Genomic DNA, 139056 nt, shown 5'->3' with positions numbered 1-139056 from the left:
TGCTACCACTCATTTCCACGATTATACGTTCTACTTACACCCTTTGTTATTTCATCACAAATGCCCCATTTTACCGCACATAATTTTTTGATAAATTCGATTATCCCTGTCTTCCTCAGGCGTCCCCAACTTTTTCTACCACCCACATCTACTTCCACTTCATAAATCAATATCTTTTTCATATACATTATCTAAACCAGAGGTCACCAAACTTTTTGTCTCCTGTACCACGTGTTGATTTTTTGTTCTGGGTAAAAACCCCAGTGATTATGATTGTATGATGGTATGCCTGAAATTTTTATTTCCCTAGATTTCGGGACAAAATTTTCCACGAAATTCTCTTAATGCATTTTGGACCAAAATTTATTTATAAATGAAGAATTAAACAAGTCGTACAAATTTGGTAACGATGCATCAAAATTCTGCTGGAATAGAATAAAGGGGATGGGGTGGTTTTTTTTAAATATTATGTAAACTGTGACCTTTCTCTTGGTTTGATGGTCGAGTGAGCAAAATTTCAGCGATTGCTAAATAAAACAGTAGATTTGTATGAAATAGCGGACTCGTGTATATATATATATACTCGTGTTTATATATATATATATCGCGTTGCCTGAGGTGGGAAATCGGAAACAAATGAAATCTACGCCGCCCGCCCGCCAAAAACAATCAATTTTAAATTTAATAAGAAGAAGATACCCATAAAGCTATTGCGTACTAATATCTCGTCGAAACGCGTTCCACTAAATTACCTACATAGTACACATATTCTACACAACCAGACCGATAATCGCATACATAATGCAATACAGTCCATTTTATTTACATACATATTTTGTGAAATAAAATTGTAAAATGGGGGCCTTAGTAATGTTTTATAAAAAAACACTAAATGTGAGAATTTTTTTTTTAAATCGGTGCAGTAAAATTTATTTTAATTCAAAAAGCCTCCCTAGTTTTGCGTCACTCGTTTCTCGGGCGCACCTTCACATACCGCAATTTTATGCCCGCTACCAGTGTTGCCAACGGATCTAGGCCTAATGTCGCCGTTTTTCAAACCTTTAGTAGCCTAATGTAGCCGAATTTCATTCTGCCCACATATTCACCACAAATATTCTACGTAAGCTTGATTCCCCCTTCTATTATTCGAAATCCATGGGGGGGGTTGTTACAGAACTTCGCTGAAAAAAAATTCCAAACAAAATTGCACAGCCGAAAACATTATATGATTCCCCACGACAATTATGAAATCCATGGGAGGGGGGGGGGTGGCTACGGAATTCCATATTTCGAAAAATTCCTCACATTTTTCCAAAATTTGAGGTAGCCTAATCGGCGACCAGTCACCTTTTATATTTTTACGTCGCCGATTCTCGTTCTGAGTAGCCTAAATGGCGATAAATCGCCTTCGTTGGCAACACTGCCCGCTACTGTTACGCAAATTTTGCTTTGACTAAAAGTCTCCCGTTTGCGGGCGTATTAAGGCGATGCACTACGTCGTGTAATATTTTAAATTGAGCTGCTATCAATAACAACCCTTACGTAGATGGCGATAAGGTTTAAATTCCCGCTTAACACCATCCGCCTGTTTTGATTTATGCAAGAAAAAAACATGGCCAAAAAGTGCCTTTTATTTTATTTTGTGGATGTTCAGTCATAAATATTTAATTTTTTTTCGATCATTTTCTAAATAACTTAATTTTCCACATTATACAATAAAATCATAACTGAAAATGGGTTCGCAAGTAGGAGATTTTGAACTTTAAAGCAGTTTTCATAGGCCTTTAAATTATTTTTTTCTGGGCTTATAAAAAAACTTATCTAAAAAATACTCTTTTATTTCAAAGGCCAAGATGTATTCTACTCGCAGTATTTAATTAAAGCATCTGAAAAATTTCTAGGCGACCAAATTTTCAAACCAAAAACACATGATTTTGCATTACTACGTATTTTTTTATTTTTTATTATTTATTGAGTTAGTTTATACATTTGAATATAAACTAATATAAACAAGATCATATTTCATTTTGTAATTTTACATATTTTTACAATAAATATAACATTTCTTTTTAAATACATTCATTCTTCCTTCATTCTTCAGACTTTCAGGCATTTCATCATACATTTTTAGTCCTTTGTACATTAGGCAGTTCTGTGATTTTGTTTTTTTCATATGTGGCAATCTAATCCTATTTACATTTCTGGTTTCGTAATTATGAACATCTCTATTAAAAACAATTTCATCCTTAAAATATTTTGGCATTTGGTTGTTCATGATTTTATGTACAAAAATTAACACATTAAATAATAGTCTCTTTTTTATAGAAATCCAATTTAGCTGTTCTCTCATTTGATCTATGCTTGCGTATTTTCCTTTTCCTAGTATACATCTCATAGCTCTATTCTGTATAACATCTAGCTTGTTCAAGTTTCCTTCATTGGCCAAATACAACACAGTAGAGCAATAATCTAAATGTGGAGCAACTATAGTTTTATAAATCAGCTCTGTAGTGTTTCCATTTAGTTTATTTCTTAATCTTCTAAGAAAATTGACTTTTTTAGATACCTTTTTTAGCACATATTCAAAATTTGCTGCGAAAGTTAGTTTTGAATCTAGTATCACACCCAGGTACTTAATTTCATTTACTTTTTCAATTTTTTCGCCATTAATTGTCAATTTTAACTCTGTGTTATGTGTTTTGTTGCCTATTTCCATATATTTTGTTTTGTTGACATTCAGTTTTAATTTGTTTAATTTCAGCCATTTCGCTATATTTTGTAGGTCTTCATTTAATTTATTGATTGCATCTATGTATTCTTCACATGAAATATAGATTAATGTATCGTCTGCAAATAATCTAATTTTGCAATGTTTTATGGTTTTAATTATATCATTAATGTAAATAATGAATAGAATTGGGCCTAATACCGACCCTTGTGGAACACCGAGGTTGTTTTCTATCGGTTCTGATTCTGAGCTTTCCACTTTTGTTACCTGTTTTCTTTCATGGAGATATTCTTTGAAAAGATTTAGAGCTACTTCAGAAAGACCTATATCTTCTAATTTTTCCAAAAGTTTTTTCCTTTCTATCGTTTCAAATGCTCTTTTAAAATCTAAAAATGTTGCAATGGTGATTTTTTTATTATCTGTTTCTTTCTTCCATGTATTAATCACAATGTTTATTGCAGCTTCACAAGAGTTATTATTACGGAATCCTGATTGTTCGTCACATAATATATGATGTTTTTCCAAATACTCAACGAGTTGTTTCTTTATTACAATTTCTAGTACCTGTTCGTATTTTGGTAACATATTTATAGGTCTAAATTCTTCGCATTTTCTGGTATTAACAACTTTCGGAATCGGGATCACAATAGATGTTTTCCATGTGTTTGGAAATTTTCCACTTCTTAACGATTCATTTATTATGTTCAGTAGATGAGGTCCTATCACTGGCATTGCATCCCTTAAAACTGTAAAGCTTATTCCATCTGGACTCTCTTTTGATTTGGTGCTGTTTAGAATCTGTAAAAGATATGTTTCATCAATCTCTTTAAACACAAGTTTTTCTCGGTTTAGGGGAACATTTCTCACGCGGTTGTCTTCCTTCAGTATTGGTATACTCTGATGTAATTCCGTTATGCTGTTTACAAAATATTTGTTGAAGCAGTTCTGTATGCTACCCTGTATCTGATGTGGAAATTCAATGTCATGTTTCATCCCTTTATCTTCAGTTTGCATTAATCCTTTTATGGTTTTCCACATTTTTTTAGTGTCTCCTTTTTCACAGATAATTTTATTTTTGAAGTAATCGTTCTTACAAACTTTCAGTTGTTTTGAGTATTTATTTCTTGCATTTTTGAATGCTTTCCAGTCTTGTGAGTTTCTTGAGATTTTTGCAATTTTGTACAGTCTATCTCTTTCATATTGTATTGATTGTAGTTCTATGTTATACCATTTATTTGTTCCTCTTATTTTAGTAGTTTGGATTGGTATTAACTGGTCGATTACTTCTTGAAGGTTATTTATTAATGATTTAGCCTTTTCATTAAATTCCATTTGATGAAGTTCATTCATATCACCCAGAAGTTCAATTAACCTTTCACTGTTATATTTTTTATAATTTCTGTATTTTATTACTTTGCTGGTTTTCGTATTATTTCTTTTTGTGTTATCTGTAATGTGGATAAGGTTATGGTCGGTTATTTTTGGCTCATCTAGAACTTTTACATTCAAATCTAATCTGTTGGATATGACAAGGTCAATTAACGTCCTGGATTTATCCGTTATTCGTGTCTCACTTTTAACAAGTTGTTTCATTCCCGATGCTTGGATAATTTTTTTAAGTCTTTTAGTATATGTATCATTCAAATTTTTGAAATTTATATTAAAGTCACCAGTTAGGATATTATTTTCTTCCTCTTCTAGGTTTTGGGTGCACCAGTTCTCTATAAATGATAAAAAGTCTTTTGTACTTGCATTTGGAGAATGGTAAATTACTCCGTATACTCCTTTCTTATATCCAGAAGTTATCCTGATCGCTAGTATCCAGCAGTTCTTTTCGTATTTTGTGTTAGAAATAACTTCAAATATTATGTCTTTTTTGATAATTATTATTGCTCCCCCTGTGTGTCTACTGTAGGAATCACAGCGTATTGTTGAATATCCTTGAAAAGTAACTTCGCTGTCTTCAATATCGCATGTTATGTGAGTCTCGCTTAACATTACAAGTGCAGGATCATTTCGTTCAATCAAAATCTGGATTTCTTCATTGTTCGCTATCAGACTCTGAATATTTAAGTATATAATTCCTTGCAGTTGGTTGCTTTTTATAAAAAATTTACCCTTTTCTTCTCCAATTCCAATTTCCTTTTGTATACTGGACATTCGAAGCTCCACGCTGGATGATTTGAGTCCAGGTTTATCTTCAACTTGTTTTTAGTATTAATACAATTGAATGCATCACCCGAATAACGTTGCAAACAACAAAAAATCGTAAAGTGATTTTTTGGTGGAATAATGTTCTTTATGTGTATACCTATCTATCCTACTCTTTCACATCATGAAAAAAAATCTATCTCCCTCTTTTAGTAGCATCCAAAGTGCGCTGGGGAGCCAGTCTCAGTGGAATAACGTTGCGCGAGCCGACATGTCGTCTGTACAGCAGGTAGTTTCGGTGTCTCCGCGTATGTTAAATAATATGAATAAAGGGAAAAAACGTAAAATTTCTTTTGAAAACTGGAAGGATAATAAGCAGAAGGCATTAAGAAATTCGGGTAAACCTTATACAAGTCGTAAAGGCAAAGCAGTTAGCGGCAAATCGCCCCCAACGCAGGTTAGTGGAATAACGTTACACTTATATTTCTTATGTAAATAAGTTTTGTTTGGTTTTTTAATATAAATTTCTTAAGTACTTTTTTTATTATTTACATTATCAAATATTAATATTTTTAAACAAAGTATTCACTTCATTTTATTATATAGTTACAACACTGACAAATTTCTATCTGAGAGATAAACAATTCCTTGTCCATTGTCAAGTTCTTCAATATATTTTTATTTATTTCTTATTGACATTTTTTTTGACGTCTTACTGTTGTTGATAATATTGATTTAACTGTTTTTTTTACAGGACTTTACGTGTAAATGTCGATACCCAGATTGTAAAACTATGACGTTACATAAAAAAAAGGAAATTTTTGACCTTTTTTACACTAAAACATACAATGAGCAGAGCCTTTTTTTGCAAAGCTGTATTGAAGTGCTGGAGCCAAAACGAAGAATAGTACCCGAAAATGTATCGAAAAGACATTGTTTTGTCAAATATTCCGTTGTTTCTGTGGACAGCAGGATTCAAGTTTGTCAAAAATCTTTATGCAACATGTTAGATGTCACTCGTCGTCGTTTGCAAATATTAATAGACAAAATTAAATATCACCATTCGCTTTCTGATCAAAGAGGTTGCCATGATAATCGCCCACATAAAATACAACATGTTAATTTGGAACGTGTGAAAAATCACATCGAAAGCTTTTCTGCCCAGGAAAGCCACTACTCCAGGTCATCCAGTAAGAAGAAGTGTCTCGATCCTTCTCTTTCAATTTTAAGAATGTTCCGTCTTTTTAAAGAAAAATATCCCGAGTCAGAAATAAAATATGACATTTACCGAAACGTATTCAAATCAAACTTTGATTTGAGGTTTGGAATACCGAGATCAGATACGTGTAGAGTATGTGACAAATATTACATTCAACTTAGGGCAACCGAAGACGAAGCAACTCGTGCAAGAATTTCCAACGAAACTAAACTGCATCACTTGAAAGCTGAAAAGGGATATAAAACCCTTAATGATGACGCAGAAATAGCTAAATCAAATAAAAATGTCACAGTTCTGTGCGTCGATTTACAGCAGGTATTATTTACACCAAATTTAACACATTCCGATGTTTTTTACCAGAGGCAATATTCCAATTACAACTATGCTGTCCACAATATGGGAACATCACAAGTCACCATGTATTTATGGCATGAATCTCTTGCCAAACGAGGTTCAGCTGAAATTACGTCGTGTTTACTCCAGCATGTTTTACACAATTTTGATGTTCTCCTACATGGACAAGAAAGAAAACTAATCATTTGGTCTGATCGATGTGTTGGACAAAATAATAACTTTAAAATGGTTATACTTTGCACATATTTGATTTACTTGGGGTATTTTACCGAAGTAAACCAAAAATTTCTGGTAAGTGGGCATAGTTTTTTACCGTGCGATAGAGATTTTGCACTCATAGAAAGAAAGAAAAAAACTCAAAAAATGTATGTACCGAATGATCTGGTGACACTCTTGGTAAGTGCACGCGCTTCTAATCCTTTTGAAGTATTTAGAATGGACCAGAGGCACTTTTTGGACTTGAGTCCAGTTGAAGCTATTTTTAAAAGAGATCCTCAACTGAAAATAACAGAAGCAAGGTGGCTTCAAGTCAACGCAAATGAACCTGGTGTTTTACGTTTGAGAATGTGCCATAATATTCTCGAAGGTTGGAAAATTTTTGAACTCCAAAAAAAACAAAAAGGACGGTATCGACCCAATATTAATGTACCTCCTATTGCTGATCTGCCGATACTCTTCCGATTCTTATTACCCATATCAGCGGCAAAAAAGGCAGATTTAATGTCCATGTCTCAATACTTACCAGAAATCAACAGAAGCTTTTATGAAAACCTACCGGCTCAGTAAATGTATGCACTACAGTGGAAAAACGTTACAAGTGGGCAGCTTAAGCAACGTTATTCCACATTTTTTTTTGTTTTATGTCGATTATTTCCTTTATTTTAATGGTTTTTTTAAATATTTTTTCACATGTACCCTTGTTTATGTCAAGTAATATGAAACTTATTGTAAAAATGGGATGTTTTCTAATAAAAAATCATTTTAAAACGTTTTTTCTTGTTTCTGAAAAATCTTGTTTTTGTTGTTTGCAACGTTATTCGGGCGATACATTCAATTATTACACTTTTCTGTTCCTCTAATAGCCTTGCATTCTTCACTTTTATGACCACCTGTACATTTAGGGCATACAAAGGAGTCTTTTTTACATTCGCTCCCTTTATGGTTGAACCCGTAGCATTTATAGCAGCGCTTAATGTCAAATGCATCAAATACTCTGACCCTTTCCCATCCAATATTTTTTTTTTGCATTTGCAACATTATTCCATGTGTTTGTGTATCTACTTCCAAATATATTATATATTCTTCTCCTGTTTTTAATTTCTTGTTTTTTATTACAGTTACTTCCATTTTTTGTGGTTCTTCTGGAAACTCGTTCTGAATTTTTATGTTCTGAACGATTTCTTTTTCATCCATTTTATGTGTTACTCCAACGACTTTTATTGATGGGAATCTTTTATTTGGGATCTTCGTTGTATATTTTTCACAGAACTTTATTTTTATGTCTTCCTGTAGTTTTTCAATATGCTGACTATTTCTACATGTAACAATTATTTTACCATCCTTTGCATTTTTTATTCCCATCACTCCTGTTTCAATTGGATCAATTTGTTTTTTAATATTCTCTTCGGTTTTCTCCGTGGTCTGCTCTTCTTTCGGAGTGATAATAATTTTTTTCCCCAAATTTTGGTATTGCTTATTGTTACCCGTAATTTCCTTAAGTATTCTATTTTCTCCAGAAATATCGGCCATTTTTGCTGCCATTTCGCTTATTAACCCCAAAATTGTAATTGTTTTCGGGGTTAATTTATTAATTTGTTCTTTGTTTAGTTTTGTCGAAATGTCATTAATGCAATTTTGTAGAATTAGAACTGCATCTGTGGCTTTATCAATAAAACTTTTAGGATCCATCTTGAGTTACTTTATTTATTTCACTATTCACGGCAAAAATCAAGTTTTATGTCCGTTTATCTCAGATCACCTGTCTATTTTAATGTTTTTCTGTGGTTTTCTTCTGTCAAAACTTTTAATGTAAACTTTAAAGATATATTGCACCTTGTTTACTCAAGACAACGAAAAACCAATTATTTGAATACATTCATTTACCACTTCTTTTTAAAACGATATATTGCTTGATTATTTTGAAACACCAATATAGCAACACATGGCATCGCCTTAGAAGAAGGAAGGAAATTTTGAGAAGGTAAGAGGGGGTAGATAGATTTAAAGTAAGTATAGGACCTTTTGGGAAGGTAAGAGGGGGTAGATAGATTTAAAGTAAGGATAGGAACTTTTGGGAAGGTAAGAGGGGGTAGATAGATTTAAAGTAAGGATAGGAAATTTTGGGAAGGTAAGAGGGGGTAGATAGATTTAAAGTAAGGATAGGAACTTTTGGGAAGGTAAGAGGGGATAGATAGATTTAAAGTAAGCATAGGAACTTTTGGGAAGGTAAGAGGGGGTAGATAGATTTAAAGTAAGCATAGGAACTTTTGGGAAGGTAAGAGGGGGTAGATAGATTTAAAGTAAGCATAGGAACTTTTGGGAAGGTAAGAGGGGGTAGATAGATTTAAAGTAAGGATAGGAACTTTTGGGAAGGTAAGAGGGGGTAGATAGATTTAAAGTAAGGATATGAACTTTTGGGAAGGTAAGAGGGGGTAGATAGATTTAAAGTAAGGATAGGAACTTTTGGGAAGGTTTTTTTTTATATTAACTCCATACAGGAGGCCCTGAAGAAAATAATTTCCCTCAGGGCCTATGTCATCTTTGGGGATGCTGTGTGGAGGGTCTTTTTGAGGAGAGGAAGGAGTGAACATGGGTCTTGAAGAGTCCCATGTTGTAGGAGGGAGGAAACACAGAGGCCGGCAGTTCGTTCCACAGCCGAGCTGTTGAACTTAAGACCGAATAGTAGAAGTGCCTTTTATTTTATTTTGTGGATGTTCATGAACAAATATTTAATTTTTTTTCGATCATTTTAAAAATAACTTAATTTTCCATACTATACAATAAAATCATAACCGAAAATGGGTTTGTAGGTAGGAGATTTTGAACTTTAAAGCAGTTTTCATAGGACTTAAACATTATTTTTTTCTGGGCTTATAAAAAGACTTATCTAAGAAAAAGTCGATTATTTCAAAGGCCAAGATGTATTCTACTCGCAGTATTTAATTAAAGCATCTGAAACATTTCTAGGCGACCAAATTTTCAAACCAAAAACACATAATTTTGCATTTTTAGATTTTAGTTTTAAGTTAAGTATCAAGATTTTTTTAAATTTCCGGGATTAATTTCTTTACTGGACTCTCATCTCTCATTCCGTGCATTGTATGTGAAAATAAGTTTATCGATGAGAAACGTATTCCCCAACAAACAAAGTTCAATTTATATATTATATAAACTGTTATCCTCATCGTAAAAGCTCTTTAAAGTTCTTTCAAATACTCGTAAGGTAAACTCGGTTACCAATTTGGGTTAAGTTTCCTTACTCACCTTGTTTCAACTTAATTAGTACAAGAAACAACGTTGGGGAAGATGGAAAGCATCCACAGAGTAGGTCATTTGGTTACTAATTAGGTTTTCAAATAGTTTATGCTTATTTAAATTGAAACGGAACCTTTCGGCAAACGTAACTATGAATTAAAGGTGAAAATAGGTTAACGAGACAACGCGCGGGGTTTCACCGAATAATGAATTAGGTCCAGTGGACAATAGAGGTGGGCGTTACGGTTTATTTTTCAAAAAACCGAAAGCGTTCCGGATTCACATATTATTATTACGCTTGCAGTAAAATTCGTGCGTACCTGAATGAAACTCTACGCCGAATATCAGTAAAATTAGTTGATATTTCACAATATTAATAGAACCAGGTACAAAACAAAAATTAGTAAAAATGACTTAAAACAATATTATTTTAACTAACTTCTGATTTCCGGTTTTCCGATTTATGAATCAGTTTAGTGGTCAAAATCTGGAGAGCTGAAAAAAACAACAGTAAACATTTTTATTATAACTCGATACGCGTGAAATTAAGGTAAAACGTATTCACGGGCGGCCAATTGTGGACGGGTGGGTAATGGCTAACCGTTTAGTAAATAAGCGTTTCTTTGCATTGGTTTACGGCCGTCCAATCGCGGGCGGGTGGAAGCGTTTCTTTGAACGGTTTACGGGCGGCCAATAGAGGACGGGCGGATAACCCTTTAGTGAGAACAGAAGTGTTTCTTTACGTTGGTTTACGGGCAGAGTATTGCGTACGGGCGGATAAGTGTTTAAGGTGGAAGCGTTTAACGAGTAAGCGTTTCTTAGCAATCCTATTGTGCTCTATTGGAATCATTTAGCTCGAGTTTATTGCAGACCTAGGTTTTTACACGTTTTTTAAAAATGGTTGTCCCAAAATGGGAATGTTGTGAGGCTGAAGGTTAGGGGGAGGGGAAGGAGATGGGGAAGAGAAAACTGGGGGATTACCTGGCTATTCAGATCTCGTCACCAAACACATTACAAGCAACGTTTCAAGCCTGAATGGTGATCTTATACCAGGTCGATATGGGGAGAATCTTCCATTCCATTTTATCTGGATGCTATCGGCGCCGGCATGAGTAAGCCGGCTGGGATCCGGTTGCAGTCTGCTAGCGACTTTAATAATATTTAATTTATATTAAATCCATCTCTAAAATAAAACACAATGATCCTTATTTTTGGAAGGTAGAAAAAATATATAAATTATATTTATTTTCATTCTCAAGTAACCGTTTAAATTTTGAATGTTGACTCACGGTAGTTCGATCAGCAGTTGACATTTGTTTGTCTATGCTTTTATGAATGCTTTTGTCAAACAAAAAATTATCATAGAATTATAAAGAATATAGAAGCATAATATAAAAGTGTAAAGAATAATAAAGAAATTGAAATTGATCTCGGAGTTACTATTATTTTGCGAATTAAATCAATTTTTCTTAATTATTGGGATGAAATAATGTTGTAAGGAATTACAGTCAGATGACGTTTTTCCTTTGAAAACTCTGACAAATCTTAGCGACTTCTCCAATACACACATAAATGTATCAGATTGGCATATTATTTGCTAACGATAGATGAGAGATAATGGACCCAAGAATGTGTAAAAGAATAAGTAGCGAAAATTTATCTAAAAGTGAAGAATTCGGTCGCGAAGGATCTAACTTGGAGATTGGTCCGGAGAGCGAAGATAATTACAAATACGATGAAAATGAAACCCTCGAAATTAATGCTGTCAGATGGTTAGATGATGAACAAATTGACCAATTGGACGTAAATTTGGACCCAACTAATCTTTTTTTCCATAGAGTTGATAGTGCTGAAATAATATATCAAAATAAAAAGAAGAGATGTAAATTAGTTGGTAAATATGTCATGGGAGATATTCTGGGTGAAGGATCCTATGGTAAAGTGAAGGAAATGCTAGATTCGGAAACTCTGTGTAGAAGAGCTGTGAAGATATTAAAGAAAAAGAAATTACGCCGGATACCCAATGGAGAGCAGAATGTACAGCGAGAAATTCAACTCTTAAGAATATTAAAACATAAAAATGTTATAGAACTCGTGGACGTAATATACAATGATGAAAAACAAAAGATGTACCTGATTATGGAATATTGTGTAGGCGTTTTACAGGTTCAAAACTTTCAATGAAATAATGAATGTATGATGAATACCTTTGACTGAAACAATATCAACCTTACCTGACTTATTATGATTAAAGAAATTACCATTCCAATATCATGGAGGCTGTCTTTAGTTCATAAAAATGGCAATATTAATGTATTTCTTGTTGTGTGCGCATACTCTCTGATACTGATGGATTTATAGAAGTATGGATGAATTTTTGAACCGTTGGAAATCCGTCAATAATTATATACCTATACCTACTAGCAGGTAAAATCCCTCTAGGGTCTTAGGAGTAGGTATGTAGTATTAGTATTGCTAACAATCAGGGCCGGCTTTGTGCAGGTGCAATTGGAGCTGCAGGCGCCGACTTGCCAAGGAGCCAAGGCTGATAAGGTTTTTACTAGCGCCAGGTTCTATTTGAACAATCTCTAGCAGTATTCTTTTTGGCAAGGTGGTACGAGAAGTACAAAAGGAACTTTAGCCTAATAATATAGATTGTTTTTGGGCGGCCTACAATCACATACAAAATATTATTTAATATCTTGCTACCTTTATTTTCCTGCAAAGTTTTAGATTTACGCTAATCAGATATTCGCAATGTCATCAACTAGCTGTGTTTATTTATTTATGTGTATTGTTTTGTAATTATTCAGGATATGCTTGATGCAGCTCCAAACAAGAGATTTCCGCAGCACCAGGCGCACGCCTACTTTACCCAACTCCTTGACGGGCTAGAGTACCTGCATAGTCAGGGGGTGGTGCACAAGGACATTAAGCCAGGGAATCTCCTCCTCACCCTGGATCACACTCTCAAGATATCGGATTTTGGAGTTGCAGAGGTGACTGATGTTTTATGATTAATCTATATTATTTTATTCTACGAGTATTATTATTGATTGAAAGAAAAATAATATTTTATCCTATATTGTTTGCGACACCTATGCTATGCGCATTTACGAATCATAGGTATTTAGGCATTCAATCCATTGTCGTCAGAAGAGATAGACTTGCCCTAACCTTTTAACCAGGTATCAAACCACCTGATGATAATTTTGAAGCCGGAAATTTCCAGCATGTGTTGAAAACATGGCGACATCATTCGTGCATTGACCCCCACCGAGCGAACATCTAAATAAAAATACCGTCAAAGAAAAGTAAGGTAACGGTTTGCAGCGTAACGCGTTGTGGGATTTTTCTACGCAAGGTCTAGGTTCGCGTAACAGAGTCGATTAATACTGTCACTTCGGTTTGTGTAGCAATATAAAATAACATTCATACTACTGGAGATTCAGGGATGTGCCTTGTGTACTTACGCAGCTAATTGTTTCTTTTCATAATGTTATATATTCCTTCGTGGTATTATATGTTTTATGATGCTTATTTGCAGTAAAATTATTGTACCCTTGAAATATAACTTTTTTTAAAAACCTATTCAAAAATACACATCAATTTATTCTTGTATAAAATTATCGCCTAGCACTTACGTGCTTATGGATTATTTTAACTAATTTATGTGTGAGATAATTCACATATACATTCCACTGTTGGCTATGTTATGTCTGGAGGTAGTGATGACAAGAATGTGCAGATTGCATTTACTAAACACAACTAAAACCATTTCAAGCAACCAGGGAGATTCTGAAAGTATCTACTACACTTTGGCGCAAATAATAATGTAACTGCTATGTATTATTCTAGTTAAATTACGTGTGAAATAAATAATTCACATAAATTAATTAAGGGAGATAATTGTATTATTTTTATGATAGGAGATTTTGTTTCACAACCCTAAATTTACGTTTGATGGGCGTTTAGTCAAAGTGCATTTGTTTGTTACTGCGATAAATAAATTATGACTCATTTGCAAAAGTGTCTTAACTAAATACCATATAAAAATATTCGATCATGGAAACATGCGGAACTTTTTCACGGGATTTGGAATTTGCAATTACATATATTGCTGCTCCTAGCAATTCGCACGCTATTGTAAAAAGTAATTAGTAAGCAGATTTATTTTCAAAGTCTTAATAATGATGATTGCATGCGAGGTATCTGAAAACTGTCAGATTAATTTATTGACCAGTCATTGAAAAGGTGACACCCACGCACCTCACGCACCTCGCAACATGGATTGTTCTCCTCACCATTAGGTTCCTGTCTACTGATTTTTATGTCTATGATTCAATCTCAATTTTTTTCACAGGCTGTGGATTAGAGTCGATTTACGTGTAAGTGTTAATATTATTATTTTTTTAATTATGCCATAAATTGCACAAGTCTCAACTGTTTGGAGCCAGTGGGACTGTGGCATCATAATCAAGGAAATGCTGTAAGTTGAGAAAGTAAGGTACGGTTGAGAAAGTAACTTAAGAAAGTGGGTAGGGTAAGATAATGAGGATGGGAACGGTTTAGAAGTTCTTGGCTATTAAGATCTGGACACTAAACACAGCTAAAGCCGTTTTAAAGAATGTTTCGATTTTTAATAATGGTTTTTGTCATCCGTCAGAGTGGAAGGTACTTTTTGTATTATCTTACTCAAATACTGACAGTCAGCGCTGAAAAATTTTGAAATGTTAAAATCATGACCGAATTAGAATAGCCAGGTTCTCTTTACGTGTGTAACGGATTTGATATTGCACTCTTCAGCCAGCCTCAGTGTAGTCTAAGCACGTAAAGTGCTGATAAATGACTTATCTATGACAATTGAATAAAAGGTGAGACAAGGTTAGATTTAATCCTCAAAGCTAAACAAATTTTATATCTTTGTTTGTCAATGTCAAATACCTAACATTTATGAAGTAAGTAATACATATTGTGCGCGATTGATTTCTGCATTTTATATGAAATGTGTATAGTGTGCTATTAGCCTTGTGAAAGTCACACAAGGAACGTAATTTTAATTAACACGTTGAACGCCATTGTGGAAATGAAGAAACATTACCATTTTAAATTTTTAAAAAAAAATTACTCAGATGGCATCGGCGACCATCAAAACGTATTCCTTTTTTTTTTTTTGACCAAAATTTTCCATGAAAATCAAGAAAATTAACTGCGGTCACCGGTGACCGTGATGGCGCTGTGGGAGAAAAATGACGATTTCCGTTATGAGGTCACCAGTGACCTACATGGCGTTCAACGTGTTAAGAATAGTCTAAACAAGTTTTCAAGCCTTGCTTTATATCCTAATTGTTATTATGCTACAGTCGTAAATACTTGCATATTAAGTTAATGATAAAAACATGATAATAGTTCAGGTAGGTAAACAAGATTAATATTATGAGTGCATAATTTTTAATTGTATAATGTGAATAATATAGACACAGCAGGGGCGGTTCTAACGATCAGCATTTCAGCAAATGCTGACTGTTCATCTTCAATTTTTGCCTTCATCTTCAGGTGGCTCCCAAAAATAGCCCATTTGTTCAAATACACATTTAGGTTTGGGTGTTTCAAACTTCTTGATCATTTTGATTTTTTTTTAACTTTAAACCAGAGGTTCCTAAAGTGGTCTATACAGAGTGTATCGGCACGTACCCGACAAACTTTAACCAGCTATTCCTTAGCATATTTGGAGTAAAAAATCTTATGTGCACTTTGCTGTCCGGTAACGTTTTTTTTTTAATAAAAAATTTATTATTCATATTTTCACCACATGTCACCACTGTTTTATCCTTTGTCAAAGTTTGAAAACCCATCTGGCAATATTTTATTCGAATTCCGTTGAATAATGTACGTGTGCACCTATATTGGCGCGTTTTTACAATCACAACGAAATGGCACGGCACCATTCGTCTCATTTTTAACTATTATTATTTAGTGTGTGCGAAAGAGCGAAGACGCTTTTCGACATACTTGCTTATAACAGCTGTTGAACACGAAAAGCAATGCCAATGACAGTGATGTAGTGTGGAAATTTTTATTTTTTTTTGTTTTTAATTGAAAAAAAATGCTACCGGACAACAAAGTGCCCATAACATTTTTTACTCCAAATGTGCTAAGGAATAGCTGGTTAAAGTTTGTCGGGTATGTGCCGATACACCCTGTATAGACCCCCAGGGGTCGATATTGGCTTGCTGGGGGTCTATGTCAGCGAGAAAAAAATTTGGGGGTCCACGAAATTCAAATGGGGGACATACGAGCGGACCCCCATTTACCTTAAGTTAAATGGGGGTCCGCTCGTATGTCCCCCATTTGAATTTCGTGGACCCCCAAATTTTTTTCTCGCTGACATAGACCCCCAGCAAGCCAATATCGACCCCTGGGGGTCTATACAGGGTGTATTGACCCCCATTTACCTTAAGTTAAATGGGGGTCAAACATTTAGGAGTTCCGTAAATGACACAATACACCTAACACAAATAACACAGTTTACGTAATTCTAATGATAGACTGAAAATTACTTACTTGATATTTGTATTTTTATATTTCGTAAAGTTGTTTATATTTATTATACGTTCCTTTTCTCGTCAGTATTAATATATTGAAGCAAAACATTGCACTGGAAGCTGCGAATTTTCCTAGATTCCCAACTTGTTTTTGAAAAACGTCCAGGGTAATAATGACGTTTAACATTTATATGTACTTCACACAGACTTCAAAACTAAGTTTGAGGACATTTTGACTGTGGAAATAGAATGTGAATGAAGAATCGGATATCATATGACAAAAAGAACTAATTGGAATAAGCGCTAACAAAGAACTTAAGGGGCAGTTCTGTAGGGCCAGCTACAGAAAGAAATTCCCGTTGCTTATCCTGCTCCATTTTCATTTGGTGTAATACCTTACAAGGGCACCCCTGTCTGCACAATGCAAAAACAGAGGAACTATATTGCCACCCAGTTGTAGGGCAGGCAAGGGAAAGGAATCTTTTTACGAAAAAAATAAACAATTATCACATGGGACGTTAATAGTTTTAGGAAAATTCAATATTCGGCAGGCTACGGAATAAAAAAAGTTTGGGAACCTCTGCTTTAAACGATCTCCGTTAAACACCGATTTTCATCCCATTTCAGCTTTGATCAGTTATCAAGCTAAAGAACATGCTGTTATGCTCTGATTAAAAGCTGGAATGGGGACCGTTCAAATATCAAAAATTCAAAATGGCGCTGATTGTCGACTTGTGGTCATAGAATATGATGGACTTTGAATCGCCCCACCCTAAGAGTTTGCACAGTGTTTGCCCTGCTAGGTTAATTGACTGAGTATTTTCATTCCACATTACTGCAAATATGAAAACATTGTAGAATAGGTTAAAAAATATGCTATGACTGTTATCTTCAAATGTTGTCTACGGAACCATCTTAGATCATACAACGTACGTCTTGATTACTTCAACATTAATACACTTGAAATTAGAAGGCAATTGATTGATCTAATATGTTAACATAAAATAATTCATGGTCATCTTGATACTACATTATATCTAGTAATTTTGAAATAAATGTTCCCAATTCCTATTGTCTAAGACACCAAAGCATGTTTCACCTGAATACATTTAAACCTAATTTTGTCTATTTTCACTCTCCAATGCAAATCTGTCGATTATATAATTAGATAGAGTGTACTGAAGTAGATAGTTTCGTCGATAATGTTTTACTGTTTATTGCTCGTAAATTTGTAACAATTTATTGTCAAGCTAATTATATTATGTTTCGCTTATATCTCTTGCCTCTATTTGTATTATTTGTCATTTGAGGGAGTTTTTAATTAATTTTGTAATTTTATGTAGATATTATGTATCCCTTGACTGGGAAGGTTTTTGTAATTTTGTGTATTTACCTATTTGTAAACAAACTGAGTTTTTATAACAAAGTGAATTGTTAATTGTGAATCGTAAGTCAGAACACCCCCCCTCCCCCTCCCATACACACAAGCTATAAGAACTCGGTATAAAATAAATAATTATGTTTTATAATTTCCAGGCATTAGATATGTTTTCTCCCGGGGACATTTGCCACACGGGTCAGGGATCGCCGGCCTTCCAGCCCCCGGAAATTGCCAATGGAGCTGAGACCTTCGCCGGCTTCAAGGTGGACATCTGGAGCAGCGGAGTCACCTTGTGAGACTATTGATACATTTTAATGAATAGCATGTATCTTTCGGTTAACTTCACTTCACTTCAACATTACAGTATAAATGAGGATCGGCGTAGGATAAGCGACCTATGATTCTTTTTCAAAATTCTAAATTTAGAGCCCGACTGTTGCGAACGAGTCTGGACTAGTCATAAAGACCTATTTCAATATCACCATTCACAATCAAATTATGTAGTAAACTCGCCAATTCCTCGCCTGCATATTTTAGGAGATGAATATACCATTGATGTTGATATTTTTAATGTTACTAAAAGCAAGCTGAGTTCAGCATATATCTGTAGGCGAGTGTATAGATGCATGGTTCTGTGCGCAAATGTACAGGTATAGAAGTCGAACGCAATTCGGCAATCCTCAGCGATACTCGTGCATCGATGTGAATTAGTTAGTCTCGAATCGCACGCTCGCGAACATTATAAAAATTACTTACATGTATTCTGTTAAATAAAGTAAATGTACAGGTATAGAAGTCGAAAGCAATTCGGCAATCCTCAGCGATGCTCGTGCATCGATGTGAATTAGTCAGTCTCGAATCGCATGCTTGCGAAAATTATAAAAATTACTAATAAAGTTAATGTTAAAGTTAAATAAAGTAACACGTTTCATTGAAATCAAGGAATTATTTAATTATCCACTCTGTTCTCTTAATCCTGCTCAAACAGTAACAAATTCGATATTTAACACATACTTAACTCCTTTGGCTAATTTATTCAGTTTTGGTAACAAACAGCTATTACCTGTTAGTCAATTTGTTTGCTTTTCGGAACAGCTCATATGGTCTGGTAGAATTATTATATAATTAATTTAATATAGAATTAAAATCTACACTTTATGAAACAAGAGGTTCCAACCTCAATTTGAGAAAAAAATTTTGAATCTCAGTGAATTTTTAATTAATTAATTATTTTTATATGAATCTGAAAAAAAAGAGGTAGCAGTAATGTTATTAATACATTTGTCTAATAAAATATGTGTTTTTTCTTCATTATCAGTAATTTTAGTGTTTTTTTCTTCATTATCAGTAATTATGTTGGTCAGTTTGCAAAACCCCCAAGCTTACTTACGCTGGCCAAAATGTAACCAATTTGAAGAGATATAAAAATTTTTTTAGGAAATATGTCAAAATTTTCCCGCATCTTGCGCAACTGCGATATTAACTAAGATAACCATTTTACTTAGCAAATGGTTTTCCCATTTTTCAATATATGTCTCGCATCTTTATACAGTGCTCTAATTAAAACAAGATTTTCAGTTTATAAAATTTTTGAAATGCCATCTTGTCGTTGCAATAAAAATTCTTGTGAGTGTTTATTTTACACAAATTTCTGTTATTGTATATTAATGAAATTGTTATTGAAATCTCTGCTTATTTAAAAAAATAAATAGATGCAATTTTTATTATTCTTGGAATATTTTTAGTCGGATAAATTACGGTTATTTGTCAAGTTGAAAAGGAACAAGCGATTTTTGCGATCTTCGTAAGCTTGGTGTGACTTTTGGGTGTAGAGCGGTGGTCTCCAACCTTTTTGTCGCCGTGGACCGGTCAACTTTTGAAAATTTGCCTGCTCTAAGGAGCTGGCAGCATTGATCCTCAGTGCACTGCATTGTGTTTATTTAGTTGTATGCTTATCTTACTTTACTTAAGGCGATGCACCACGTCGTGTAATATTTTAAATTGAGCCGCTATCAATGACAACCCTTACGTAGATGGCGATAAGGTTTAAATTCCCGCTTAACACCATCCGCCTGTTTTGATTTTTGCAAGAAAAAAACATGGCCAAAAAGTGCCTTTTATATTATTTTGTGGATGTTCAGGCATACATATTTAATTTTTTTCGATCATTTTATAAATAACTTAATTTGCCACATTACACAATAAAATCATAACCGAAAATGGGTTCGTAAGTACGAGATTTTGAACTTTAAAGCAGTTTTCATAGGCCTTATACATTATTTTTTTCTGGGCTTATAAAAAGACTTATCTAAAAAATACTCGATTATTTCAAAGGTCAAGATGTATTCTACTCGCAGTATTTAATTAAAGCATCTGAAACATTTCTAGGCGACCAAATTTTCAAACCAAAAACACATGATTTTGAATTACTACGTATGGCATCGCCTTTACCTTTATAATTATGTTCCTTTTGTGTGTAATTTTGTCATTTAATTACGAAATATTATTATGTAATAATTCTATACATAGTTTCAAAAAAAGTCAGAATTTAGAACACATGTAGAATCACCTACTGAAGTTAGTGCACTTTACCCTGGACACCCCATGTAATGGTAATTTATACATACTGATATAATGCAAAATCTTAAATCTCCGAAAGTTCTTCAATGTTTGCTTTGAAATTTTGACACAACGTAGCATTTGAATACGCATGCGTTTTTATATATACCTGTATTATATAGATGTCACCTGTGACAGGTAACAACATGTTTTTTTTTTTTTAATTATGCCATCTGTTGGACATAAAAGCAATACTAGATGGTTGTATAAGTTTTTCAAATACATATTGTCTTTCTTTAACTGAGAAAGTTTTTTTGCCGCAGGTACAACATAGCAACTGGCGTTTATCCATTTGAGGGGGATAACATCTATCGGCTGTTTGAAAGCATTGGCCGGGCAGAGTTCAGTGTGCCCGAGGACCTCGGTGAGGCGCTAGTCAGCTTGCTCAACGGGATGCTCCAGAGGGATCCGCAGGATCGACTCAGCATCCCCGAGATTAGGAGGCATCCGTGAGTATCGTTTGTAGTGAGATGATGAGCTGAGTAAAATAAATGACAAATCAATGATAGTATCTAGAATCAAATCAATGATAGTATATACAATGCACAAATGGGGCCTTAGGGATGCTGAATTGGAGTGTGATTGTGAACACTGGAACTGCGGAACGTATCATAGAAGTATGTTTCCTATACCAGTTTCCCAGAGTCACATCTGTGCTGAAAGTGCCTCTTCAACGCCTCAACTATATCCATCACTGGACACGGGTGCTGACGATTGAACCTTTTTTGAAAACGATCCCAATTGCTCATTGGTGGTTCGTGATATGGATAGTTCATGATTGACACAGGACTACTCTCAATACTGTCTGTAACTTTAGTATTCCATTATGGCCTACCATACTATACCACCATATGAAGAGGAATAAGACTCTAGAATTGCTAAATCTAAAAAATATTTATTTTAACCCTTCATAAATGTAACATGTAATTACCTCACTGAAAAGCGCGTCAACTGTACATTTAAAAATGAATATATAATGCGGTGACCGGATAAATCATCACAATGATAATTCATCACATCTTTAAAAAGTTATATAAAGTCATTTAATAACTTAATAATGATAACGTGGGTGTAGGTTAGGTTAGGTTAAAATTTTATTTTTTTTCATCGTTTCTAATGACTTTATAACGCTTTTTAAAAGTGTGTTGAATTGTCACTGTGTTGAGTTATCATGGAACCATATAATGTACATTCTTCTGGTACATCAAAATGGGAATAGGAATTTTTTTTCATTCGTATTCATTTAAAAAATTTTTACTATTTATTATTGCTTTATGTAAATGGTCACAGAAACAAGTCATCAAAACAATTTGAGAGATGGTTGAGGGGAAAAGGAATGTTTGAAGTAATGTGTTTTAAAAAACTATGTACATGCTTAATAAAATACACACTGGAATTTTTAAGATACCATTCTTATACAATATTGATAATATCCCTTCAGGCTAAGTTATTTGCTTTGGGAACAACTCATATGGTCTTACAGAAATTTTTGTATCTCCCTTACTGTCATGGTGAGAAATATGATCTAAAAAACGTTAAGTGCCATTTTTATTAATTTTTAAGTTTGCATTAAAATATTTCATATTTAAAAAAATATATGTTTATTTCCAATAACAACATTTGAAAGCGTATTTTATCACCTTTCCAAAACAATTTTTAGAATTCGGATACATTCAGAAATATTCCATTTATTTGGATTTTATTGCAAAGCGGAAATACTCGGACCTTCTTACAGATTATAGGTCTAAGGAGTTAAATTATGAAATATTATCCACTTTAAAATATTGAATTTCCGATTGTCATCTAGGTGGGTGCAAAGGAAACCGGGTCTAGGCGGAGAGACATGGATCCCCATCCCGGCGCTACAGGGGGACCACCTGCACCGCATGACGGTGCTGCCGTATCTCATGGAGTACCACTACGAGGCGCAGGACAGGAACAATGACAACTATTACACGGAGCACGACCTCAATGGTAAGTCACGGCCGTATGGGGCCAATGATCATGCTCTTTCACTCTTAAGGACGTCATCATAACCTCTTCTACTGTCGAGCAAGGCTCACCAATTTATTTATGAACTCACCCGTGTGGAGAGCTACGTACTTCCTAAATGCGGTGGATCAAAAAATCTATTTTTTTTTTTGCCCTATAATATATGCATATTATATACAATGTTATAAAAGTTAGTACAAACTGATTAAAGAAAAATAATAGTGAAAACATAAAAGCGATACGCCGATGGGTTAATCGGCCTTTGTTAAGCCCTCGATTCATGAAAGTGGAACTAAAAGTTTTTATTACTGTGACAACACCGAGTAACACTGATTTTTGAAGAAATTATAGTATGCTCAATTGAGAGGTTATGCTTGACTTCTGAATGGTCACCTTGTCAAGCTCGTCAGTTGATCACAATTTAATGAAAAGCTAAAACGGGCCAAGAATTGTTTAGTGTTTAGCGGGGACCATTCAAAAGTCAAAAATTCAAGATGCCGCTGATTGTTGAATTGATGGTTGTCAAATATGATGGAGTTTGAAGTACGCCAATCTTAATCTTCTGGGTATTAAAGGTGTTGTTTCAGTTTTCTCTATTTTCCACTGTTGCTGCTGTCTTCCTAATGACCTTTATATTGATCTACCTTATGTGAGTCATTCCTATGTGAGTTGCGCCTTCCTTTTAATGTTGGTGAAGTGAAAATACTCTCCACCATTTGTTTGTCTTTTGTTCCTGTGGTGCTACTTCCATGGGGAGTTAGTCACAACTACAAGAATAATAATGTACATATTGTTTGTTATTGTATCTATAGAGTTTGGATTTTAACAGCTGTTCATTGTTTGGTGAATGTATGTGTATGCACATAATATGTAATAGCATTTTATAATAATAATTATTACAATTATTGGTATTTAATCAGTGCATTTGTTTTATTGTGCCATTATTCTGGGAGATTGTTCACACAAACATCTGCACTGCCTAGACTTGGCATCATGTTATCAACATTCATAATTGAAACTACATATTTGCGGGTACATTCATAGCATTCTTTCTCACATTCATTTTTAATTATTGTATACTACCTCATACCTCTAGAGGTACTGAGAATCAAGGGGTAACAAACAATACATGTTTGAATCAAATTTTAAAATAGTATTTAAAACAGTATTTTGTAATTTACAGATTTGCTTGAAACATTTACTGACCAGTTGTTTCAATTTAATTTGACATTGCAGTTGTAGCTATAATGTCCAGGAGTTAATACTCACATTCAATTCATTACTAGCTCGTTTGAAAGCTGCTTGTTGAATTGATGGTTGTCAAATATGATGGAGTTTGAAGTACGCCAATCTTAGTCTTCTGGGTATTAAAGGTGTTGTTTCAGTTTTCTCTATTTTCCACTGTTGCTGCTGTCTTCCTAATGACCTTTATATTGATCTACCTTATGTGAGTCATTCCTATGTGAGTTGCGCCTTCCTTTTAATGTTGGTGAAGTGAAAATACTCTCCACCATTTGTTTGTCTTTTGTTCCTGTGGTGCTACTTCCATGGGGAGTTAGTCACAACTACAAGAATAATAATGTACATATTGTTTGTTATTGTATCTATAGAGTTTGGATTTTAACAGCTGTTCATTGTTTGGTGAATGTATGTGTATGCACATAATATGTAATAGCATTTTATAATAATAATTATTACAATTATTGGTATTTAATCAGTGCATTTGTTTTATTGTGCCATTATTCTGGGAGATTGTTCACACAAACATCTGCACTGCCTAGACTCGGCATCATGTTATCAACATTCATAATTGAAACTACATATTTGCGGGTACATTCATAGCATTCTTTCTCACATTCATTTTTAATTATTGTATACTACCTCATACCTCTAGAGGTACTGAGAATCAAGGGGTAACAATACATGTTTGAATCAAATTTTAAAATAGTATTTAAAACAGTATTTTGTAATTTACAGATTTGCTTGAAACATTTACTGACCAGTTGTTTCAATTTAATTTGACATTGCAGTTGTAGCTATAATAATGTCCAGGAGTTAATACTCACATTCAATTCATTACTAGCTCGTTTGAAAGCTGGGTTGAAAGAATAGTTCCTTTGACTGGATTCACACATAGTTAGTTTTCCTATTATTTCAGAAACATTTTCAAGCGGCATGATCAGCATATTTGCCAGAATATAGGTTTGTGTCGAGACATTTTCACTTTTGCTTGGGGTTTACCATCAACACTAACCATCAACGCCAATTAATACTAATTATCATTCATCTAGTTCTTAGTCAACTTGTTCATTATTGGAGAAGTTATGAAATGACATAATCACAGATTTTTAACAAAACTAAAAACTTTATATATCTTCTATATTTATTTATGTGTACTCCTTTTGATCATGTGAATACACTTGTATCTACACTTGGAGCCAATAAACACTGGAGCGCCAAGATTTTTGAGATTTTTGCATGTTTGGTTTTGAATTCGCCGAATATTAATATGAAAACAGAAAATCATGAAATAAGATAAACTTCCAAATGTCGTTTAAAGCCAATGAATTTACTCATATTTTATAATTTATATAAGTTTGTAGGTTTTATAAAAAAAATCATTAAATTCACACACATGTGTAATTTGCATGATTTTTAACAGATTTCATTTAAAATTAAAAATTTAATTTAATTTTTTAAAATTGTACTTATTACAGGATTAAAAAATTGAGCATGTTTTTTACAGTACTAAAATGGTATACATATATTTATACATAGTAACATTACACATTGCTATTTATATTTAGAAAATTTAATAATGTGCTTACAAATACCACAAAACTGTTTTTTCACTTCACATATCATTTTCAATTGTCATTAATCAGACTAAAAATTACCCTAGAATAATAAAAATGATGTCTTTTTTTGGTTATGAATCATTCTCAATTAATTAATATTGAATGGTTGTTATGTTAAACCTATGATTTAATGATAAAACACACACCGTTCTGCTAACTGCTAACATTTGATTATTTGCATAGAAAGTTCTAGAGATGCGAGACATCTCTTGTTTAACTACGAAACTACTAAGTTAGCCTTGTGAATATCGAAGTTATCGAAATGTTATAAAGTATCCCTTCAAATTGGCCAGCGTGTGTTTGAAAATTGGCCAAAATGTTAGCAAAAACGCCCCAGTGGATTACATTTGTGATCAAATGCACACACCTATAATAATTATCAGTATGGACTTATCCCATTGCCTTGATTGCATATAATGACATTTCCCCGTACCTTGTACTTATACTTGATCCAGTTTAACCTAGTAAATGGACACTGACTTAAGTGATCACCAAACAGGTTATATATTATAATGTAGCTGTTTTGAGCTTGATCTCGCTAACCTATGTAGTACATGTTCAAATGATCAGAAAGATTATCATTAACCATTAATAAATTACTTAACCCCTTGTGGCAGATAGTTTACGAAATTGCACAGCATCATTATATCTTGCACTTGTCAATGTAGTGACGAATCTTCAATATGAATGAACACAAGTAGGGCCTATTCATTATGCTTTATCCTTTGAAACCCTGGCTTTCTCAATGCAGTGGGTATGTTCATTATGCTTTATCCTTTAAAATGCTGGCCTTCTCAATGCAGTGGGGTCTGTTCATTATGCTTTATCCTTTAAAATTCTGGCCTTCTCATTGCAGTGAGGTCTATTCATTATGCTTTATCCTTTGAAACGCTGGCCTCCTCAATGCAGTGGGGTCTATTCATTATGCTTTATCCTTTAACCGCTTCCAATGCGTTCCAATTTCTGCTAGTGACGCTCGCCGGTTTCGACTTTCAGGGTTTTATTTTTAGCTAACACGAGTAACGCTCGTGAAAGTTAGCGATGTATTTTACTCAGTTTGAATTTTCCTGCAGTTGAGATCGGTCGTGTTTTTGAGCTGCTTATTTCGTTCTTATTCATATTTTGATTGAAAAGATTGCTGATATCTGAAATGTAATCTATCCCAAAGTGCGGCACATTTTGATACAATGTATGTCTTTTAGTACAACTTCATGGATCTTATATGCGACATTCGCGTATGGAGATTGCCGTCGAAGGATCACATACGCCACAGTTGTGTAGACAAGGTTAAGGGGATATTGGTTTAATATTGTAATTTTATTTGCAGAGGAAAAGAGGTATATGGAAAAGGAGCCAGAAGAAATAACGTCCTGGAACCAGAAGACTGGGAATGGATCTCAAGGCCCAAACTCGCACCAGTCGCACCAGTCGCACCAGCCGCATCAGCCCAGTAAGAGAAGATGGAGAAAGCCCATCTCCTGTATGTCCGGGAAGAAGTTCCCCACCTGCAAACTGTCGTGATAAGTGTCCTCAGAGCCGCGTGCATCCGGACCCTCTTTTCGCTAGCCGAATGTGCTATTATTCATTTACGATTAGTTCAAATGAATTCGTTCTTTTAAATATTTTTTGTACATGTGTTAAGATCCTTTAATTAATTGAGGTTTGATTTTGAAATTCATGGCATTAGCGATTCATTGATTATGTATTATGATAAATTTCAAGGTTATTGACTATCTGTGACAGTGGAGGTCCGTGGACCTTTCAGTGTGCTAGAGTGGTGAGATTGAAAAATACCACATTATTGATATTGTTGTAGCTGAAAATTTTTTTTTTTTTTTAATTTATTTTCAGCTACGTCATCTTACCACTTTTCATGAAAAGTCAAAAACCGCCCCTGCTAGCTACTGGTGACCGGATAAATCATCAAAATGATAATTCATCACATCTTTAAAAAGTTATATTAAGTCATGGAAAGTGATGAAACAAAAACTTTATTAACTGGGTTAAGTAGGTTAGGTTTAAATTTTTTTTTTCATCATTTCTAATGACTTTATATCACTTTTTAAAGGTGAGTTGAATTTTCGATGTGTTGATTTATCATGGAACCCTATCTACTATGTATTAGATTATTTCTATTATCTATATGATTTTCTAAAAAAAAAGTAGCAGGAAGTGTCTATTTTTGATTTCTGCAATGAAGCGTCTGCAAATTACTAATTAGAATAAAAAATACTTTGTCTGAATTCAGTTCAGCCTTAACCTTGCTCAGGGCTGTTTAAATACATACTTTGCTACTTAGATCTTCGAGTTTCTTTCGAATAAGGTGAATCGGTGAATTGAGTGAAGTTAAAAATATCCTTCAAATGTCGTTAGCTTGAACATAGCAATATTGCAGTTGTAGGTACGCGTGTGTGCGGGAGTGATGTACTCAACAAATCGGTTCCCGATCACGGTACAGGCGCCAACAACACACCGCACTTCGCTCAGGCGCCCAGTACGTCCACCCCAACCGACCCCGGCCCCAGCCCCGGTATTGCCTTAGCAACCGTAGTCGGCCACCCCATAGCCATTTGCCCGCCTGCGAGTGGCGTCAGCCGCCCAATGCACGCAAAATGACAATGCGATCTGCTCCAAAAAAGGGCAAATCAGAGAATGATCTTCAACTGCCTTCCAAATGTGCTGCAGCAACGTATTCTGCTCTAGGATTACTCAAATTACTCTGAATGTCGAACTCTCAAAGCCTCGTCCTCTTTCCTCCACAACACCCGCTCTGCCACGGACATACTTCCTCTCCCAATTTGCCGATCAACAATTCTAGTGATTGGAGGAATGTGACGCATAAGAGACAACCTATTCTACGTAATACCGCTCAAGAGCCTATCGGCCTGATTGATGTTGAAAGGCGAAATACATTTATGTCTGGCAATTTGAATTTGCCATCACTGATAATATTAAAAAATTCCTCTGGAACACTGACAAAGTTTTAAAATACTACATTGTCAAACTGTCATCTCTGTTTGAGTGTGCGTCGTTCCGCATCTGAATCAATTTCCTGTTTTCGTGGATCCAAACTTATGGCCAAACTATATTTCATTTAGGAATGGTTTTTTCTTAGATGAAACCACGCGAACAAACCCTGTACAATTGCCTTCATGCATAAGAAGGGTACAGAATAATCGAAAGTGAATGTAATGTAAGATTTAATTATTAGGTGTCTTAAATTTCCCATATTGTAGATCCAGTGTTGTAAAATAGCACTACATTACTGCATTAACAGTGCTTGATGGTGCTGCCACACGCAAAGCTCACATCAACAGATAATATAAAGCACAATAGCGCTCGCCATACAATCCCATACAGACCCGACACACGTAAAAAGATAACGCGCTATAAGTGTGGTTCTGAACTTCGCTAACCGAATTTATTTTACGTAACCGCTCCCGACGCGATATTTGAAAAGTTATGCGTCCCCCTCTCCGCCGTAAAAAGGAGAGGGGGTCATTTTAATTACGGAGCTACCAACTAAGTTCCGTGTTCCCTTTGACAGCCATGACATAAGCAGCCTAATAATGAATTTCTTATTTATTATGTTAGCTCATATCGTCATGTGTGCTAGTAAATTTAGAAACATAAAAAAAACTTTATTTGGCAAACATACTTAACATATATTTAAAATATAAATATAATCAATATTTGAATTTGAAGTAAACAAATTTTCGCCCTTTCAAAATTAATCATATTTTTAATCTCAGTATGTTTATATGGTAATATCATTCGGTTTTTTGATAAAAGTTGGACGGCTTGGACGAACGTTGAGCTTATTTTACAATAATTTATTATATGTCGCTTTCGTCGATCGGCGTGCGAACTGCGAATTTCCTGATTCGACGGAGAGGTTATGTCAGGTTATGTGAATATGCGCTATTTACGCGCAGATTGTTTAAAATCTAAAAAGTTTATAAATAGCATTTATAATTATATAGTTGGCGGCATCATCATCTGAGGATGAGCTGTCCAACAGATCCAGCAATAGGCGACAAGTATCATCCATTTCGAAAACGTGCTCAAGCTGTCAGTAAGTAAAGTTGTCACTTTGACAGATGAAATTATGTTCCTCGGCCGCTCTCGAATTCAACTGACCCCCTCTCCTACCATAGGAAGAAATATTTGACAGCGTCGTGTGTCGGTAGAAAAGATGATGCGCTGTACATTAACTTTTGATGTGAGCTTTGCGTCTGGCAGCAGCTTTAACAATGAATTATTGTGTTGTAATACTATGTATAATGCATACAAACAAAATACTTAAATTAATGCAGAATTACCCCTTCTGCTTGCCTTCACCAACTCTGACCCCGCCATAGGTTAAAGTTGATGTTCTCTCACCCTCTTCTATGTGCATGTATTTATACTATTTGTATTTAGGAGGAAGGTTGGTTTCTATATATTTTTATATTTCCTAATAAAGTGGGAAAACCACAAAGTGATTGCTACCTGTGGAGGTTTTAAATTACTAATCCTTCAGGATAGGAAATCGTATTTTCTCTTCTTGACTGCAATATCTTTCGAATGTATTTGCATATTTGTACACGCGGGATATATTTTTTTTAACTCTAAACCCTCTGTCAAATGAATACATTATTTTAAACAAACTACACATTATCGTTTTTGAGTGAATGTAGAAGTTAGTAAATGTTTTTGAAGCATAACACAAGTGATGTTTATCAACAATTATAACAATTATGGAAAGGAAGTATCATTTTATAGATATGTATCAAATTTTTTCTTATTGATTATTACATCTCTTTATTTAATATTATGTAATAATGATTGATTTTTCGTTTGGTTTAAATTTTATTTTGTAATCATAATACTTACCATCCAAGTAAGAATTATATCATCACTAATACAAATATATTGTTGTCTAGCTCTGAAAATAGTAAAATTATTTGTCTTAATGTTTAAAATAAAATCGTTAGTATTAACGGATAATCTATTAACTGCTTTTCGGTCATTTGGTAATAACCTGAAAGTTGTATTTTTTTATTAGATGTCGCCCAAAGCATAATATGTATGTATTGAAATTGAATCAATCAATTAGTACTGGATATTGTATAAGGCAGATTCAGTGTTTAAAATTGCTCTCCTGTAACTATCCTATTTAAAGTTATCAGTTTTTGCCAAACCACTGAAATTTGTCTGCTAAATAATATTATGTGATTCTGTGTGATTATTTGTTGTAAAGCAGTCAGTGGCGTACATTGCTCCATGATGAAAGGAATGCCATGTGTAGTTTTTCAAATTCCGCTATGAATGATTGGCCATTTTGTTGGAATCTTCTGACGCTGATTATTGGGGCCAACTGAATAAATAAACATGCAGGATCTTACTTTTTTTACAGAAATTTTGTTCATTTTTCTATTATCTTTTGATTTAGGGTAGGTACAGCTTTTCAGCCTTTATGGACTGTACGCCACTGTTCGCAGTGTATTCTAGAGGTTATTTGAAGAAAATGTTGCTTAGAATATATAATATTTAACCAACCAAAAAAACGATTTCTTGGAATAACGAAGAAGACACTTTCAAGACACACTCATTTCCCCTTTTTTTTCCATTTCATATAAATTTGTTCATCATTGTTCAGTACCTATCATAATGCCTTTATGTAATCTGTCTGTCTGTTGTTCGCCGAATTACTAAATTAATTGTGATTGTATCAACCACATCAATCGATGTAGATTTTAGCGTTTAAGAAAATGTGATGGTGTTTACTGCGTATTACTGATTTAACATTGTAATATAATTTGCTATATATATTTTTATCTGGTGTGTGGAACTTTTTGCTAAGCAAGTTATGTGAAAAAATTAAGAAATTTATTGTGTTTAAAATTTTTATTTGTGCGCAGTATGTAAAATTAGGAAGCCTATTGTTAATGAATTAAAATTATTTGTAGTCAAATTTTTCACAGTGCACAGCACTCTAATATATTTGATAATATGAATGTACATATATTATGTTAAAATAATGTAGCAATCTTACGAGGGTTGTATTATTTAATATCCGAGTAGTTTATCCAAATCTCGTGGAGAAAAATTAGCAACAAACACTTGGAATATCATCTTTTTTGCTCCGAATTGAAGAGAAAAAAATGTACTGATATTTCATCTATATTTATAACATTAATTTACTGATTTGAAAACAGGATGCTAATTAGTATTTTTATATGTGACATGAATGCAATAAATTTTGGAAGGAAATGGCCGGATGTAGACTCATTCATAATAAAAATCACCAAAATGCCTCAGCCCATTTCCACGTTTCGATAATTCTATTAATTTCTATGAGGGCGGTTCAGAAAGTAACCACAGTTTGGCTATAAATAAAAAACAGGCATGGATACAAACATTTTATTACGTGCCTCTTAGTCACCTTCAAGTACTTGTCATAGCGTTTCACCAATTTGTAAATTCCTTCAGCATAAAACTCGGCCGGGGGATGATTTCCATCTAAATCCTGTATCTAAATTTCGCTAATAAACAATTAGATAATATTAATTAAGTTGTACTGTATATTATCTCCATAAATAGTTAAGTTATAACATAGATCATTGTAGAAATGTATTATAAGTTTGTACAGCGCGCTTGAGGTGATTTTTGCACAAAAACAGCGCTATACAAGTCATCCAATTATTATTATTATTCATTCACATGAAGATGTGGCTTGGGACCCAGCACTTCGATGACGATGAAGATCTTCAAAATGTTATGACAGATTAGCTATATTCTCAGGTGGCCGAATTTTGTGCAGAAAGAATTTACAAATTGCTGAAACCCTATGGCAAGTACTTTAATTTAAATTATGACTTTGTTGAAAAATAATGGTTAGCTGTATTTATAGCAAAACGGTGGTTACTTTCCGAACCGCCCTCGTATATTATTGAGGCAATGTCAATTAAAGGGTGTGTTTTGATTTCTAATAGAAAAGGTACATAATGTTATAATGAAAATTATAATAGCCAAGAATAAGGTTTTTGCGAGGCACAATGATTTATATAGAGGGTTTGATACATTGTGAAAATTTTACCCTAGACAGGGGAGTCACCATGTTGTTTTAGAAAAGTATGAAATTATTCATTTTAAGGGATTTATTGCTCCCATACCTGATGGCCTAAAGAATAACATTTATTGTATTCTTAAACATCTGATAATACTGTGTAAAAGCTAGCCTCTACTGGGAATTTATGTGAATTATCCATTGACTTCGAGAAATAGCAATATGTATACACAATTATGACAATATTCTCTTCTTTTCAATTGAACTTCAATATTGTACATTATTGTATTGTAGTCAAAGATTTTTTTTAATTTCATATACATAACATAATGTAATTACTCACTTGTAATATTATTATTATTATTAACGGCGAGTGGCCAGTTGGAATATGTGCCATAATAAAATGAATCTTCACCAGTTTACCTTATACAATATGTATAGCTTTCAATAAACAAATTGTCCTGATAAATATAGTTCTAATCTTGCATACTACTTGATGTGACATGTTTATGCGTTAGATTGATTCCTCTGGTTGTTTTGATGCTTTGACAAATTGGGCATTCAAATACAGACATGTATGTGTTTTTCTATGTAGTTAAGATTGTGGATCTGGGATTATTGCTTATATTTATGTATATTATTATTTGAAAATGATTGCACATGTATATGTATTATTCTTTTGAAATAATTCTCATCCTTGTACCTACGGTCTTATGCTAAAGTAGTATACTACTGTGAGTCCCTCGGAGTCAAGATAATGCTACTTTGTCACACTACTTTCATCACACTGTTTTGACTAAGACTTTAAATTTACTAGTTCAGTTTTTAAAATGGTTTCAATACAATGTACAGTGATCAGTGATGCGGAAGTGGTTGCCCTACTGTTCATCAGTTGTTTGTTGATGGTCCGTGTACTATATTTAAAAAGCATTTTCTAAAACAAACATTTTGAAAGTACATATTTAAAAATGTCACTTAAAAATCTTGAAAAAAAAAAGTACAATTTATGTTTTACCATCTTGGATAGTTCTTCTTTGTACAATCCCCCTATTAGTGCTTTATTTTTATTACACGTAAATATGTATATTTTTCTATTAGTCTTGTCTACCAAAGAAAAATGATTGTTTTTGCAATCAGCTGTCGCCACTTCTCGTAAAATTAGGTTTTATTTAAAGTTCTCAACTCCTAGACTACAATTCTCAAATGTTCTCCCCCCCTCACCCCTGTAAGTAACCACTAATTTGAACTCTGTTATTACCAATTTGACTATGAAAAAAATTATTTTGTTTTTATTATTTAATTAATGCTTTTATTATGTTGTGAAAATATCCTAGTAAAAGGTACGCTACGCTTCTGGCTGACATAGAGCCATTGGTTTAACAAGATGCCACACCACACAACTGTTGTTGATATTTCTGGAGAATAAGATTAGATTAATTCTCGTATTCAAATTGTAACTTCAATGTCGCCGCTAATTTTGATAGCATGTTTTTAAATGAGCATCATATTTTATTCTGCCTCAAATATATCTTAAATCGAATATATTTTTATATTAAAAAAAAAAAAAATTATTGTATTAGTTTAAGAGATCAAACGGCTTCCGGTTTATCCCAGAGCAGAAGTTACAATAATCATTTCACTGTTAATAATAATTCGAGCCATTTTTTAGATTATATTCCGAGTAATGCGTTATCGTTAGAAAGTCTATGGTCATTTGATAATAATGTAAAATGTACATATTATGTATTATTTTATTTAACAAAAATACATATTAATATAATACCCTGAAGTATATATTTATTATGCATCGAAATATTGAGTAAAATTGTCAACGAGCATAAAATAATTGAAACGTAATTGTGAGAACCAAAACAATTATGTAAATCAGTTACGTGTAGTATGTATTGTCGAACTGGGAAAATGTTTCATTTCCTTTTAGACAGCAAATTCCTCAAGAAGGCTCAGTGGCTTGTCCTGGAGGGGGTCGCCCCCCCGAGTTGTGACTTCGGAAACTGAATCAGGATTGCATAGTAAAATAAGAAGAACACAAAAATTACATTTTTTAAACCCGTTTATTCAAGTAAAAAACATGGCTTATATAAATAATTAAAATGAATGTATATTTGATAAAAAGGTTAACAAACACTGACGGCACCTAAACATAGGCAAGTAATAAAGTATAAAAATGAATTGCACAAGATTCACTAAACTCTAAAGCGGGACTTAGAGTAGATAATCATAAATAAACATTAACACTTCTCATGACCTTGCGATGGTCTTATTGCAATTTGTTAAAGCTTCCACAAGCCGTGCATCATGCTACTTGCCCATGCGTCTCCCAGTAAAGTACCCAATTCAAGAACATTGGCACTATTTCCTAAGAAAGCTTATCAGGTGCCTGGTCAATGTGATCATTTCTGGTGGTCACGGGCATTTGCTAAGCAACTCGCCTGCAGTAAAACAAAGCCTAAAAGATAATCTCAACAATCATTATGGAAATATGTACATCTGAAAGTTAAACTGAAATGTTGGCTATCAAAGTAGAAAATACATTTTTGATTCTTAAAATAATGCATCAAATGCACACACTTATATAAACAAATAATAATTTATTAAAGAAAATTGCAATTAATCGAGGAGAAACCCATTTTATAAAAAATATATACTTTTGACAAATATTATATGCATATTATTTAAAATGGTTTACATTCACGTAAATTACCATGCAATTACCTATAAACAATGGAGTGGTCTAGAAACAAATACGACAGTGTCCAAAGAAAATTTGCCCGGACAGAGTCGCTATAGTTATTGTTCAATGATTCTTTCATAGTTTGGAATGATAGAGTGACAGAACACCAGACAGCAAAGAAACTATAAAGGAGCTCAAATAAATGTATGTAAATAGTTTCAGTATCAAAATATGAATATTTCGGCTCTTAAAAATATTTGTATATTTTTATTGTGTTGCTACAATTATGATTTTATTGCATATAACTGCCAGGAAAAACATGGACGCTGATTTAGACGATTATATGTACATAGTTAATTTAGTTTAGCAATACATAATTGTTCTTATTCTCATTAACTCTGTTGGGAGCTAGTAACTTTTTAATGCATTAACCTGTCACCCCACGAAATGTACATTAATTAGCTGCCGTGCGAGGTGGCTCTCTCAGACAGGTTTTAAAAGCGAATACGTATAGCTCACATTACGAGCAAAGTATTGAATGTGAAGTACAAAAAGGGCGCTATTAAGTTAAACTACAGCTCTAGTACAGTAATGAAATCACCGCCTGACTAAAATAATATTTACACATGTTTTTGATGTTTGTATAAGGAATAACGGGTGTGTACTGCAACTTTGACAGTCACACAATATGTTATTCGCGGTATTATGTGCATGTCAGCATATGGGTTAAATCACAATTCGTGGATGTGTAATACTGGTGCAGACATGTTATCTATTAGTTAGTTGAGAACTTATTTTTGGGAATCGGTTACAATTCAGTTTCACCATCTTCGACATTAAGAGAATCCTGGGAAAAATATAGAAGCAAAATAGACAAGCAGCCTCTTATGAAAACATGAGTCTAGATTAAAAATCATTGAGATTACAACACTCTTTACAAGTAAACATACCTAGATTTTGTCACAGACCAGTTTATATTGGATAATGTTATTCTTAGTCTTAACCTACAATTCCTACAAATAAATCCTCGCCTTTATTAATTTTTAGGAAAAATGATTATGAACTAAGTACAAAGAAATGATATAGTAACTAATATTATGTAGAATTATGTTGTCACCACATTACACCAGGAAAGGTTATATTTAATGAACTACAGGAACAAGAAAAAGGCAAATCCAAAGCTAAGGTACAAGGAATTTTCATTGACAGTTTTAAAGTTTATTTGTGTAACTCAACTTATCATTCAACACATATTAGTGATTGAAGCTATAATGTGAATGAAGCCTCGAAAGAGAAGTGAGGAAGGAATATCTATTTGGGGAGGCATTGGAGGCAGTGACAACCGTGAGCAATTGGCCAGGAAATACAGTTCATATTCTTAATACAACGATGCACAAAATATTAAAAAGCTTCTTGACAAATACGGTCAAGAAAATCACAGGCTAAAGGTATATTTTAACCATTTTAAAATACTGCGTACAAACATTTAATTTCAGAAAATGTAACAACGAAACAATATTTCATTGATCTAGTCGAGAATGTAGATAAAAATTAAATACCCAATAATTGATCTGTTTCAAAAATGTCAGTAAACTTTATACAGGCTTTTGAGGAAGATTTTATGTGTGGCTGAAACAATTGCCTAATGTTAACTTATATACAAAACAATACAATGTTTATTTCATTCATATATCTATGATTTATACTGTGGTCAGAGACCTGTTCTATCGAAACAATGTATGAATCTACTTTACAAATAAATGAACATTATAAAACTGAAATTGTTAATACAAATCTCTATGCCTTTTACATTGGTTTGAAAGATGACCACAATACAAAAGTATGGCATGTAAAGAGTATGCACTACCATTTTGGTTAAACAACCTACATATACATAAAAAATCACAAGTAGTGGATTATTCACAATCCAAAATATTGTCTTTATAATAATCTGCACTAATCTTCTGTACACATCGTAATTTACTTAACTTAAGACATAAGGAGACATGTATACACTTTGTCGCTAACAGAACAAAATTACATAACATACACATAAAACTATTTCCAGAGTTTATCAGCACTTTTTACTATTCACAACCCATTCTATGACAATAGAGGCATTTGTAACAAGTAAAACAGAAACAATAAAACTATATACAGCGGGAGGGTAGGAGAGTGTGCATCAGTTGCCTACCGCGTGTGACTTGCGCATCGTCAGATCGGTGGCGGTCATGTAGTAGTCAGACGCCTTGGTGCCCGAGTGGAGACCGTTGGAGAAGCCATTCACCGCGCCGTTGGAGTACGGCTTACCGTTCTCTTGCAGCGCTCCGTTGGCCTTCAACTTCTCTCTCTCCGCCTTTGCCTGAAAAACCACACATACTTGTACACGCTGCCTTGTGTGTCCCTTATCTTCCTGACAATGTTAGATCATTCCAACCAACTTACCTTCTCTCCCTTCTTCACATAGGACTGCTTGTAGAACTCGTTGAATAGGAAGAAGAACATTACGGCGTGCATGCCGATCCACCAGACAAACGCACGTGGGTAGTTGCAGTCAATGAACAACAGTTGGAAGGCGTGCACCATGATGGCAATGAATTGAAGCTGAAAAGAGAACAATACTATTAGGACCAGTTTTTTCACACAACTCACATGTGACAAAGGACCTTTCAATTGTAAAAAAAACAAAATGGAGCCGAATGGCCATTTGATGAGTTTTGTTGGATTTCTGTGAAACAACCCATCCTAAGGATGTGGAATTTTTAAGCACTTGACATAATTTTCTTTCCCCTAATAGGTTTGGTGACTCCACTTCAAAAAGGTACTACAGAAGATGTACAAATTGATTACACATTGTGTTAGCAATATTAAATTGTTTTTTGCAAGAATAATATTTTCCACTGACTGGTGCAGGATTGGTTGATAGGTTATTATTATTATTTATTGAGCAGACAGCATTCTACTAATCTCACAGTAAGTTTAACATTAATTGAGTTGATATATTTAAAATAAGTTAATCCTTTCTTCTCTGCAAATAAGAATCCAATCGAGCTTTAAATTAGTTTATATCAGTAGAATCGATGACATGTTGCTGGAGTTTGGTCCATGCATCCACTACTCTCTCTATTTGTAAGGAAGTGTTTCATTGGTTAGGTGACTTATGGGGGATAGTTACCATCTGCAGTCCGGTGAGGTACTTCTTCCACCACAGGAACTTCTGGAAGCGGGGCCCGAACACGGCCAGCAGATAGTAGGAGTACATGACGATGTGCACGAAGGTGTTGAGCAGACCGAAGAAGGTGCTGTGGCCGCCCGGGGTGAACTTCACGCCGAACCATACAGACATGGGCATGCAGCCGTGGTGAATCACATGCAGGGTTGAGATGTGCGAGTTCTTCTTGCGCAGGACAAAGAATATCTGCAACATATATCCTCATATTTATTACATAAGGTTAGGTATAGGCTTACCACACGATGCATGTAATAGAAAGAGAGGTTACATTGAAACACTCTGCAGCAGACCAATATATATCATTAGAGTTAGATATACATTATATTATAACTAACAAAAAACTTTTTTTGTGGCATTTTAAGACGGCAGAATATTTACGAAAATACACCATTTTCCATAATCTAAAGAGCACAAATGTATTTGTAAGGTTTAATGGTTTTCAATAGCGAAAAGAAAAAAAAAACATTGTCAAAAAATAACTAATGCCAAAATTCAAAACCACACCGAAGTGCGGATATTGACAATGAATTTAATTTGAATGTGTACCTTTAAAAAAACTGTACTGTGCTTTCAAAAGTCAGTCGCAGAATTTTAGACTTTGTATACCACCACAGATGATTAATTATTTTTTTTTACTGACAACAGAGCTATTCATAATGTATGAGACAGCACAATATAATACAGCATTCTTCCCATTTTTTAGTTAATTTATGCCATTCTTGCTTTTGTACCCTCATATTACTACTATGTATGACATAATTATGTATTTTACTCTAAGTAAACATTTGTGGTTCTCAAATTTGAGTTTTTGTGTCAGTTTTAAAAACTTCATGGCCACGTGCTATTCACGGAAATGAGCCATCGCAAAAGCGACGAGCACACAAAACAACCAACACCAAAAAATTCACACCAGCCGCATTCTCTAGCACAGTGCCTAGAATACTGACTGAGGAAAGGTGAATGTACACGGTTCTACCAGAAGAACCCGATCCTACAAAAACTAAACCCACCGCAACATCAGTTCGGTTTCTTTTGGATAACCCCTCGTACACCTATTCATACTTACACAGTTGATGAAATGATGAGCCCCTCCACTTTAATCGATAGATAGCGCACTTTTCTTTCTTACGCCTTTTAAGATCCATTGATATGTAGTGTGAAAATGCACGCCCAAATGTGTCGTCAACATCATTCACCCATACTACTGCAAACACATATCTATACACAGCGACATAACTTTCATTGGCTCGGCCACTTTGATAGCCTGTGCAGTTTGGTCGTAGCTCAGATACAGTCTACACGCTTCCATGCCACATCTCCAATTATTTCTATTATCTATGGTTCCAATACATAATGAAAAAATGAATAATTTGCTCACCGTATCCATGAACTCTGTGAATTTGGAGAAGTAGTACCACCAACATGCGTGGACCATCTGTAAATATTTACAAATATATAAATATGTGGCATTCAATTCAACATTTATAAAAGCATTCTATTTTTACACATGCAATTTAATAAAAACACTATAATCCAAAAGCTTAAAACAAAATTGAACAAAACTTGAATTGTCAAATTAAAAAACACACACATGTAAAAAAAATATTATTTTTGTTTAAATAAAAAAAGCCAGTTTGATACATATACATAATGAGTAATGCACTTTGATAGACTTGTAAAATGTATTATGTATATATGTACGGAAATCGAATCCGTTGAGTCTTGAACTAAATATTATATTATAGGCATCGAATGTGTGTAAATACAGTGGCATAAATCACAAAAGAATTTATTGAAAATCTAGGAATCATCTAGAAATTTGGTTTCCAGCAAAATTGTAGGTTGGTATATAAAACAATTTACATTACGTACATACATAGATATATTTCAAATGATTGAAAGAAGATGATTTTTACTTCATTTTAAAGGATAATATAAGTTGAATATTACATAATTATGTATGTAATATATTACATATTTTGTCATTGCGCTTGCAAAAACAGCCAAGTGCAAGATTTCCGCAAAATGTTTTTTTACACAAAAAATTTCTAAAAATTCCTTGATTCCGGCGAAAAAGTTTAACCATCATCGCAGAATACTCATTCAAACATTGTTTGTTGACAAATTTGAATAGAAGAATGAGAACTGAGTTTTTTGCTTCCCCTGTAAAATTTGGTAAAACTCACATAGCCGGTCTTACAAGCGTAACAATGATATGTACATCTTGACGATGAGATGTGATTCCTATAATTTTGTTGGAAAACAAATTCAGTATATTTTCAGTATTGTATGGTATTTGGAAAGGGAAATAGTTAAATGTCTATGTATAACAGAAAGCAAGTATGGAGTTGAGTGAGTAGAAAACAAGAGTTTGTGGTGGTTGAGTTTGAATAATTGTGAGTGAGACTTGGTGGTTTACATTGAAGTCATATGGCTCAATGCAGTATGAAATTGAGACCCAAAATGTGGTTGAGTGTGACAAATTTTTTGTTTGTTTATTGAAGCGTGTTAAATGAAAAATGGCTTGTTAGTAAATTGGTTAACCAAAGCAATTAAATATTAAGCAAAATCAGAATAAAGCGAACAAGTTAAAATAACACTTAACACAAAAGATAAAAACAACCCTTGATATTCTAATTCTAAGAACAGATTTCATTTTACATCAGTGTTTCATAAATTAACTTAATAATATCTTTATAGTGATTATAAACAAATGATTTAATAAAATTCAAAGCAAGAATATTAAATAGCTACATGCTACATTTTTAGAAAATGACCTTAATAAAATTGTTTTAATCAATAACCAATTTGTTACCAAAATTGAAAATATTGTTTGTGTTTCATGGTAATCTAACTCGGGTGTGACCGTAATGTAAATTAGGCCTACGCACACACAAACAAATGGAAGATCATAATAGTTATCGAAAAAACCATGAGTTAATATAAAATAATAAAAATAAGGTAGTTGAAGCAGTATAGAAAAAACAGTGCAACTTTTACATGCCGACATCCAGTGGTGAAATAATATCATTTAATTCATCTGGACATTTGAAGCCCTATTTGCAAAAATATCGTATTAGTAAAACAACAACAATACAAACATGCACAATTTTATCATTTTTAACAGTGTTCTTTAAGTAGTTTACTAATATTAAAAATACACCAAAGGGGATTTTTTAAAGATAATTAAAATCAGCATTTTTGCAATCAGTTAACTTTCATATTGTAAAGACACCCTAGAGGGGATTTTTTTAAAGATAATTAAAATCAGAATTTTTGCAATTAGTTAACTTTCATATTGTAAAGACCCTAGAGGGGATTTTTTAAAGATAATTAAAACCAGAATTTTTGCAATTAGAGCTTGATAACATCATGACAATTAAAGAATATTCGAAAATTTAAATTACATCTCCTTAAATTAAACAGTGTTTTTAGATTGCGTGGACAAGCCTCACAGGACTTTTTAAATTGACATTAAAATGGATCAAATTAATTTCTTAAAAAGACAAAGATATGACTTAATATCTTACTACGTATATTTATTTACATTAAACAAAATATTCGAAATTTGCAGATCCTATGTATTAATTTCCCAAATAACCTCACATAGCATTTATTAGTAAAGCTGATCAAGCAATTTTTACACCAGCCGTGTTAATATTAAACAAAATTCATTCTTAAATATTTACATTGCAAGCTCAAAAACAATAATAAAAATTGTTATAGAAACATAACAAAGTGTAATATGTATTTCATGTCTCATTTTGCATTTAGATATCTTAGATAATGTTTTTGACGTCTTATTTAGGGCTTTATTTGAATATTAAATACTATAATGGTGAGGTGTAACATTATGTGAAAGTGATGATTTGTCTAGAATGTATAGGTGCAGAGTTGGTTGACTAAACACATTCGTTCATGAAAAAAAAAGCAAAAGGAAAACAAAGCAGACGGCAATACTGCTCATCAAAATACTGTACTTTTGGTAATACTGGAAATTGTACAATGCTAATATGTATAACAGATCCAGAGAAAGACAGTAGGTACATACATTAGAAACAATAACAAAACCAAACTCACTACAAACTAAAACAAAATGCTTTAAATAGGAAAATCCATATTTTAATTTCAAATAATAATTTTAACCCAAATATTGCAGTAAGTTTTTTTCGCAGTGAAATTTCTGTTCAGAATTGCAAGAATCATCAAATTACTTTACAAACATTTCACTTGACAAGTTATTTAAATTTTAATGAAAATAAAAGTCTTGGAAAAGCAATTATTTTGGACTACTTTTACTTGCTAATCTTTCCAATTCATTAATCGCCTAATAGGCGTAAATACTTGAATATTGACTGTTGAAAATTTTCAAAAGAATGTAAAATAACACATAAAGAAAACATTCACAATGTCAAAGGTATAATATGCATAAAAGATAAGATTGAAATAATATTATTTACATTAGTCAGAAATAAAAGGTCGACTTAATATTAAGGGTGCATTATCCAGACAAATCTACCTAAAAGTAACAGCCCACAAATTAATCATAAGTTTGAAACATTCTCACAGTATTTACTCTGTTTATTTCCCATCACGAAAGAAAGAAATAAAAGGAGAGAGTGGTGCGGCAATGGGGGCGTGCTAGTTTGGTCGGAGGAGAGAAGCGGGCGAGGGAGGAGAGGCGAAGATGGGAAACAAGGCGAGTAAATAGGCAACTTTATCCGTGTATGTATGATGGAATCACCCTTATAGTTTCTGGATGATTGGTGTAGTCGACGGGTTGACAGCGCAGACTGTAGCGGCCGGTGACCCAGCCCGACATTGCCAACTGAAACAATCATAGAAAACCCCAACTCTGAATTCTCTCATTCACTGCAGCGGGGCGTCAGGCTATCGGACCATCGGACCATCAGACCATCTCTGCTCAGCTTAGGCGAATGCAATACACACACATATATTATTTATATATACTAGCAGGGTTATGTTATTTACTTCCACATGGATGCAGATACATCAAACTACACATACATATTCTTAAGCTAAGTTAACTGTTGCGAAATGAAATAGGAAAAGCTTTTAATACAACCTGCCGTACGTACAATTTACATCCTTAAGCATTTACTTCCATAGAAAAAACTGTTAATCTTTGTCTAAATTATATTAGGAGTGTTATAAAGGTCACTATTTCACACATACTACTGATTATTGCAAAATAATACAAATTTGCCGATTTCCTACAAATCTACCCTTCAAAAGTCTTTCTGAGAATTATCAACTGTGATTGCTATGAGGCACCTTACGAGTACTTCAATATTTTAGAATTTATTTAGCGATTCCAACTTAGTACAAGTCAAATCTCATTCTAACGAATACCAAAGGAACAAAATATTTATTTAAAATTTGCAGTTGTCTACCAGGATGTTGAACGCAATTTTAACTTCAAAGAATGCAAAAGATGACAATGGAAATGCCACCTCCTATGAAGGACTGATGTCCTGTAAAATAGTCATGAACAATAAGTGTGTTCTGTTGCAAAGACAATGCACATTGCTAAGGTATACATTTTAATGTGTACAATAGTAAAAAATTACATTTCACTTTTTCAAAAATATTTAACATTAGCATATTTATACAAGTTTTGATTTAATTTTTTAAATTTTTATTAACACACTTCCAGCTGGAAGGGTAATTCAACCTTTTACGCCGGTCTTACTTGAATGGCTGTAAAGGCATTGCTGTCCGATAATTCTATATGAATATTGTATACCAAAATTTATGTAAGGGTCCCAACTATAAATAAAAATATATGTATGTATAACAATGTCATACAAGTCTCTCTTAACCCTTGAGACGTTGTTGATTTGCACGGATCGAACCTTCTACAAGCTTCCATTTTTTCAAAGACAATAACAAGCACTATTTCGTTCTCTTTCTGACATAAAAGAAATAATTAATTTTTAGATGAGAGGAAGAGAGATATATGCATTTTAATAATGTGCGGTCGTTCTGGGACAAATATGGTCTTAGGAGAGTATAATGCGCGCACGGCATTTGGGACTGTTTGGGTCTTAGAAGGTCCCAAGGGTTAACTTCTTGTCTCTTGTGGAGAGAAATATTTAATCAAAAGGAAACTACTAAACCTGTATAATGGGTAATAAATCCTTACACTTATGGCACTGGAGATATAGAAATCATTAATAAATAACCTAAAACTGACTTTAACTTCTGTTTATGGATATGTATTACAAAGTACGCTTTAATCTCCAATAATAATTTTATAGTTGGGGGTGGTGACTACTAGTAAAAAAAAAAATTCAAATATATGTATTATTTCCAAAGATTTAGCAGTTTAAAGCAAAATCAATTTTCTCGAACGGGACCCTATTTTCGCTCGCTTGAAGTGCGTTAATAAAACTTTGAAGTACATAACATTTCTGGTATTACAATAAATTATTGGATATTTTGTATCTTAAGATTTATAATACTCTTTCATTTAGAAGCACTTGCTTGTTGATGGATGATGGATATATATAAATAATAATACTTTTCCACAGCATATTCAGTACGATTGGATATGTTTTGTAGTGCCGCGTGTTTCGTTAAAATGGGATTTGACCTGTATAATCTCTCTGATTAAACAAAGCAGTGAGAAACCAGTTGAAGCATAATATGTAATGATTGTGTACAGGATGTGCCACCAAGTATTGGTGGAACTAGTTAACAGTTACACTAAGTATTGGTGGAACTAGTTAACAGTTACACTAAGTATTGGTGGAACTAGTTAACAGTTACACTAGGATTATCCACACTATTACTCAATAAATGACTGTCCAACATTAACATAACCAACGACTTTTATAAAGATCGTCTAGGTCTAGATTTTTTTTTGATAATTCATCACAAGTAAAAATAATGCAGATGGAAGAATATCGGTACGTACATATTTTAAATGGGAAGTAAGCGCTACATGGGATGAAATCTCCTCCCTGGTTCGACAGGTCACAGTAGTGACCTCATAGACAATAGTTAGGATAATGTATAGGAACAACTTACTATGTACACAGGGTCACTATTGTGACCTTCGGAACCAGGGAAGAGAATTTATCCTATACCTTTAGACTAAAGATATAAATTTATGGTTAAATTGAATAGAAGCACAAGGTCACTGCTCCAGGATACAGAGACGGAAGGAACTGTAACTGGTCAGAACAGTAGACAGTAGCATTGGAGGATCGACGGGTAGCAGAGAGCGTTAGGAGAGGGCTGCAACTGTATCTAATGCATGTTAGAGAGTCATTCTCACTCTGCATGTAAATACATCCCTATCAGCTGAAAGACACAGTAGAAATAATATTTACAATGCACATGACATGTACTGAGAGTATTTACAAGTTATGAAGAGATGATGAGAGGGTGGATGAGGTCTAACTACTATGTAATATTTACAGGGTGAATTAATAGGATGATACAACCCCATGGAGCCGGAGACCTGCGATGGAATCAGAGAGAGAGACAGTTATCACAGAGGGGGTGAGGGTGGGGGGTTGGGTAGGGGGACTTACGCGGGTGGCAGTCGGAGAATTGGTATTGTCCACGGGTTGGCAGGTGAAACTGTATTCACCCCACCAGCCTCCCATTAAACACTAGATAAAAAAAGTGGGTGGTTCACATTAAACAACTGGGGGAATTAAGCAAATCATCGAAATACACAAACTAAAAGGTTAGGGTAGTCTAATTCATTTCTAAAATCATACGGCGGGGAAAATGCTACATGGTAAGATGAACAAATCAACAATATAATACTACCAACACTATACATCATGAGACTTGCTCAAAAAGGGTACATGAAGGAATCAAACCCTCAGATTGTGTTTTTATGGTATAATTAATCAATTTTTTTTCTTATAAAACTTATACGTAAAAACTCACCAATTCACAACCAAACTGAAAATTTGTTGCGGAAATGAAATATTTTCATAATATTACCAGATGGAAAGACTGTAAAAAAAATTAGTTAACACAACCAATAATTTCATTCCCTAAATATTCTATTTCAGCTAATAGAAATTGTATTTTTAATACTTTGGCACATCATTTTTTTATAAATAAAATTGAATTCTTTTGTTTTGACAAGACTAAAAAATAATCAATTAATAAAAATATTTTTAACAGGTTTTGTGAAATAGATGCAGTTTCATTAGCACATTCAAATAATTTGACCATGTATCATAAACTTTGAAATGGGGGGAATATAAATTATTTTTTCTAGAAATTAAGTAATAAAAAATGGGTAAATGCGTTGAGGAAAATCTAAAAGAATACTCACTTCGTAAAATAACCAAGCACTAAATATAACTTGGAATAAATTATAACAAATAAGAGTATTCTTCAGCTCCATTGGTTTCCTATTTTCCATATATCTGGGGCCGAGGACCTGAAAATAAACAAAACGTTAATCAGTCAAGGAAGACTTTGTTATTAATAATTATATATTATGAATTCATTGAAGGGCCTGGGAAATTACGATCATCCCACGAAATAACGAATATAATTCAATTTTTTGTAAATATGTAATCATAATAATATCAAACTATTAGATTGCTCAGATTATACAATATGTAGGTACATATATTATACTTCATAATAATGTCAAACTATTAGATTGCTCAGATTATACAATATGTAGGTACCTACATATATTATACTTCATAAGTATGTCAAACTATTAGATTGCTCAGATTATACAATATGTAGGTACCTACATATATTATACTTCATAAGTATGTCAAACTATTAGATTGCTCAGATTATACAATATGTAGGTACCTACATATATTATACTTCATAAGTATGTCAAACTATTAGATTGCTCAGATTATACAATATGTAGGTACCTACATATATTATACTTCATAAGTATGTCAAACTATTAGATTGCTCAGATTATACAATATGTAGGTACCTACATATATTATACTTCATAAGTATGTCAAACTATTAGATTGCTCAGATTATACAATATGTAGGTACATACATTATACTTCATAATAATGTCGAACTATTAGATTGCTCAGATTATACAATATGTAGGTACATATATTATACTTCATAATAATGTCAAACTATTAGATTGCTCAGATTATACAATATGTAGGTACATATATTATACTTCATAATAATGTCAAACTATTAGATTGCTCAGATTATACAATATGTAGGTACATATATTATACATAATAATGTCAAACTATTAGGTTGCTCAGATTATACAATATTATACTTTTTTACTGCTTTCTGTGCACACTTTGAGATTTTCTAAATAATTGAAAAAATATGTACACACATAGTAAAATCATTGATAAGAATGTTTGTTTAGAAGGTGTGCACATTCTCGGTGGCTAATGTGTCAGATATTAAGACACATAAATTAAAATGACAAGTTGGTTGTATTAAAATACATAATAATCAAGTTGGCCTGGAAGCCGGCTAGTGTCGGCAGTTAAAGGAAGTAGGAAATTGGCAGGACATAATATTATAATGGCATTTGTAATGTGTAGTGACATGTTATAATGTGCAGTGACATATGTATTATAATACGTAATGGCAGTCACCTTGACTAGATAAACATAGGTGAGACACAGGGCCAGCGTGGGCAGGGGCGAGCTCATCAGAAACCAGTCATTTGTGCGAGGGTCTGGAAATACACGCACAAAACAATATTACTATTAACAGTTCATAAAAAGTGGTCAAGCTACAGAGAAAGAGGGTGAGGTTACAAGGGAACTATCAGCAGCATAACTTTAGCCTCCTCAAACGTGGGAAGGTCCAACAGACGGAGAGTGCATTGTATCAACTAAACAAAGTATGAAAGATTCATCCTACTGTTGAGATTGTCACCTCTAGTCTGGAGCTCCGTTGATAGATTCCCCTATTTTAACGGACGAATTGCAATCTATAAAATATAGTCGTCATGTAGAAGTGCTGTGTTTGTTCTACCAGTATTTCAATGGAAGTGCTTCCGAATAAATAGCGTCATTAATCCCTTCGGAATCAGAGCAAATATTTCTTCCCTTTTTACATATCATAGTTTTCACGTGAGAAACAAGTTGTTTTGCAACTCATTTTTGTGTTGAACAGATTGTCCACGAAAAGACTTGCTGGCTTTGTGTTATTTCTCTTCTAAAGGATTATTTTTAATTTTCTTAAACAAACCCTCCACATGGCACCCTCAAAGACGTATAAGGCTTTAAGAGAAACGTAAAAACCTTTTCTGTGAAGCATATAATATTATTTTAAAAGAAAAGGCAATCCAAAAAGCATGTCAAAACAAATAAATGATGATTCATTTTAATAATTGATTGTTATCCTCTTAAGTAGACAATTAAGATGATAAATTATGACATGATTACATTATCTGTTTATCTATAATTACATGTTACTATCAAAGAGTGAGCTGCGTGTGAATAAATAAATGCAGTATTATTTATACACTTTGACACTGAATATGACTTTATTGCACCTATTAAAAAGAGCATTTTTACTGAGAACACAGTCATTATCTAGCATTTGACCTTACATAACTTATAGTGTATACGAACCTGCCCTATACACAATCTAGCAATGTCAATTTTGTATGATTGCAATTACCATTTCAAGATTGCAGATTTATCGGAAAATGTCACGCTAATGCACAATATTTTAGATTATACTGCTTTAATTTTTTTTTAAAGTCTGATAAGTAACTACTGATTAGTAAAATAATATACCATCCTTAGTTGTTACTCACTTTATGTTTCAGTTTGTAATGTGCCTACCTATATTTTGTATTATGCTTGTCAATTGAGTATTAATTATAGTATCTACTTTAAAAAGGAAAAATTACCGCTTAAAAAAAAAATATATATATATATTTATATATAATCCTCCTATTTAAAATTAAAATAATTAAATATGTACTGTACAATGACATATCGCTTTTGCGCTAATGTTACACAAACAGAAAGGTTAGAGGTCGGCAATAACTGAACTCGTTAACAGGTAGAAGATAGGTAATATTATGTCATAAGAACTCACCTCCGTGTTTATTCATTATGTTGTGCATATCATCGATATATCTCATTATTAACGCCATGGTGGAAGATTCTGTAACAAACAAACATCAGATTAGACAATCGCTATTACAAATATGACATAACTGATAAGCTCGTGACTGAAAACAGAGAATAAAAATGAGCATTGACCCTCGATTCGTTGTAAAGATTATTTCGCGAATGTATCATCTGTCACCGGCTGTCACTAATTCAATGGGCTTATATCCCAAAAAAGCGCGGCTGCGGCTACAATAAACACTTGGATTAAATACCTCCACATGTATGCACGCCGCAGTGCAATTCGCCTCGACGTCCTTCTGTCAAAAAGCGAGGATTAGTGGAAACCGCCCACCTACTGCCCTACTGTCGCGCGAGTTTCCTCGTAAACAAATGGAAATTGCGAGCAAGTAGTACTTGCTCAATACAAAAAGGACTTACGGTTGTTGAAAGTAAAAATGCCCATATTTGACACTCGGCACTGTAGGTGGGATGGGAACTGCCAAATGGGTCGGTTTCTAACATAAACGGAGTCACCGGGCGATGGTAGGGTTATTACATAAACCCCGGCGCTGTTATCATCCCGCCAGTATCGGAATCGGTCGCAATGGCGCGGTTCGCGTGCGATCGCGCGGGCCCAATCACCACTCGCAACCAACTAGTCTCAGTCTGCTAGTCTCACTCACAACTCACAACCAGCCCGGTCAATGGGCCGACAACGAGTGTGTGGTGGGAGGGGTGAGGTATGGTGAGGGGAGCAGGGGCAGGGAACCACGTGCTGCGCGGGGCCCTGCTCCGTGCCCCGTGCTCCGTTCCTGTCTGTGATTTTATATAATTAGAATTACGTATTTTACTCCCATCCTAATCTAACTATTTATTTCCCAGGTATGAAATGCGCGAAGAAATTCGATTTCGACGTTATTTCACAGAGCCACTGCGTTTCTCATTAAAATAATATAATTTCGTGCATTGAATGGAAAATTCACTGAAAAAGTCTTTCAAGATTCCAATATGAGAGTTGATAACAATTTTACAGGTATGATGGTATTTTATGACCCCAACACCAATATTATAAATTGCCTGAGGCTAGACGTCAGTAATTACAATACCAAATAAAAACATTAGTACTTATTACTTTTTTTCAGTACCTATGATCTACCGGTATTTTAAATTTTGAAAATAGATTTTTACCACAGAACTATAAAATAGAACTTTAAAAATAGTTTTTTTAGAAAGGTCGTTTCTAGGGTCCAGTCAGTTTCGAAAAAAAAAACAGTTAGGTAGGAACGGCTTGGACCAGGGGTTGACTAAATTAAATTAGGCACCTGGGAATGTCAAATATTTTTAGAGACCTACACGAAATGACAAAAAAATCACGATTATCGCAGTGGCGTGCATTACTCTCTTAACCGAGTACAAAACTTTCATGGTGATTTTTCAGAGGCTGATTACAGTGATTACCTACAAAACCACTCGCAACTTTATTACCTATAATTAGAAATACAAATTTGCGCAAATCGTAAAAGTGACTTCTGGCGTTGGTGATTTGTAAATATAATAAGTACCTACTGGTCCTCTACGACGAGTTTTGCATGTACCTACCTACGTATTTAAATGGTCACATCCTTTTTTCTCTTGCGCAAACAGTAGGAGCAACCCATAAAAGGGTTTTTATCACCTTTTAAATCATAAAACAACTTGTAACTTATTAACCAACCACTTGGTCCCGATGGGGGGTGTTTAATTAACATGGTAAATGATGAAAGCAGAGCTAATATGAATACGTATAAACATCGTATACAGGGTGTTAAGGAACGTACTCGACTTACTTTAACCAGCGATTTCCGACATTATTTGGATTATAAAAATTTGTGTGAAATTTTGGTCACCGGTGACATTTTTAATGCGGTTTTTTATCAACTTAAAATTTAAAAAAAAAACGGAGACAAAAATTTCATTTACATATTTTAATCGAAATAATGTCATTGATCACTAGTTAAAGTGAGTGAATCCTGTATATGCAATATCGTACTACGTGTGAAATGGCAACGTTTCTTATTATCAAATTATGGCTTGCATAAAAATTCTGCTAATGTCACGAGATTCTACAAAAATGTTCGGAGAAAACGATTCGGAAATTCTGAAAATCTCATGTTTTTAAACTGTCACTAACCGAGCAAGATAAAAACATAAATCTTATCTAATTAAACATTAAACCCAGTCCTTGAATTAAAGTTAATCGTAAGCCGAGAATCAGCTCACGTGCAATTTAGGTTTTTCCGTCTTAGTGAAGAATTCCGCTTGTGCAAATAACATGTCGGTGTTTCAAATTAGAAGTGAAAATGTGTCGTGATAATAATATGGTCTCGTTCACGAGAAGACCTGAAGGCAAATACTTGGATACCCAGCTGGTTCTAACGAACAATGTCAGATGTGCAAATTACTTAAATTACTTCTACACGTTTCGGGTCTACAGTTTTATAGTTTTGGAGAGCAAGGAATAAAGGGTTTTTTGATATTTCACTTAACCATTTAAAAATATATATATTTTGACAACTTTAAATAGCTGTATGCAAAGATACTAATTTGCACATCCTACATTATTCGTTGGGATCATCGATCTGTATCGTGAGAACTCAGTTGTAGGCGTTGAACCCTAAAAATGTCACATTCCGGCGATTTCGCCAAATTATGTTAATAATTCACGTTTTGAATTTGATATTTAAAAAAAAAGTTTAAATTATGTTAGCGACTATATAAAACATTGTACGTACAGCATATTATGGTGAATTTAAGTATAGAAATGGTATTTCTTAGCCTCCTCACTAGGCTGTCCCGTGCTTAGGCGGACTAAAGTTATTTCATTCTATTTTATTTGTCTTCTACGTCGTTTTAATGTTTTTTCATTGACCTCTTTCAGTTGGATTCTCATTAAAATTTGTGTTTAGTCCCTTTACAATAGTATTTAGATATTATTTTTTAAAACTCGGTTTGAATTAATTGAACTGAAGTATGATCAGGAGTTCATGGTGTTAGTTTCTATCCAGGATCCGGTAATGAGTCATTTGGAATTACAATAATCTCCCATCGCAATCGAGCAGAAATTAAATAAAATATTCTATTTGCGGACCAATGGCAGTCATTTCTATTATGTGGTCAAGATGGTCATTTATATTCATGCGCAGGTAGCAGGGGAGGGATTACCCAGCTGGCTGATTGCTACCATCTCTGAAGGTGTGGGTACCTGGGCACATGTGTCAACACCGCCATTAGGCCAGACTGGCCAGGTGACCTCTACCGATACACTGGTCCACCCGAGAAATCTTCTGATGAAACGTATTACATTAACTTGCGTTACCGCAATGTGTTTTATCGACACGCAATATCCAAAAGACCTTTAACTGATACGCAGTGATTTGGGTCTGCCTGGATTGTAAATCTTCTGTCAAAACTCAAACAGCCATCATCAGTGAACTTAAACTGATATGCGGTGATTTGGGTTTGTCTTGATTGCTTTTTTCTCTTTCAATCTGTTTCATCAATGAGCTAACTGATTTGTAATGTTTTTGATTTGCCGAAGTTGTGTTATGAATCTTTCGTTGTAGGCTTTCCTTACTAAACCAATATCATCGGTGAGCTGATTGATATGCAGTTTTGGCTGACTGTAACTTGCCCTTCTTCACCCAACCGGAGTGATCAATGCAGTAATTTGGGTTTGTTTAAGTGGATTTAACCAACTTTCATAGGGTTGAAGATCGTAGAATCGTATTTATCTAAGACACTGTCTAGATTGCATTTAGTACGAGTTGAATCTTGCGATAATACAGCCAGTAAAAATGTGCGGTGAGAAAAAATCAGTAGTTCTTATTCGAAGTATGATACAGTTAAATATGACCGAAAGAGATAGGGTCCCATTAGCTCAGTTGGTAGAGCGGTGCCCCGGCAAGGCAAGGGTCCTAGGTTCGAGTCCTAGATGTGACTGTATCTTTTTCAGATTTTTCTGTTTCAAATATTCGTTTAGGAATTGCTAATATTGTCTTCAATAATTAATAATAGTTTACTATTTCGTTAAAACAACGCGGGAAACGAATATCGTCAATATCATTTTTTAACGTGAAATTTCAAATGTTAACCCGGTATTGATAAGGAAACATTCTGTGTGGGTTTTGTAAAAATAAACAAAGAGCATAACAAATCAGTTATTTTTCATAAAGTTATACGCCCTAAAATCATGGTGTGCTAAATATATTGTATATGTATAAGAAATAAATTATAAATAAAAACAATAATGGATATTAAAAAAATATCATTTTGTGTTCTCGGGACAATAAAAACTATTCCCTTGAACTTTTCTAAGCAAATTAAATGTAAGCTAGTGACTTATTGATATGCAATAATTTGGGTCTGCTCAGGTTTAACCTGTCTTTCTTCACTCAACCTGTGTCATTAGTTAAAATTATTGGTGGGTCGTGGGGCAACGTTGAGATGGGTCGCTGACCTCTCTAAGAAAACAACAAATTGTTAGTCAGCGCGCGCGCCATCCAAAATCATTTATATATTTACCATAAAGAACTCCGTTCCATAGTAAAAGTTCAGAAGAAGAAGAAGACGGATCGATAGGAAGATATTTAAATACGGATGTTAGAGGGGGTACGTTAATATAAAAAAAACGATAATAATTGAGCAAAATTTGTTAAAATATTTCATAAAACACGACTCGTTTAAAATAGAGCAAAAAACTCTCGACAAATGCCAAGTTGCATTTAAAGAAACACTGCGAATTTTGTCAACATGTTGATTAACAGAAAAAAATGTGAATACTTTTCGGAGAATACTTTGCGATTTTTTTCTATCGAGAGGATTTGATATATTTACCGTTTCGACTTGACAAATGTATGGATATTATCTTAAAAAACAACATATATTTTTTGGTAACTTAAAAACTTAATGTTTTAAAGAAATTTGGAATGCGGATTCATAAATAAAATGGATGCTTATCGATCATTGCTTATGGGGTGAATCATTTTTAACGACTGATTAATTGGAGATGATATCATCAATATTGATTACTATGAATAATTTTTTTCTTGTAGCTTTATGATATTTATTATTATTTTTGATAAACCAGTTAATCAAACAACTATTTTAAGAGTCCCAACATCTCCCAACAACTCGTCCGGATCCAGCGGGACAGTGGCATTCTCAAGGGATCGTGGGGATGAAGGGAGTGGGCAAGGGAAGTAGACGAGGAATAGGATGATTGGGAAGTATCTGGTTATTAAGATCTGCTCACCAAAGACGTACGACAGCCATTTTAGATTCTGAATGGTGATCATTCACTGGGCGATACTGAGAGTACCTATGTACCATAAGAGTACAACGCTTTAAATTGGTGAGTGTTTGTATTGATGACATCAAAACATTTTGAAACGCAGGTACAGCAGAGAGCAGATTTTATGTTTTAAATACAATTTATACTAGGTACTGCATTGAATATTATAAATATAAGGTTATAATGACGTCATTTTGACCGCTTCGATTAAATTATTAAGCGTACCCGTCGGATCTCACGTCACGCGACCATAGTATTAAATTGGAATTGCTGAACTTGCTAAATAGAAATGAAAATATTCAATTTCAGCTGAAACGCGAGACAAGCAGTCGGTACTATCCCAGGGGGGGAAATAATGAGATTTAATATTCGTTGCGCGATTGAATGACAATTTATGACCCACTCATACTACCGATGGATCTTTATATATATTTTAGAAAAATGATGCAGGTTTGATTCAGTGACCTGGCCTGGGTTGAGGTGGTTTTGTTCCTGTCCGCCTCTAGGTAATTCTACCTTCCCGCTGGTTTCCTATTGTCTTCCTCCTGGTTAGTTTAGGCCTTCAAACTGAAGAAGTCTTTCTTTAATTCTGTTTTCAGCCTTTTTGAAATCCGTCGATTGAGCTGCGCCTTATTTATAGGCAATATTGATAGCACAGATTGGTTGAGGCAGATCGTTTTACCTCTGCAGCAGGACTCTCTCGACCCATCGCCTTGCACCGCAGTGGTAGGGATGGATTGAAACGTCCGTCACTCCTGCACACACTGACCCCCAGAAACCTACCTGCCCCTCATACCCTATTTCTTCCCAGATCGTTCTCTCATTACTTTCCTTAAAAAAACCCTTCCACACAGCATCCCCAAAGATTGCAAAAGGCCTTTAAGGAAATTATTTTCCTCATAGCCTCCTGTGTGGATCTAATGTAAAAAAAATATTTTAGCACTTTTTGTTGAAAACAATATATTTGTTTGTGCTTATGTCGGTTAAAGCAGCGTTAATAATACGACCAAGGATAGGTTAGATAATCCCAGGGTTCGGGAAAAGAAAATAAAAATAGGACTTGAGTACTTACAATACAATACAATAATGATTTACATGTACGGGTTACTTATGACAAATTCAGAGTAATTTAGAACAATTAAGTGACTGTTTGACTTTATTTTTACTATCAATAATATTCAGCCTTGAAACAAAATGGCAACGTATTGAAGATGTGAAAATAACATTGCCATATAAATTTTTATGCCAAAACATCGAATTGAAAAACACACAAAATGTTAGCCATGATCACAGCAAGTAGGTACCTACATAAATTGTTTTCTTGGAATTCTAAGCCACAGATAAAAAAAATCGACCGAATCCATTAATTTAAATTATTTGACTATTTTATTATATACTGAACGCGCAGACGTGAGTCGTATATTTATGGTGCAGACATTGCTTTATGATCCTGGCTTGACCTTTGTGATGACCGCTAGAGTCGATTTTTATCATTATGCAGAAGGATGATGAGTGTACTTCCGACAGATATTATTTTATGAAAGGATCGCGCTTTGCATTCTGATTGACTAAGGCCGAAGCCCTGGACTTAAGTTGAAAATAATAGCACTTTACTGCAAGTAATAATAATAGGTTCCTTCTTAAATTTTCAATGTGCTTTTATGTAAATGCTACCATCGCGTCGTGCACTTATCAAACAAATGAAACCAAATAGACAACGACTGAGACTTGAACGCTGAATCATTCGTTATATTATTGTATTCATATTTCATTATATTAAAGCTCCGTTCGAAAAGAAGAAGACGGTTTGAAAGGGATTTATGTCAATACGAAAGTTAGAGGGGGCGCGCTAATATTAAAAAATTATAATAATTTTGCGAAAAATGTGAAAATATTTAATATAACAAAACTGGTTTAAAATACAGTAAAAGTCTCTAGACCAATGCCTAAGTTGTACTGTTAAAGTACCTATTTAAGATACATTGTGAATACATGTACCATAGCATGTTAAACAACAGAACCAAATGTGTTTTTAATAATTTTCAGAGCGTACTTTGCGATTTTTTTCTTTGAAATGAATTTAATTTTATTAGCGTTTCGGCTTTATAGATATATGGATATTATCTTAAAAAATACATAAATATTTTATTTGGAACACAAAACTTGCGTCCAAGATAAATGTTTTTTGTTTTTACTCCTTCATATAATCCGGGACTTTTCAAGGCCCGCATTAATAAAGCCACAGCCCCTACTTTAACCCACCTCTCGAGGCTGCCCAACCGAGGGCGCCAGAACTCCACCGCCTTTACAATGTACAGAAAGGGGCGCTCTTGTGAGGTGTCGTAGGTATATAAAAATAAGTTATATATTTATCGAAATTTGGAATGCGGGGCTAATTATAAAGTTGAGTGGCTATGACCTAGGGCGGTCGGCATGGATTTGATTTCTATACAAATCAGGTTGATGAAATTTAGCACACTTGATATTTGAAACAAGAGGAAGGTCACTGTCTGCATGAAATTTGAAAAACAACCACCCATCCTGTTTTCCCACCCCTTAAAGCAGTATTTTGAATCTTTTTGTGGAGAGCGGGCATGTTGGCTCTCGGACACCGAGCGGTAGGCATGGATTTAATTTGAATACAAATCTACAGTTTAACTCCGTGATTGTTGAAATTTGGCACACTTGACCTTCAAAACAAGAGGGAGGTCACTCTCTACATTAGATTTCGAAAAAAATTGCGTAATGCCCGGGCAACGCCGGGGATTTAAGCAACTTATAATTATAAATATTCGTATTAGAAACTATCAATTTAAGAAATAAGTTTTCAAGAAACCGAAATAGCAAATAGTTTGTTTGAATGCAACATACTTATAAAGTAAATAGTAAACATAAAACTATTGCATGATTCAGTGGCTTGCAAAGACAATTGGCTTGCCATTTTAAAAGAATCCCTGACAACAGGACACCAAAACCATGACCAAGTTGGTGCCTGAGTGGAAGTGACCCAGAGGTAGAACAAGCAAGAGGTGGAGTTCATTTAATTTTTACATTAACCCCACACAGGAGACCTCAAGGAAAAGAATATCCCTCAGGGCCTATATTGTCATCTTTGTGGGTCTTTTTAATGAAAGGAAGTTATGGGAAAGAAAAAAGTGTGAGGGGTGGGTAGCAATCCAGGAGTCAATCTATCCATCCCTCCTTCTGCGGTACAAGACGATGAATCGAGAGAGTCTAGCTGGAGAGGTCAGAGAGTCTCCCCAAAACGACGTCTTCCGATCCGGCCCACCTCACCCAATGATCCCGGGCACTCCTGCCAAGTCACCAAACGTAGCAAACCACTTGGAGTGACCTATGGCAGAGGTGTTGGTTATCCAATAAATGGTTCCCGGGTACCCATACCCGCCTTCCAAATTGGAAACGTGATTGATTGTGATTGTCCAGGTAAAAGAAGATTAGAGCAGGAAAAATGGAGACCATTTATGATGTAGACCAAATCAAGCCAAGGAGTGCTGTGATGATAAAGGTTTTATAAAGATTACTTCGCACATTTATTGTTAATATCCGTAACTGAATTTTGTACCCATAACCAATTCGAGGAACAGAATATGGAGTAGACCACAATGTTGAAAATTCAAGAAATTTATGTTTTTTCCATGTATCGCCATTTAAAATGACATTAATTGGGTTATGATCATTAATAAATAATAAGAGCTGTGGCGTCATAAAAAAATTGCACGCCATGCAATTAAAATTATTCCATTGCAAGTTTTGTGAAATTCCGTATCAAAACATATACTTATAAGATATCTTATCTTTAAACGAAATGGTGGAAAAAGAATATTGCACAATACACTATGCAAGTTTTTCCCTCCAAAATCATTGTTATATTGTCTGACTGAATATTTAATTATGTCTGAGTATTGTCATTATAATCAGATAATTTACTTTAGGCACCGAATTGAGCGATTTGAGATGAAAATAATATTGAGGTAACCCATGAATATCGACAATCTTTTCATGGGTTACCTCAAAATAATATTGAGGTAACCCATGAATATCGACAATCTTTTCATGGGTTACCTGAAAATAATATTGAGGTAACCCATGCATATCGACAATCTTTTCATGGGTTACCTCAAAATAATATTGAGGTAACCCATGAATATCGACAATCTTTTCCTGATAATTCCATATTTTTGATAGCTCTGCTCACTTAAATCAGAGCAGTAGCGTACACGGAATTTTTAATTAGGATAGGCAAAACTTTCCAACGACAGCCCCCTTTGTGAAAGTTTTTGCTAAGAATGGCCAATCTGATGGTTGCAGCTGATGTTGGTTGGGATTGCCTAAATTACTACAAACATCCAAATAACCGCTGCATAAGGGGTAAGGCTCTCGACTAGCAATCCGAAGGTCGCGGGTTTATATCCTGGCGTGCGCAAGTAAATTTTGTTTGTTGAATTTGTGTTATTTCACAATTCATTAATTACAAACAATATATAGTATACTTGTAGCACGTTCGATATACTGGTGTAAGACCACCATTCAGAATTGAAACGTTGCTTGAAATAGCTTTAGCCGTGTTTGGTGACCAGATCTGAATAGTGAAACTCCCCTCCACCTTCCTCTACCCCGTCTCCACCCCTTCCAGCTACCCTCAGGCTCACAACATACATTGATTGAGGATGTCATAATTTCATTGGCTAAGGCGGTTGGAAACAGTTGGGACTCGGTATTCACGTTAAATATATATACATAAAAATATTTGACCGGTCAGTGGTTGAGTGGGCATAGCGCTTGGGTCTCACCCGAGCGTCGCGTGTTCGATTCCTCGGCTGGCTAAGTCCTCCATCACAACACAAGCAACATTTTCGGCTTTCTGTGGTGGTAGTAGGAGATTTTCAAACATTGTTGGGTTATTCGTAACCCGGGAATGTTTGTCTTTCTTTTTAAAAAAAAAAAATAAAATATTACAAGCCAATTCATGGATAAGTAAAATGTCTATTCTTTTCACACTAAATAAACACAGACTTTTACAAACATAATAATGTCATATTATGATTAATTCATTAGTTATACTAATTAACAGTGGAATCAACAGATGGCGGAGTATATTATTATTTGTACCCAAGAGGTACGGCCTTTTTCGGCACTAACACAAATGAATAGTCGCTTGAATGAGCATGCACACATTTTCCGTGTAGAATACATGAGAACACTTGAATATAACGAGTAGGTACGTCATTTCCTGCTTACTGCCATAGTCCTGCCATTAACACCTTGTGGTACTACCCACGTATTTCTTAAAATGTATATTGGTTTCTTGTAAAAATGGTATTTGTAAATTAGGGTGGGCAATGCTTATGTGCCTATATTGAATGCACGCCTCTGCATCAGAGGGAATATAAATCACTAGTAAGTAGATACTACCCGGTTTCACCCGAGATTCATCCTTCTTCTTTCTTAAAATATACACGGAGAAAAATTATGCTGTTAAAAAAGTGAAGCATGCCAATTTCCTGATAAAATATTAGTTATTCAGAATGTATCGAGAACACGTTTTCTTTTCCTAATACATATCAATATTTGTATGAACACGTGTTCCGCTGACCTCATAAAACAATCGCTTTTGACTGATATTTTAAAGGCCTGCAGTCCCGTTTTTAATATGAAAATGAATAATTTAACCAAATTTTTAACAAATTAACAGTAATTTCATATCAGTAAGTTTTCTCCGTGTAGTGTGAAAAATAGGCAAAAATCAAAATATCTTGCCATATATTTTTCATCGATTGAATGGATATTTCAAAGCTCCAGAGCTCATGATGGAAGTAAGTTGCGAGGTGAACATAGTTGCGAAATATTAATTCAAGACGGAAAAATGCTGTGCACATTTCAGAACGCCAGAGCTCATTGATAGAATTCTTTTGCTGCGTCATTCAACTGATTTTCCGTCTCACGTACTATATTACCATTGAATTCTATGATCACTTAGTTGAATTGAGCCGTAATTGTGTTTCATAAGTAAATCTTCAAATTATATTAAAAAAATACGAATACATAAATATTTAAATCAATGATGATAAAGCTGTTTTTAATTGGGCCAAGTCTTTCGACACAATACATTAAAAAAAACGCTGAAAATGCAAAGTGGAGTGTTTTCAACAAACAACAAATTTTAGCTTATTTTTATACCTAAATTTAACGTAGTGCATACTAAGATATATTTAGATATTATAATATACAACTCTAAGACGTACTTATTCACAGTTAAGTATTGCGAAACCTTAGTTTTGCTAAATATTATTTTATGCTAAACGTTCAAGAATGTGCCTACGTACAGTCAAATATATTCATTAAAATGTTATACAATGTTTTGGGAAGTGTTCACACATCAGTAATGAGATAAAATTGTTTTATTTTATTATATAGTTTTCTTAAAACGCTGAAGAAAGTGAGAATCAAGCCCAATTGTTTAATTTTTTACTAGCTTTTAATAATACACTGGAATCTGTCCCTTTTTCTCGTTAACGACACATTTTTTTTATAAATGGTCAACTTTCTACCGTGCCCTTTACTAATCGAGATCAGTAATCAACCACGCTTTAACTGACGCAGGCTTTAATTGAAAGAGAGCTTACAACTGAGTTCTCAGTGATATGATCATAGCTACGACTGCTACGGTTCACGGCTCCATGCTACATCGCTACGATGATTTCCATAAGTTTATCAAAAGTGAACCCAGAAACCATAAAGATACCATGTTTATTTAACCATACGTCTTGTGAACACAAATAATATTTTAAAACAACTGGTTTTCCATAACATTTGAGAAATTGACATAATATAATATTATGCAATGTGCATATATTGCATATCTTTAGAGGCAAGAAATTGAATACTTACACGACAGCAAATTTCACGAAGACAAGTTTTAGATTAATTGCTTCGAATAAATGTGTACTGAATACAAATTTCTGATTCATACCTGATTGTGCTGGTGTAACTGGTTCGCACCATTTTTTTCCAACTCAATAAAGCTCACACATCAATAATTGATACAAATATGACAGCGATGACATTGAACAAGTATTCTAGCCACAACTACATCAGCTAAAAAAACGTAGAACGATCAACCATGTGCACGAGTGAAAAAAAACACTAGGTCAATGAATCTATAAAGATCAATCGGCCTTAGATAAAAAAAAAAATATGTTAAACCGGCACGATATGGCTGTGTATATCAGAATGTTGCCAAATAACGAGTTTAACCCTTGATTTACCCGGTAGGTCCCTGGGACTCCATTCAAAACTTGCAGCGCTCATAACACCGTTCGTTTTAGGAAATTCAAATTGTGCGTTCCAGTACCTTCACGAAGGGACGCGCCAAACGCGAGGGAGAGCGGACGTCAATGTGCGTGGCTCCGAAAGGTGAGTAATCACGCTAGTGGAGTCCGTGGGACTCAACCGGGGTATTAATGTAAAAGTTTTAGCCTATTTACGGTTTTTTTTATTATATTTTTTCCCCGGAATGATAGAAAGTATTGTCACCTGTGTCCACCGCGTCTAAAAATATATGGCAGAGGAAAACTGTATATATTTGCTATAATTGTACTAAGATTGTGTGCCTTGACTGTACAAAAAAAAAGCAATGACTGTGTCATCAACCGTGACTGGAAGGACTTGCACGTTTTTTATTGTTCGAACCATGTTTTTTTTAATACTTTTTATAAGAATTTATTTTGATTTTGTTCTATTTCTTAAAAAAATAGTTTGAAAAATAGTTTTTTTTTAAATGTTGAGACTAGAAGTTAGGTCTCGTAATTTTGTTACAAAAAGTGCCATATTCTAGAAGTTCCTTAATAAAAGGTCGTGATTCAATAATTTTAAGTAAAAACCTATGCCATTGTAAAACCAAATATATAATAAACAAATGTAACTAGCATTTCATTTAAAAAAGTGTTTAATTTCATGTTAAATTAACGATTTTAATTCCGGGAGTCCTGGGGACTCCAACAGGTAAATTGTGTATGTATGAAGTCACCGGATAAATCAAGGGTTAAACACATCGCATGGAATTTGGGCCTTCCTAAATTTCAATGCTTCACGGCAATAGTGGTATTGTTAAGTAGGTCCCAGATGAAAAACACTGAGGAACAGATCGTTGACTATGACTATAAACGACTACGACTACGACTACTACGACTACGACTACTACGACTCAGGTACGGTGTGTAGCCTGTCACTGTCAGTTTGCCATATATATTTAAGTCTGATGAATGGATCTTCTTTTCTTACCACTTTCACACATTTATAATGTTTTGAGATCGGAGAAACTTAAAACGAAAATAATGCCCAACCCAACCCAAGCTTTCAGGTTTTATATCTGTACCGCGAAATTTAAAATGAAACGTGCTTTATGATGATGAGAATTTGACGCCCATGAAGAGAAACCGCTTTAAATAGGCAGTTATTTTTTGTTAGGTTTATTTGAGAATGTTTGATTGTAATTTTATACAAATTTAAAAATTTGACTTGCCCAGAAAAGGTGTAAATTTATTTTAAATTCTATTTATGGTATAGAAATAAAACCGAACATTGGTTACAGTGATGAGACAATTAACATATATGAAATATTTAATGGTAGGTAACTACGACATGTTTCTTTGTAATGTCTTATTTGTGGTATGTATATTTCATAATTACCAGGCGACGTGTGTAGTGTATAAGGTATAAGTGTACGTGAATGTGTGTCTGCAGGTGTGAGAAGTAGTGATCTGTGAAGAGATATGTACGTGCATTGAACAGTTTATATTATTGACATGATGCTCCTTTTAAATATAAGCAGTGAATACGAAAAAACCAAGATGGAAAAAATCAATCTTATTTCAGTTGTAATAATGTAAAATCATGTGTTTTTGGTTTGAAAATCTGGTCGCCTAGAAATGTTTCAGACGCTTTAATTAAATACTGCGAGTAGAATACATCTTGGTCTTTGAAATAATCGAGTATTTTTTAGATAAGTCTTTTTATAAGCCCAGAAAAAAATAATGTATTAGGCCCATGAAAACTGCTTTAAAGTTCAAAATCTCCTACTTACAAACCCATTTTCGGTTATGATTTTGTTGTATAGTGTGGAAAATTAAGTTATTTATAAAATGATAGAAAAAATATATTTATGCCTGAACATCCACAAAATAAAACAAAAGACACTTTTTGGCCATGTTTTTTTCTTGCATAAATCAAAACAGGCGGATGGTGTTAAGCGGGAATTTAAACCTTATCGCCATCTACGTAAGGGTTGTTATTGATAGCGGCTCAATTTAAAATATTTCACGACGTAGTGCATCGCTTTAAGGAATTCGTGAATAATAGGACACGAAGAATAAGGAGATGAAATATGAAGATGTAAAATATGAACGACTTAAGACGAAATGTTATAATTCCCTCAACGAGATTGAACACGAAGGTTACATGGCCCAAAGAAAATCAATTAAATGATAATATCCGCAAGAAACATAGTATTTTATCACCATTATTTTCTGATCATCGACTCACCTAGAGGAGAGTGGGTGTAAGAGATCAGAGTAAATACATTCAGTAAATTCAGTCGAGGATTAATTCAAAGTACAGGAAGTCCTTGTAAGTAAAATGAAACTTTTTTGTTTTCGAAGGTAAAGGACGTTTATTTTAATTGATTGAGGCTATACATAAAAAATACACTTGAGTTGCCAATCCTCTGATCTGAGTAAAAGGAGTTTGAAAGGTGTGCATACCAAAACAGTAATGTCAAGTAAACCACACTAGCCTTGGGTTTTTGTATGTGGACTTGTTTTTCGGTTTACTTTCTAGTTTATAGACACATGGCAATAGCCGTTAATAGCTTATTTTGAATGCCACGGAGGCGAATTGCACATCTGGCGAAGGAGATTTTTATATCAGGTTAATGTGACTCCACAAGTTCAACGCTCAGCTAATCACCAAATGTCAACCTGTTTAGCTTGACTTTATGTTACTTGTTTTATCAGTTGTGGATTAACACGCAAATGTATAGGCATACGTTTTAAAGATCCGATGAAACCTCTTTCGGATTTCTCATAAACGAATGAAATAATAGAAAACAATTGTTACGTTGGTTCGAGCCCGTTTGGGGGTGCTTTCATGCTACACGAAGAAAAATGAACATTGCTATTTTATTTAGAATCTCTTTAAATTATTGGTTATTCGGTTAAAAACGGGATTGCAGGCAGTTTCCTGATAAACTTTTAATAAATTCCTAATATATCGGAACACCTGTGTATGTATCTGCAATTGCCTTAATAACCATTAATTCATTCGTTAAGGGCCTGCAATCCCGTTTTTAACGAGATTACCAATAATTTGAAGAGTTTCTTAATAACTTAGCAATACTCTCAATAATCTCACAAAAGTGTCGCCAACTTCTTCTCTCACACTGTTGCAAATCACGTCTAAACACAGCGGCACCCCGCAATTTTCTACCTTCACTTCAAACGCATAGCTTCCATTGGTTCTGCAACTTGGTCGTAGCTCGGCCCTATCTCCCCTTTTAAAATTTTGCAAAAGACTCTTTTACTTCCTGAATTTGGACGAAGTATCAAATTGAAAGTGGTCTAGTATTGGATAGTCTACCGCAGAAGAAAATATGTTGTCTTGACGAAATCTGACATCATATTCCACTGGGTTCTGGATGGCTGCCAGCGTGTGATGTCGCCCGTGACGTCACGACTTTAATCTGGCATCATTCTAAAGGTCAAGTATTAATTTAGATTTGTGATAAACGCACGAAATAATAATTATTATCAGCGACAAGTCTAGTAGTCTGCACTTCCGTACGTTGTATCGGGATTAACTAGATTAAGCGCGGCGAGCGTGAAATTTCAGCTAACAGAAGGAAGATATAAAGTTTTACGACGGCTTAAATTTAAATTGTTAAATATTATCATACAAATCCAAACACGCTATTACCTTACTTGATTACTCTCCCTACTGATAAAGTGGTTGTGATAAGCAAGTAATTGATAAACAACCAGCGCAGAACCTACAGTAATATTGACAGGAGAAACTTTTTGCTAACTGTCTGTAGAAAATGGTTTATAAAAACTTAACTGTGAACTTGACGAAAGTACTGAATGCAGTAGAAACGAGATCTCAGATGCGAATGTGTGATAACACTATGTAGGAGATATTACGAAATCGGGCATAGGTATGAAAACAATGCGAGATCGATGTAAGAAGAATGAACAAAAAATAAGGTTTGAACAATATGTACACGGAGAAAACTTACTGATATAAAATACTATTAATTCATTAAAAATCTCGTCAAATTATTAGTTTTTCCATTAAAAACGGGACTGGAGGCCTTTAACAGATGAATTGACAGAGTTCCTAACAAAGTATCAGTTAAAAGCGAATGTTTTTTTAGGACGGCGGAACACGTGTTCATACAAGTCCTGATATTGATATTGACATACTGACCGTCGTTCTGTCAGGATATTTATTAGGAAAAGTATACGTGTTCTCGATATATTCTGAATGACTAATATTTTATCAGGAAATTGGTATGATATCACTTTTCTCCGTGTAGAGCGGGTGAAAGGAGAATATATGATACATAGACCGTAATTTATAATATGCCTGCGTTATTTGGTCTCCATTCTATGATGTTCACATTAATCATATCGAATACGTACAGCACCGCTTCTTAAGGGGATTTGCTTGGAGGTTGGGGCTAGAAAGATGCAATTACTTATACGATAATAACTTGAAGTAAAATTAAATCGTTCTTCTTTAGAAAAACTTGGGAAGGACTTTGATCTCATTTGCATTTAAAAAAATTAACAGTATGACTGACTCACGTACTTTGTTGTAACTCACCCCTTTCAACATACCTTCCCGCGGACTCAGAAATAATGATTTGCTCTTCCTCAATCAACACTCCACAAATTATGGATACCATTCACCAAATGGCAAAATCGTCAACTCAAGTCAGGACCTTTTTTTTGGTGTAAGTCTTAATGATTTCATTGCGCAAGTAATATTTTATTTTGATGTGACAGAAGTAGTGAACTCCGTCAAAAACTTGTTCCTGTCTTGACTTGACATTATCTTTATTGTTTATGTGCCCTATTTTTGTCATGTCAGTAATTTTTTAATTATCCTATATTGTAACATTTCTCCTTATATTAACATCGTGTAATATTAATGGATTGTAATTGGACATGTCCCGTTAGTAAATAAATACATACTCAAGTGAATAGATAAACATGTCGGTTACGTTTGATGAAGATATGTGACCTATAGTATCAAAGTGTGACATCTCCATTTTTGGCTAAAATGAGATAATGATGCAGTTTTGTAGCCATTTTATTGTTGATTATAGCTTTTGCCACAGAATCGGACTTTTCCTTTCAAATTTCTACATAATTTGAGTTAAAAATTGAGGTTATTATCAAAAAATGACATATCCCTCGCTTATTAGTTTCAAATAATGACAGATCCACTTCAACCAATAGGGAGTCGCCATCTTGTCACGTGATTGAGGGATTTAACTGCCATTTCTGTCTTGTGTGTCCAGCTGTGAGTGTCGGTTGACAGTTTTTCGGTATTTTAGTAAGTTTTAAAAAGTTTTAAGATAAAAAACAATGGAACGTGTTGTTCCAGAGAAAGCAAGGAATAGAAAAAAACAGCCAGAAATGTGGAAAAGATCCAGGGAAGTGAAAAAAAGGTAAGTTTTGTTCTCAACTGTCAAGATCACTCATGGTTCATGCAGTTTTGCAAAGGGCGTGCGAGAGTTAATTTTATTTTTCACACACGAATTTTTTTATGTATTTTATACCTGTCTCTAGAAACATCAATTTCACTTTAATCAACTATTTCATTGGCAACTCAGATTAATAAGTGAAATGTAGGTATTTTAGATACCTCTCTAGTAAATATGTATGGGTATAAATAATTATTCAATATAAATTTATTTTTCATGTAAAATTAAAATATCCCATTTCTTTTTGTTCAAGATATTCTGCATCAACATTGCCGTTTGCGCCAAAATGCCAACACAATTCAAAGGCATTTCAATGCATGTCATTGACAATAGTAGACATGCAACAATTTCACAAGAAATTTTATTTGTTGTCTAACAAAATTCATCAGGACAATTACTTGTTAAAATATTGTTTACCGAAATCGGTAATTAGGAGAAGAGGAAACAGCGAAACAGATAGCAACAAAAGGAAAAAGAAGTCTCTTTCAATAACCTATAATGTACGTAAAACAACTACTATGACTACGGTACCCGTATGCAGAAACACATTTTTTGATATTTTACATATCAACAAAATGCCTGTGATTGGCGTCACTAAAAGATACTTTAACTCTGGCACTCCTCCCATTGAGAAACGGGGAGGTGATAAAAATCACATAAAATTTGCCGACCGCAAAAATGCTGCAATAGAATTTATTAAAAAACTTATTCCTCTTGAAATTCATTACTGTCGTAGCAAAACAAAATCACGGCAATATTTATCTTGCGAACTTAATATCAGCAAATTAAGTCAAATGTTTAATGCTCAAGCATTATCGAATTGCATCGTAAAGGCTTCGTATTTCCGAAAAATATTTAATTCTGAGTTCAATATTGGTTTTGGAACTCCACGGACAGATCAGTGCTCCAAATGCTTGGAACTTGAAGAAAAAATTAAGTATGAAGTAAATGCATCAATGAAAAATAATTTAATAATAGAAAAACGTGTGCATAAAATTCGGGCAAAGGCATTCTTTACAATGTTGGAAGAAGAAAAAGAGGGCATGGCAACAATTTCTTTTGATTGCCAAAAGAACCAACCACTGCCGAAAGTTGCCGATCAAGCAGCTTACTATTCACGCCAATTATACACGGTGTCCGGAAACTCGTAGTACAAGCGGGAAACTGGAGAATCTACACCACATGGAGAACCCAAATAAACATAAAGTTTTTTGATTTGAACATTTTCACAAAAAAAAAAAAAAAAAACAAAAAAAAATATTTTTCGTCTATTTTAGGGTTAAAGTTTTTTCTGGTGTTTAGGGTTGAACAACAGATGTTTTAACCCTGCAGAGCAGAAATATTTTATGATTACACCGGATTAAATGAAGGGTGATTTCAAAATAATGCTTCAAATCCGAGTTTCTTCAGTTGTTTTACTTTCAAATAGTTTTAATTAGTTGGGTACTTCGATCTTCAGTAATAATTTATAAGAATTTGATTAAAAAAAAAAAAGTAAAATAAAAAAAAAATCAACTTCTCACTCGATTTACTCGATAACGAAAGCTCAAATCAAAAAAAAATACTCTACAAAATCGACTCCAAATGTGATGTAGATTCACCAGTTTCCCGCTTGTACTACGAGTTTCCGGACACCCTGTATACATATAATTTTACAGCAGTTATTGGTACTTCCCATTCTAAATTCACTAACGTGCACATATATGCTTGGACAGAAGATCAGTACGCAAAAGGATCAAATGAAATCGCAAGTTCATTATTCCATCTTCTTTCTAAAATTAATTTTGATGGAATCAACACTATTCGACTAATGGCAGATGAATGCGGAGGACAAAATAAAAACTCTGTTCTCATAGGAATGTGCATGAAGTGGTTGGAAAACAGAGGTGATGTTGTAAAAAGAATTGAAATAATTTTTCCCGTCCCAGGCCATTCCTTTCTACCATCTGACAGAGTTTTTGCTGGAATAGAGAAAAAAATAAAGAAGTAATTGTCAATCCTGAAGAGTATTACGATATATTTAAGGAACATGGAAAAGTATATAATCTTGGAACTGACGTGAAAGTCTTTGACTGGAAGTCTGCTGTTCTGGAGGTTTTGAAACCTCCAGGCAAATGGCATTTTAAATTTGCTCCTTCGAAAAGATTTCTTTTAACCAAAAAACCATCAGGCGTCATAACAGTTGCTGGAGAAGCTCACTATAGAGTAGATTTGTGTTCTTCAAAGAAAATTTTCAAAACAAATTTATCTGCAGTACAAATTAACCCCAAAGAGTTAAATTGTGGAACAAATGTAAAAATGGTTAAAATAAAGGATGTTGATTATCTTTTAAAAAAACATTATGGCAACAACTGGAGAGCTTTTGGTTGCTTACAATATTATAAAAATGTTATCGAAAGGTATGCAGAAAATCAGAGAGAATCCGAGAATATTGAAAATGTGGAAGTTAGCGAAGAAGATTGTGAACCTATCGTGGAAATTAATGACCTTATAATATGATTTGTAATTAAATACGTATCCTTTGTACAAGCACCAATTACTAATTTACGAGTCTATTTTAATTTCGTGTTTATCATTTGAATAATAGTGTATTTTTAAAACTGTCATTGCTTTCATTGGAATTTTTTTATTTTTAAATTGTTTATTGAAAATTAAGATAATAAACTTGTGATTGTACTGACACTCTTTCGAGAATGGTGTTTGTACTTTTTTTTTTAAATATAATGAATATTTTTTGTTTACCTCATGAAAATAAAGTACTTATTTTAACAAAAATATGTATAATTTTGCTAGTTTGTTACGTACACCCATGGCTTCAAAAAAATGGCGGACCTACATAAGTTGGCTGCAGAGTATGACAAATCCAGTATCATGAGTTTCAAAGTATGACAAATCCATACATTATTTTCAAAATGTGACACATCCAAACTAAAAAGTTAAATAAAAATGAAAATAAGCATTATACAAAAGAACTTACTTCATAAAATTAAATATTTAACTATGTTTATTGGAAATACGTTGAAAAATGGTTAAACATCGTCAATATTAATAGTTAAATATGTTTCCATGATTATCTCAAAACTGTAAAAATGGAGATGTCACACTTTGAAACTATAGGTCACATATAACACAATTAAGTGAATTTAGCACTTGGGTTTGGTCATGTCACGTGAAGGTAAAGCAAATAGTGCATGCTACAAACGAGAAAACGAGATGTGTGGAATTCCATCCCCTCTGTACTCCTCTGATTGAAAAAAAAGTGTGCTTGCTAGTAGGTTATTTAGGTATATGGCATGTATTATAGATGATACTCTAATTAATAATATTTGCTGGCTGATGAATTTCGCAAATTAAAAAACTTGCCCAAAGGAATCTACATCAATTTTTTATGCTAATAAACATCGTAAAAATAATAAGATAACGTGAGTATGATTTTACAACTATTCTCCTGTTTTATTGTGATTATCTTTATGATTCTTGTTTACCATCAAAATTATGTAAAATATTCATAAAAACCGTAACATAACAAAACCAAATATTGATGAACCCGTATCTTGTAAATAAAGTTATGATCTTTTCACGACCATCTTTATTAACAACATAAGAGTGTCATAGTAGTTAATATTAATATTAGCCGAAACGATAAATCTATTAGAAATTGATAATTAAACGTTTTATTCATATGTTAATCATTTTTTCGGCTTTGAACGTGCCTCCGTAATACGTAGGAATTTAAAACGAGATTTTGAATTATCACTCAGAATTTTGTATTCGAATACACTCAAATTTAAACTGTTTTTGGTTATTTTAAAACAATTGAATATAGACGTAAAAAGCTGTGCAATTTTTAATCAAGAGTTCTTCCTGCAACAAATAATAATGATTTCAGCTTTATAGAAATTTGAATCGTAAATCGTAAAAAATATTTTCGGGCGCTTACATTGCTAACGCTGGATAAACCTTATGATATACATAAAAATAAGGTACTACGGAATTGTACATCTTAAAAAGGCCTAAAATAAAGTCCTCTATGGTATATCTGTCAAGGATAACCCCCAGCACCGCCAGGTACATATCATACAGTATGATATAATTTAAAAAAAAACACAGCACACATTTTTGTACTAGCAAGAAAAAATAAAATTGAATTGGTACATATATGTAATAATACGCAATTTTTTTCTTATCATATTGTTATTATGATATAAGATTATTACTACCATTATGTACATTATTTATATCTACGTATTTAAAAGCACAATGGGCATTCAAATAAATTTATAAAATAACATTAAAAATAATATTATTAAAAAAGTATGATTTTTTTTTTGAATTAAAGAAAGACAAACATTCCCGGATTACGAATAACCCAACAATGTTTGAAAATCTCCTACTACCATCACAGAAAGCCGAAAATGTTGCTTGTGTTGTGATGGAGGACTTAGCCAGCCGAGGAATCGAACACGCGACGCTCGGGTGAGACCCAAGCGCTATGCCCACTCAACCACTCACCACTGATTTAATTTGATAGTTTCAGCCATCCAACAACACCAACAGTTTCATCAAATAAATTAACTCTTGATGACAAAAACCGTATTATATATTCTAACCACAGACATATGAATATTAAATTCTAACCTAATTATATTATGAAGGAGATCATCAAATTTTATGTCCTGTCAGTCAAACATAACTTTAATTTTATGTCCTGTCAGTCAAACATAACTTCAATTTTATGTCCTGTCAGTCAAAAATAACTTTAATTTTATGTCCTGTCAGTCGCACATAACTTTAAAAATCATTTTATGTACATTGGCCCATCTCCGAGTTTAATTAGCGGATGAGAACGGTAACCAAAAATGATTTCTTCATTTTAAAGTTAGTTTGGTTTATGACGGTTGAACTTTTACAAAATGACTGTAATAATACGGTAAAATAACAGCTCTTTGGCGATTTTGTTCCGTAAAAACGTGAATAATTATTATGTTTATCGTAGGTCGTGCGGAAATCTACATGCGTGATTCTATTACACCGAACCAGAAGGCAATGACCCTGGAGAAAACCTCGCCATTCTCAAAATATAATAAAACAAAAGTTATGATAAAATAATTCTAATAAAAAAAAAACAGATCTGAATTCAAGGAGCACGGTAAAAAACGAGTATTGCTAATTTATTAAAAATCTCTTCAATATTGGTAACCCGGTTAAAAACGTGTCCTGATAAAATTTTAGTTAATTCCTAACATATCGTAACACGTGTTCATGATTTTCATGAACACGTGTTCCCACATCATGATAATACGTTCGTATTTTACAAAAAAATATCAGGAAACCTATCAATTCATTCGCTAAGGACCTGTAATCCCATTTTAAACTGGATTACGAATATTTTGAAGAGATTAGTAAAATTTTATATCAGTGAGTTTTCTCCTTGTGGTATGTAAGACCGGTGAAAATTTCAGCACAGCAAAACATTCATAGCAGAGTGGTAGATACTCTCAGTATCGCCCTGGTGAAAGAACACCATTCAGAATCGAAAAGTTGCTTTAGCCGTGTATGGTGACCAGATCTCAATATCCAATGGTACTTCTCAACTTTCATATTCACCTTCTCATTGTCCCACTGGCTGGACCGTGGGAAGTTGGAACTCTTGTGCGGTATTTACCAAAAATTTATTCCATTTTGAAAGATCGAAAAAGGCCTGATTTGAGGTGATAAAAGCTCCATGAGATTTTGAATCAGATGTCACAATAGTTGTCAATCTCTTAACGTTGCCAAGCAATGGCGTTGCAAATGGGGTAGAATGACGCCAGGGTCGAATATTATTTGAAAATATTACCAAATTTGGACAAAATTGTCGGCATTGTTGTAAAGTTTGAGGTGAGCGTGTGAATAAATAACCGGTTTTTGCGTTTCGGTTAAGTTTGGCAGTCTAAATACCGAGAAATTTATTTAAAAAAAATTATTTCAATCTGGTTTTCGCTGTCTTTTTATCGTTATTGGTTTAGGAATTTATTCATTAGCTAGCAAGATTTCAGGTTTAAAATGCTCAAAGACAAAATAAATTACACACGCATCTGTTTCTACATTCTGACTTCATATAAGAAATCTGTCGAAATTCACTTAATATTAATTAATGCAAATATATTACTGAAATTAAAATTACTTTGAATAAATTCACAATACACTGTCGTTATGCAAAATTTCTTAAAAGACCATTTATCAATCAGCTAAATTAGTGGAAGATCTTTGGCAAACATTTGATTTAATCTTTACATTAAATCGCACGTGGGTAAGGTCATAAAAACTGGTTCGTTCGCAAGTTCAAGTGGGGCAGTTAAATGACTGATATCGGGCCGACGCACTCACTTATGATTTGATAAAGTTGTGTGCCATGCTGAAATTTATATCATAAGTGTTATCCATGTTACATCACTTTGAAAGACACCTACTTCCAGAATTGAATAAGCTCTCAGAATCGGCTTTGTGAGATATAAGCAAGCAGGATCGAAATGCAGCAGCGTTGCTAAAAATTGTTTAACAATGTTTAGTGTTCAAATCTGAATAATCAAGGTAGCTTCCCAACCTTTCTCGATCTATTCTCCTTTTCATTCCCTATTTGTTTCAACCTTAGAACATTATTTATTTACAATAACAGTAATGTAAGTGTCAATGTACCACTGGTTTGTAGCAGTTTTTAGCACTCTTATGCAGTGTCACATTATGAAAAGAATCACATGTATGAGACAAGTTTTAGAATTCATTGCCTGCTGCATAAGAAGAACTCAATCTCGACTAGGAAATAAGGAGACTTTTTACTTTTGTACCTTCACCATACAGCACACTGGAAAATTTATTCAGTTCCTTTAAAAAATAAACTATGCTTCATTCCCTACCTTATTTTGATCTTTTCGGGCACATGAGTTGAACTCTACCCGTCCAACTACTTGACGAGCATCATGCCCGCCGGGCTATCCAGAACCTCATACATCAGTTACTAACTATCAACTAGGCCTTACATTTTGGATGGTATATTTTGAATGGTATACACGAACATGTGTGATTATTAAACCTGGAACTGCCATAAACGTGGAGAACATTGTGTACGCGACCTGACGAACAAGCGTGATTTCAATCTGCCCGATTTCGGTCAGATTACTTACATCAAGTATAATTTCTCGCAATTGCGATGGTAAAAAGCCATAAAGCAGTTTTATTGCCCTACAGCGACACAAAAACATCTGCATGAGGATTTTATTCTTCGTTTCAAGTTCAAAAGCAGAATGGTTTTTGGCCGGGTTTTGAACTCGTGACCTTTGGGCACAGATACAATGATCTTCTCGGCCTGAAGACTTACCACCGATTAAAGTAATGTTGTTTTTACAATATAAACTTTTTTCTTATTCGCTTCAGGAAGCCCCAAAGGAATCCTCAAATCATAGTGTAACCTCTAGAGAAGCTGTGGGAAGGTCTATTTCAAAGGGGAAAGCTTTGAAGATACCCATATTGCAGGAGGGAGAAAACACAAAAGCGGGCAAGTTATTTTGGATCCGAGTCTACGAGCAAGTACTAAAATTGACTCGTTCAGCAAATGCCAACTGTGTACTAGAGTCTTCACTGTGGAGTTATTTTTTAAGTTCACTAAAAATAATTTTGGAATCAACATAGATCCCTGTGGTGCGCCAGCTTTTGCTATATATTAGAAGGAGGTGCAATTGTTAGTAGTCATCTGAAATAATATAAAAATAGACAGCACGCGGCGCTTATATCTCTTAAAGAGATAAGGAAACACATTTTTATTTATCAAGATTTACAATCGATGATACAACTCAACAGGTTGTATAAAATTGCGTAACTATTTTCAGTCATAAAGGCGTATCTACAAAACGTAAATTCTGGTGTAAATTGAAAGCGTACGTGGGTAACGTACGTTCAAATATTGTTATTTTCCATTTTTATTTCACGTTCTCAGTAATTATTTGGGTAACAATAAGGGTAATTGCTTGCATTTTGTGAATACCGTACGCATGTGAGTGAAATGATGATTGCATACAGTATACAGGCTATGTGACCCACTTTCTGGTGTCAATCCGTGCCATGGCCAAATAATACAAATCGGAAATAATGTACGCAAGGAGACGCTTGTCCTCACTTTATCAACGTTTGATCCTTAGCCAGGGTGATATGATGATTTGAAAACGCTAAACTTTTGTGTACTTGAAAGTTGCAAGCTTGTACCCATTATACACCACATACCCTTCCTCGAAGCTTTCAAGCTTTTTGCTTTGAATTTAGTTTCATTTAGATATCTTGTGGTACCTGATATATCAATAGAGAATACAAGTATGAAAATTTGATGAAAGCTGTTTAAAAAACAATTCATTCTATCAAGTAACGATGTTTGAAGATTCCCCTGTATCATTGAAAACTCCCACGAACTTTTCTGGGTCTTGGTGCTTTTGCACTAACTTCGTATACTGTACGTTTAGATTGAAGATTTGTTCATTGAAAATCGAGTGTTTATTGGTGGCAGTTTGACAATTTGCTCCGCGGAGACTTGGATTATCTTTAATGACGATTTGCCAATAGCCATTCTGGTAACAATCGGTTTCGATGTATTCGCCGATAAATGATCGGTGCTGAGGCAATGGCCGGCACGTAGCGAGTACGTGCACTGGACAACAATTATTCTCAAGTGAAAGTGTCATAACACACCGATGCATTTGCATGTAAACAGTGATGATCGTACGCCTTAGATTATTTCATCGGTGATGAGCGCTTTGTGACGCCATTGAACATTATACAATGAAAAATTATCAGAATTAGAACATCTCAAGGATTACGTAGTTTAGGCTGTATTTTATCCTAAGTACAAAATACACTCAGAGCCTTGTAAAATGTGTAGGTGCTTCAATCCGGTACTACACATACTGCTTTATTATGCATCTCAGACGCTGAGAAATTTCCTTATTCGTACAAGGACAATGACCACTTGTGGAATGGTTTTCCTCGTAGATTCAATGGAATTTTACTATTCTTCCTGTTAAAGAAGAATTTCTGTCGACGTAGCTACTCGCGACAACATGTTGATTATGCCAATTTGACAGGTCATAACGCTCATGCGAACTCTGTGGCAGTAGAAAGGTACTATCCAACACGGCTACCATCTCGACTAGATTGAGCGGACACGCAATGTACAAAGCTCTAGTTTAAACAGGACTTTGCTACGCTCAGTCAATTACATTTTTTTATTGAATCAGTGAACTCTTGCTACAATTTTCACTACTCTTCTTCTTCTTCTTAAGGAGTCAATAAGAATGTAAGGAGGAGAGAAGAAGAACATAGACCCCCGTCAATTTTTTCACTATTCTTAAAAGTAAATCAGGGAATCTTAGATAATTTTTTTTTTTTTTTAATATTATTCATTTTCGCCCATAAGGCTTTTACATAAGTTTATGTGGTAGAATTTTGACATGATGAATAATTTAAAACATAAGAAAGAAATAATGTAAATAAAATTACAATAAACTAAAATACATACATACATGAAATAAAAATAAAAGAAACGTAAATTTTAAGAAATACAATGATCAGATAGGTTTACATAGAGACAACCAAACGGTAAAAAATAGGGTTGAAATAGATTTTTAATATGGTCAAACAAAATTCGCCAAATTTACATTAAATAATATCACGAAAGTATTGATTTCCCGTAGTTTGAAACCGCTGTATCGGAGAATTTGCAATGTATTTGCATTTCTGCACGCTGCGGTGGAATAGAATATTGTATCGTGTTGCTTTTGTGTGTAAGTTTATAAGTTGCCGGGGTTCGGAACAGTCTAATTGAGAGTTTAGTATTTTAAATGAGAAATTTAAATCATTTATTTTGCACCTACTTATAATGTATGTTAGTCTAATATATTTTATGAATTTAATTAAAAAACAGCTAATGTAAGAATTTATAGGAAGGATGAGTATTTAATAGGAAAGAATAATTGATGTGTGTTAACGGGATATTTAATTTAAAATTTACGAAACGTAGAATATAATATTTTAATCGCTTAATGTTATTAATATGAATATTATCAGATAATTAAACAAAACCTCTTTGAATCCAGAAATAACCGTTAACGACTAATCCTACACAAGTATGTATACAGAATCACAGATGTTCTATGAAATTGTCACGTTACTGTTAATCATACCACGTCGTAAATTATTACAATGTTGTGAATTACTTTCTTTCCAAGTAGCCGAACTATTTGGGTCAGATACATTTTGAATTCACGATTGACCTCTAACTTTCGATGTGGAATATTTCACGTTGCCTACGCTTCACATTAATCCACTATTCTGTGATCTATGTATCTACTTCCTGAGAATATAGACCTGCAGAACACGTATCTGTTTGGGAATCTTGTTTTCAATGTGACCATAATTATCATATCATACTTTCATCTCGAATTCGAGAATTAAGCGAAAAAGGGTCATTAAGAAAGTGAAGAACAGGTTTAAAGATAAGTAAGTACTAAAAAGACCTAGTTTATCTTTCAAAACGTCCGTACCGCCGGTTTACCCACTTCAAAAACCAGTATTATCCCTTCCCTTTAAAAAATCCTTGTGCTCCGGTGATATGGCTCGGTAAATATTAATGTATTGTAAGTATTTCACATAATACATAAAGGAATGCCTAAAATATGAGTTGTGTGTTTAGTATATTTACAGAAATATTTTAGTAATTAGGGACACCACTCAGTTGACAGCACCGGCAAGGGAAGGTTAAACCACCAACTTAATGGTTTGTTAACCCGAAAAAGTTATCTAGGTCTAAACATATAGGTATAAAGCGTATATACTGTGCAATCTACTGTGTATTAATGTATACACAAAAGTTATAAACCCCATAATTTATTGTAATAAAGTTTACATACTAAATCATAATATGATGTTTCCAAATAAATTGCTTTTAAAAATGTAAAACTTATTTTTTTAATATCAATAAACCTAAATATTAAACCTTTCAAATCACAAAAGCCCGCATAAAATATTAATATTCCATGCCTTGAATTATCGAAAAATATTAAATAATATTTTTTTATAGTTTGAATGACCGCAAACTTTTTGACATTGAATCAATCATTTAACAGATTATTTTATTGATTAGTAAAAACATATATTTTATGCAAATTTTTAACTTTCTAAACCACGTCAAGTTCACTGTCACAGTAAAATTACAAGTATCTAGTGACCTATCAACTATTACTTTTCAACCGTGAGTTATTGTAATGAATGCAGTCAGTTATATTATATCTGTTAGATAAGATCTGTTTGGTAGAAATATTCAGTAGCAGAACACTATTTGAAACATCCGCCTGTTTTCTGTATCATGTGTGCTGTGTCAATTTTCATGGTGATCTATGTCCTTCGTAATTCGCCACGCGCTCGGTTGTTTTGAAATATAAAATATAGCCTTCTGGTTACTTACGCCATATTGAAGGTTAAAACATTAATCGATTTGTCAAAAGCGACCAATAAATTTGTTAAATTATGTCGTAAACGAATAAATCTCTCCTCGAGGCAACGTGTTAATTCTGTGTTGAAAATGTTCTTAATTGAAAAATACTGACTACGATTTAATTGTGTTTTATGGTAATATAAGTACAACGATTTTTCCAATTATTTTAGTTCATTAGAAATTCAACAACACTTTCCATTTCTAGTTTCAATCGCGTGGACTCAAATTAATCAACTGAATCTAAAATGGAGGTGTTCATAAATGATCATAAACCGTAGATGTGAAATGTAACTTGTTTTTCTGTCCAAAGACTTTGCGTGATGGATCACCACAAATATTCAATGTGTTCTGATTTGAAGGAAATAGTCGATTCGATTTGAATGGACCAGTCCCATTGGTAACTTGTAACAGTTAACACAATTCTAGGCAGTTTTAGTAGTCTTATAGAAGTAACAAAGACGTGTGAAGTGGTCGTAAGTTTCCAATCACTATTCAATGCACAATATTTTAACACCACCATCAGTAATATCATTTACACACTTGTGAAATGCCTCTTTGAAGTCACTCTCAAAAGGAGAATAATTTGGCTTTTGGCCATAAACCATACATTATCAGAAAATAAACCATAATTAAATACACAGCAAATGTTCAGAGAAACATTGAATATGAAAGCATTATTTTAGGTTAACTGCGACACTATAATATTAGTATAAATATTATAATATCTAGGTCATCCTTATACTTCAAATGAATGAAGAACAACTAAAGATAAAAGAGTTTTGCATTCTTAAAACCTTTACGTGAATGGTTCGATTCGAACAAACTTTTGCGTATTATTTCGAGCTTTCACCTAATGGGTATCTGGATCAGAGGTTCTTAAAATCATGACTTGATAGCTATTTTATATGAAACATTTCATGAGTCATTTCCTTCGTAGATAGAGAGGTCAGAGATACCGTCTATCAACTTGAAGTGACTTAGCACGTTACAAATTTGTAGAAAAAAAATCAGATAAAATCGCAAAAAATATCCCTGTCGAATGTCGACTATCAATCAATCAATAAAATTTGTATATTTTTATCTCTCGTGATTTCAACGATCGGTCAATAGCAGTAGTATGGAAAATAACACGGGTGGTACTTCGTTACTTGTCATTTGTTTACAAAGTTATGTACTTAAAGATATTCTTCAAACACCATTCACTAATATCTGCTTTGGTAAATTAACAGGCTTCATTGAGTTCTGCCGCTTGAGTATTAACTTTTCCAATTTATAAATGCGTCTTCCGTTACTGTTGAAGTGTTTACTGGCGAATTGTCTGCTTTAAGTACATACGCAATTACACATAGAGGACACTGGACACTGTACACTGTACATATTGTAGGACATGTCACTTGAAGAGACAAGGGAGTGAGGCACTTCATTTTCTCGCGGTGAACTTTGTGTCATCATGTGTGCATACGTGACCATAATGATCAGCAGTCAATTGTCAAGGTCAATTGTATTATTATATACTTATAACTCCCTTCTTTGCTAATTTTAATAACGCAATTTTCGTGATATATCACCTCGAGAGTGCTCAAACAAACTAGACAATACTTCTTACATTAAATGAGGCTTTATGAAACATGTTAAAACTAGTACATAATTACATATTTACAGATACTGTGGACTTTGAAATGTTCAGATTTGTGGGATAAACTATCAAGAATAAAAATATAACAAGATAGGCAAGATCCAAATTTGCGCAAAAAAAGTATTGCGTTACAGAATAATTTGGCTGCTACTTTAAAATAGCGTTTTTTATAAAACATACATATTATATTGAAGGACTTATACATCGGCAGGTAGATATATGTTTTTGTTACTGACAGGTATAAGTTAATAATTAATAACTAAGTTCATCAGTCCTTAAATAAAAAGAAATGATAATATTTATTTGGTGAATGATGAGAATACTAAAAATTAATTAGTAATTTTTAAATTTAAATAGGTACATAATTCGGTTCTTAAATTAAAAATATTTAATAATTGATAATTCGTCTTTTTATATTGGCATTTATAAGTAACGAATTAAATTCGTGCAGTCGTAGAAGGGTTCACAAGGATTATTCGTGATCGTAAATATGTTTTTTACGATACTTATGACATGATTGTCATTTTCTGGAAATGCAATATAGAACGATTTGCCGCAAACAATCGTGCCAATTGTTCTTTTGTCTGTTTCTTGAAATTCAACCCGACTTTTACGCGAATAGTTAGAAAATAATAAGATTTTTATGGTTTCTAGAAACATGCAGATGTTTTAATGCATTAATAGATAATATATTAAATAACATTTAGAACAAATATTTAAATGAAAACAAGACGAATAATTACTATAAAATCAGCTTCGTCAAACATTGCTGTTGTATAATAATAGTTTTTATTGTATATCTACTCCCACGGGGCATCGCAAACAATGCACACGAAATTAATTAGAATGATCTAAAATAAAACGTTATTAATATAATACGATAGTAAAATAGAACTTTATTAATTCAACTCGAGCATAAAATAGATCGGTATCAATACAATACGAGAATAAAATAGAACGTTATTAAAACAATACGAGAATAAAATAGAACGTTATTAATACAATACGAGAATAAAATAGAACGTTATTAATACAATCCGAGATAAATGCATAGTAACAATAATCAAAAATAAAATGAAAGATGGCGAGATCCTCCACGATATATAATTCGAACTAATCAAATCACTGGTTTAAATAATTATTGCGGTGTATTCGGTACGATTTTATAATGAATTTTACATTATTTCGTGAATATTATAGGTAACCACAGCAAAATAGTCATTCATTTCAATTCAATCAATTCATCAAAATAACGACCAAAAACCAGATGATATTAATTAAAAATAATGGTGTTATGTGAGATCAAGAAAACCATAAAAAAGTTGTTTAGGCACAGCCATTTTGAGGAACAGACAGAATTGTGGGAAAGTGCTATATTTCTACAGTACATTAACCTTCGACTGATAAAGGTAGAATTAAACATAATAAATTTTATGTTTGTGAAATAATATCGAAACAATTCTGGGTATGTACGATGTTACGTGGTACTTATAATTTTTATTTCTGATAATGACGAAATACTTTTCAAGCCCCCTCCTTTCGAATTTATACCAATTTATAATATATTTCTCTTTAAAATTGTAAGCTCCTAAAAATAATACGTTATTTTTTAGATAAAAATATTAAATTAAGTTAATTTTTATTAATACACATACGTACATGCTACACATTACACAGACTAGATCCATCCCATACCCCTCTCTTCCGCCATCCCATCCCTACAGGCTAATGTAACTTTTTTTCTTACATAAATATTATATATATTCACTAAATAATTAAAATACCTAAGTGAAAACCTATTATTGGTTAAATAATTAACACTTACTACACCATACCTTGTAATAATTATAACTGTTGGTTTTCCAAATAAAATATAGAATACATATTCAGCTTAGGCAGAAACTAGGCAGGCGGGATTCACACACTTGCACACTTCACGCTGTGCTGGTGTCTGTGTGTTTATGCGATATTTGATTATTGAGAATATATTATAAATATTATGAATATCGACCCGTTCCGTGCGTCGCGTCGTGTTGTTGTGTGTGTTGTCATTAAATTGGTACTAGTGCTGTTGACGGCTAGAAAATGACTACGGTTTAAAATTATAAAAATAATTATATTTACGAAAAATGAAACATAATAAGACGTAGAAAAATAAAAAAAGGTAATGGTCCCAACTAGGAATCGAACACAAGATCTTTGTCTTACTAGGACAATTCCTCTAACCACTCGTCAATCGGGACCTAATTATTTTACGTCATTATTGAGACCGTCATCTTTTTATTTTTCTATGTTTTGTTCTGTTTCATGTTTAGATTTATTAGTATTATCTTCTTCTTCAATTGTATATCACATTGATGGGTATAACCTTCGAATTTATTAAAAGAAGTTATTCTAGTAGAATTATTATTATATTTAATAAATCTAGAAATCAAGTGAAACGCAGCATTCAAAGCTTGTATGACGGAACCGTGTCTGGTAGGTACCTTCCCATAAGTAGATACCCAATATAAATGAGGAGATTGCTGGTTTTTAGAGCAAACTGCTTTTCAGAAAGGCGTCGTAAAAGGCACAAGCTCTGTTGGTTGGTTCTACCAACACAGCCAGTGTTTGCTTTTACAATCCTCATCATTAGCAATACTGTATTCGGTGTTGGACATTTATTTTTTGTTATTTTTACTCTTTTAAATCTGAATACCGCACAAGATTACCAACTGGTCCCTGATAACCGGAGTCAGTGAAACTATGGCATCCCCAATTATTGGATATATGTTGCGAGGTTTAAGGGTTGGGGGGAGGAAAAGAGATGAGGAAGAGGAAGATGGGTTTTTTAGATCCGGTCATTTCAATCAAAGTTTCGGTCGTGAATAGTGGTCTCTCACCAGGGCAATACTGATAGTATCTACCACTCTGGAACGTGCTGCAAGTACTATACGAGTATAATATTATTTTATGTAAAGCAACAAAATTTACTTTCGCACGCCAGGATTAGAATTTGCGACCTCCCGATTTTTTTTGTGTTTCTAAAAAATAGGTGACTTTTCTTTTGGAATTACCATCGTAAATATTATATGTTTTAGAAGGACGTACTGCTAAATGTCCACCTGACAATTTTATAGGCTGACCATTATTATTGCTCAGTGTGCTCTACCACTCTATTAAGTCAAGTGTCCTTTCCAAGCCAATAAATGCAAGAGTCATTGGTATTACTCCTTGTGATTAGCATTTTTAGTGTTGGTTATAATTAAGTATAGTCATTCGTACAAACCAGGGATGCCCAAACTCATAATCATGGAGATCGACTTTCAAATTATTAGGAGTCAAACGATCGACTATCTACAAGCTCGACACTCTTTACTTTAACGAACGGATCAGTTGATGTTTTAAATCAGTGTTTCCCAAACTTGTTTAGCTCCATCGTCCACTTTCCAGTACATTGTTCCTCAATTATAAAAACAAATAGAATAAAATAATATATTTTCTTTTAATGATTCACGTTTTCAGATTTTTAGGGTCACTTGTCTGTGCGGAACTCTTCTCGTGTATATATGTAGATTCCCAGTAAAATTGGTAAAGTAAAATTACATATATAAGAATCACTGCAGGTAAAACTGGGTAAAAAAGCTTTAAAAAGAATAAAATGCATAACTAATTATGATTAACAATATGTTAGCATTAGAAATATTACCAAGAGAGGTAACAGAGAAAATATTAAAAAGCTAGTATTTTAGTAACCGAAAATGAAAATAATGCATTTTAATATTAATTTCGTTAAAATTATATTCATTGTTCACTTTTCGGCCATTGAAATTGAAGTGAATGTTTTAAGGTTAATTTTTTATTTCTCTTATTTTACCCAAACTAATTAACATAAGCACCTAAAATAGGTTCGTGGGTTCTAAGATTGGGTAAAATTAAAAAATAAATAAAACAAAATAAAAACTAGCTTAAGAAATATTTTTATATTATTATGTGAAAACATGGCGCGAAGAAAAGACGTAAAATTTTCCGTTTTTTTAACATTCATTTATATTTTCTGTTACTGAAATAGTTGTTTTCTTATTTTTCTGTATTTTTATCGGATTTTTTACTGCTACGAAATAATGACTGCCATCGAGTTTGAAACCTCTATCGCGATCGAAATCAACCGTTTGGGCATCCCTGGTTTAAATTAATAAACCTTCTTAGGAAACTGGCCTGCATTTGTGATTGCATGTTTGGATTTAACCTGTTCTGCATTCTATAAGTAATGATTGTAGTTATGTGTTATTGGAAACAGTTTTACATCACGGAGCAGGTTTATATCTGTGTACATATTATGTACATTTGAGAAATCGTTTGTATGTTTTTTGTTTGTTTTAATGATTAATTTTTTTTTAGGAAATTCCATTTGATTTATTGCATTATCGATGTAGTTAGTTTTAATTGCTTGTTTATTGATTTAGTTAAAAGTATTGTGTTCTTTTCCATTTCAGTATCATAATAATTATACAGCATAAAATCTGTTTGCAACAGTGACCTCTGGTATTAAGCTCAGCTTTTTTGGTGTATTTTCTAGAATGAAGCTTTCAAACAGAATTACGTCAGAACTGGTTTTATTACACATAGTCATTTACAACATAATGGACAGTCCTGCCATCGTTGCCACTATTGAATTCCATGTGCCGACTAGGAACACAAGACAAAATGAAACATTTTTCAGCAATACATACACAACCAATTATCAGCCACACTTACCAATAGGATTCATGATATGGGCAACAAGTTTGGGGATACTATCTATATATTTATTGACTCCATTTAGAGAATTAACCGTAATACCAGCACTTTGTTGAATCCTACAAATTAGAGTATCGTTGGTAATGTAGTTTTAGTGATTTGTCTTATATGTAGTATTGTTCTAGTTTCTATGTTATTTTATGTTTTACTAATATTGTTTCATATTCAGTTTATCAGTTTACTGTTATTTCATGCTTTAAAACTGAAATATATATACCTATACTACTTCTTATATATATATAAGACATAGCGCAATAACAAATAGAAACGATTACTTTAGGTGCAATCGTAAACCATTACAGGCTCCAACATCAATTAACAATATCTTTTTCAATAAATTACCACCTTGAAAAACGTTCGCAATCAAACTACATTGATGGTATATACTTATCGTATAATATGCCACTGCTACAGGGTGTTAATTGAAAAAGTTGTTACGAATAATAATAAGTACGAATATTTATGTGAAAGGCGTCTGCCGTTCAATAATATAGTATTTTGAATTAGCGAAAACACTAATCATTTTTCTTTCAAGTGTATTTAATGTAGACAAAAAATTTCAGAATCAATAATCAATAATATTTTATAATCGAAAAGATAATAGAAATTACTTTAGACGTGTTTGGTGACCAGACCTGAAGAGCCAGGTAATTCCCCACCTTCCTCTTCCTTATCTCTTCCCCTCCATTCAGCTTCTCAACAAACACCTATTATCCCTATTGGAGATGCCAAAGTCACTTTGGTTCCGGACGGTTGGGAGCAGTTTGGACTCTTCAATTTTATATTAAAAAATTTAAAAAATGGCTGTACTCACAAAATATACCGAGGTTTGTGATTTTATGAAATTCTAAAACATTAAATTTTATATAAATATCAAGAAATGAACACATTAAAAAAAAAGAAAAATATACAAATATAACAAATGCATTTAAATCTACAAAATGCACTTATACACACGAAAAAGTAATTTATAAAAAATCGTTACAAGTACATGAATACTATATAAGACTGAAAAAGGGAAAAAGAAGCATGGACCATGATGGTATACACACTTAAAATCTCCTCCCCAATAGTCTCACAACAGAGAATCGATTAATTAACAACCCCAAAAAATAGTTCAATCTTAAGATAAGTAAACAAAATTATAAAAATCTTAAATGTGGAATAATTTTAAGCAAAAATATTGTGTATTATTATTACATTAAATAACATTTTAACTTCTGAAAATACTAAAGCAGTTGACAATTAAAAAAAAATAATCACTTGTTAAACTAAATGCTGTGTTTAGCTGCCTATTATTATGAAACTATAGAAAAAAATGTAACTTTACGTTACCTAAGAACTTAGTATAGACACGCACCATTCGGTTATATCAATAGTCATGATTCATGATATTGGCCTAAATTCTCAGGACAAAAAGCCGCCTGTGTATTGGCTCACCCGAGCAATGAGATTATGTTCATTTCACATCACTATCATTAATGCACATCGGAGAGATGATACATAATCTTAAATTGCCTTTTTTATGAGTTGGAAATACTACCCACAAAAAATGATAATCTCATCTAATGATAAGACAGTAAAAAAATTAGTGTACTTTTACTTTCAAAATGTAATGAGCGTCTTACGTAATGTTTAGGCATTCAGAACTTTTTGTAAGCTTTTAGTATATTGTAATTTTTACAAAATATGGTGAATTCTTTGGATCTTCAATATATATTTTTTTAATATTATGAAAAGTGATATTTATTCTTGTTAGATATCTCTCTTGATTACAAGTATTAGGACGGGTTCTTTTACAGAATTTGAATAATTCACCAGATTTCAATGTTGATTTTCAAGTTCTGAGGAGGTTCTATTCATGTTCTGTTTTTTATCATTGTTTAGCAGTTATTTCAGAATTCTGAAATAATAACAGAACTTGAATAGAACCTTCGCATAACTTGAAACAACACGTCCTTAGTATACTGTCAAAATACGCAACCGAAAACGAGTTATGTTTTTAAAATTTGAACTTTATCCATTTTCATAGAATTCATGTCAGTGGAATTTTTTTTAAAATATTTATTATACTAGCGAAGACCCGTGACAAATCACGGGATATTATGATGTGCAATTTAAAAGTATAATAAAAACAATTTTATATTAAAATATGATAATAAAAGTACCTACTTTATCACCGGTTTGAGTTATAATTCACACAAGCAGATACAATTTTGAAAACGACATTTAAGTTCAAATTTGAGTTCGCTGAACCGGATTTCACATTTCACGCGGGGATATTTCAGCAGGTCAAACAACCACGCACAGACAACCACATTAATTAATTAATCATTACTATTATGAGCTTTCATACATATATAAGTGATGACCTAGGTACTAAAAATCAAACAGCTAATTAAAGATTAGCTCACAATTTGCTAGCTAAAATCGTGAAATTTACCGACAGCTTTAAAAATGTTAATCGAATTCTCTTTACTACTTTTAATCTTACCTGATTAAAAATTAAAGAATATTTTTCATGTAGGTAGTGACTTCACGAACTAAATACACGTAGGTATTTGTATTTAAAAAAAACCATAAGCAATCAATTTTTCTAGCCGTGAAACCATGCGAGAGTAAAGATGAGTTTATAACAGAAGTCATGTCTTAAGGCGAAGCTTAATAATAGTAATAATAAATTATTAAGAATTATCTTTATTAATGCTAAATCACTATTTTGATTAATCTTTATAACGAATCGGTGTACATTATGAATACCAAAAATATGCTTTAGATAAATTGAAGGTTTTTCTATCGTTTCGCTTGAGTAGAATACAAATAAAAAAATAGTTACTCAACAAAATAATGTAAATCTGAACCACTAAAAAAAAATATTTTTTCAATAGAAATTTATGAACACGTTAAGAAAACAACTTTAAATAAATACAGTTTTATAGCAAGATTATCTGTGACAGTTTCAGCTTTCCTATAAAATTATTTACAAAATAAATAAAAAACAGTTTTTTGCTTGAAATCGAACGTTTCTAGACTCCGTCTGTCAAGCGATTTTAATGCCTGTTACCTACAATATAAGGTATACCAAGAATATACACATTTTTGGCTTGTATCTTGTAACAAAGTACAATAAACCTACTACAAACCGAGAATTGTCCACTGTAACTGGAGCATAATTGTTATTGTTTTGTATCGAGTCTCTTCGCAAAATTTAACCCAATTCGGAAACGTGTTAGCGTCTGGTTCTGCGACCCAATAGCCGCATTGTCAGCTTGACAACCGAACCAATTGGCTCAATGTTGAGGTCAAATCGGATATTTCGAAATGGTGCCCACCGACGGACGCTTTGTAATGAAATCTGCAAGTTTTACTTTATAAATCAATTGTGTGGGTGTGATAATTCGTTATTCAATGGAGCGTTCTTCTTCGTTATGTCATATTTGTAGGTGTGTTTGTAGGTGGCTTAAAAATACACTTTAGACTTGACATACGTCGAATTGTGCTAATTGAGAGGAGTCTATATTAGTGATTACCTGACTCTTGTATCCTACCGAAATTTAACACTCTTTTTTGGAAACATTCTAATTTAACAAATCAATATCCAACAAATTATGAGTTTTAAGTCACTAGTTATAAGCCACTAGCTATTAACCTTAGTTATAAGCCACTAATAAATCGAAATTACAAGTGGAAGAGGGAACAAGTTAAATGTACAAATTAAGTTAAGCGTCCTTGAGGTGATTTTCTTTTGAAAATGATTCGTACATCATTATTATTATTATATGGCGTTTTGTTAAATTTGTATACATATTTTAATATTTAGAACTCCCCAATCGCGGTATGTTGTGAAACTAACGGCACTGCTTTAAGGAAAGGGAAGAAGTTTGGGAAAATGTAGGAGAAAGGTCTCCGAACATGGCTAAAGCAATTTCAAACAAAATTTCAAATCTGTATGGTGGTCTTTCACCAGGGCGATATTGAGATTATTTTCCTCTCTGAAACGTGATGCAGATGTACTATATACTGTTTTAAATTATTGAATTGTGAAAAATGACAAAGTATTCAAATAAAATTTACTTACGGGATTTGAACTCGCTCATTTAGAATTGGTAGTCAAGAGTCTTACCCCTCGACTACGGAGACCGTCAAAAAATAAAAGTTAAATTGATATTTTATACTCCATAGCTAATGAGGAATTGACGATTGCAGCAGAAAATTGCAAAAATGACGTAGAAATTCCAAACCCAAAAACTGTGCGAATCACTTGACGAGGGCTTTTTAACAGAATTCAAAAAGTTTTTCCCTTTTAAAGATTATTCTTTAGTATAAAATCTTCAGTGTAGGTGTTCCTTTGTTACTTTCTGTAAAAACATCAACATTATTAATTGCTGTAATTATAATAATAACAACATAAGGCCGAAGATACATCTAGGATAATTTCTCACACAAAGTTTTGGTAAAACGACGAAACTGATACTAATGTAAATTTTTTCACGCGACTGACCGTTAGAATTAATTCTTGTTGTAACTAATCAATCTCTCGGTGTGCCATTTCAATAGACGGAGGCCATTATATCAGTATTTATAAATGTATTTTGAGCGGGTTAATTTATTGTGAGTCAAGTGATTCCGCAACCCGCGGGGCTCCTTCTCGGGGTGGCGTAATGCTCGACGATTGGCAACGTTTGTATGCGACCGCTCCGTATGAGCGGTGGATATTTTCACGTTGCCTGAATTAAATACACCTGAGAACATATCAAAATTGAGGCCGCACTGACTAGTCCTAGTTGGTCAAGTAAGTCAAGTCCAACCGCAGCCTTAAGTAGGCTTACAAGTTCACAAATTGTCCTGCGCTGTTATTATCCTTACGCTATTCCCCCAGCGAAGGATATGAAAATTAAATCGTTTGAATAAGTGCACATTTGGATCATAAATACGTAATATGTTAAGGTTAAATAATCACCTACCTAAGGTCAAAAGCAGGGACACCGACTTTACTAACAGCTGTTATTTATCTGCAAATACGATTTGCCTACATAAACAATACCAAAGTGCGTTAGATTCCCGAGTTAATGCGTTTTCAATTAGATACGTAATTGAGCATCCGTATTAAACAGTAGTGTTGGGTAGATATCCTTCTAGAGTTGTCACGGTGAATAAATAACTGAGGTCGAAATTTAAATTAGCAATTTGGGATAATCGTGTGCCGTGGTTCAGCTAGAGATTATAGATATATAATACTATTGAAGGTTGGCGTTGGATGGAATAATCTTGTAACTGATTAAGTCATTATTATCAAAAGCAAAATAATTAACATTTAAATTGACTGTGCATAGTCAGAGATGGTTAAAAGAAATATACTTAACAAAACATTCCCCAAGAGGAAAAGAAATAAAAGCCTTGTGTATGTTCTATCAATGAAAAATTATGTAAACTTTTCTGTGAAATTTTCTAATTGAACGTTAGCTTTGACTAAGGTTACAGCTCATTAATTATACTTTATGTTATAGTTAATCATCAATGCAGACATTGCCAATTTAGATTAGCTGTAATAATTTCGCACCGGAAGAGAGTTTTCTGAAGCCGAAAAGACACTTAATGCAATTGTCTTATTTCGTAAATTTTTCACAAACCTTGCAATTCGCAATGGTACGCATCGTCGCCTCAATCAAAACCTCGGCTAATTCATAATGGATTATCAATCAATACTGATTAGATGATTGGTTAAATTACGATGTTCAATTAATTAGATCTAGCAGAAACCTATACCTAAAAGGGTTTTAAGACCGTAACTAAGCTAAGTAAGTAAATGTACACAATACCGACACATAAAAATAATATTTTTTTACAAAATAACGTCACCAAGTCATTGATGGGTCTAATAATGTTAAATACTGCAGTTTTGACAAAAATCTTTCATTCAATATCAACTGTTCAGAAGAGCCAAATAAAGCTTCTGCAAAAATGTAACAACTGTCTGAAAAATCAGGAATTCAATATTTTTATTAATTATATATAATTACATGTACACTTACATATTTATATTTTTAATGTTTATTAATAATTGATTCTTTAAACAATTTTTTATCCGTATTTTAACGTAATTATTTTGTGACTTAAGTCTTTTCGATCATAAATGATCCCAACACTTTTTTAAAAAGGACTTGATTTCAGACGACATTCTATATATTATTTGGCTTGATATTCAAAACATCTAATATTAATAAGTAATGTAGACATCGTTTACCAAATTATGTAAATGCTTTATATTCAAGCATTTTAAAATAATTATTTTGTGACTTAAGTCTTTTAAATACCTTTACATATACATATACAACTTTTGGATTTTAACAACAATTTCAGTCATTCTTTATTAAATACTTTCTCTAACGCTTATTAATTATAATAGTTTTTTACTATTAGTGTGCTCCCTCTAACATTCGTATTTACATATATCACCGTTTCAAACCATCTTCTTCTTCTTTTTGACTCTTACTAAAGAGCCTTAAGTCAAATTTACCAAAATATGCGTAAATAATTGGAATGTATACGTCCTTGTCGTTTTGGCCATTTTCCGCCCATGAAAGAAATTTGCCTAGCCAATAGTGAAGTTATGTCTCTCAGAATTCATTTGTCTAGTGAATATGTTTTGTGAATCTAAGCTGCCCAAGCCGACCGTACAGTTGCTACACCACTGATGATACTCATTTAATAATGTTTTTTTAGTTTAATTAACTAATCGGAAAATATAATAGCAAGGTTGTACATTAAGTTAATTCGTGTTCAGTAACACATCTTTACTCAAGTTTGCAGCATCATTATTCATATATGTAATTGGTTCTGTGTTCACTTTTACAATTATTACTTAAGAAATTATTGCATTACAAAACAAGTGATCTTTATTAATTCATTTTTGCCCGGAGGTGAACTTTTCATTTTCTGAAAAAACACACCTCACGTTTAAATGGAAAAAAATTGGCACATTCGGATATTGGTGCAATCACAAAAATAATGCCTGTGTAAACAGAGACAATTGTGGATTATTCTTTCTTTCATTAGCAGAAAATTCACACCAATAATGAAGAGTAACAAGAAAAACGAATAGGTACTAAGTAATTTAATATTTATCAATATTACTAACCACTTTAATAAATTAATTGATTTACTGTGTTTTGGTTGGTTGCATTAAAAAGAGAACTTTTCTGTTATTACGACTCGTTCATAACGAGTTCATTACGAGTTCATTACGAGTTCATTACGTTCATAACATTACTTAATCGATGGCGTTTATGGCATCGTAAAGAAATTTCGCCTTAGAATTCTTTAGTTTTCCTTTGGCAGCTAATGTCCGGAACGTTCCCCTAAATTACTTCCGCAAAAAGTCAAAGAACTTTCCCAATTGCTCCGAAATACAAAAAAAGGTTCTGTGGAAGTCGTTGTTCTTGATTAAGTTTTTTAAATACTTTTTGATACTTTGATGTTCAGCAGTCATCGATGTATTTAAACTTTTTTCCAATTATTAAAAACATGGAAATTGACATGATTTGAGATTTTCACGGCCAAAAGTATTGAAGTGATTTATTTTTGGGGTATTATGCCGTGTTGCGCTACCTTCTTCTTTAGCCGACGTTTCGGACAGCATTACAGTGTCCATCATCACATATCTGCCCTGATGTAATACTGTCCGAAACGTTGCTTAAAGAATGAGGTAGCGCAACACGGCATAACACCCCAAAAATAAACCACTATAATGACAGGATCAAGTTAATAAAGAATTTTCTCTAATGATTCGTATCGCAAAACTCAGATGGCTCAGGCTTATAGAGCATTGCGTGTGATAGATGGAATGGCTCCATTTGTATCACGTATTTTTAAGTTGTGCAATATTTTTATGGTTAGCGGTTTGCTGCGTAATCGATTTAAATGGCAATGTGGCAACAATGTAGGTGCGAACTGGCGAGAACCAATAAAGCAAAATGACGCTTTGTTGAGATGATCCGACGACATGACGAGTGACCAAACTAGATTTACATCTACATCCAACAATCGATTAAATGAGTTTGCAAATAAATAGTACTTAAGATTTTCTTTACTTTGTGACGTTTTTCAGTATGAAAATATCAACAAACCCATGTATAAGAGTACACGGAAGCATTGGAATAATTGAATATACTAACCGTATTCTGGTAACCTTCAATAGGACCCCGACTGAACCATTGCAGGCTTGACTCACTGCACTTATAGATTGAACCGCTTTTTATTCCTCATCTCTTTCTCGTGACCGTCACAGTCTAACAAAATCTCTTTGTTCGTAATAATGTATAATTATAAATAAGTTTTTTTGCAATCGAAAACTAATATTCAATGTTCAGTGTTCATTTTTCGCTACGATGCACGATGTTATAAAAAAAACTTTTTTATAATAAAGTCTTTAATTTTAATTCTTACTTATATACCACTTTTTAACGTGTTTGAAAACTTGCATCGCAAATATTTAATATTATTCATTTGATAAACACACGCTGATCAATATCGGAAAGATTTTATAAGCAAAATTTTGAAATTTTGTTATCTGACAAGTGGACACTTTATTGAAACATCGATATTGAATTAATAAGCAAAATTCTTATGAAAATACTTACACGGGTTTGTATGAAAAAAAGGAATTGCACGAATGATGATTTTGCAGAAAGCGCGCGCATAAAACGAAAGGTCGTCGTCTTTATTTTGTAAAATAACTGTAATGTCCGTATTTAAAAAAAAGCGTTGAGTCATCAAATTAATAGCAATGTTTCACAAATATACTGACTTATAAGGATTTCATTATCTTCAAAGTAGTTATTTACATTTTTTTAAATAAATTTCAACCCCACATTTTAGGTAGATATCTTAAAACCCAATATTTGACTATTTGCTTATAAATTCTACCCAAACTGGGTGATTTCGGTGCCCGTTTATAGTGGCAAATTGTAATTTTATATGTCGCGCTAGCAATACTTTGATATTTATCTTTTCTGAAAGTTTCCGTAGCATAGTTTATTTCTTGTTGATAAGCCAAATCTGCGAATATTGCTTCATTGCAACCATTGTTTTGTGATCAACTTACAGACACGCGCGGGAAATATATATCTAATAATTATCATGATTTTTACGCTATTCGATTAGATTGATGGCTTCCTTGAATGTTTTGTATGTATTCGCTTTAGTGGAATATTGTTTGATTTATTAATACGGCAATGTACAAGAGGTACGAGGGCGCAGTACATCCTTGTGTGTAATACATTCTCTATATTATTTCAACGTTAAAATGTTGTTCAATTCGTATCTTCACAGAATTACAATTACCCACTTAGCGGAGGTACGAGTAACGCTGACTGGACTTTGTGTCAGGGATCGTATATAAGGACATATTACTGGAAAAAGGAAGACATGGCATGATCTAGTCAATCAAATAGGTACTTAATATTATACATTTATATAGTGAACATATCTTACTTTATTTTATACTGGATTCTCAAATTTTCCTGTTTTTGAACAAGAATATGCTTTCTTCAATATTCCTCAAAATAATAAGTAATCATAATCCTTCACGCGAAGTTGTCTTCATACGATTAGGTGAATTCTGAAATGAAACATCGAATCGTATTAAGATTACTGAATAACAGAGATAAGTCGCAGTTGAATGGTAATTTATTTTCGATTGTTGACCTTGAACAATGTTTAACATTTATTTGGTTAAAAACCAGATTTATAGACGTTTCGAAACATTTTTTTTATCTAAGGAAGCGTTTGCAAACATTTATCATATTTTCGCAAAATTTTAATTAAATCATCAATAACCTAAAGGAAAAAAAGGTTAAATGTTTTTTTATCATTCTAATACAAATATAAAACAACATAATTTTCAATTCTAGCATGATATTAATTTAATAATTATTGTTGCAAGAGTTACAGCAGAGTCTGTTAGAATCAGAGTTCATTAATGTGCCATTGTAAATAATGCATTAATTTTCTCACGACATTATAGAATAGTAAATTTTGCAATGTCTGCGTGTCCTACTTTTTAAGTATTACCATATCATTAAAACAATAGGTACACAGATTAACTACTAACTGACACAAACCAATGTAATATTCTTAACATGGACGTATCAGTACTTTTATATTTTATATTAGGGCGAAGGGGAGGAAAGCCCACAGTGGTTCAGTTATTTTAACCATAAAATAATTTTGCTATTATATTTACCAATGTGTTGACAACGCATATACAGCCTGATCAATGAATAATACCTCTCACAGCAAGGCCAACAGGACCATTTGGATTCGCAGAAACGTTAAACCGATATGTACTTTAATTGATTGGATGTAATTATTCCATATAAAGCAGGTACCTACTTGATCAAAGTATTGACCGGTAAACAAACATCTTAATGTACTCTGACTTACAACCTAGACTTTACCCTAGTCGGAGTATACAAATGTATAATAGATATAATAATTACTGTTCAAAATATAGTCAATAATCGGCAATCTTCTTTGAAAGTAAACAATAATTAAGTCGCTAAGTATCTTATATGATTAATTAATATTTACTTCAAAGACATTGAAAAATATACTTAATTGATGATTTGATAAAGATTATTATAAATTCGGTATTAGAGGGGTGGATTTCATTTGAATGTCAAAAAATGACACACAGGGTGCAATAATCAGTCATCAAACAAAATTCACGACTGCAAATCAGTGTCAAAACTACATTATTTATTTCTAATGCTACATTTATTTTCAAATATTATCAAAATGTGTGTCAATTAAAACCATCGCAAACATTTTTTCATTGTTTTTACGATGGTGTATTTAATTGGTTGTTTAATAGTTCCCGGGATGTATTGAGAACAAAACTATGAGAAAATCATGTGAAAAATCCTCTGACAACAATCGTTCATTGAAATTTACCCTGACGAGACAGTTTTATTACTAGGACAAGTTGCAATGTTTCTGTATTTATTGTTGCAAAAACTGTGCATATTTCCTTGGAACTCTGCATACTTTATATTTAAAACAATCACAAAGTGGATAATAATTACAACTGTTTAAATCTAACAAGAACCAATTACAAGAAAACTAAAGTTCTTACTCGTATGACGTAACAGATGCATTTACCTAGTTACCTGTGACTTTTACAATTAGTTTTGTAAAAATCCATAACATTTAAAAATACATATTATTTTTCGTCTCTTTTCAGAGTCCTACGTCCTGATTATTTGTATAAGTGACAATCATTTCAGACGTTCAAGGATTAATCAATGTAGAAATACAAATAACATAACATCAGCTTAATATCATCAGAAAGGTGTGCCCACGAGTATCAAGGTAATAGCTAGTCGAGACTCTTTACAAATTAAATTAAAATGTTGCTTATAACCTACTACAGGTATTTTTATATATACAATGTACATAAGTAGGTTCTAATCAAAGCATGAGAATTGATTATGTTTGGTTATTCCGTTGAATTAGTCGTTTGTTTTGGCAAGCTAAAAAGCACTAGACCGCATTTCATTCAATCTGTGTGTCAAGCCTCCGACAGTGATGGGCAATGACACAATAAAGGTTTGGAGGTTGTACTATGGGCATCATTATGCAGAGTGTCATATATATGAAACTGCCATTACTTTAAAACTTCAAGGATGATTCCAATCATTATTTTGAAACTGTCTAATAGTGGGACATACGTACGTACATACCGCATTATTTACAACAAACTTAACACGATATGTAAATGCTTAGCAGTTTTTACGAGAAGCTCGCACACTTTTGCCGAAAAAATAAACATACTAACGTTAGCAAGGCGGGGTGAAGAGACTGACGAGTAAATAAGGCAAACCATGAGCCAAGTATTCAGCTCGTGTGTTTGGCATATGTAAATAATAAAACGTACCAGAGTAATTCATGTCTTTGAGTTGTATTGTATGTATACTTCGGGGGGTCTACAATAACATTGGCATGACCAAATAAAATAATTTAATTATAGATTAGATGGCATTGTTAAAATTCATTAAAATCTGTTTGCGGAGGCGTTCGGTGATTCAAGGATCAATACAGTTTATGTTTCAGAATATCGTCTAACATTCAATCCTTCATCTGAGACTTATTAAGTGGTTGTGATTGTTATGACCGCATTAAAAACACATTCAAATCTGTTTCACGGAGGCGTCCAGTGATTGAAGGATCAATACAGTTTGTGTTTTAGAATACCGTGTAATATTCAATTCTTCATCTGCGACTTTATTAAGTCGTTGTGGTTGTTATGACCGCATTCAAAACACACTAAAATCTATTTCACGGAGGCGTTCAGTGATACTAGGATCAATGGTTGTGATTGTTATGACCGCATTCAAAACACACTAAAATCTATTTCACGGAGGCGTCCAGTGATACAAGGATCAATACAGTTTGTGTTTCAGTATACTGTGTAACATTCAATCCATCATCTGCGACTGTATTATCAGGTTATGATTGTCATGACCGCATTAAAAACACATTATAATATTTGTGTTATTTGTTTAATATGCTTGATCAATGAGTCTGCAATTAGGAAAATTCCAGAAAAACCAGAAAGACAGAGAATCGATTTACTAAGTAGGTACCTAATGACTGGCAATCTTGGTCTCCTTCCTAGTAAAGCAGTGATTAAAACCACAATCCCATCTAACTGCTAATCACAGATTGACTATAGCCAGGTTTCTATGTTTATGTTTAAGATATTATTAAATCATTTTCCAATGACACTGACGCTGTGACGTCACAAGTAACGTCCAGTGTATGCGTCGTTGCTTCCGTGATTGACCCGCTCATCGCAGCTACAGGGTGTTTGGAGTGAAAAAAAAATTCACTGAAAATAATATAAAATGGATTTAATTTAATTTCTAAAACGACAATTTATATTTAAAAAGTAATCTTCAAAGTAAAACATTAAAAACGTTACAAGATGAAATACTTTCTGTGCTTAAAATGTCAGTGAAAAGGGGAAAAATGAAAGTATACGTGATTATAATTTTCTAAGATTCACTAAAAACTCAAGTTACAGCAATGTTTAAACATGTTCTTTGTTTCAGGTATAGATTCACTACATAAAGATAGTCAATTTATACAATCATTACAAAAAAAAACAATAAAACGAACTATTTAATACATTAGCGCTCGGCTTAATCTCGGCTCCTGTTTGTAAAAAAAACAATAAAACGAACTATTTAATACATTAGCGCTCGGCTTAATCTCGGCTCCTGTTTGTAGTAATATAATCCTGCAGTTTCATTATAGTTTTTTTTCCCTAGACTATCTTTATCCTGTCTTCGCAGAGAAGTTGTGTAACTTGTCATCAAAACTAAACTCGTCTGCTGTCTAACTCACGATTAAAAATTGTCTAGTATGAACTCGTCTAGTATGTATCTCTTGCTTTAATAACTCAGTATAAAAACTCAACTCGTTTGCTATGTAACTCACAATAAAAAACAAAAATCGTCTGCTATGTGACTCATGATCAAAAACTATTCTGCTGCACCTTAATTTATTACTGATAAATAGGGATGTTCAAAGTCCAAGTGTGCATTGGTGCTGGTACCGTAAGTATATAAATTCGTTTTGATTCTGATATCTGTCTCTGCTAATTGTTCAATACCAGCATCACCTTTAAGTTCTGAAGCTATAACGTATCCTTTTTTTTCTTCTGCAATAATTACTGTTTGGGTACCCTGGTATCTACCTAGGTACTGTTTTGTAGGGCAACCACCCAACGTCAACATTGTTTTGTAATAGGTTCCCTTGGATTATTAGTTTTGTAATAATTATGACGGATTTTAAATATTAATGTCAACAATGTTGTGAAACGTGTAAAGCTAATGAAAGATAAGTACATGGAGATTATAATTATTCCTAATTGAGTTAATAATTGCGAGATAATACTTCAAACACCTTTTGAAGATGACCGAGGCTGCTTGGTAAACCAGGGCTACTTGGACACTTGACTGTAAGTTGCAATATCGTATTGGATGTATTAATTAAAGTATTAAAAAAATCTGATTTTACTATTAAAAATTATCAACTATATACTTTATTAGAAAACCAGTTTGTTTCGTGAAAAAAAGAAAATGATTTATTATATTAAAAGGAGGTATATAGTTTGTGGTTTTGGCTCAGCGATGAATATTATTAAAATATCTCCTTAATGTTTTTTTTTAATTGTGGCACGACCGCCTAAAATCTTTAAAAACACCAAACACATAAATTCTTACAAGGACGTACTTAAATTGAATATTTAATTGGGCATCATTTTCTTACCTTAAGAATCTCCTTGGGTCAGAAACACAGCTAGAATCACTATAGCAACACAGACCGCGCGGCAAGAACACGAATAATTAATTTCTACCACCGACTTAAAGGGCATAAATCGTGGGAAATAGGAAAATTCTCAGGAAAAGTCCGCTCTGTCGGCGTGCGCGCGAATTGGCGAGGCGACCACGAATGACTGCCCGCCGCGATATCCATAGACCTGCGGCCCCGGCCGTGTCCTGGCCCGGCCAGACCAACCTTGGCGGTAGGCAATGCGAAGGCAATCCGCAAAAAAACACACACATCACACTGCTCCCCAACGTAACTTCACGGCTCCAACACGAACGTCGCTGCTCAGTGCCTAACTACTTGATTCCGCCTTTTCAAATGGTTCTTAAATACCACCTTAGCAAATAGGAAAATTCACAAAAAGGTTATTATTTGAATAAAACCACACAAACATAAAAAATTCCATTAAGTGATAAATAAATACCTTTTTTTTATGTGTGCACTTTATAGCATTCTAGAATTTCTCGGATTGTAAGCAGACTGCTTTGTCACCGCATTCATCGGTCAAGAAAATGCATTGTCAGGGAAACGTGAAATTACACAAATATTTAAGGTCTTACTTATTGCATATAGAAACGTGTATGTGTTTGGAGATTTAATTCAAGTTGAGCCTTGCCCAATGTTGACAAATAGGCGCACCGATTCAAATCCCTACAAACGAGCTTACCAACACCCAACGGCATTTGCGTGTCAAGGTTTATTTAGATGAAAATCAAATTTAGTAATTTTCTGAACATTACGAAAATTAAAAAAAAAAGTATAGCTATAATGAATACGGTCCATGCGGAGTTTTGGACCGGTTTGGGATGACATAGTTTGAGCGGCCGCGGTCCGATGATGGTTGCTTAAGAGTTGTAGGAATTCGGGTAAGAGTTGCGAAGGAACTGTACTTGTCCTTGAAAGATCGCCTCCACGCGCTGAAAGCCGGTGGCGGTGGGTTTCATGGGGCATTTGCATAAACGTAGCGGGCAGCGGGTAACATGAGTGTGTCGAAGTCATGATAAGAGAATAATCGCTCTTCTCATAGAAAGTTATTATCTTAGTTAGCTGGACAACAACAAACAATAGAAGTTGTGAAAAAACTTTAGGTTTTATTACAATTTACAAGAACAATGGATACTTTATTAATGACGATATATTTTTATGAATAGTGCACACATAATTAATTACTCTGATCAAGTAGTTAATTAATGTTAGCAAAAAATTTGAGCTGGATATTAAGGGGTGACAATAAGTATAAGTAGCTACAATATTTTTTTACATTGATTGAAATTACTAATATTCCATTAATGCATTCCAGCAATGTTTAAGCATCATCCCCCTGAAATACAACTATTTAGCAGCCAGACGATGTTAGCTATAATTAATAGCCATGCCATATATGATATTAGCTATATTCAGTAGACAGACATGACAGTAACTATGGTTAGTAGTCAGATATTACATTAGCTATATTAAGTAGCCAGAAGACATTAGCTATGTTTAGTATCCAGAAGACATTAGCTATGTTTAGTAGCCGGATACGACATTAACCATGTTGAGTAGCCAGATATAGTATAAACTTTGTTTAGGAAACAGATAAGAATAGGAAAAAATCCCTCATTTATTCCACCCCTCTCCATAATTTTCTTCCTCCAAACAGTATTTAAAAAGATGTGTGCCACGGGCTAGCTGCTAGCTACTATAACATAAAACATAAACATGATGCAGGATTAAACTTGATTTCACTCAAACAATGTTATCACATCACAGCCTCAATAAAAATAATCGATCGTGCAATACAAAAGGCTAACAATAGAGATTACAAGCGTCTTGAACTTGTCTCAACGATATTGAGGTGTTAATTGCTTCTTGTACCTAGACTTTGCTGTTCACTTATACCGCAATCTGACACTTGCGTGTCAGTTAAACACTGCTAACATGTACATTGTCAACATGTAGCAAATTCACACGCCTTACTGATAAATACTAACATTTAATAGTGTACACATTTTGTTCAAATTGCGGCTAAATAATATTACCACTCTTAGCAATAAATACCATTCAAATAAAAATATTGCGCAGTTATTTCATGAAAGTTTATCGTACTTCAAACAAGTGAGCATAAATTAAAACGTATTATTTACCTTGATTCAATGTTCCGATGATCACAAAAAATGCCAATTGCCACTTAAAATAAATTCACTGTAAAAGCTTTCCGTCGAAAGAAACATCAACGCGCGGTAAAGATACAAAATATACCCGAAATCAGAACTAGCGCGGGTGCGGATTCCGGTTTTTGCTGCAGAAACGTTTTCAGACTGACGAAAAATTAAAACTGCTCTTGCCACCTCTAAGTTGGGTCTATTTATTAACTTCAGCCTCAAGTTTACACTCAATACCTAGTGCTGAAGAGTGAAGTGGCGGCGAAGTGTAGTTATTGTGTTACGTCAAACGGAAAATTGAACCAATATTATATTATGGATTTTTATGACATCCTTAGAATACGAATAAGGATAATCCTTGCTGATTCAATGTTGTTTTTGATGCTGTATGCTAATGTTTTAGAAGTCATAAAAATATTTTTTCGAGTAATTTAAAACACGATGGTACCACCTATCGCAAAACGTATGATTCATTTTCGTGTGAATTTTTAATGAATAAAATATTGCGCGACTATGCCATATTAATAAGAGTCATGATTCTAGGTTTCAAGACATTATAAATATAATAAAATTAAAAATAAATATAAAAAAAAGATTTTTAAGTCTTCTGGTACATAGACACAATTTGAAAAGAACCCCTTTCATCGAATTAAAAAAAATGTATTATACCTACTACTAGTTGTAACTCGTGAAAAATAAATGTTTCTGGACTTGCCAAAATGAAAACTGAAAAATTTGTTTCTACCAAATGAAAAAAATATTCAATACTTTGGCGCTAGTATGGATTTGAAAAGGTTTAATCATGATTTTCGTAACGATAACATTAGCTCGGATTTAATAAATGCCTCATTGTACGCACAGGGAAATTAACTGATAGTATTATTACGCTAACGTCTGGACGATCTAGGCCCTCTGATTGGTCGAATTCAAATCGTATGTTTCGGTTTCCCAAATAAGGGGTCTGCAGGCAAAATTCGACCACTCTGCCCCTCAATTTTATCCAACCGTAAGGTCATTTCGGTTTGCAAGCGACCGGATCCAGAAAATAAGACTTTAAAATTAAGACCCAATTTCAAACTGAAATAGGATCGCCTCATGTAATACGAGATTACTTTAAAAACCTCATTTCTAATCATATAATTTTTGGATAATATCGAAGAAAATATGTTTGAGAAAGTTCATAATCCATTGGATTAATTACATTACAATGAAAATCATCCAAAATTACGTGCTTATGTTTACCGTTTATAAAAAATCACGCGTTCCTTGAATATGGCCGATACGCACGGCGGCTATAGATGGCCGATAGAGCATACCTGTGGCGGTATAAGAACGAACCAAAACTGGCGCGAATATTTAAATATGCAGTAACAATACACATAGTTATGCAAAATTACTTGACCATTAACAAGCGTTTAATATGAAGATGTCTTCTGCAAGCTTATTACTTTGTGGTGGCATTATTTATTTTATTAAAACACAAATAACTTTGTTTACATCACTTTATTATATACAACCTCTAAATTTTTCATGAACGAAGTTCACCTCATCAGGAGTATACACTGAAGTCAAAAATGAAATATAGATTACAATTGGAAAGAAGAAGTGAAAGGAGGATGGACGGGTAAGAGTGGGCGGAATTGATCAGAATTAAGAATTACAATATCGTTAGACGGGAAAGACTAGTTGAGTGGGAAAATATTTAAAATAGGGTTTATATTTTTTTGCTTATAAATTATATCTGATTTTATATTGGCATGTTTTCTAATTTCTAAAATTTAAAAATTATTTATTTGCGATGCTTTATATCCGGAGTGAAGTACTTTAAGACCTGATTTTTTATCGAAAGTGTGATCATTATTTAAAAGATGATTTGCAAACTCAGATTCACTATTTCCATTTAGAGCCCTGAGATGTTCTTTAGTTTTAACTTCAAAGTTTCTATTGGTTCTACCTTTTTAAAAGAAATTACAATCATCCCAATTGAGTTTATAACCTCCTAATTTTCGCCTAAATTGAGCATGTTATTATTCATTAACTCCTTCCTGTTCCGTGTTTTACCAATATACACTGACCCTCTCTCTGTGAATGACCTAATTTCTACCTATTAAATGTAACTGTTGTTAGTGACACTTAAACTGGGCGAAGCCCAACCAACTGCCGCCCGCAGGGTCTAGCAGCAAAAAAACCGTGGAGCGGGTTTTTAACTGCTAGTATTGATTGATAGGTGTAATGAATAGTGATCTGACATTTGAACTTAGGTCCTCTATTATTTTATACTTGTATTTTATACCTGTAGGTACGAGTTTATTTTTCGTTTGTTGAAATATAATTCTTACATTTTCATACAAAAAAGGGATAAGCATTATAAGAAGTTACCATAAGTAATTATCTACGATTGGGTTATATAAAAAAATATAAAACGAAAATTTCTATAAAAAAGTAAAAAGACATGTAAGCAATGCAAAAAAAATAGCAAGTTCTAAGCTGTTAATTTAATTAACACCTCTCTAATTGAGAATAACTCAGTTTAGGGAGGGAGTTTTAATCTACATAAAATAATTTCCTGGCATTTTAGTCTGTGCTTGTCTTTCTAAATGAACTACACACTGAAATCAAACGCATAAAACGTATGCACTGAAATAAACGTCATAAGTAACTGGAGAGAAACAGAGGGAACTTTAAAATGATCATATTAAAATCCTCAATTAATAGTCAGTTAGCCACCAAAACTCCTGAATTATGTGAATTTAAATCAATAGACGCCTCCATCAGTTGCTGTTTGCTTAATAAAAAATAATGTGTCATTAAATAATTTATTCAAAACTTTGTATCTTATAAATTTACTTTATCACATGAGTTAGTACTGACACTGACTTCAGTTAGTTGGTTAGTTAGCCATAGAGCCCACGGGCAATATAATAAATTACTGGTTGATCCATAGCTAGCTGATTTGTGCATTAAGTACCTTCGTCGTAAATCGTTGGTAAAAGTACGAAATTATAGAACAAACTGACCGAGTTGAGAGTGGAAGATTTGTCATCGCGTCTGCGTCCCACCCAAGTGTAGTGAGTTCAATTTCTCGGCTAGCTTAGGCTTAAAGGCTAAGGCCTTTATTACGACATAAGCAACATTTTCAGATATCAGGAGATTTTCTAATATTTTTATGTTATTCGTTACTCAGGAATGTTTATTGTCTTTTTTTTTAAATACAAAGGGGTTGTGTAAAGAGTATAGATAATAATTTGTTTTTATTCATTCCACATCTCTCATATAAATATGGGATTACTTACTTCTCTCTCTCTCTCTCTCTCTCTCTCTCTCTATCAACATACTTCTTATTTTCTCACTCCGAAGCAACTCCATTTATTCTAAAATATTCTATTGAAAAAACACGAAAATTTTTATTTACATAATTTTTAATATAGGCTGAAACACCAATATAAATTCATAAATTTTCCGGGAAAAAAATAAATGCCGCCGACGAGAATTGAACCCGCACCATTCCAATTGCCGGTCAGGTGCATTTAACCATCAAATGAATACTAGTGTTTTATTCAACAATTATTATTCATTGATTTTATTTCACCTGAAAACAAGCAAATTTATTTTTGTAGGAAAGGCATGGTTAAATACAATATTTCCTACTATTGCTTTCAATGTATTATATTTTGTGCTTTGCATAAAAACCCTGTCGTGTAAACATCAACAAGTTTATCGTAAGTGAAAATATACCTACTACCTAGCTGTGGCGGCTCGTGGATTTTGGGTGTTCTAGAGTGCCGCCACTGCTACCTAGGTAGGTAGAATAAGTATTCTGTTTTTGTTTATTATGGATTGTTTGCCCACGTGTAACCTTTTGAAGACAACGAATTAAAAATGGTCTGCAAATTTTAATTGAATTTTTAAACTCATTCGATCGGGTTAAAAATGGGAAAAGAGGAGAGATTGATAGTCTTACCTTTACTTGTTGTTATTTTCTTCTTGTGAGGATCACTCCACAAGTATCACCTTTAAGGCTCTTCAATTTTTAGGTGCACATCTCACAACTCTGCCTCAATACAGGTTCGCCTAGTGAGGCAGGTTATGCACAACCTAAAATATAGTATATTATGCCATTTCTATATAACACTCTTACATTCATATATATTTTTTCTTATATTAGAAACTGCCGTATTATTGTAACATTATTCTTTCAACAATTTCATTGTTTCTAACTGACATATAATTATACAACTTACTAATGATATATTATATATATTCTGTAATTTTTTGATGAAATAAATAAATTAAAAAAAAAAAAAATTTTTAACTCAATTATTTTTAATATGACGACATTCAAATTGGGTTAATTTTCGAAAGTAACGATCAGCAATTTTTAGAAAAAAGGTGTTCGAGTTCAAGTTTTTCAATAATAACAATATTACTCTCGCCATCTCACTGCCGAGTATTTGGTTTACATTGAATTCTACTTCTTTCTTGCAGGATGTAAGACTTTGAAGGCAAGATATGAAGAAGGGATATGACAATATTCTAGATGGGACGTTGAGATATGGAATAGTCTCAAAGCTGTTTCATTATTAAACATAGATCCTTAAGTCCCCCATTATAAATAAACGTGTTTTGAACTTTGCACAACGGATAAACAACCAATAAAGATACATTAATGGTGGTTTATCATTTCTGAAAAATTTAAACCACGTAAGGCCTCTGGTATTGAATTTCGAATAGTGGATATTTTTAATTCCTACTGTCATGTCAATTTTCCACAGTACCTACCTTTCCTAACCATTGGTACTTTGTTTGAAACTATGTGAAAAATCGAGTTCTTTTATTTTGTGCAAAAAAAATGATTGTCTTAGAAGTCTGTTGATATTTTTTGTTGTGAAGAAAATATCGTTGTTTCGTTTTTAAATTCATTGTTTGGTAGTAATTATCAAGGTACTGAGCACTGGATTATTGTCGGTAACGGTAACAGCGTTTCTGAAACAAGTGTATTGTGATTATTTTGTGTACCCGAATTCTTCCAGTATTATGTTCCCGTGGTATGAGCTTTGGTTATCCCCTTTCTCTTACTCTTTTTTGGTCCTACGTCATTCACTTTGACCAAATTCGATGAAACATACAGTCTTTGTTACAAGTTCATCTGAAGCTGTAATTCGTGCACCGTCTTAATTTATTTCTAACAAAACACATTTGGCATAATACATATATTTAGACAATAGAGAGGTAATCCCGCGAAGCTGCCACATAGCTGCTTATCTGCAGGTTCTACCTCAATATAAATCCATTTATATTTACATATAAAGATATACATACTTTCAAAGGTACAAACATATTTTAATAGCCTTCCCGAAGAATAAAAAACATATTTGGTATCATTCAAGAAAAAGGTCAAATTATTCTTAAAGTTAACAACCTCACCACACATCACCACTCTTTTATTTTTTCTTCTTTGTTTATTTCATTTTTTACAGATATATAGATTTTTTAATTCATAAGCCACATCTTTACATTTTTTATGCTTAAACTCTCATTTTCCTCAGAGGCATATTTATTTTTGAACTTAAAAATCACTGTTATTATAATTATTAGTCTGACAGAAATCTTCTGTTATCGTATTTCACTCAAGTATTTGATTTACTCCATCGTGCCATGTCTTCCACGACTACTTCTACCATTGAAGTCCAGGTAATATATCATCAATCCTGACGTCAGTGGTTCAAACCTTCTTCACGCCTTAACCATCTAAGCGTCCTTGTCTTAATTTTATCAATTACGCTTACATCAGCCTTGCGAGAATATTCCGGTTCTTACATTTAGAACATGGTTTTACCACACATACGCCTCAGCGATCTCACTTTTACAGCATTCAGTCTAATTTCATCCTTCCTCTGCCAGTTTCATGTCCCCACCGTCATCATCAACATCAGGGTTGGTATCAGTACTCCACTGTGAACTGCTGGGTATTCTGCATTATCTGTCTGCCTTCTTTCAATATACTTACTTATCAGCCTTTCTAACTCTCGTAAACATACTTTCCAAATACACAAACTAATCCAATTTCTCCAAGAATTTTTAAGTGCAGGGAAATGTTTTTAAAGAGACCCTTGCTTGGGTAGTTGTGTATTGGATGGATAAAAAAAATTGGAATAAATTTATTGAGTAATACCTCAAATTGTTATATTTAATTATTGAAGATACAGTTAAAAGTGACCGAAGGGGATAGGGTCCCGTTAGCTCAGTGGTAGAGCGGTGCTCCAGCAAGGCAAGGGTCCTGGGTTGAGTCCTAGATGTGACCGTATCCTTTTCTGATTTTTCTGTTTCAGATTTTCGATTAGAAATCGCTAATATTGTCTTCAATAATAAAAAAAAAATTGTATACATTTTTTGCTAGTCAGCTGAAGAATGAAACAAAAAAGTCGAATTGAATCTAAATTTCGACGGAAATGATATATGGCACTACGGTAACCGGATAAATCATAATTTATCACATCTTTAAAAAGTTATATAAAGTCATGGAAAGTTATGAAACAAAAACTTTATTAACAGGGTTATGTAGATTAGGTTAGGTTAAAAAAATTTTTCATCGTTTCTAATGACTTTATATCACTTTTTAAAAGTGTGTTGAATTGTCACTGTGTTGAGTTATCATGGAACCATACACTACACATCCAGTATCTTTGGGCATTTTCGGGGTAAGAGGGAACTGCGGGAGGGTGTTTCAAACTAGTTCGTACTTTCAATATGATTCTTTTTTAATCAAATTTTACATTTTGCGGTCTTCAGTTACCTCGTAGTTTAAGAAAAAAAATTACGTTACCACAACATTACGTTGGTTTTAATTCAACTCTGTGTCTTATTCCAGTGCAGTGCTGAAATAATGCGTCGTACATACAAACATAAAAATATTTGTTTATATCCCATCTGATCTATTTTATAAAACAAACAGTTTGAAAGTGGAAAGAAATTGTCACGCGTTCACATTTGTTTCTTTGTATTTCTTTCAAACTAGCTCTGTTCTATGGTCGATTCTATATAGAATAGAACGAAAGTTGAAGTTAATTCAACGTTGGGTTTCTATTTCTATAGGGCGTTCTATGGCATTGAATCATAGAATAGTTATGTATAATCGGAAAAGAACATTTTCAACAGATGATTTATACAAAGAATCTAAACTATTCTGTCTCCGTAAACTATTTAATTTGCAAACTATGAAATATATCTTTAATAACAAAAGTAAATGAAAACAGAATCAACATTACAAATAATAATGTATTTTATACTCCCGAAACTAATACAAAACAAATACAAACAAACTGCAGTTTCATTGGACCTCGTACTTTCGATCTTTTTCCGAAAAATATTCAAGTGATTAATAAACTTCGTCAATATTTAAAAGAGTTAAAATTATGGCTTTTCGATACAGCAGTTGAAATTTTTTTATTTAATTTGTATCAATTTATGTTTCTCATAAAATATTCACCATATATTACACTAAACACTTATAACTTCACTATACACTATTGTAAACACTTTTTAAACAAACCGCTTAGACAAAATGTAATCTTGTTTTTGTTTTATATGCCCAAAGTTTGTTTATTTCTCGGTACAATAATATGATAACTTAAATATATTACCCACGGACAGGCTGCGCCTTGATGGGTTCCCATTATTTTTATTGTTTATATATTAATGTTTCGACTACCACAATACGGGCGTGTGTCTAGTGTGGTAGTCGAAAAGCATGTAAAAACTGTACACATTAATATTTCATGAATAAAGGAAAAAAAAAAATATTGTATGTAATTAATGTAAAGATTGGGGAAAATAAAGGAATTAAAAAAAACAATAAAAATCAAGTATATGATTTACTGTCACTGATCTTTTTCAAAAATTCTAAGGTATTCAATGGACGACGTCAGAACGCGCCATAAGATACGAGTATAATGGAAAAACCCCAACATACATTACTTTTATTTTAGTATCATATTTCATAATGTGTAAAATGTGTGATGCATTTAAGAGTTAATTACACATCGAATAGCGGTAATGGACATTTCAACATTGTAATAAAAATATTGTATGGGATAATTATTGCGAATTGAAATAACCAAGTAATATTACTGAATACGTGTGAGATTTTTATGTGTATTTTTAACTCATACAAGAAATATTGCTTACACGTTTCAGATTACAGAATATTCACAGTTCCGCATGAATCTTTTGAAAAACATGAGTTCTTGAATAATAATAATAATGCGTGATATTTTGCACTATTCGGAATTTACCCGAAACATAAGATTTGAATTCGACCAATCAGAGGGCCGAAACCGTCCAGACCGTCTAACCAAACCGTCCAATAATACTATCAGATGCTATTTATTGCAGTGGAAATACTTTTGTAGCATTACGAGGAAAGTTACAGGGGTTGAAAGCAAATTAATTGGTGGAGAGATAAATGTATGAATAATAAAAATCTATTTCTTTTAAAAAATCACGAAGAGTCAACTCTAAATTAATGCCATAAATTATACATTTTGTGATGTATCGATTCTGCTATTCAGATAATCTATCTATTCTATATTTTCATATTGGGAATCTGCCGTTATTCAAATGGGTTGATAGCCGACTGTACTTGTATATTTAATGCAGAAAAGTATGTTATTTTAAAATGTCATAAAATTGTTGAAACTTCCGTACAAAGCAATATTTCATGACGTTGATAATTTTGTACATTATAATGACACTATTGGAAATTAAAGATCTCTGCGATGTAGCTAATATCCGTAACAGTTATGAGTTAAATCACAGAAATTACTTCCCGACTCAAATACTTACTTATTCTTATTATTTTGAAAGATGTCTTCCAAGATGAAAATGGTGTAGATATTGACGTTGTTATTTTTTTCATTTCAGACCTTGTTTCGTTGTATAAAATCTTGAATTGTAAAATTCGCAGGTATGTATTTTCAAAGTCTGCCAAACGAAGTCGATGGTAACTAATTGTTGATATTTTTTTTATTTAAAGTCCACATTAATTTAGAACATATTTAGACCAGGCGCGCAAGAGCAACTTTAGTTGCAGGCAACACTTGCGTCGCTGTCGCTGTCTTCCAAATGAGGGGCGCCCACAGTGAGAAACTATACCACTGTCCCTATGGTTCCGGATGGTTCCGACAATGGATTTCGAAAAGTCAAAAGAATTTTGTACTTTTATAATCATTCGTAGAAAAAATGCAGGAAAAAGACGATACTGGGTACATCCCATTGGTAGTGATCTGAGGAATTTCGATCCTATCCTGAAATGTTGTTAATTTATTTTTTATATCTTTGCATAATTGCCAACAGTTTTGGTAGGCGATATATTCGTCTTAACTTATTTTTTTTTAATTCAATTAATTATCAACGCCGAAATATCTATAGAGAATTTTTTGTTTTTGTTTTTTTTACAGAGATAAAAAAAAATCAAAAATACAACGGCTCCTATACGATGCTCCCAAATGATCATTGCTTCGTCATACATCAAAATATCACTTAAGTATATTTTATTTATGGGCAGTAAAAAATAAACATAGTACAACACTGACGCCAGTCTGATCATTCTCGCGCGGCTGAGTCGTGGGTTGAGCTGACTGACAGATTCTGTCTCCCAACGACTTTTGTCGCCCATCTGCTGATTCCCATAATATAATGCGCCTGACACACGAGCAACTTTAGTTGCGGGCAACTGGTGGCAACAGTTGAACAACTAATGTTGCTCGTGTGCGCCTGGACTAAAAGATTTTATTGATATCAGTCGATGCAGGTAATGGATTTGATGCAGCGACGCAACTGTTGCCGCGACACAAGTTGCTCATGTGCCCCGTGACCAATACATACTCAATTACAAATAAAGTTATGTTTTTGAAACAACAAATTACGTAACCAACATTAACACGTATCTATTTAGACAAATTGGATTTAAAAATCGTCACTGACAAAATATCCTACATTACTTTTAATTGCGTCATTCGCTTCAAAATGTTTGCTTTTATATACGTAGCACCGTATTTACTCAACCACTCGAACTTTGAAACATAGATTTTCTTTTTCATATTTATGAAAACTCAAACTTTGAAGCACAGATTTTCCATTTTATATTATATACGGTGCAACGTGAGTGCAACCATTGTGAATTCGATGACGCAAATTAATGTAATGCTAAGAATAAATATTTTCCGAAAATATTTTTTCAATGACGAATTTTAAATCAATAAGATTTGCAATGGTGGATGTTGGTTTATTTAATTTGATGCAAGGATTTTTGGGGAAAATATGCATATAAGCTACCAGACGCAAATAAGGACTTTCATATTGACTTAACAATTACTACTGTAGACTTACGTCTACGCGCGGCAATTGACCACCACCAACACTAACCAGAAGTCATCTGAACATATCTTACTAAGCTAAAGACCTTTACAGTTCTAGGGACAGGTATGGAATAAAATAATCAATTTGCTGATGTTAAGTAAGATGTCATCCAAAAAGATGTCATGCACCAAATCACGAGACATTTTCAGGCAAAAATCTTATTCGTTATGTGCAGTTTCAAGGCCGAAAAGTTTAATAGTACATCGCAATACCGCATGGATTCCCAACGAGGCAGAAAAATCTGCTTTTTATATGACGCTTATCCATAAAATCTCACCGTTTACATAAAAGTTTATTTTTTAAATATAGTTATCGGTTCCTGTTGTAATTAAAGGTATAAACACACTGGGTCAATGTACACGATACACGCATTACTACGTTCCCAGGTCGACGTTCAAAATGGTTCTACGCACATGTTACAAGTGGTCTCTAGTTCTTAAGTTCACGGTGCGCAAGCGCGTCAGTTGATTTGACGTTTATTTTTTGTGTTTCACTTGTACGCAGATTCAATTCGTAGCTTTGTCATGTCTTGCGATTCGGAGAGCGAATTTAAGGACGATTTACACACTTTATTATGTTTTAAGCCAACTGTTCAAACAAACAACCATAGATATAATAAACATAACAGTAGAAGCATATATAATACCACTCAGATGTGAAATAAACTCGTTGAAGGCGTGACGCCACCCCCTCTATCTTTGCACGCCCACGCCGATCTGCACAGCTCAGATCGGCGCAGCGATGGATGCGTGGGTTTGCGTTGCGTGTGAGAAGCGTGTTTCAAAACCATCTATTTCCATAGGAAATGTATGGATAGTGATTAGTTCAGATATATTAATTCGTGGCGTATGTCAATCCAGTGTGTTTCTATCTTAAAAAGTCTACATGGCTTCGTCTTACTGCGAAACGAGAACTGATAAATAAATATTCGACAACCAAGCCGAATGAAATATCGAAGGTATAAAAGTTTTTTATAATAAAATCTTTGTCTTGTCAGCACAATTTAGATTCGAGATAATTATTCCCTTGAGATGAATGTAGCGAAATAGTAATAGCTAAAACAAAACAAGTTTTATTATTTTTCAAGGTAACCAAGGAATTCAATTGAAGACCTTCGGCCAAAACTTTAAAATCTTTTTTGCATATTATTATTATGTGGCATTAATAAATAATTATTCACTATCGAAGCTTATTTAGATGTGGATAGTGGAATTAAAAAAAGTGTGGTACATGATAAAACTATATCAAAACACTTTTCACAAGTTATTCTAAATGCGTAATTAATTTAGTGCGTTGGGTTACCTTTTAGGTTAAAAGTGAAAATTTTCCTATAAAAATCACGCTTGTTTTTTGTGTGGGTTTTAGTATAAAAAATTCGGATTATTTATATAGGTATATACTTGACATCAAATTTTCAAATATTAAATATACGCGTTTGAAAAGCTGGACATCGGAGGTATCGAGGAATCGAGGCTGGATATAAGTTGATTTAAACGCCCAGCCTTTTGCCAAAAATGCTTCCTGTGATTTTAAAGTTATAGCTTTTTTCCACTGATTTTGAACTGCTTTCTTAACGATGTGAATTGTGTTGGCGTTAATTTTGAACGGATATTTTATTTGCAGCGACCACAGCTGCTCGCTGTTACATATTGAAAAATGTAATTTTTAAAAATTAATCAGGTTTCTATGTACCTACGTATCTCTTATTATTATTTTTTTCCTTTAAATATTTGTTTTCACAAGCACTACACTACTTAAACTAGGAAATAATATATTGCACAAAATTGTATATTGCAAAGTTCATGTAGATCAAGTCCATGCATGTGTGATGAGCAGAAAAAAATACTACCTAATTTAAAAAACTGTATGTTTAATTTGGATTTATAGGTAGTTGTAAATATCGTTTGTTATTCGTAGGTGTTGTTTTTTCAAATAGGAAATGAAACAGGTTTTCTGCTTGTGATGAAAAAATAATCATTTCAATAACATACACACCCACGCGCCGTCATAAAATTGGCTTTATTTTATATTTTAAATACATTATTAGACTCATGTCATCTAATACTCGATTTATGATTTCAATATACCCTGTTTTATACGTTTTTTTCCGTGTGTTTTCTGTTTTTTAATATTTTGCCATCTGCATATGTATTCGTAGATTTGCCTTTCTTGGGAAGAAATAATAATTGAATGCGTACTACTTTTCTGATATAGGAATATTATAAGAATGGTGTTGTAAGTTTTACTCACATTTAAAGACACTGGGAATAATCAAGAGATTATTTTTTATATTAAATTTGCCTCTATAACTAATTCTTAAGTTTAAAAAAATATTTACTGATACCTAAGAAAACCGGTAATAAAACATAAAGTGCTGACAACATTAAGTGCTGACAACATAAAGTGCTGACAACATAAAGTGCTGACAACATAAAGTGCTGAAAACATAAAGTACTGACAATATAAAGTGCTGGCAACATAAAGGTAATGACAACATGTTGTATTGATGACATAAAGTGCTTAAAACATAAAGTGCTAAAAATATAAAGTGCTGACAACATAAATTATCTGCACGGAGAAAAATGACTAAGGACGGGTTGTTTCGGAGAATTTGAACAATTCATCAAATTTCAACGTCCACCCTAATATTGAATATTTCAAATTATTCGTATTAAATTATTGATATTCTATTGTTTTTTTTTCCAGCGGATAGATCATTTTGAGGTGGTTTGGTTTTGAGATGAAGGATGAGTAGATTATTGTTTTCGACATCAAAATATTTATATCGTAATTTGTTGATTGTATTCTAGTCAATTATTCAATTCTCTATTTCCGCAATCATCGACTAAAAGTAAAGTGAATTTATAAAACAGCTTGGAAGCTGACTACAGCCGCTGCACACGCGGACACTAGCTTTACAAGGTCTGTAGGCTGCTTTTTTGTAATCAGGTCATTCACCTGATTTTTTTTTTTAAACGGGATTGCAAGCCCTTAACGAATGAATTGATGGGGTTTCCTGATAAACTTTTTAGTAAAATACGAATGTGATTCATTGTATGTTATCGAGTCATTGTATGTTATCGAGTCAAATGCAGGTTCATGAACACGTATTCCGATATATTAGGTATTTACTAAAATTTTATGAGGAAACGGCCTGCAGTTCTGTTTTTAACCGGATTACCAAAAATTAGAAGAGATTTTAAATAAATTAGCAATTCTCATTTTTCTCACTGTGAATTTTTTTTAAACATAAGTGAAGAGTGAGAGTGGTCGAATACAATCAAAATAAAGGAGTGCGTAAACTTCGGTTCAGAATACTATGTGAAATATCAAAAAATAATTCAATTAATCAAATAACAAACTAAAATAATAGAAAAAAAGAAATATCAGTACAAAATTTAATTTTATAAAATATTTCTTGCACCTAGAAACACGGGAACTACAGAATCATGTAATTTTATCTTGCTTTTTTAATTTAAAATATGTTTAGGAATTTCAGAGCGTATTTACAATATTTTTAGATAAATGTGCCTATTCATTAGTCGCCGTAATAGTTCTATGCGTTTATGGAAGGTGGAGAGAACTCGTACCCGGTGAAAAGCTGAACGATTACATTAACAAATTGTGTTCTCACAGTCGAGCTAACCTCAAATAATCGCCAAACTTTACAATCACAAACAAAAAACTTTATTCCAGCATTAGACCTACTACCGTGTTAGATTTACTGCATTAAGTTTAGTTAGGTATTCGAACCTTAAATCTAATTCTAAATTTGGCATGAAACAGGCACCGCATGCGTTCATCGATAAATATTTTTTCAAATTTTTAATTTCGTCAAGCCCAATTTTAACGATTTTATGTAATTTACATAATATTATAATAAACGATGTTTAGGCGAAAATATAACTTGTCAATGCGAAAAAACAAGTTCATATTAACGTTATTTGGATGATTTTGTGCAAAATCACCTCAAGGGCGCTGTACATATATAGATAATATATTTCTACAATGATCTATGTTATTTCTAACTCTATAGTCTATACTAGTCAAACGAATATTAATTTATGGATCAACAGATTGCATCCAACGGTTCGTCGATAACTAATACAAAGCTATATGTATAAGTATAATGCATTTTATTGATGAACGTGATGTTAGAATGTACATATGTTATTATTTTTTACAGGCAGATAATATACAGTACTTACCTGATACGTCACTTTTATTAGAGAAACTTAAATACACTTCGCACGCAGAGGACATTATTGAAACACATGTTATTGGAAATGCCTGTTATGTTCTTTAAGGTGATGCACTACGTCGTGTAATATTTTAAATTGAGCCGCTATCAATAACAACCCTTACGTAGATGGCGATAAGGTTTAAATTCCAGCTTAACACCATCCGCCTGTTTTGATTTATGCAAGAAAAAAACATGGCCAAAAAGTGCCTTTTATTTTATTTTGTGGATGTTCAGGCACAAATATTTTTTTTTCGATCATTTTATAAATAACTTAATTTGCCACATTATACAATAAAATCATAACCGAAAATGGGTTCGTAAGTAGGAGATTTTGAACTTTAAAGCAGTTTTCATAGGACTTATACATTATTTTTTTCTGGGCTTATAAAAAAACTTATCTAAAATATACTCGATTATTTCAAAGGCCAAGATGTATTCTACTCGAAGTATTTAATTAAAGCATCTGAAACATTTCTAGGCGACCAAATTTTCAAATCAAAAACACGCGATTTTGCATTACTACGTATGGCATCGCCTTAATGAGTGTGTTTACGATAGGAAAAGCAAATTTTTATTTTCGGCGGTACAACAATACAAGGATTTTATCAGAATTTATCATCCTAAATGTGATTTGTCCCTTGGCATGAGACAGATTCCGAATGATGTAAAAGTGTGATTATGGTGTATTATAGGCACTACAAGAATGCTACTCTCAGGCAAGTATATTTATATTACAAATGTGATACAGATTCACCAGTTTCCCGCTTGTACTACTAGTTTCCGAACACCACATGTAAAATAAATGTAAGATTATAATCGATCATTGCTACTTAAGAAATCATATAGATTTTTACGAATTAAATAGAAAATGTCAACCTAAATGTCCATGCATCTACACAGGTACTATCTACCTATATAAAGGCACTAAGTAGGTAGTCAATGCAAATATTTGGAACGAATAATATCTTATAACTTATCCGTCCTTTCTAGTCGTAAAAACCCGCCAAAACCATTTGTCCAGGCATGTTTTGATTTTGACAAAATTTATGAAAATAAAATAGTATCTCGTCTGACATACTAGACGCACTTATACGATTGGTAATAAAATAGGAATTGCATTGAAAAGCTTTACAACAAGGCTTCCGGTTAAGTAAGACCGAACTCCAGTGCCTACCTACTAAAGTTCCCTTCTTCCTTAGCAACTAGTTGCTATCTTACCTTACTCTCTATCTACTGCTACTTACCCTAAAATGTCTTTCAATTCAGCTGAAATGAAATGCTGTTTTATGTGGCTGAATTAGTGGGTACCATAAAAGGGTTTTCTCCCTTCAGTAAGTGAAAATATTATACTTTCGGTTAGTCTCATTTTCTGAAAATGTTCCTGCCTCTTTATTATTTTTTCAAGACTTACTTATCATTGAATACTACTGCTACTGTTAAAAGAATTTAAGCGGATATAAAAATAATCATCGTTTGTACTTGTGTTCTTCTTGGTGTCAAAACATTACCCGCTCGGTACCTCTAAAACGCCCTTACATGGCTGTCCGAATTATCCCCATTTTCCACTACTTGGTGCAAATGAAGGCGTGTGTTAAATCACGTAATTTTAAACATAATTTAATCGTACGTTTTCCAAAGAATAAGGAAAACTACTGATATTTTAAAAGTTTATATGCAAATATGAAATAAAACCACCTTTTATTTTATCTGAATTTATATCCGATTTATAATTTTGTTCACTTTCTGCTATTTATTATTGTAGTTTTATATTTTAACCGGTTCCAAAATTAGAAGCGTAAAAAACAGCGTTTTAGAGAATTTTTTCGGATTTCAGGATGTGAGAAATTTTCATTATTAGTGCAATAAACTTTGTATCTTAAAATGTTATCGCACACATCAGCTCGGCGTCGGATCGGCGTCACCTCGCCTCATTTCACTTACTGTCCCGGGGTGAGACGATGCCGTTACGATGCTGATAAGTGTGCTTTGCAGTTTGTAGTTTCATAAAAAGAATTCTGAACTGCTCGAGCTGATGCTGATCTGGTGCCGGGGTGATGTGTGCGAAAGCTGAAAGGTCAGAAGTCACATTTGCTAATCTGTTGAGGAAAGGGGTTTGAAGTTTTAAAAAATTTCAAATGCATCTCCAGATGTACAAGTAAAAAGTTTATTTTTGCTTTGTTACTACGTAATATATGTTATTAATATGGGTATTGTAAAGAATTTATCTTTTTATTCAAATATATATGGTATAGATAATTTTTATTTCTTTTGTGAGATATCACCCCAGGGGCGCTTTACAGTTGATGCAGGTATTACAAAAAAATTAAATATTACAAAAATAAAGAGAAGTTAAGTTAAGTAAAATGAAGTACAGGAACAGGTGATTCGAATATAGAAGATGGAGACTCTGCAGCAAGAATCCTAGGTGGTGAAGAAACTGGACCAGCTGCTGCAGCGAAAGAGTGCACCGCGTCCACAAACAGTGCCAGCACGAGGTTTGTCATCCTTCCAGGAATGTGTCTGCTGCTAATCGAGCGCTGACACAATATCCTCACATAGATAAGAGACCTTGGCAGCACCGCTTTGACGTTGGCTATTGTTTATCACACAAAAAAGTTTCGATTGAAATTTTTTTGTAATCTCCCTCCAATACCTTAATAATCTTTGTCGCAGATTTTCACCGCGGTCATGACCGAAACTCACTTCAAAATATTTTTTTATGATACCAAGCATACTATACTATACAATGCATACTGATACAAGCATGATACTGTTTACATCCTTTGTGTGTATTGCAAAGAGAAATAAAGGATATACTCGGGGGACAAAATTAAATTAAAATCAGTTTCGATATTTTCTCGCACGAACCTACGGCATTAAGGTGACACAATACCCTGATAACGGATTTGTCCTGAGGCTCACATTTAATTTATTTCAGATGTACGTATTAATAAAATCTTAAATGTTTCTAGTGGGATTCCCAGAGATGCAAGTTATTTATATTTAAAATTAATAAAAATAGGACCTTACCATTAAATATTTTATGTAAAACGGTTTGCAAATTTTATAAAACGTTTTTCAACTATAAGACCAATCAGGATTTTTATAATTATAAGTATAATTTTGTAAAACATTCATAGAAAAAGTAATTTGTATGTATGTGTTTTGTAATATAAAAAAAAATATTTAAGAAAAGATTATTTTTTTTGTTTTCATTTATTTTCTTCATATTATTAGGGTTAAATACACCCACAGGTGAGTTACAAGAATTTGATTGTTGAACTGTTCGCTAGTTCCTCTTTTGACAGTCTGCCCTGATAATCATGTAGATTATCTGTGCAATTCTTAAGGTGCGTATACACTCGCGAACAACGAATCATGAACCGGTTGTTTCGTTCCATGGAGGAAAGAATTCGTTCTGGACCCGTTGTGTGGCTCGCGGTTCGGTTCCCACATTAAAACAAATATTTTAAATAGAGTTCATCGTTGGCTATGTTTTGCTGTAATTCAAAGGGTAATTTCGAAGAAACGCAAAATCGTGTATTTTTGGTCTGAATTAAATACTGCGAGTAGAAGAAATTTCGCCCTTTGAAATAATAGAGCGGTATAAAATATTGACCGGTCGGTGGCCGAGTTGACATCGCGTTTGGTTCCCACCCAGGCGTAGTGTGTTCAATTCCTTGGCTGGCTAAGTCCTCTATCACAACACAAGCAACATTTTCAGCTTACTGTGGTGGTAGTAGGAGATTTTCAAATATTGTCAGGTTATTTGTAACCCGGGAATGTTTGTCTTTCTTTTTAAAAAAATAAATTAAAAATAGAGCATTTTTATGATAAGTCTCTTTATAAGCCCAGGAAAATTAAACAGACCCATAAAAACTGCTTTGATTTTCAAAATCTCCTACTTATGTATAATAATTAAGTTCTTCTTTAAGGCGATGCCATATGAAGTAATGCAAAATCATGTGTTTTTGGTTTGAAAATTTGGTCGCCTAGAAATGTTTCAGATGCTTTAATTAAATACTGCAATTAGAATACATCTTGGCCTTTGAAATAATCGAGTATTTTTTAGATAAGTTTTTTTTCTAAGCCCAGAAAAAAATAATGATAAATCCTATGAAAACTGCTTTAAAGTTCAAAATTTCCTTCTTACGAACCCATTTTCCGTTATAATTTTATTGTATAATGTGGGAAATTAAGTTATTTATAAATAATCGAAAAAAAAAAAATTATGCCTGAACATCCATAAAATAAAATAAAATGCACTTTTTGGCCATGTTTTTTTCTTGCACAAATCAAAACAGGCGGATGGTGTTAAGCGGGAATTTAAACCTTATCGCCATCTACGTAAGGGTTGGTATTGATAGCAGCTCAATTTAAAATATAACACGACGTAGTGCATCGCCTTAATTTTAATATCCGTGCCTGAGCTTCGCAAAATAAAATTAAACACACTCTGGGGCGATGTTTTTTTCTTGCATAAATCAAAACAGGCGGCTGGTGTTAAGCGGGAATTTAAACCTTATCGCCATCTACAAAAGGAGTGTTATTGTTAGCGGCCCAAATCCAAATTTTACACGACGTGGTGCGTCGCCTTGGTATACTATTCGTAATGTAAAAAGGGCGGTTCACTAAGTTTATTAAACAATAGTAAGTATAATATCTATTGAAAGGCACAATAAATGAGTTTTGCGGTTGGAGGTTGGAATTTTTAGACATAAAAAACAAGGAGATATTGAAAGTTTTAGGGATTCATTTCATCAATTTGGATGGGTTGAAGGTCTTTTTCCTTTTCACGCGTCTTTTTTGAAAAAGGAAGACAGAAGATACTAAACGGACGACGTCACGTATATCGCATGATCCAGTTGAAATTTTATTAATATTTCGAAATAAATAAGATGTTTATGAAGTTTTACAGCGTTGTTGCTGAAAACTGCAACTGTTTAAATAAACCAAATCAAAATTGTCTCTGATCAGTCTGACCGCAATTATTTTATATAAAGGGCTCTTTGTATAGCAAATTTCATATCAATTTACCGTAGGTCCTGAATTGTCCTGGTGGAACCAATCAATAGTGCACCGTATCTATTCCCTCCCTGTATCTATTTTCCCACGCACCCTTTTCCCAGACTGCCTCCACCCCTCCACCCCTCCGTACCGCGTACCCTACACCCTACCCACGGCTCTAAAGCCTGAACTAGCCTGGCAGAGGCAACAGGGCTTCACCCAGTCCCCAACCCCTCCCCGCCCTCCCCTAAATGTAAAGGCTCCAGCGGCGGACTGACTAACTTTTTATGAGACCTTCGTTTCTCTCCCTCATTCAATTTGAAATTTTTAGTTGTTTTGAATGTACATTTACAGCAATTATTATAAAAATAATGAACGTGCATTGTACAGAGTTAAATTATAAGATATTAAAAATTTTCTACATTTAATTGAAAAATATCTAAGTATACCAGGGGACAAGTTATTAGAATTATTTTTTCGAGCAGCATTACGGTAATATCCATACTCTTACATTACCAATGGTAGATTAGTTCTGCATCTCGGAACAACAAAAGTCAACTGCTTGCGCACTAGAGTGAAATTGTCGATAAAACTCAATTTTTAATATTACGATATATGGCAAGTTTGCAAAAACATTTTTAGCGATCGCTTGTAATAATATGCTGAATTGATAGAACTTAAAAATATGGGATAAAAGGCGAAATCTAAGTGGATTCACTGGCTTTAAACAGAAGCAAGTAGTTAATATGTTTCCAAATTAATATTTTGAGGAATGATACATTAATTAAATAATATATACATTATACAACCAATCGTTCGAGCCGTTAAAGTCGTATTCAAGGTTTATGTGTTGCTTCAGTGAGGCTTATCCAGCTTACCAAACAAAAAGGCTGATGGATAAAGCCATACCATATAAAATACTAACTAATATCTAAACAAAAGACAACAAAAAAAGCTGGCTAAATAACTAAGGGTTGGCGAAGATTGTGGCAAGCCCCATCCCTCTGTATTGTCACACATTCATTGCTTTATTTTCTTGCATCTTCTTAGAAATCTTCCAAGAAATACACGGCATTACCCGACCCTAGTAGCTATTCGACTTTTGATCCTGTTATAGTCTGGGGCAGTCGTGATTCGAGTTCATGACCTTCCATCATTGACTAATGTATAAATACATCAATATCTCCCATCCATTATTTGCGCGCCAAGAACTTAGTAATTTCTCAGCCATTCGTTTTCCGAGTCCAAAGAGTCTCTTTCCACTAGACTAGGCTCATTCGTAATATGGTCGTATGTTGTTTTACCACACATTTGACCACATAACGACGCCTTAGGTATCTCTAGTACCTCTGCAATGCGCACATCGTTGTTCACTTTTTAGGTTGATGTAATAAATTCAAACCTTTCATCAGAACAGTTGCTGCGCCAACTGCCCGGAGTGCTCATTGCCCATCCCCATGTGCAACCCTCGTATTCCCGTCACTTTTTTTCAAAAGAAGTGAAGAGGCAGTAAAGTTGCGAAGCTACCTATTTTTTAAATGGACTAGCGCAGACCCGTTGTGAGTATTTGCCTCAGTATCATCGCCTCTTAAAAAGGGAAATTTACCTTTCTAATATTTGAAACTTGTACGCCACCTAACCTGCATAACCACTCTATTAATTCATCTTAGAACCTGTCAAACATTCAAATAAAACAAATACATACACATTTCAAACAAAGAATGATTGAATAATGTTGGTACCTATTTAATCGCTGGTCTGATATGACATACTAGTAAGTTCTTATTTGAAAACTAAAAGTTCTTTTCACATTGCGCATACACCGACAACTGAAGTTAGTATGTTTAATTGTGTACTTAGTAGGAATTTTTTTCTACGTAAATCTATTAAGTTCGGTTGATTTAATTGTAGAGATTCTTTTACCACCGACTAGCTTACATCTATTAAAATGTTTATTTTGGTATTGCAACAGTAGATAATGGTTTATTGCGGTAATGCATAAACTACATTTTCATACAATCTAAGTTTACCTGTGTAATAAAATAGCGTTTTTTTTATACTTTGTTATTCCGTACTATTTCTAAAACAACTCTCGTTTATCTTGCAAACGTACAAAGCAAATCATTTTAAAGAGCACACGTTTGAATGTATTCCACACCGAGAGTACCTACCGCGGGCACGCATCAAACTTGTTCGGAACATCCACCCGCATTCCCCTTTACCCCGAAAAATCCCTACTATTATACAGGGTGCGTGGGATCGTTTGTCACAATCTTCGCATATTGTCGTTAAGTTTCTCTCTAAGATTTTAAAAATGGAATCAAAAATAAAATCTGACTAAAAGATTTTATTTATTTATTTATTGGATAATTTGTATAGCGCCGCTTTTGTGATATCACCTCAGGGGCGTTTTACAGTTGATGCAGTTATTACAAAAAAAAATATTACAAAAATAAAGTGAAGTTAAGTTAAGTAAAATTAAGTATAGGACAAGGTGACACGAAGATAGAAGATGGAGACTCTGCAGCAAGAATCCCAAGTTGTGAAGAAACTGGACCAGCTGCTGCAGCGAAAGAGTCCACCGCGTCCACCAACAGTGCCAGCACGAGGTTCGTCATCCGTCCAGGTATGTGTCTGCTGCTAATAAAGCACTGACACACTATCCTTTCACAGATATCAGACCTTGGCAGCACCGCTGTGACGTTCGACTAAGATAGAAGATGAAGACTCTGCAGCAAGAATCCTAGGTGGTGTCTTTATAATCATAATTATACAGAGTGTTCGAGGATAAAGTGGGCTAACTTCGAGAGGTGATTCTATAAGATGGTACGAATAAAAAAGAAAAATAATTTTTTTCGAAATTTTTTTTTTTTTAAATATTTTTTTCATAGAATAATATTTATTTTTCCGTATAAAAATTTTTTTTTTCCTAAAAACTACATTAAAACGTAGGAATTTAGAAAAAAGGAACTTTTATTTTTTATTTTATTTTCTTAACTGGACAGTTTCTCCGTGTGTATATGTGACTTTAGTGTTTCTCCGTGCGTGTAAGGGATTTCAGTGTGTTTTGCTCTAAACTGTCTGGTACACCATTTCTACTTGTTGAATATTGAATGAAAAACAACATATTTATAATACTGAAGAGCCATTTTATGGGTACTTCTTTTGGGTATTTTAAAATCTTGTTTACGTTAAGAGCTAAAACCATGCACATTAAAGACATCAGTACCTTACCTACAACCTCTCTCCATGGCTATAAATGTATTGTTTTGTAAATTTATCATCTAATATAATCTTTTGATTTGTATGAATTTTTTAATTCTTATTCCTTTCTCACAAAAATAACTTATTCCACATTATGATGTCTCAGTTAAAGTCAGAAGGAGGAAATCCATAATTGGTTTATTGGTTATTAATTTTACTGTATAATACTTATGTACAAACTGATTGAATGTAAACTGTCAGTTTACCGAAAATGAATAAATAAATATTCGGCCTTTAAATATATACTGGACAGCTGGTGTTTTATATCAAGCTCAATTTGGGAGGCAGGGTTGTGTACCGCAGCCCCAGGAATCATTTATTGGATAACCAACACCACTACCATATGAGACCCCAAGTGGTTTGATACGTTTGGTGACTTAGAGGTTTGTCTCGGTCTTGGCGGCGAATGCATTTGCTCACCTGATGCTGGGTAGGCGGGGTCCAGAGAGACTGGTTAAGGGAGACCCCTTGACCACTCCAGCAGGACTCTCTCGACCCGTCGCCTTGCACGCAGTAGGGGGGATGGATTCGTAAATCCGTCACTCCTGGACACATGGAGATATTCAGATTTCTACTCACCCCTCATACCTTTTTCCTTTTCGATTAATATAAAAAAAAACTATTTCAGTAGTGGGATACCGGTGGACTCAAAAATGTGACCTTAATCAATTACAATCCAGGGGTTTTTATTCATTTTGTCTAATAAAAGACGCGAACTTACGATACGTTAGAATACATACATTATTCATTCGATGTTGTTGTTTTAAAGCCAATTTGAATTGAATAGGTTCTTCATCTTGGTAGGTTATTATATTGTGATTGCTAGCTAGGCTGTATGTAAGCTTTTACAAAATAATGATAGGGCATTGGAAACAAGTATTCAAGTCAGTCCCAATAATACATCCCTTCGATAATGCCTTGTTTTTAATTGCAATAGTTTTCACTACAAGTAAATGACCGAGTAAATTGTTAAATTTCAAATTAATAAATAGTCACCATGGGCGCTTTCGAAATTCCCGCAACGACGCAAAAAAAAAACGTTCTTTTTCACAATAATGTTGCAGCTCTTTCTTACACACTAAATGATAGTGAAACAAACAATGCATGTCTGCTTCCCACCAAAGGAGAAGTGCAATCATTATCACACGTCTCCTTGTGATATTTCACGTGCCATTGCCGTCGCCGTGCCATTACCGTGCCGTACCAATACTGTGCTGTGCAGTTACCGTCTCTGCGCCGTTACCGTCGCCGTGCCGTTGCCGTTACCATCTCCGTGCCGTTACCGTCGCCGTACCGTTGCCGTTGTGGTAATTTTAAAAGCGCCCAATAGAAAAATAAGAATTCTTAGTTAAAGATTGGTGTTCTGCCTTTTAACATAATTTCACATTATCTACTTTTTCAATTATTTTTTGTCAAGTCCTTGTAAACACACAAGAGTGTAATGAGATATGTAATCCTTGTATATTTGCATATACAATTATTATTGTCATTATCACGTAGGTATGTATTTAAAAAATTAATATAAAAATGACAAAAAAAAAGTATTATTGTAATGTTGCTTGAAAAAGTGATAATTATTTTAGATAAAATAACGTTGACCATGACATAGCTTTATTTGAATTGTTTTCTGTTAAGTGAATTCATATTCATATATATATTTTTTTGTTTTTTGTTTTGGCCTTTTTTTGTTCATATTTCTAAAAGTAATTTGCTTTTATTTGTTTTTCTCTTTATATTTATATAAAACATATTTGTGAAAGTTTATTCATCTGCTGCTAATCTGTGAGAAATAGTTAGCATGCAGGTGAATTCTGTAAAATATTTTTGAGTGTTTGTTTGTCCGCTGATAATCTGCGAAAAATAGTTAGGATGCCGGCGAATACTCTAAAATATTTGTGAAACAACACAAATTAATCGTATACATCAAACATTTACTTGCGCACGCCAGTATTGAACCCGTAAACTTTGGATTCGTAGTGGAGAGCCTTAGAACAAGGAGGCCGTCTAACACTCATGCTTGTATTCTTCATTCTCGCATGTTAATACATCGATCGAAAGCAAATAATTATGAAAATGATCACGTTGCTAAGTGAACCTGAGAAATGTTAAATGACCTTGTGGACTGGTGGAAAATTAAAGGTAACTATGGAAACAAGTACAGCAAATCATTGTGCCTGCTTTCTGGTGTGTACATTTATGGTTATAACTAAACAGAAGCTTATGGTTAATCGTAACGATCACATTTCACAAATAACAAATTGGTGAAGGAAAAAGAGGTACCTGTCTCACATTAACAATGTATTTCATAGTCCTTTTCTTTTAAGTGTCCATTAAAAAGATTCATAAACCGAATTTATGAAAAATATGCTTGGAATCATTAAATACCTAAGTAAAAATATGTTTGGTATCATTAAATAACAAAGTGAAAAATGTTTGGAATCATTAAACAACAAAGTAAAAATATGTTTGGAATCATTAAATAACAAAGTAAAAAATATTTAGAATCATTAAATAACAAAGTGAAAAATGTTTGAAATCATTAAATAACAAAGTAACAATATGTTTATTATCATTAATAAACAAAGTAAAGACTTGCTTAAAATTTTCGGAGTCAGCCTCTGCCTTAAAAAAACTTGATATCAAGAAAAATCATTTTTTAATTTCGAAATCGAAGAACGAATTCAAAAACTTCAAAAAGCGCATTTTTCATTTTCTACTGTATTTTTTTCATATTAAACTACAGGACATTTTGTACACAAATTGATGTGTACAAAATGTTCTGTTATAGCTAAAATATATTTTTTTACTCAATAGCGATCTTGGAATTTGTACGCTCTAGTATACATTGTTTTATTTCCTACCTATATGTATTATAGTAGCTAGGTATATAAAAAAATTCGGGGTTAAATATTTATTCCACCATTCTTTAGAGAAAAATTTAATTTCATATGGAAACTGAGGCATTAAAACGCATTGCTATTGCAAACAATTGGCAAAGGCTTTTCTACAAAAAAATTCTAGGTTAATGTGACTATATTCAGCTCAAAACTTTATTCCCACCATGAAGCATTGAGATTTGAAATATCAATACACCTATAAAAATAAAAGTAGGGCGCTAAACTTGTTTGTGATTGTTTGTTTTCAATTGTAGGTTTCGAATGAAAATGTTGAAATCTGCGTGTTAGTGAAGTGACATAATAAATAATAATTTAAGGGATTATGAAATCGCATTAATAATACGATTAATCAAAAACCACGTTTATCAAATGACACGTAAATATTTTTTGTATATGTAGTGATCTATCACCCTCGGTAAGTTGTGTGAGTGAACTGTATATCTCTCAATTACACATCACACGGGTACACACTACACAGTACACGTGTCTTTTTGCGAACCATAGGCATTCCTTTTATTGATTTGTAATTTACGCATTTGCATTTTTTTACACCGGTTGAAATTAACAAATCATTTTTGTCAATAATAATACATACCTACGAATCATCGGACTACCAATTAAAATTATTTATATTTGAATACATTATTATTTTTTTTTAATATACTCGTAGTATCTGAAAACCGGTTACAAAAAAATCACAACAATTCGATAATTACACGTTGTGCGTAGGTCCTACCAAAGTTAAATTAAAAAAAATATCTTTAGATTATTTCGAGTACCTGCGCCAGGATTTAACAAAAAAGGTTTTTTTATTACTTCTGTCACTAAGGCGAAGCTAAATCACTATTTTGATTAATCTTTATAACGAATTGGTGTACATCATGAATACTAAAAAATATGCTTTAGATAAATTGAAGGTGTTCCTATCGTTTCGCTTGAGTAGAATACAAATAAAAAATAAAAATTACTTAATATAAATGGAAGAAACTGAAAAAAAAAAAGTTTCAATAGAAATGTATGAACGCGTAAAGGAAACAACTTTTAAAAAATACAGTATTATACCTAAGATTATCTGTGACAGTTTCACTTGATTAACTTTTTTCTTTCTTATAAAATTATTTACAAAATAAATAAAAACCAGTTTTGTGCCTGAAATCGAACGTTTCTAGACTCAGTTTGTAAAGCGATTTTAATGCCTATTACCTACAATATAAGCATAAGGTATAACAAGAATATACACATTTCTGGCTTGTGGTTTCCTCTTAAGTTGAATGAAAAGCACGTATATCTTTTAATAGATTGTTGTTTAGTCGAATAATTCGCATTAACTTATTCGCTGCTGTTGAGAAGGCCATCGATGAACGATAATTCCACTTAACGATTTAAGAAAGAGCATATAGTAGCTTCCTAGTTCACGACCAGAGACTTTGGACCCACTCAGGTGTCCGCAGGTAGGTACGTGTCGTGCCACTCGACAGATACCTGCCTGGCCACTCCAGTCTACAGACAAACACTTCTGCAGACTCTAATAGACATCTACCTACTCCAAATATTCAAATCCGAAGTCCATTTTTTAAAAAAAATCATTTTTTCTTTTGGGCTCACGTGACTGTTTACGCGTCGCCGAACATATTTTTCTGTGTACTAAAATGCAAGAGAATGGTCAATAAATAATATTTGACTCAATTATTTTAATATTAACCTGTTTACAGGTATTCATAATTTAATTAATTAGTGTTGGTATAAGACAAAACATTGATTGTGTGTACTGTTGTTTTTACCGTCTCAATGCATATATCTGGTTATTATTTGATGATTGAAAGATTGGTCAAAAAATTTTTAATTCAAATATTGTTTCAACCAATTATTACGTAGATTCGCAAAAACTGCACGACAAGTAAACGAGGTTTCCTTATATTTTGTGTCAATAGACTTTTTTAAATATAGACTGCATACAGAGCGTACAATGTACAATATTCATATTATTGCACACAGAACATTAAATAAAGACTGCATAAAGTTCGTGAAATGTAGAATATTCATATTACTGTACACAAAACATTAAATAAAGACTGCATACAGTGCGAACAATGTAGAATATTGATATTATTGCACACAGAACATTAAATAAGGACTGCATAAAGTTCGTGAAATGTAGAATATTCATATTACTGCACAAAAAACATTAAATAAAGACTGCATACAGTGCGAACAATGTAGAATATTGATATTATTGCACACAGAACATTAAATAAAGACTGCATAAAGTTCGTGAAATGTAGAATATTCATATTACTGCACACAAAACATTAAATAAAGACTGCATACAGTGCGTACAATGTAGAATATTGATATTATTGCACACAGAACATTAAATAAAGACTGCATAAAGTTCGTGAAATGTAGAATACCTATTCATATTACTGCACACAAAACATTAAATAAAGACTGCATACAGTGCGTACAATGAAGAATATTAATATTATTGCACACAGAACATTTTCCTGGTTGTTGAAAGCAGAACGGCATTGAAGGAGAATGGATGTTTGTGGTATCCACCCCGAATGCCAACTATGTAATATTTTTAAAAATAAAATCATAAATTAACCATCAACCTTCAAGATTTCTGGGTGCCTCTAGGAAACGTATCCACTTTTACCTTCTTTCTTTAATTAAATATTTATTTACGCGAGTTCCGATAATTCACAGCAAATATTCACCAAATGCAAATTACAAAACTTCCAACATTGCGTCGTTTGGGTAATATTCAACTTTGTTTTTAACACCTTATAAAGCATTTGTTCCGTGTTGAATATCTTTCTGTGCATAAATTGTCAGACGTGTATTCGTAGTTGTCTTAACATTAACCGTACATTAATTTATACTATTAAAAAAGCATGTCAATCTGGTGGAGTACCCTTTTAGTTGTCTCTGTATTTGACTTGGATGTCGCAAGATCAGAAAAATTTAGGTATTTTAAAATGATATTAATAATTTATTTCATTTCATTCTTATGTATTGCTGAAAACCTACATAAATAAACCCAAATATCTTTTTGTAATTTGTTTGTCAAGAGTGGTTTGTCAAACATTATTTCGCAGATAATAGATATATATCTTTTTGATTTCGACAACGTCAACTTTCTATAGAAACGTAGGTACATCATCATCATCATCACTTACTGCATCAACCTTGAAAATCCCAGGCACCTCTAATTCTAAATATTTCCTAAGTAAATTTCTGCTGCTATTACAATATTAAATATATTATTATTATATACCTATGTAAGTAAAGAATTAAGAAATAATACATGACCATTACAAGTTCTGCAGACTTATCACTAAGAAGTCGCTTAGGATTGGCTATTTTTTCTCATTGCAACATGTCCTGCCCAACGGAGCCGTTCCAATTTTTACAAATCTTGTTATTGACGGCCCTTCGAAATCGAAAATCTTGTTTATAATTATTATACCTTGTCCGTTTGGTACCATTGGCTTTGTACTCACGGGACGCATTACGCACTTCAGCCGCTCTCAACTATCAAATAAATAATTTAGCACTCAAAAGGGCAACTTAAAGTGTATGAAATCAACATTGAGACTTAAACAGTGATTTTGAGCTCTCCAAACAAAGTATCAGCCCTGTTGATGGCATTACTGTTTCCTATAATGATTTTATTATTAACATTCGCATTTTTAAACTCGAGCAGGATTATTAATATTCCCTGCGCAAACAAATAATTACTTGCGTGTTTATAAAAATGTAAAACGAATACGATATCGGCCGCATATCACCTCGTATATTCTCTCAACCCTTTGCCGCAAACGCGTGCAACCACTTTTGAAAAAACCAAGTGTTCGCCTTTTCGCCACTCGCCGAAGAAATGGCCTAACATCAGGGCCGTATTTACGCGCAGGCTATTAAGACTGCAGCCTATGGCCCCAACCACTTGTGGTTGACCTCTTGAGGTCCACACCAGAAATTGTTTAAAGTTAAGTTGTTAAGATATTGTAAGTAGCTTCATCAGTATAGTATGCGCAAACCAATTAACCACTCAGCTATTTCAAGCTATTTTTTAAAGTTATATGCGATGAATACAATGTCTCACCAATGCATCTCAAGGCATTTTGGATCAAGAATCCAGTAAAAAAACACACTTCTTATAAATAATAAAATAGAAAATATAATAATAATGTATTTTGGAATATTAGTCTTTGGAAACATCCATCTTTATGTATCTAGATATAATTAATTAATGTACTTGTTAATAATTTTGATTGATTTCTTAACACATCAAGCTATGTAAGTCGTGTTGAATTCATTAAATACGGTTAAAGTAATATTTTCTAGAATTTAATAAAAACTTTTTTTTTACGTTTAGTTAGGAAATTGCTCTGAAATGCTGTTTTATAAGGTAAGATTTCCATAATACGGACATGTACTTGTTTTAGTAGTCGAAAAACACGTAAAAAACTACAAAAAAATAATATAAAGAAAAAAAAATCGGTGGAGGACCCCCCCCGTTTTACTGGGGGTTATGGATTACGCCCAGACCCTGGTAGAGTCCTCACCACAGTTTCTGCCCTAGGGTCTACAGAGCCTAAATACGACCCTGGCATTAGTGTATTCAAAAGCAGATGTACACATTTGCGGCAAAGGGTCAAATGAATGCATGAGGTGACTTGTGGCCGAAAGTGTATTCGTTTTGCCTTTTTACAAATGCGCAAGCAATTGCTTACAAGGGTATAATTGCTATTATTAACGCATCTCGAATTTCAATACGCAAATGATAATATTAACTGGCTAGGTGGGAAGGCTCGAATATTATAGTCACAATTGATTTCATACACTTTATGTTGCCCTGTTGACTGCTTAGTAGAATTAATAATTTGCAAGTTGGGAGCGGTTCATGAAGACCTAGCCATATTTAGTGTGGCTCCAAATATTCTTCAAAAGGAATGATAAAAAGTAAACACAACCCACAACCTTTTTCACGAAAAGATGATAAAATGCTCACCACTGACGGTTTGAAGGTGATTAAGTACAAGCCCAACGATCTTTACAAAATTAAATACGGCGCACCTAAACATACGGAATACTTGTGTCACAATGCGGTTCTGATAGATTAATAGATTACGAAAGAAATGTTGGGTTTGAGTAAACGTTGTCCAGGTGTCCAGGTGTGCAGAGTTTCTACAGGCAAGAAGTCTGCAGGTTGTTGGCTGTTGTAGTCACCAGTGTGTTCACTGTGCGAGCTTGTATACATTAGTTTGTACTGTGTGTAGGTGCAGCTCCCAGCCCCACCCCTCTTTCCGCCTACTTCGCTGTGGATGTCAATATGGATACCTCCAGAATGGTGCCACAGCAAGATTTGCATCACATGGACCAGTTTTCCGATGGTACAATCAACGGCGACCAGTCCATGAGTAAAGCTTCTAAATTTCATATTTCATATCATTAACTTTTTATGTTGCTGACAGAGCAGGGGCCTTAACCTGCGACAAGTGAGTGTTAACTGCTTATGTTTCATAATGTATAATTTTTGAGTTTTTAAAATTTATATTAGTTTTATTAATCTATTGATAAAATTATATTCAACGCACTGTGATTCCGTTTTAGCGTGTCTTTCCCACTGTCTTCAAAATTGAATTTATACCATCGTTTTCCGTGTTATTTTCTATACCAAACATCCATTTTCATTCCTTTAATTATGTCAAAACAACTAAGTAGATACCCACTCACTACTGTTATAGTGCTTTTAAAAAAAATAACACGCTAAATTCTGTTAAATTCCATGAACGACCTGTTCTAATTTCTAAATTATTTTAATTATTTTGGGTAAGCTACCATTTTGAATGTATTTATTTTAAGGCAACGTAAATCTAAAAACCGATAAAAAACTTTTACAATATGTTCGTTTGTGTCATCTCAGTTTTTTCTCTTCGCATAACTCGTATTAATAACTAGGTCTTCGCCAACTTTGATCGATTGACGTTTCAAGAAATGAATAACACTTATCAAATAATATAAGAAGCACAAATTTAAATTCTTAAGGTTTCGTACAATTTTTTAATGAAAGATTTTAGTCCCAAGAACTGGGGGACTAAAATTAAAGTAACTGAAATAGGGTCATCTCAATATGGTGATGATTTTAAGCCTCCTTTTGATTAGCATTATGTTTAGAGTCGGTGTAAAAAGATTAAACTTTACACTTGAAATCACCTTTTTTTTTTAAGTTGTTTTTTTTTCAATATTCAGTATTGTCATATTTAGTGCGAACAGGTGTGAATAAAATAATTTTTCAATTAAAGTACGACAAACGTATAAATCTACAAATAAAAAATTAAAGCGAAAAAGACGCAAATGAATGAAAAGTGTCGTTCTGAATATAGTTATGATTATGATTTGTAAAACAATTTGCGTTCCAAAAAGGATATTAAATTTTCCTGTTAATCACATAAGTTTACATATTTGCTCATTAAATTCCAATCACTGCAAAGTAAATGTCTTTGTTGTAAATGTCATTGAAAGCGTAGATTTTATTTATTTTTTTCTTGCGATAGAGTTGATTAATTTAGTTTTGTTGATTTAAGCAGGAAAACAATAAACTGCCTTCAAGTAAAAAAGTTTAAATACCATAAGATGACTTTCTGATATATAGCCTTTCAATTTTCGAATATTTGTGAAGTTCGACGATGTTTTACGGTTTAGAGGTGATCTACACGTATAAGTACAGCGCAATATTATGATTGATTCAAGTAACAAGTCTACAAAAAATCTAAAATACAACTCTGTTACTCTAATACTGTAGGTCTTATATCGACGATTTTATTAAACACGAGGTTATAATATTGAATTTCCAATGGGTTGTTATTTTTTAAATTAAAAACTTCTTATGTTACAAACTGCGCCTGATCTCCTAGTGAGACTTCCAGGACTTCCTAGTGATACATGCACAGTACATCTACCAACATTTAAACAGATGAGTTTTTTTCAGAGGTCAGGTCATTACGTTTATTGCTAGTTTAGTTTAAAAAAACGAAACGTTTTTGAAAACGACAGTATTTAATTTGTAAGTTAGTACTAAATTCCAATTTCCGTAACGGCAGATTTCCAACAAAAAAGTAATATAATAACATTTACAAACCTGTATTTTTAAAGATAAATTTATCCAAAATATTTCAACTGGAGGGCATTTGTGAGGGAAGAGAAAAAAAAAGTAGAGAAAATAACCCTGAAGACAGTGCCGTGATGATGGTGATTTTAGGGAAGAGGAAAGGCTGCGCCACTTTTTTCATAAAAACTTAAACTTAAATTTGGATTTGAGGCCAAAACAGACTGAATATTTTTTTACAAATCAAAGGTGTAGCAAATGTTTTAATTATAAAATATTAGCCATGAAGAATTCGATTTTTAAGATTTAGGAAGGCAGGTATATCCTACCATAGGTCACCCCAAGTGGTTCGCTACGTTTGGTGACTTAGCAGGGGTGCCCGAGTCCATGGGATAAGGTTTGTCTACATAGGTCTTGGCGGCAGATGCGTTTGCCCAGCTATTGCGTGTCGGGTCGGATCGGGAGAGACTGGTTGAGGGAGACCTTTGACCTCTCCAGCCGGACTTCATGCGTCCGTCACTCCTAGACACATTGACCTATTCTAGATTTCTACCTACCCCTCATACCTTTTGCCTTCTCATAACATTTTCTCCTTCTTTTCCCTAAAAAGACCCCCCACACAGCATCCCGGTTTGACCGGTCGGTGGCTGACTTGACATCGCGTTTAAGACCCACCCAGGCGTAGTGTGTTCAATTACTCGGCTGGCTTGTGTTTGTGTTGTGAGTCCTCCCACACAACACAAGCAACATGTAACCCGAGAATGTTTGTCTTTCTTAAAAAAAAAAACAATTCAATTATTTTGTAAGATATCTGAACTAGAGTCAATTTATACAGACGACGTCAGTGATTATTTTAAACCGTCTTATTTATTTTTAGAGATAAGAAAAACCTATTGAGATAACCTTTTGCAAAACTGAGTTATTACTCCCGCCGGTTTTTCTTCCGCAATATTTGTACATTTTACAATCAACGCCTCCGCAGCAACTAAAGTGTACCCCTCTCTAACCACAAGTGGATTTTAATGATTTTATTAATTCATATCACGTCTATTACTATAACTTATCTGTAATTGTAATGGCCTAAAACACATTTAAATTGAAAAATATCTTATAATGTAGAGAGTAGGAGACGAGCTGCAAAATTAAATATTTTTTAATTTAAACTGTTTGGCTATAATTGTTTCCCAATATAATGAATGGTACCCGACCTTCAAATACTAAATGAAAATAAGTTTATTTATAACTATGGCAGAAAAAAATTTCCATGAATCATAATTGAATAATTTTTTGTTTGTGTATTGTTTACTTTTTCTGGAAACCACGTCAAAACATTAATGTTACAGGTGAAACCAGTATGCTCAAAAAAACAAGCAGAAAAATATGTTGTGTCATATTGTCGAAGAATATTAAAAAATTCTAATGAAGTACCTACGCATTGACAACATCTTTATTTCAAGGATATTTAAGGTTAATTGAATTGACTGTCTCAATTGAGTTTCGTAGTAAATAAAATAAGATATTTTAATTTTGAACTAAGTTGATTACATGCTTAAAAACATTATTTATATTATATTCTTCCCAATGAGTTAAAAATAAACTCATCAAAAGTATATGATTTGATTTAATTCATTCCGGAATGTGGGGAGGTTAGTGCAATCCCACACACCCCATAGTGTACAAGTGTAAACAAACATACGTATACAAAGTATATGCAAAAACTACCCTAACACATATACATAATTACTACGAAAAAAGTTCAAATACACGATGTACTCGAAGCAACAACAAAAACTTACTACAAAGACCGATAACACATACTACGTTTGGTCAACGAAACTTTAAATACTTTGCGACAAGACTCTACAACATTCTTCCAGACAGCATAAAACAATGGTGATTCACAAAAAAATTTCAAAGATAATGTAAAAATTTGGATCAAAAATAAGAATAGGGCCTTCACCGGTGCATTCACCCAAATTCGCAGTTATTGAAGTCACCACATTATTGAGCGAATACATCTTAATACAAGTATAGGTATGTTCAAAGGTATTAGGAACTAACACGAAAAATTCTGCCTCAACACAGGCTAGCCTAGTGAGGCGGTATTTGAGAAACCTCAACTGTACTTTTATTTTCTTTTTACCTTTACAATATTATGTTTGTATTTTTCTTTTAATTTTATAACCTTAAATATAAAAGTTACAAATAAATGTACACCACAATATATATGTATAGTTGTAATGTGTAAACTTTCCTAAATAAAGATATTATTATTATATATTCCAGAATGTGGTGAGGTTAGAGCAATCCTACACCCCATAGTGTACAGATGTAAATAAACATACGTGTACGAGTAAAAATGACGAACATACGTATTCAGAATATCGGTCAGTGACTGAATTGGCATCGCGACACAAGCAATATTTTTCGCTTACTGTGGTGGCAGTAGGACATTTTCAAATAATGTAAGTTATTTGTAACCAGGAATGTTTGTCTTTCTTTTCAAAAAAGGGAGAAAAATGTATAAAAATAATGATGATAAACAAAAATAATAATGATATGTCAAAAATATTAATTATTTATTTACATTGTTGTAATTGAATAGATTGTGCAGGTAGTCTAAAATAAAAGCGGGATCCCGATCGAATAAATTTAAATCCAAACATTTGTACATTTAATATAATAATTAGAAGTTGTCATGCATTTGAATATTTTAATGGAATCTATCATCATTTTGGATTTTCACAGTGTGAACCTATTGGCACAAAAGTACGGGATTTTTGGAGATTAATTATTATTGTAAGTAGGTCTTTAAAATTTATACAAATTATTAGAAAGTTTTACAAATTGCAGAGATTCACAATAATAATAATAAAATTTATTCATTTACCGGCAATTAAGCAAGTTGTTTGAGGTCATGTGACCGATGTTTTTTTCCTACCGATGGGAATGTTAGCAAGTCCGCATCCCGTATCTACTTCTTCACAGACACACTACCTAAATTCCACGATCCTCACTCAGTATTGGCAGATTACTTTGCAATGTAATTATTAATTAAACTGTAGATACCTGAAATGATTGTTTACCAATAGGTAAGTTGGTACTGACATCGTTGTGTCATGAAATAATCCGTGGTTTATATCAGTGGAATACTGCTAGAAGTGCATATGTTCAATTTGTGAATCGCTAACACGGAGAAAAATGAGTATTTCTATTTTATTAAGAATCTCTTCAAATTATTGATAATCCGGTTGAAAAGGGGTATACAGGCCTTAACGAATGAATTTATAGGTTTCCTGATAAATTTTAGTAAGTTACAAATATATTATCACGATGTCGGAACACGTGCTCATGAAAATCCGAATATTTTCGCAGTTCGCCATTATATATTATCAAGGCAAGTCCATTTGCAAATGCGCGATAAAATTTTCGGATTTTCATCAAAACGTGTTCCGAAATCGTAATAATATATTCATAATTTACTAAAAGTTTATCAGGAAAACCTGTTAATTATAATTAATTTTGGGTTTTCTCCATTAGATATGTCAAAATGTCATCAACCCATTGCATATGATTGGTTTTGGTTTTAAAAGCATTCAAATGAATGACGTTTTAAAGTACTTTCTGGTACCTTAATGAAATTACCAAAAAATGACATGGGCACTTCTAGCATTAACCCACAGATATTATGTACCTGCATAGGTCGCGCAATTACTTAGAGTTTACACTATCAACACACACTTAGGATTGTGTAATGGTGCATATATACCTATTCACTTCCGACCTGTTACTGAGAAACAGCATTTTTTTGTTTATGGTTTTTAGCTAAAAAGGGACCAAAAATGTAAACGATCATTTTGTTAATACCGGCTATTTTTTCAGCTAGAAAGGGACTACGAAAATGTAAACAATTATCGCATTTGAATATTCAAAAAGATTTATTTATTTTCAAGTCGATTAACAAGCTTGAAACATGCTGTATATAAGCTATGCATCTGTGTGATCACTGTGTTCGATTCTAGTCTTGTAGAGATTCATAAACCTATAATAAATGTTATTCGCACAATTAGAGTCAAACAACCCAAACATAAGATTGCGTGTATTGGTGCATATATTTATACTTCTGACGGTGATGTCCTGGTTAAACG

At 33.3% G+C, this 139056-nt stretch overlaps 2 protein-coding genes and 1 non-coding gene across 9 annotated transcripts; 2 read left to right on the top strand and 1 right to left on the bottom strand.

Annotated features, from left to right (window-relative positions):
- Nucleotides 1-11335: 11335 nt before the first annotated feature.
- On the top strand, nucleotides 11336-27130 carry Lkb1 (Lkb1/serine/threonine kinase 11). 2 transcript variants are annotated; one of them, XM_089636994.1, is made up of 7 exons: nucleotides 11336-12092; nucleotides 12740-12925; nucleotides 18008-18144; nucleotides 20735-20920; nucleotides 22279-22445; nucleotides 24622-24665; nucleotides 26649-26760. In XM_089636994.1, exons 1-6 carry the CDS (start codon nucleotides 11544-11546, stop codon nucleotides 24663-24665), a joined length of 1269 nt encoding a protein of 422 aa, XP_089493120.1. In that variant the 5' UTR covers nucleotides 11336-11543; the 3' UTR covers nucleotides 26649-26760. The 2 variants fall into 2 exon arrangements, with proteins under 2 accessions (XP_089493120.1, XP_089493112.1); XM_089636986.1 differs by lacking the exon at nucleotides 24622-24665 and having other exon boundaries at nucleotides 26649-27130.
- A 7295-nt stretch (nucleotides 27131-34425) lies between these two features.
- Nucleotides 34426-102129, bottom strand: LOC149426449 (very long chain fatty acid elongase AAEL008004-like). Of its 6 annotated transcripts, none has more exons than XM_089630912.1 (10): nucleotides 101950-102129; nucleotides 94922-95048; nucleotides 49370-49438; nucleotides 47908-47990; nucleotides 46623-46730; nucleotides 43041-43124; nucleotides 39675-39731; nucleotides 38240-38482; nucleotides 37510-37668; nucleotides 34426-37426 (listed from the first exon to the last, which is right to left on the bottom strand). In XM_089630912.1, the coding sequence occupies exons 3-10, from the start codon at nucleotides 49425-49427 to the stop codon at nucleotides 37247-37249; spliced, it is 972 nt and encodes a 323-aa protein (XP_089487038.1). In that variant the 5' UTR covers nucleotides 49428-49438; nucleotides 94922-95048; nucleotides 101950-102129; the 3' UTR covers nucleotides 34426-37246. The 6 variants fall into 6 exon arrangements, with proteins under 6 accessions (XP_089487038.1, XP_089487033.1, XP_089487046.1 ...); XM_089630907.1 differs by lacking the exon at nucleotides 101950-102129 and adding an exon at nucleotides 99764-99964; XM_089630920.1 differs by lacking the exon at nucleotides 94922-95048.
- Nucleotides 53292-53364, top strand: TRNAA-GGC (transfer RNA alanine (anticodon GGC)). The gene has a single exon. It is a non-coding gene; the product is annotated as a tRNA-Ala (tRNA).
- Nucleotides 102130-139056: the final 36927 nt, after the last annotated feature.

Source organism: Hesperophylax consimilis, chromosome 1 (assembly GCF_061612785.1).
Source record: "Hesperophylax consimilis isolate HC1 chromosome 1, BYU_Hcon_1.0, whole genome shotgun sequence".
Taxonomy (NCBI): Eukaryota; Metazoa; Arthropoda; class Insecta; order Trichoptera; family Limnephilidae; genus Hesperophylax; species Hesperophylax consimilis.
The sequence above is the reverse complement of the archived record's forward strand: the minus strand, read 5'-3'. Positions and strand labels throughout refer to the sequence as shown.

Coding starts and splice junctions, on each gene's coding strand:
- Lkb1 (XM_089636986.1), top strand. CDS start 11,544: ATGGACCCAAGAATGTGTAAAAGAATAAGTAGCGAAAATTTATCTAAA. Junction 20,921..22,278: donor CCCGAGATTAGGAGGCATCC/GTGAGTATCGTT, acceptor ATTGTCATCTAG/GTGGGTGCAAAGGAAACCGG. Junction 22,446..26,648: donor CACGGAGCACGACCTCAATG/GTAAGTCACGGC, acceptor TTTTATTTGCAG/AGGAAAAGAGGTATATGGAA.
- LOC149426449 (XM_089630890.1), bottom strand. CDS start 49,849: ATGGGCATTTTTACTTTCAACAACC. Junction 49,439..49,824: donor CATTTTTACTTTCAACAACC/GTAAGTCCTTTT, acceptor TGTTTGTTACAG/AATCTTCCACCATGGCGTTA. Junction 37,669..38,239: donor ACCTCACCGGACTGCAGATG/GTAACTATCCCC, acceptor TTCTCTTTTCAG/CTTCAATTCATTGCCATCAT.